The sequence below is a fragment of the Anomaloglossus baeobatrachus genome, chromosome 2 (genome assembly GCF_048569485.1).
Source record: "Anomaloglossus baeobatrachus isolate aAnoBae1 chromosome 2, aAnoBae1.hap1, whole genome shotgun sequence".
Taxonomy (NCBI): Eukaryota; Metazoa; Chordata; class Amphibia; order Anura; family Aromobatidae; genus Anomaloglossus; species Anomaloglossus baeobatrachus.
In genome coordinates, this window is record NC_134354.1 from 284,849,805 (window position 1) to 284,970,991 (window position 121,187).

The following is a 121,187-nucleotide window of genomic DNA, read 5'->3' on the forward strand; positions in this document are numbered from 1 at the left end:
GCATTGGCTTCCTTAAATCCTTTTTTAAGTCTTTCTGCTCGGTTTATATCATGTGTAACCTGCATCAGTCCTTCAGGGTTTATGAAGTGACAACATGAAGGTCCCACCACCTGACAGAAACCTCCACTAGAAGCAGTGAGATAATCAAGTACCATAGAATGTTGATTGGTAATGATGATGAGCTGTTTTGTGTAGGCTGATTCTATATTTATAGCATCAAATAATAGATCAGTCACATTATCAAAAATATCTCCTAGTTCTTGAATCATTTGGGCATTTCTCATGTTCCCCAACATTACTCCTAATGGACCTGTCAGTACCATTCCTGCCTGCATGTACCATGGTGTACTAAACAAATGCTTCTGTGTCTGTTTGCTAGATTTTGTGTCAGTATCACGTTTTGCAAGCATGTGTTGAGGAATGTTTTTGTATGGGAAATCATCCTCACTCCATACCCATGTTGCAGGTTCCAATCTAGCCAATGTACAGGTTCCCTCCGCTCCCTTTGGAATCCATCTATAAGCTTTTTCCCCACAAACAATGTAAATACCTTTTGGAAGTTCAAACTGATATTCACTTAGTAACGCCATTACTACTGATACAAACCGCAAGGTCTCATCATACAAACACCAAGAATCTTCTAAGTCAGTGGTAACTACTCTATAAAATTGAAAGGGCACACAGTATGGTTCTTTATCATTAGCTATTGACATATCTGCTGCTTCATCACCCAACTGCCCTTCTTCAACTTCTTCACTCATGTGTATTGCACTGCGATTTGCACAGGTATCAGTGTCACCATGTTCGAATCTATAGGCTCTGGTCCAGTTAGTTTCATGTATGTGTCTTTGTAGGGATATACAAGGAGGTCTGGTACAATACGGATTTTGGTTTGGGGCATAACCCCTTATTCCAAAACTAACTTTTAACATTTGATTGGGTATGGGGGTTACAAAACAAGACATGATATTAATATATATTCATGATACATTACAAATTTATTGTCCCACTGTTTGTTCCTAAGAGGAGAACAACATATAGAAAGAGAAGCAGTACACAATACTTCCCTAATGCCATTTCTTTAATCTTTGTGAACCCTCCTGCAATGGGATGTATGGACTTTTACTGAGGTTGGTGTACTAAGTTGGACTTGGTGTAGATTCAAGTTTCCCCCACACGCCTCCAGACCGTCACCCAGTCCCCCCAAACTTCAGAGAATGTGTGCCAGATTGGAAGGATCTGGAATGAAACTGAAATCAACTGTTTATTACATGGTATTACATATTTAATCAATCATTTATATATCAAAAATTACATTTTGTACCTTTTTATCTTTTATCTTTTATACATATCTTATATATACAATTTCTATCATGTGCTTTTCTAGCAATAACATCTTATTTTCTGCACTGGATTGCCTCTGACCAAATCTGGGAGGAAATCTACAGAACACGCACAAACTTGCATAACACTTGCTCATAGTATATCACTATAATTTATCTGCGGTCTCTGAGATGGGAAGAGCCAATGCAGGGTATATTTCTATGAACTATACAGTTTTCCTTCTTACATTATTTTGGGTATTTTGGGCATATGTCTTACAAGTCTGGGTAAATCTGGACTAAATCCTGGTGTCACCCATACCTTGTTTCTTAAGACACACTTATATCCGTTTTTCACAGAGAATTCCTTATTAATCTATTGGTTACCTGGACCATCAATAAGAAGAGAGCTTATGGCAGAGAAATATTACCGCCCTGTATCCACAGACCTCAGTCAACTGGGCTTCCTGCGTCTCTATCTCCACTCCTCATTGAATTTCTTGTACCTGTAGGGATTTAAGAACACAAGAAGTGGCAGACGTCACAGACGTGACAGGAGCCACCAAGGTGGTCTGTACAGGGAAAGATGGAAAACTCTCAACTCTAGGCCCGGTTATTGTTTCTTTGTTAACTACACCTGTGTAAGCATCTTTTTTTTTTTGCTCCATCACTGTCAGCTCAGGTCTAGACTTTATCTTCATTGTACCTGGCTTATTTAATAACAGGAGAGCAACAACAGGAGAACCTTCATTCGGGCTCATACGTATTCTACAGTTTTTCATTTCAGTTGACACTCAGTAAGGATCTATCGCTTATATTTTTTTACTATCTTACCCAGTTCTGCTTTTCCCATTTCAGAGAGGACCTTATCATCACTGCCTTCTGTACTAATATAGGTAAGAAGGGAGTGGTTTAAATTTTAATTATCTCGTGCTGTGTAAGCCGTAGCATTTCCAGTGCAGAAGCGACCAATCATCTGTAAGAACAAAGCTAAAAATATGTCATCATATCATTCTTATAACATTACCTCCAACCAGTTAATAATCTTCAGCATTTATACTTTATATGGTCAAAAATACTGAACAAAACAACTATATTTTCATTTTTCTGCTTAATAGACATGTTTCATAGTGGCTATTACAAGGGAAGTGCTACTATACTACTAGAGTATATAATAGATAACCTCCTTTCCCCCCTTTTGTATATTTATTCACTCAAAATTTTTGCTGGACAAATATACAATATACAAACAATTCAAAGGTTGTGGGTTTTCGATACAAACAATTTGTCTCTAAACTTCATTTATCATCTGTGTCGAATAACAAAGTAGCTGGATTAAATATTATGAGTAGAGCTACCTTACACTTTGCTAGTCAGTTCATTTAATAATTATTTTGTCAACACTTGAAATAGTAATTACTATACTGAGTATAGTGCCTTGTATTTCTAAGGTGTATTTCTAAGGTGTATTACCAAATTAACATTAACATACTTTCTTTGCACGGGTAACCACCACTAGAACATATATATATATATATATATATATGTATATATACATATCTATACATACATATCCCACTAGATGGTGTTTTTCCCTAAATTATAACAAAACAAATAAAATGAGATATCTTCCAGTGCCGGTGTAGAGGGAATTATGAATCCACAGAGAATGTCATCACTCTTCAGCATCTCAAAACCCTCTTTTGCTTTTAGAGTTTTGCTGACAGGATTTTGTTAACATTACATGCTGCCAGCACATAAAATAGTTGGCTGCATTTTTTTTTCTGACACTGAAGGAATGACATTCCCCAACTCACAACTCACCAATTATTCCAATCCTGTTCTTTTAGATAATTTTTCTACCTGTTTTGTGATGGCTTCCATTCTGCTTTCTGCTCAGGGGATATTATTTTATACACAAACATACAGGTACCTTAATTTTGATGATGGTTCTCATCCAGCTTGCTTTCACCTATTTAAATCAAAGACATCATTACAACAAGCATAGATTCCGGCATTGGTCCTGTAACAGTGATTCCAAATTTTATAATGAACTATTCCAGCATTTCTTGTTTATCAATTACTATCTATATTTTTGCTAGTGGGAAGGGTTACCTGTGCAGTGGCCGAAGGGCCATCTACAGGTTTGACCCTAATTATTTGCTTTCTTTGGGGGCTGCCTATTTCCCAGTCCCAGTCTGTTGTTTTTATGATTGTAACCTAGGTCTGTTCTATTAAGTACTCCCTTTCTCTGTACCTCCCCTTGCCCTTTTCTTCTTATCTTGTGACAGTCTCGTTTATAGTGCCCCCTCTTTCCACATCCAAAACACAATCCCTTTTCTTTATACACATCAAAATCTGGCATCTTATCCATTCTACGCTCAGTCTGTAATCCTTCCACTGATCTTTTTACCGCATTATCAAATGCTCTTGAGTGTATGTTTACCATTACAGGGGTTTGTTCCTGAGCTTTCTTTTTCATCATCTGATCTTCTATAGCTCTTATCATGTGCAATGATTGTTCAAGTGGTACATATGCATAATCTACACATGTTCTTACTACTTCTTTTCTAAGATCTCTCCTTAACCCCTCCTTGAACATACCCTTAAAGAGCAGTACTTCTTTAAAGTGCTTTAAGTCATAACCATGATCCATAAAAAGGGAAACACATCGAGCATGATATTCGTCTACATTTTCATCCTGCCCTTGATACATGTCTGAACACAATCTATCAATCATATTTTCCTCTGATACCCTAAGTCTATCCTTATCGTCATGGTCATTTATAAGAGGATGATGGCGTTCAGAAGTCCGGAGCCACGCTGCCACTTGAGCATGGTATCCGTGCCTCTGAATCCATTGGTAATTCTCTCGGCCGAACTGCTGCCACCGGCAAAAATCTAAACAACCTGTCTTAGGCATCCCCGCCTTCTTCAGTATTTTAGCACTGTTCTTAACTGCTTTCTCTCCATTCTCCATTCTGACCAAGTCAATCATTTTGAATCTTTGATCCATACTGTTTGACTTAGTAGAATGTCTGGTAAGACTGGTTCCCATAGTGTGGTAGTTCAAAGGTAGCGACCCTCCACCTCACACTATCTGCTGATCTGCCCAAAGGGTAGCGATCCCTTGGCTAGCAGTTCAAGCGGTTGACTTATGTCCGCTAGCTACTAATTCCTTTCCGCTAGCTACAAATTCCCTTCCTGAATCTAGTATTTTACCTACTAGCAGTCAACGGTGAACCCATATCTTTCAAGGTAATCAAACCAGCTTTTTCTTTCTTTTCCTAATATACCATTGTCTAAGCTAGCAAAGACACACAAACAAATACAACACAACTCCAATTGCAATAGCTATATATTCCTCATTCATCAGAATCATCTGATGCTGACACTTCTATTCCTGAATCCACCCATGGTACAGGGTGTGCATCTATTCTGATCTTATTCCCTGATCTTATGCTGGGGACACAAAATCCTGCTCGTTTTCGTGGTCTTGGTCTGCCACAGGCAGCACAATATTCACGCCAATCAGGATTTTGTTCTCCGCACACACAAGTCCATCCTCCTGGTCCCGTTACTAGGGCTGACTCCCAGAGAGTGTAATCCAGTGGATCCTCTCTCATTCCCAGTCCAACAACTCTCTATATATCTTCTATTGCAACTTTACCTTCATATCACACAATGTTACTAAGCAAAGACAATGTTCACCAATCCTAACAAATCATATGCAGCTCAAACCATACCTCTAAACATCAGAGATGTAAAACAACTGTTAACAATATATACTAGACTAGATCTTCTGTTTTTGCCCATCTGGAAATAAATGACATACTTCTAACTCAGTTAATACACGGCATTCCAATTCTATGAGCTCTGTTCAGCGAGTGCGGGTCATAAGGTCACAACGCTGCAGTCTCTGTTCTCCCCTCTCACTTTGCACTGCAAGTCTCTGACTATACAGGGGAAAGTGACAGAATATTATCACCTAAAAACAAAAAAACAACTTCAATATAATATATCCGATAGAAAAGGTAATAAGAAGAAGTAGCCAAGTATTATATGATTAGTTAGTGGGTTAGTATTGTGAAATAGATAAAGAAAGAAGACAGAAGAAGAAAAGGAAAGACCTTTAGCAGCATAATTTACAAAAAGTACAACTTTGTTTTCAGCATATAGGACAAGACAAACAAACAATAACATACAGGCTACCTGAGGATTTGCGAGTTTCCTGTTTATATCCCCCGGAGACTGACTCGTGCCCTCTACCCCCTCTTGAAGAGAAAATACTTTGAGATCGAAAAGATCAACTTACCTAGGTTTGATATTAGTATTTTCTGTTCAAGCGAGGAAGAACGCTGTGTTCAGTCCTAGACGGATGGAAAGGGGAAAGTCTGTCTGGGTCCCAGTCATGGGGCTCGCTGGGGGCCTCCAAACTGTAACCAATCACAGCCGCCGGTGGGTGGGTCTACATCGTGCAGTAAAATAAATAAATAAATAAATAATTAAAAAAAATGACGTACAGTCACCCCCCAATTTTGATACCAGCCAGGGTTAAGCCACACGACTGACGGCTGGTATTCTCAGGATGGGGAGCTCCATGTTATGGGGAGCCCCCCAGCCTAACAATATCAGCCAACAGCCGCCCGGAATTGCCGCATCCATTAGATGAGACAGCCCCGGGACTCTACCCGGCTCATCCCACATTTCCCTGGTGCGGTGGCACGACCGCTCTCTGTCAGCTCCACGCAGCAACTGAAGTGAGCGGCACGATCAGCGATGACGTCACTCAGGTTACCCGCAGCTACCTCTCTCAGGAGGAGGACTCCAGTTGTGGCCGCGGGTAACCTGAGTGATGGCACCGCTGATCGCGCTGCTCACTTCAGTCACTCAGGGGATTAGCGGTCACTGGTGAGTCCTTCACGGGTGACCGCTAATCAGGACGCGACACACAGACAGAGCCGGGGGATGATAATGAAGTCGGGTGAAGTTCATCCGAGTTCATTCTCATCGCGCGTCTCTGTCTGTGTCTGCTGCGAGCGAGCATGTAACAGAGCTGAATTGCTGGGGGAACGCACTGTCAAAAATGCATCCAAAACACATGCAAAATGCATGGAAAATGCATCCAAAATGCATGCGCTTTAGGCCCGTTTCACACGTCAGTGGAAAACACAGACGTTCTTCACTGATATGTAAAACACGCACATGTCCCTTCATGTTCCGTGATTCACGTTACACGTGGGTTGTCCATGTGCAATCCGTGATCCCGTGATTGCATATAGACATTACTCACCTGCCTTCACTGCTGCTGTCCATGGTGTTGAAGTCTCCAGCTCTGCAGCGTCCGCCCACCGCTCTCAGCACCTACTTCCTGGTTGGCATTTCCTGCTTCATGAATATTCATGAGCCAGGCAGGAGCTGCCGAAAGCAGAGGCTGTACAGCGAATCGCAGGCACGGTAAGTTGAAAATTTTTAATATTTAATATGTCCGTGATTTTCTTGTACGTGTTTCACTGATCACACACGGATCACACCATAGTGTGGTCCGTGGGTCATCAGTGATGCCAGACAAAAACTGACATGTCTCCGTGCAGAATCACGGCCAAGGGTGCACTCTGCATGGAGACACGTTCAGTGAAAAATCACTGATGTGTGAGCAGGCCCATTCATTATAATGGGTCTGCGTATGTCAGTGATTCTGGTACGTTTTAAAAAAAGCACAAACGTACCAGAATCACTGACGTGTGAAACAGGCCTCAGATGCATTTTTTTTTTTTTACAAACGCAGTGTTTACATTTGTCCAGTCTGCCAGAGGGTGCATTCTTTTCCGCACTGCACAGAATGCAATGTGGGCACATAGCCTAACAGTTCTAACATGACAATACACTTACAAAGTTCAGACTTCCTTCAATTTTCCTTGTTTTTTTTATTGCTGCTCAATGTTTTAGGAGACACAGAATCAACAACTTGTGTTTGTATACAAGATTTAGTAAAGTCTCAATTTTCTTATCATTATCCCTCCCAGCAGCCAGGCCAGTTTCAGTAAAATAGATCTCAGAATTGACAGATCCATTTAGGGTCTGCAAACAATAAATACAGTGCAAAGTCACCACTGTGTCATTCCTCTCTGTGTGTGGCATTCAGGGCCTGTTTGTTACACCCAAGTAACAATAGTTTCAATAAAATGGAGCACATAATCCACACATTCATTTAGGTTTTGTAAACAATAAATACAGTGCAAAGTCACCACTTTGTCATTGCTCTTTGTATGTTACATTCAGGGCCTGTTTATTACACCCAAGTGAAGTAATGAAAACCCAAGATGAAAATAATATGTACATATACCCTGCTGTAAATAAGTAAAAGCATAGTACATATGAATAATACAATAGGATACTTAGTAAACACTATTTTTGATTAAAAAAGCATAAAGCCATCCCACCGTGACAAGGTGTCCTCAAATCAGGACGGTCCCTAACACTCTCTAGTATTAAAACCATGTGTCTGTCAGGGTCAGGTGGACGGGCAGACCCAGGAGGTGGATCCACTGGGCCGAACTCCTAGATGGTGGTAAGGGGTCCGGTAGCTGGAGCACTATAGGCAGCAGAACAGTCCGTGCACACGAGTATAACGGAGAAGTCCCTGGGACCACGGAGTCACTGATGGTAGTCCGGGTGACGCAGCTCAGGTTCGGAAGCCGAGAAGATGTCAGGCGGGGTCCGGAACCTTTGGAGCGAGATGACGGGTCACCGCAGGGATCCGAGATGGTACGGACTGTCAGGATGGCAGATGGACAGCGTTCGGGGTTCGGGATTCGGCAGGACCGGATGGCGAGGCAGGCACGGCTCTACAAGAGAGATAGGTGATTATATCACAGAGACACAAGGAGACCTGACTCCTAGCTTAAGAAACACGAAGATCAGGCCCCGCCCCCTTGGACATTAAACCCCTTTATACCCTGTACCTGTTTGCATCATTTCCTGTTAATGGACGCTGGCCCTTTAAGAAAGGGTCAATGACCGCGCGCGCGCCCTAATGCGCATGCGCGCGGCCCGAGTGCCAGAAGCCAGAGCAGGAAGCTGCGAGGAGGAAGCAGCAGGGTCGGGCTGGGGCTGAGAAGCCGACGGGCGCCGGGAGCGGGGACCAGGACGCCGGGGACGCGCCGGCAATGGATGCTGGAGAGCGGGGAGCGGCGGTGACCGGACCGAGGAACCGGGAAGCGAGGCAGGGGAGCCGGGGAGCGTGACAGGTGAGCCGGAGGGCAGCGCAGGGGACCCGGGGAGCGTGACAGTGTCAAAACAGACATCAGTCTGAATAAGGGCAGAAAGTAACTGGGTCCTGACAATGGACACACAGCCATAGGAGGCACTATAGATTAAATGCCCAGCTCAGGGAAAATCGGGCCACACCCTATTTGTACTGAGTACAAGAGACTACAAAAGAAAAATGAGCCACAGCACGAGTTGCTATGAATGCAATTTGTAAGCGCATGTTTACAAGTTGCATATACGTATACCAACTCATGCTCTGTAACAAGTTGTACTGAGTATATTCACTCATCACTAATAATTATCCTAAAGAAACATCCAAATCCACAATAGATTACCTCAAAAGGTGCAAGGTGCAGTTTTACAATGGCCCTCAAAGTCCCCTGATCTGAACATCATTGAAATCTGTGGCTAGACTTCAAAAGAGCAGTGCATGCAAGATGAGCCAGGAATCTCACAGAACTCGAACACATTTTCAAGGAAGAATGGATGAAAATCCCTTAAACAAGAATTGAAAGACTATTTGCTCTATACATAAAACATTTACAAGCTGTGATACTTGCGAAAGGGTATGCTACTAGGTACTAACCATGCTGGGTGCACAATCTTTTGCATCGGCCCAATGTCTTTTTTTGTTCATTTTAAAATGAAAAAGATAAAAATAAAAATTTGCCTACAATACAAAGGAATGTGTGATCTTTGACTTTTTATACATTTGAATGTAACTTTTATAATTTTCTAATGACACAGTCCCTTTGATGTTTAGTTCATAAAGATGTCATGTACTATTTTAGAACTTATAATTGTCCTAATTTCTCTGCAGGTCGATGCATCACATGTATATTACACCAACAGTCTATTTATTAACACCTTGAGTCCACCACTCATTACGGTCAGCCCAGCTGCATTAAATTTCACATGTGCTTATAATCTGTCTATAAGTGCCAGCCTACAAAACCCTCTGAATATGGTGACATGTAATAATTCTGAAGCAATAAATAATACGGACAGCAGTGTTTACAGGTATGTGAATCATAGAGAGGGGTGTACAAGTGGAATAATACAGTACTGTGGTACTCTGATAACTGCAGGGATTATCCAAGACTTTTATTATTTTGCATATGGGACTAAGAATTAACAACTAACCACATGCCTGTTCTGTCAGGGGATAATTTCTGCTGGCTCAGAGCAGTCACAGACCACTCCTGCCGATGATTCTCCTGTTCTCGCTGACGTTGTCAGATTAGCCTCTTTTCTTCTCTGTCGATGGGGCATCGCTGCTGAAGTCCTGCCGATTGACAGCCGACTCCCTGCAACCTAACTGTGGGGAAGCAGACTGTCAATCAGCATGGAGTCTGCGTTGACTTGCAGTGGACAAAGCAGCCAGGAAGAGAAGGTGCTGCTTTGTTGGCGATAGGTAAAATGAAGGAGAATCTCCACTTGCGGCCTCAGAGATTGTCCCCATGTAGAATAGGCAGATAGTTAGCAATTACCTGCCTGTTAGTGCTTATCCCCATATGCAAAAATAACAAAAACCCTGGACTTTCACCAGCTATTTGTATACTTGTGTATATTGCCTTTAAATCTATAATGAACATGTATGAGCTGAATACTGTATGTTGAGAATTAGCAATAAGCCATAATAGTAAACTGATTACTAATAAACTGTCATTAACAAAATTATTTTAAGACATTGAGCAAAGCAGCAACAAGAAGTTCAAATCCTTCATTAATATTTCCAACTGCATCTTCTTCCTATTTTCTCATCTAGCAGGGGCATTTAGTACAGAGCTCTATCGGAATAGTCAAAGGCATGCATGTAACCTCACTCAGCATCTGGAGGGAAATACAGTTCATCGCCCAATCCTATACATAGCTTAACTGCTTTGAGTAGTCGTCGTGTGACCACTCATATGTGATTTGCATATTTACAGTTAAGTGCCGACTAGTTGCTCTTCCTAAGTCTCTCAATGTTCAGGTAAAAACTATAGCCCCTGCTTCCTTGAGAACAGTAGCAAGAAAAGTTAATTGTTACCTGTTCGTAAGTTTGAAAATCCACATATGAGTGGTCACATGATGATAGCTGGAACAGGCAAACTGAGGAAAATTCTGAAAGCGAATTCATTACACACTGTTAGGATTTGGCATGCTACAGTGCTTAATTTTATAATTAATGCGGTTTACATAAATACAGACATAGTAACCCCTTGTCAAATGGCACAATGCTTTTTAGCATAGCCAAGCGTCATGTTATGGATTACTACATCTGTATGGAATCAGAACCAATAACAGCACATGAATACATCACAAAAAACACCAACAGTACAGAAATACATCACCATAACCACAAACAGTACACAAATACAGTATTACAACCACTATTAGTACAGGAATACATCACGAGAAACACTTTTAGTAAATGAATACATTACTGATACCCATATCTGTACATGAATATATCATCAAAACCACCATTAGGACAGGAATGAATCACCTGAACCCCCATTAGTACATAAATATATAAGAAAACCACCATTAGTACATGAATACATCACCAGAACCACAATCAGTAAAGGAATACATCACCAGAATTCCCATCAATAAATGAATACATCACCAAGTTTAGAACAATGATAAACTGCAATGTCAGGTCAGCCCAGTTGTATCATATGAACCTGCATCTCCCAGTATATTCTTAACAGTGGTGAGGAGATATTGGAATTTGTTGTTACCAGCCATCATTAGACTGCAGACCAGTTACTTACCACAGTACTGATGAGATGTTGTCAGTACCAAAAATAAACATTTACCTACAGGTACCTTATAGATAACATCTTCTCTGATTGGAGTCGTTCTCTATCTTTTCTTCTGCATTTTGTCTAGCTGTCATGATGTCATGATGATTTTTCACGTCATCAGCTCATTCCTTCAGACATTCATCTTCTCCAGTCTTATGTATGACACTGAGACATGTGGCCTTTTAAAATAACAATGTGATTATAATGCTCCTATATACAGATAACTCTCTTACTCTGTGCTCCAAAATAAGTAATTACCCCTCACTGTGTTCCCTGCACTATATATGACCCCCACACTGTTTCTCATATTGTACATGCCCTCCACACTGCACTCTCCTTTAAAATATTATTATTTATTATTATAGCGCCATTTATTCCATGGCGCTTTACAAGTGAAAAGGGTATACGTACAACAATCATTAACAATACAAAACAGACTGGTATAGGAGGATAGAGTGCCCTGCCCGCGAGGGCTCTCACAGTCTACAGGGAATGGGTGATGGTACAATAGGTGAGGACAGAGCTGGTTGCGCAGTGGTGTACTGGACTGAGGGTTATTTACAGGGTTAGAACAACCAACATACACGGGAATGGAACCCGTGCCATAGTGTGTACATGGAAAAAGCCATATACAGATATAATATCAAGGAAAAAAGAAAAAGACTGTACAAAGGCTTAGAAAATTTATATAATTTTATTAAAGTCAAAGTTTACAAAAGATAAAAGGGTTAAAAAAGGAGAATGAGAAAAGAGAGCCAACAGGTGGCGTACTCACACCACAACCCAAAGACTAAGTCTATAAAATTGGTGTTAAATGTGCAGAAGCACCAAGCTGAAAAACATTACCAGAAACTGTTTATAAGCTATACTATAAATGACTGCCAAACGGCGTGTCCAAGAGGTCAATAGTAATACAAAAAAGGTTTAAACAGTTTCAGAGTGTAAAACAGCAGGTGCACATGGAAAAATGAACAAAGTGACAGCACATTAAGAGTGGAAATAACATATACCTGGGTTGTGGGGTGAGAGACCAAGAGAACCCGACCTAGGTTTCGATCTTAATGCCTTCTTCCGGGGGTGGCCTCATGTTCAAAAAGGGCGCCCTTTTAAATCAAAATACACCAATGGGAGGGCAGAGGAGATAAGCCAATCAGGTCAACCATTAATTAGTATATAACAAACCCATCACCCGATTGGTCTCCAAAGGGGCGTGCCTGTGCAACCAGGATGTGCATATAGAATGACGTGTGGTATCGCTATGGTAACCGCCAAACAAGTTCCAGTCTGCCTCAAACTGCAAGCAATATGAGCAGAAGGGAGAGTGACACAGGCGGCAACCAATCAAACGTAAACATCTTATACTGAGTTGCCATGGACGCGAAAAAACAGGAAGAGTGTCACAAAGGAAGGAGCCAATCAAATCAATGGGCGTAAACCAGGCTGACGTGGTTGACCCTCCAAGCCGTTCACCATTGGTGTGTTTGAGTGGATGTAAATAATACAGTGGCACTGCCTAATCATCGCCCAGAAATAAGGGGGAAGATAAGCGCAGCATCTCCTATAAAAACATGTGAGATCCAGCCTGATAATAGTGCATAACACCAAGCAACATCCCGCGGCCGAGTGGCGCATGCGCAGATGCCCCGAGAGTCGGAGCCCCATGAGCGCGTTCAGCCGTCACCAAAGCAACAACCACTCCCCAAAAGGAGGGAAGCGGGCGTCACGAAGGCGGAGGCCTAAGTGACGCGCCCAAGGGAAACCGAGTCAGGCAGACAACCGCACAGGCGCACAGGCAAGCGGGTAGCTGCAGGGGGAATCATGATAGACCAACAGGACGATAAAGTTAATATGGGAAAAAGCTTATACATATATAATATGCGCAAATGGATCAAAGCAACAATTAATTAGTTATATAACAAGTAAGATATAAGCACAATAAGCATATTATATACATCCAGATCCAAAGTGGATGTCAATACATGAATCGAGATGACGTCCTGTAAAGTATAGATGTTTCTGTATAATCCATCATGGATCCGTTATTGCATGGGATGGATCCAATTCAAAGATGAAAGCCACCATAAGAAAAGATCAACAGGTAGATACAAAAGGAGCGCATACTGAAATTTGAAAAAACAAAAAAGAATTAAAAACAAAAAATTTTTTAAAAACAAATTTAAAAAGGCCAACATAGCAATAAACAGAGGACTAGACTGAAGATATAGAGTCAAGCAATAGATACACAACATGAGATTACAGAAATGGAGCAAAGCTCATACATTCATTTAATCCTAAGGGCTGGAGGGTTTTGAGAGTCCAGATCCATTTGGTTTCTCGTTGTGCAAGCAAACGGCTTACATTACCCCCTCGAATATTCATTACCACTTGATCAATCCCACGTACCTTCAAAAGGTGAGGATTGCACTGATGGAATAGCCTAAAGTGTTTAGGCAGGGTCTTCAAACCATCACTGCATTCCTCCTCCCTCGCGGCCAAGATGTCGCGTACGTGTTCTCTAACACGGACCTTAAGGGCCCGTGTTGTAAGGCCAACATAAATACGGGGGCAAGGACAAGTCGCATAGTACACTACTGCTTTAGATAAGCAGTTAATCTTTTTCTTTATCAAGAATACTTTACCGTCTGAGGAAGAAAACTCACTAGCCACCTCAATGTTTGGGCACGCAACACATGACCCACATGGTGAACAGCCATAACGACTAGTACGTAAACCAAGGGAGGGGAAGGGGGGAGCGGGTCTGTCCCGTTTATCATAGTGACTTGCAGTCAAAAGGTCTTTGAAATTTCTTGCGCGTCTAGCTACAACTGATGGTTTCTGTGGGAGGTAGTGACACAGAATGGGATCAATGGTCAAAATAGACCAATATTTCGACAAAACCTCCATCATCCTGCCCCAGTGTGAGTGGTACTGAGTAATCAGTCTTACCGTATTGTCAGACGTTTTTTCCTTCTTTCCTCCAAACAGGAGGTCTACTCGTGAGGCTCTTTTTGCCCTATTATATGCTCTTTTAATAGAGCGATTGCTATAGCCCCTATCCTGGAATCTTTTCTTCAATTCGAGAGCCCTCAAATCGAAGTCCAATTCCGATGAGCAGATGCGACGAATACGCAAAAATTGTCCGACTGGAATACCACGCACAGTGTGGGCAGGGTGAGCAGATGTCGCATGGAGAACTGAATTCACCGAAGTAGATTTCCGGTAGAGATCTGTTTGTAAGAATCCGTTCTCATCACGCTTGACCAGTACATCAAGGAATTCGAGGGACTCCCCATGGAACTTATACGTGAGATGTAAATTTATCTGATTGTCATTCAAGCCCTGAAAAAATAAACATAAGTCCGCGGGGTTCCCCTGCCAGATAAGGAAGATATCGTCGATGTACCGCGTCCAAAAAGGGACGCGGTCCATCGACGGTACCGAATCTGACAGGAGAAGGTCCCTCTCCCACAGCCCCAGGAACAAATTAGCATAAGAGGGCGCAAATGCCGCCCCCATTGCTGTGCCCTGGAGCTGTAGGTACAGGGACCCCCCAAAAAAGAAAAAATTGTGAGTCAGGGCGAATTCCAAAAGGTCCATGACAAATCCCCTCTCTCTCCCAGTCATACTGGACATAGACAAAAAATATGAGACCGCCCGTAGTCCGTCGCGATGTCGAATGCTAGTATAGAGCGATTCGACATCGCAAGAGACCAACAAGCAGTCACCGCCGACATGCAAGGAATCGACCTTCTGCAAAAAACTACTGGTATCTCTTAAATAAGATGGTAAAGTTTCTACCAGAGGTTTAAGCAGAGAGTCGATGTACAGACAGACACGCTCCAAAAAGTTGCCCACCCCAGACACTATTGGTCTGCCCGGTGGTGTAGTGCTGTTTTTGTGCACCTTGGGCAGAAGATATAGTGTCGGTACCGTCGGTTCCTGCACCATAAGGGAGTCAAATAGATTTTTCTCAATAATTCCGTCATCCAGAGCATTCTTTAGAAGACTATGTAACTCACTGGAGAACTTAACCAAAGGATTAAAAGTAAGTTTCTGATAACAGTCTCTCTCCCTCAGCTGTCTATTAGCCTCCCTCTCATAGAGCGTGCAGGGCCACACGACAATATTCCCACCCTTGTCGGCTGGTTTGATGACAACGTCCTCCAACTTCTTAATCCTGTTTATGCAGCCTCTTTCCTCGTTATTCAAATTATCTCTATGGATATTAGTAGGGAATTTCGAGAACTCCTCAGACACTAGCTGCACAAACAGATCAACGTTGGGACAGGTCGACAAGGGCGGGAATTTCTTGGATCTTAGACGTATTGAAGATGGTATCTTACCCAATGCATTTAAATCATGTTCAACTGATAGTTCCTCCAAAATTTGTATGGCTGCTTGTTCAGCACTTGTGGGAAACATCTTTTGGAGATCCTCATCATGGAACCATCTCTTCATAATTAATGCACGGGCAAAGACGTGTAGGTCCTTCACTGCCAGAAAGGGATTAAAGCGTGAACTGGGAGAAAAAGTAAGCCCCCTAGATAGAACACTGATGTCTAAATCAGAGAATTTATGTACCGACAGGTTAATTACCTTGGGGGTTCCAGCCTGTTTATCAGTTGCAGGGGGCTTCTTATTGACATTACCGGCTAGTCTAAGCTCTCCCTTTCTTTTGGTTCCCAGTCGTGTTGTTATAGGGGAGAGAGACCGATCAGAAATATTGCCAGAAGATGAGACCGACGAGACCGACACCGAGCGCCCGCGGGGGAAACGTGGTGCCCGTCTGTGCCATCTATATACTTTTAGCTGCTGGTAATCCGTCAGGTCACGTGTGATCTTCTTAGCATGTGTTTCTCTAATTTGTTTCTCCCATTCCTCCGAATTTTTAACCATTAATGAGTCAAAGGATGCAATCTCCTCCTCAGATGATGCTATCCTCAACTGTAAATACATTGTATCCAGTTCCTTCTCAATATCTTCCAGTGATTTTGCGTTAAGACCTACTAGTAACTCCATAAATTTTAAAGAACTGGTGGAACAAACCTCCTCCCATTGTTTGATGAAAACAGTATCATCAATGGGAAAAGAAGGGAACACTTGTATTCTTAGGCCCCGAGGGACCATCTGTTTATGTATATAGCCCTCAAGGAAAGCCTTGTTCCACCAGATCTTCGTACGTTTATGTAGTAAACGTCTAACATTGTTCTGTAGGTCAATCACTCCTCTTTGTTCACTGCTAGTACCTGCCGGTGAATCCCCATCAAAATCCTTATTACACTTAAGCTTCCAGGATATATCCCGGGTTTTGTAATCCATGGTTGGTGCAAGCAAATTCTGTGAAAAAACACAGCAAAATATATACAGGGTTAGAACAACCAACATACACGGGAATGGAACCCGTGCCATAGTGTGTACATGGAAAAAGCCATATACAGATATAATATCAAGGAAAAAAGAAAAAGACTGTACAAAGGCTTAGAAAATTTATATAATTTTATTAAAGTCAAAGTTTACAAAAGATAAAAGGGTTAAAAAAGGAGAATGAGAAAAGAGAGCCAGCAGGTGGCGTACTCACACCACAACCCAAAGACTAAGTCTATAAAATTGGTGTTAAATGTGCAGAAGCACCAAGCTGAAAAACACTACCAGAAACTGTTTATAAGCTATACTATAAATGACTGCCAAACGGCGTGTCCAAGAGGTCAATAGTAATACAAAAAAGGTTTAAACAGTTTCAGAGTGTAAAACAGCAGGTGCACATGGAAAAATGAACAAAGTGACAGCACATTAAGAGTGGAAATAACATATACCTGGGTTGTGGGGTGAGAGACCAAGAGAACCCGACCTAGGTTTCGATCTTAATGCCTTCTTCCGGGGGTGGCCTCATGTTCAAAAAGGGCGCCCTTTTAAATCAAAATACACCAATGGGAGGGCAGAGGAGATAAGCCAATCAGGTCAACCATTAATTAGTATATAACAAACCCATCACCCGATTGGTCTCCAAAGGGGCGTGCCTGTGCAACCAGGATGTGCATATAGAATGACGTGTGGTATCGCTATGGTAACCGCCAAACAAGTTCCAGTCTGCCTCAAACTGCAAGCAATATGAGCAGAAGGGAGAGTGACACGGGCGGCAACCAATCAAAAGTAAACATCTTATACTGAGTTGCCATGGACGCGAAAAAACAGGAAGAGTGTCACAAAGGAAGGAGCCAATCAAATCAATGGGCGTAAACCAGGCTGACGTGGTTGACCCTCCAAGCCGTTCACCATTGGTGTGTTTGAGTGGATGTAAATAATACAGTGGCACTGCCTAATCATCGCCCAGAAATAAGGGGGAAGATAAGCGCAGCATCTCCTATAAAAACATGTGAGATCCAGCCTGATAATAGTGCATAACACCAAGCAACATCCCGCGGCCGAGTGGCGCATGCGCAGATGCCCCGAGAGTCGGAGCCCCATGAGCGCGTTCAGCCGTCACCAAAGCAACAACCACTCCCCAAAAGGAGGGAAGCGGGCGTCACGAAGGCGGAGGCGTAAGTGACGCGCCCAAGGGAAACCGAGTCAGGCAGACAACCGCACAGGCGCACAGGCAAGCGGGTAGCTGCAGGGGGAATCATGATAGACCAACAGGACGATAAAGTTAATATGGGAAAAAGCTTATACATATATAATATGCGCAAATGGATCAAAGCAACAATTAATTAGTTATATAACAAGTAAGATATAAGCACAATAAGCATATTATATACATCCAGATCCAAAGTGGATGTCAATACATGAATCGAGATGACGTCCTGTAAAGTATAGATGTTTCTGTATAATCCATCATGGATCCGTTATTGCATGGGATGGATCCAATTCAAAGATGAAAGCCACCATAAGAAAAGATCAACAGGTAGATACAAAAGGAGCGCATACTGAAATTTGAAAAAACAAAAAAGAATTAAAAACCAATCGGAGACCAATCGGGTGATGGGTTTGTTATATACTAATTAATGGTTGACCTGATTGGCTTATCTCCTCTGCCCTCCCATTGGTGTATTTTGATTTAAAAGGGCGCCCTTTTTGAACATGAGGCCACCCCCGGAAGAAGGCATTAAGATCGAAACCTAGGTCGGGTTCTCTTGGTCTCTCACCCCACAACCCAGGTATATGTTATTTCCACTCTTAATGTGCTGTCACTTTGTTCATTTTTCCATGTGCACCTGCTGTTTTACACTCTGAAACTGTTTAAACCTTTTTTGTATTACTATTGACCTCTTGGACACGCCGTTTGGCAGTCATTTATAGTATAGCTTATAAACAGTTTCTGGTAGTGTTTTTCAGCTTGGTGCTTCTGCACATTTAACACCAATTTTATAGACTTAGTCTTTGGGTTGTGGTGTGAGTACGCCACCTGCTGGCTCTCTTTTCTCATTCTCCTTTTTTAACCCTTTTATCTTTTGTAAACTTTGACTTTAATAAAATTATATAAATTTTCTAAGCCTTTGTACAGTCTTTTTCTTTTTTCCTGGACTGAGGGTTATTGTAGGTTGTAGGCTTGTTGGAAGAGATGGATCTTCAGGTTCCTCTTGAAGCTTTCCACAGTAGGGGAGAGTCTGATATGCTGAGGTAGAGCGTTCCAGAGTATGGGGGAGGCACGGGAAAAATCTTGCACGTGATTGTGGGAATAGGAGATAAGAGAGGAGGAGAGAAGGAGATCTTGTGAGGATCTGAGGTTGCGTGCAGTAGGTACAGGGAGACTAGGTCACAGATGTAAGGAGGAGACAGGTTGTGGATGGCTTTGCATGTCATGGTTAATGTTTTGAACTGGAGTCGTTGGGCGATGGGGAGCCAGTGAAGGGATTGGCAGAGTGGTGAAGCTAGGGAATAGCGAGGGGAGAGTTGGATTAAGCGGGCCACAGAGTTTAGGATAGACTGGAGGGGTGCAAGAATGTTGGAAGGGAGGCCAGAGAGCAGGAGGTTGCAGTAGTCGATGCAGGAGATGATGAGGGCATGCACTAATGTTTTTGCTGATTCTTGGTTAAGGAAAGCACGAATCCGGGAGATATTTTTGAGTTGTAGTCTGCATGAGGTGAAGAGGGCTTGGATGTGTGGCTTGAAGGATAGAGCAGAGTCAAGGGTTACTCCAAGGCAACGAGCTTGTGAGACTGGGGAGAGTGAGCAACCTTCAAGTTTGATGGAAAAGCTTGTTGGAGGAGTTGAGTGAGGAGGAGGAAAGAGAATGAATTCTGTGTTGTCCATGTTAAGCTTTAGGAATCACGCAGAGAAGAAGGATGAAATAGCAGACAGACATTGTGGAATTTTGGATAGTAGAGACATAATGTCAGGTCCAGAGAGGTAGATCTGTGTGTCATCGGCATAGAGATGATACTGAAAGCCGTGGGACTCTATGAGCTGTCCCAGGCCGAAGGTGTAGATGGAGAACAGCAGGGGTCCAAGAACTGAACCTTGGGGGACACCGACAGATAGGGGGCGAGATGAGGAAGTGGTGTGAGAATGGGAGACGCTGAAAGTTCAGTCGGTTAGGTATGAGGAGATCCAAGATAGGGCCAAGTATGTGATGCCCAGAGATGAGAGAATCTGTAGTAGGGAGGAGTGGTCTACTGTGTCAAAGGCAGAGGACAGGTCCAAAGTGAAGGCATTTAAACTATCAATTAACACATGTGGAATGAAATATTTAACAAAAAAGTGTTTATTAAACCTCACAGGGCACAACTGTGAAGTGAAAACCATTTCCGGTGACTACCTCTTGAAGCTCATCAAGAGAATGCCAAGAGTGTGCAAAGCAGTAATCAAAGCAAAAGGTGGCTACTTTGAAGAACCTAGAATATAAGACATATTTTCAGTTGTTTCACACTTTTTTGTTAAGTATTCCACATGTGTTAATTCATAGTTTTGATGCAATGAGTTTCGATGCAATGTGAATCTACAATTTTCATAGTCATGAAAATAAAGAAAACTCTTTTTATATATATATATATATATATATATATATATATATATATATATATAAAAAGAGTCATATGATAGAGTTTGGGCACCCCTATTAATGTTAACCTTTTTTCTTTATAACACTTTGGGTTTCATATCTAATAATAACTGATGGACTCAGTAATATTTCTGGATTGAAATGAGGTTTATTGTACTAACAGAAAATGTGCAATCCGCCTTTAAACAAAATTTGACCGATGCAAAAGTATGGGCACCCTTATCAATTTCTTGATTTCAACACTCCTAACTACTTTTTACTGACTTACTAAAGCACTAAATTGGTTTTGTAACCTCATTAAGCTTTGAACTTCATAGGTAGGTGTATCCAATCCAATCATGAGAAAAGGTTTTTAAGGTGGCCACTTGCAAGTTGTTCTCCTATTTGAATATCCTATGAAGTGTGGCATCATGGGCTCCTCAAAACAACTCTCAAATGATCTGAAAACAAAGATTATTCAACATAGTTGTTCAGGGGAAGGATACAAAAAGTTGTCTCAGAGATTTAAACTGTCAGTTTCCACTGTGAGGAACATAGTAAGGAAATGGAAGAATACAGGTACAGTTCTTGTTAAGCCCAGAAGTGGCAGGCCAAGAAAAATATCAGAAAGGCAGAGAAGAAGAATGGTGAGAACAGTCAATCCACAGACCACCTCCAAAGACCTGCAGCATCATCTTGCTGCAGATGGTGTCAATGTGCATCGGTCAACAATACAGCGCACTTTGCACAAGGAGAAGCTGTATGGGAGAGTGATGCGAAAGAAGCCGTTTCTGCAAGCACGCCACAAACAGAGTCGCCTAAGGTATGCAAAAGCACATTTGGACAAGCCAGTTACATTTTGGAAGAAGATCCTGTGGACTGATGAAACAAAGAGTGAGTTGTTTGGTCATACAAAAAGGCGTTATGCATGGAGGCAAAAAAACACGGCATTCCAAGAAAAGCACTTGCTACCCACAGTAAAATTTGGTGCTGTGTGGCCGAATGCTTTGGGGCTGTGTGGCCAATGCCAGCATCGGGAATCTTCTTAAAGTTGAGGGTCGCATGGATTCAACTCAGTATCAGCAGATTCTTGACAATAATGTGCAAGAATCAGTGACGAAGTTGAAGTTACGCAGAGGACGGATATTTCAGCAAGAAAATGATCCAAAACACCGCTCCAAATCTACTCAGGCATTCATGCAGAGGAACAATTACAATGTTCTGGAATGGCCATCCCAGTCCCCAGACCTGAATATCATTGAATATCTGTGGGATGATTTGAAGCGTGCTGTCCATGCTCGGCGACCATCAAACTTAACTGAACTGAAATTGTTTTGTAAACAGGAATGGTCAAATATACCTTCATTCAGGATCCAGGAACTCATTAAAAGCTACAGGAAGCGACTAGAGGCTGTTATTTTTGCAAAAGGAGGATCTACAAAATATTAATGTCACTTTTATGCTGAGGTGCCCATACTTTTGCACCGGTTAAATTTTGTTTAAATTCGGATTGCACATTTTCTGTTAATACAATAAACCTCATTTCAATCCAGAAATATTACTAAGTCCATCAGTTATTAGATATATGAAACTGAAATTGCTGTTGCAAAAACCCAAATTGTTATAAAGAAAAAAGGTTAACATTAATAGGGTGCCCAAACTTTTTCATATGACTGTATATACATACATATACTGTATATTACATGTTCAATATCTTTTTTTTTTTGTTTTAGTTCACCAGTTAGATCATTTGACACAACGTTTGGAACAACACCTACTTCTACAGCTGATCCTTCTTCTAGCACTATGAGTATCTGTAATGATTCCAACTGCTGGTGAGCTAACTCATTTACTCTTGAGAATTTAGCTACAATTTAAAGAAATATATATATGTATTTTTGACCCAAACTTTTGAGTAGAGTGCATAGATGTTGCATGTGTGACATAACGTTAATAAATAAAAATAAACCACAATGTCATCCACCATCTTTTTATCAACAAAACAAACAACAAAAAAAGAAATCTGCGCTTACTGGTGATGTGTACATTATGATAAACCCTTCTTGCAGACTGTCATATAATGTTTCATGGCCTTACATTCTGGACAAGAAAGATTATATATTTTACCCTTGGGGAGATGGGATTTGGTTACCAGATCAATGGGATAATCTTTAACTCTGCGTGGAGGTAATTTTTCAGATTTCAACACTGAAAATGATCAGCTACATTTCCAATTATATTAGGTAAACCACTGGAAATGGCTTTAGACAAATGTATGGATATACATACATTTGTCCTGACATTAGTACAGTATAACATTGGTGCCAATCAATAACTAGGTTATGTTTATGTAACCAAGGCTTGCCCAAGACCACAGCTGCAGACAAGTTTTCAAGACCAAAAAAATGACAATCAGTGTCCCAATGCTGAAATTCAATACAGTAATCCTCAACCATAAGTCGCCCCTGGTAAAGGGCTGTACTGTAAGCTTACTTTCTGCATAAGCTACACGGTCACGGTAATCATACAGGAGCAGTAAGAACTCAAAAAGCGAGTCTACTGTGGAGAGACCTGGTGCGTCAGGGGGTCATTGCTAGCTCTCTACAAATCTTGCAGATGCATGCAACTTTCTTTCCAAAAGGTCATTGCAGTTCTGAAGCCAGTTGTGGGCTTCCTGGCTTCAAGGGTGTACTGCACATGTCTGGAAGCAAAGAAGATGCTTGATTTTTGGTTCCTCCGTTAACGTCAGGCTTCTTCTTTGCTACAGGACAAGCACAGTGCACCTTTGAAGTCGGGAAGCATACACCCGATTTCAGAAGTGACCTGCGGGAAAGAAAGCTGTGCACATACGTGAGATTTGAAGAGAGCTGGTTATTACACCGGCTCCTGCAAATCATGTTATCACATGGTGAAACAAATGATTAATTTGAATATTAAAAACTGACTTCAGAACTCATTTTTTTAAAAGATTTGTTAATACGTCATCAAATATAAAGGGCTTATTAGGGAGGGTGTTTATGAAGGAAGAGAAATATTGGTGATTTAGAGGGCATGGTGAATCTGTCAGGTTCTCTTTAAAGAGGTTCTTTAGACAAATTATATTGATAACTTTTAATTGAAATAAGTAATCAATATCAAGTCGCTGTGACCGATATACACTGATGAGCAAAAAGGAAACAATGTTTTGAACTTTTGACTTTCAGGCTCCATATCTCACCACCTACTACAGTTTCGAACATGAGACTATCTTCATTTTATAGACAATCATCTCAGCTATCTCATAAATAATTTTGATTTGCAGTTATTTAGCATATGATTAGTTATACAGATTCTTGTCACATCACTGCATTGTTACTCTTTTGTTTGTGGTGGTGGAAAAAAAAAATCTCCCTGTATAGCACAAATTACCACCTGTTTTCACATTGCCTAATAGCTGAGTGTGTTATTAGGTTGATTCCCAAGAAAAGGGTCACTGGTTTGAATCAATGAGCAGCCATGAAGAAGGTTTGCCAAGAAAACAGCATCATCCAGCTCATCAATAGTGGTCTCTTGGACAAGAAAATTGCCAAACTGCATCATGTGAGTGCCAAGACAGTTGGAAGAATTCCAAATGAAGTCTCTCCATCCATTCAAAAGCCAAAATGTGGATGTCCAGGCAAATTTTTGGAGTCAACAAGTTGGCTTATCACAAGGTCTATTAGTTCTGGCGTGACAAACGCTGCAGTGCAGGTGGTTCGTATGCTTTATAATAGTGATATCACAGATGTCCATGCAATGCATGTTATACAAGTCTGGAATGGTGGCCCGAAAAAGGTAAAGAAGCCTCAACTTCAATATCGCCATAAGAAAAGTTGGTACGAGTTTGCAAAAAAAGTATGAAAAGTTGACGGTAGAAGATTGGAAATGCTTGATTTGGAGTTATGTGACAAACGTTAATGGACTAGACTCAGATGGGTGCAAATGGGTCTGGAAGAAAGAAGGGATTAAGATGCTAAAGGATCAAGAAATTGAAGAAACTATCAAGTTCGGTGGAGGAAACCTGATTATATGGGGTTGTTTCACAGCCAAAGGCATTGGACCAGGATCGATGGTGGTGTCAATGTTGAGCTATATGTGAATATCCTACACAATGCGTTACATCATACACTCAAATACTATGGGTGTGAAAAAGGTGACATAGTGTTCCAACAGGACAATGACCCAAAGTGCATGTCAAAATGGGAGAAGAAATGGTTCAATGATAATAAAGAAGAGATGCTGGATTGACCCTCACAGTCCCCAGACCCCACCCAATTAAAACACTTGGGGGTAGAGTTAATGAATGTATACATACCCAAATAAGTTGATCATATTGATCAATATGCACCAACATTGGCAACATGTAGAAGAGACCTGGGATAAGATTTCGTTCAAGACATGGTTGAATCTGATTGGGGGCATGCCCAGAAGGATTCAGTGTCTAAATGCCAAAATAGAAAAATTTGTATTGAAAGCCAAAGTTGAATTTACAAAAGACTAACAAAATGATAAAAATAAAAATTTAGTTTTTTTATGAGTAATACAGTAACAATTCAGGGACATGACAATTATCTGCAAAACTAATCATATGCTAAATAGTTGCAAATCAAATTCATGTACGAGATAGCCAAGATAATTGTTTATAAAATAAAGGTAGTCTTACCCTCAAGCCTGTAGTGAATGGTAAGATATAGAGCCAGAAAGTCAAAAGTTCAAACATTGTTACCCTTTTGCTCATCAGTGTAAGCATTGAAATATAATGCACTACATGGCTCTATTTAATGTGCAATGGTAACTGCCAGGTACTGCAGATCAAGTTTCCTTGAAGATCTGCAGTACTCATCAGCCTCCAGTACTAGTGATGGACGAACCCGCAGATACCTGGGATTGGCGGGTCCAATCAGACTTTTTAGAAAAAAAAAAACAAAAACGGTTTAGGCCCAGAATTAATCTGGATATCTGGGTGGAAACCGATCCCCATGAAAGTCTATGTGGACCCAATCAGGCACTTTCAATTGGTATATCAACCTACATGAAAAAGGAGTACTGAGCCAAAGAATGACAACTATAAGAACAAATTTTATTCAAAATTCAATAAAAAACAAAGGGTATAAAAAGAAGAGGTCACTCAAAACAGATCCAAAAGGTTGTACGTCTTAAAAAAATAAATTTGCTTAACAAATGTATAAAAAATAGGCTAATAGATGCAAAAAATATTAGTATATGCAGGAAATAGGCTATGTGTAGGGCCCACTCAAAATAAAAAAAAAAACGAAGGTAAAGTAATGGAATGTGCAATATTCTCAATGTTGACAAGGTGCAATAGAGGATCAAAAAAGTGCAAAATGCATGCAATATCTATTTGGATAAATTTAATGCACAATTGCAAAGTTTGGTTGGGGGTGTACCTTCAGTATGTGTGTAACAGAGCCAGAATCGTCATAGGACCTCGTGTGGATTACCTTGGAACCTGGTATTTAAGGTTAATAAAGGAGTGCAAGAGGGTGTAGGGTTTTTTTGTATTTTATTTCAAACTAGCTGTAGCACCCGGGCGTTGCCCGGGATGGTAACTGTCTCTCTGTCTCTCTTTGAGTTTCTGTCTGTCTCTGTCTGTCTGTCTGTGTGTCTGTCTCTGTCTGTATCAGCTTCTCTGTCTGTCTCTGTATCAGTCTCTATGTCTGTCTCTCTCTATCTCTCTATCTGTGTCTCTCTATCTCTATGTCTCTGTGTCTGTCTGTCTCTATCTATCTATCTGTCTGTCAGTCTCTTTCCCCGTCTTTCTCATTCCTCGTCTATCTCTTTCCACATTTGTCTCTTTCCACATTTGTCTCTTTCCACATCTGTCTCTTTCCCCGTCTGTCTCTTTCCAGGTCTGTCTCGTGCCAGGTCTGTCTCGTTCCAGGTCTGTCTCGTTCCAGGTCTGTCTCGTTTCAGGTCTGTCTCATTCCAGGTCTGTCTCTTTCCCCGTCTGTCTCTGTCTTTTTCCCTGTCTCTTTACTTCTCTGTCTCTTTCCCAGTCTCTTTACTTGTCTGTCTCTTTACTTGTTTCTGTTACTTTTCCTGTCTAGTTACTTGTCTCTGTCTCTTTCCTTATCTCGTTCTCTTTCCCTGTCTCTTTCACTGTCTCTTTCCTTGTCTCTGTCTCTTTCCCCTTCTCTTTCACTGTCTCTTTCTTTGTCTCTGTCTCTTTTCCAGTCAATTTCTTTGTCTCTGTCTGTTTCCCTGTCTCTTTCCCTGTCTGGCTGTCTCTTTCCATGTCTGTCTCTGTCTGTGTCTCTGTTTGTCTATGTCTGTCTCTCTGTCTGTCTCTTTCCTTGTCTCTGTCTCTTTCCCTGACTCTTTCCCTGTCTGGCTGTCTTTTTCCCTGTCTCTGTCTGTCTCTCTGTCTGTCTCTTTTGCTGTCTGCCTGTGTCTTCCCTGTCTGTCTGTGTCTGTCTGCCTCTGTCTGTCTCTTTGACTGTCTGTGTCTCTCTCTGTCTCTTTCTGTCTCTCTCTATCCATCTCCCCACCGACATCTTATTACCTCACACATAAGCTTCTTATACTAACAATTAATTTTGTTCCTATAGCAACCACTCACAGCTCCTATTAATAACTTAATAGCTCGCAGCTTCATTGACTTTAAAGGAGGCAGGATTTTTGGAGAGTAACTGTAATGCGCAGGATTAAATTTTCCCGTCCAAACATAGTCTATGACGTTCCCTGAGTCACATGGAGTGTCTGTGCAAAATTTAGTGATTGTAAATGCAACGGTGCGGATTCCTTTAGCGGACATACATACATACTGACACACACACACACACACACACACATACATACATACACACACACATACACTCAGCTTTATGTTAGATAAAGGATTTTTTCATTGTTTGTGTTTATATCTTTCCACTTACAGATAAGTAATGGGGGATCTCATAGACACCTCCCATTACTAATCTATGGTTTAGTGGCAGATTTGAGCTGTTATTAACCCCTTATTACCCCGATTGCCACCGCACCAGGGCAATTGGAATGAGCCTGGTAAAGTGTCAGGATTGCCACATCTAATGGATGCGATAAGTCTGGGCGGTTGCAGGCTGCTACTTTTAGGCTGAGGTGCCCAATAAACATGGGTCTCCCTAGCCTGTGAATACCAGCCCCCAGCTGTCAGCTTTATCATAGCTCGGTATGAAATTTGGGGGGACCATACGCTGTTTTTTAAAATTAATGTAAAAACGCCCTTTAAGTGTATTACTGTATGTTGTATCCTACTGTGTCTTATGTGAAGGTTTTTATTATGGGAGATATATTGTATCTAGTGATAGGTGGACCCGTACTACGCAATTTCAAAAGTGCAGAGCTGTACACTGCTCCCGTGGCCTCTCCTTCACTTCCTTGGGCAACTCATCATTGCTCATCCATATTCACTGCTTTCCATGCCCACCAGCCATCCTGGCATCTGTGATTGGTTGCAGTCAGATGCGTCCCCAGCCTATATCACAGCTTCTGATTGCAACCAATCACAGGCGCCATGCCAGCTAGTCAGCGGGGAAAGCAATGTAACCATCTGTGGGTCAGTATCATGATATAAAAATAAATAAAACAATTTGTGTAGGGCCCCCCATTTTATCATACCCAGCACAGATAATGCCTACAGCCACAGGCTGAAACTCCTAGTCATGCACCCAGTTCCATGGTTATTGAGACCCCACAAGGCTAAGTTTAGCAGCCTATAGCCGCACCGTAATTGTCGAATTCCTTAAGTGCAACAATCCTGGCGCTTTACCTGGCTCTTCCCGATTGCCCATGTAAAGTGACAATCGGGGTAATATGGGTTAATGACAGCGCACAACTGTCATCAAGCCTAGAATTAGTGATGGGTAGGAGTCTATGAGACCCCCTCATCACTAATCCTATAAGTAAAAAGAAATAAACACAAACACAGAGAAAAATCCTCTATTTGAAATAAAATACAGCACCCTCTTTCCCCTCTTTATAAACCTCAAAAAGATCCTTGAAGTTCCGCCGTAATCCACACAATGTCACACAACAGTCCTGGCTCTGCTACATCTGACCCTACAGAGACCTAAAACATGTCCGATTATATCCAATGTAGGAAGAGGAAAAAACGGCACTCACGTCTGACGTGTCCGGCGTCCTCTCCCTCCCCACCAGCCCCCACCGCACATGTAACCTCTGCGCTTGAAATAAAGCTGCAACCTGCACAGCAACGATTTGGTGAGTGCCGTTTTTTCCTCTTCCTACATTGGATATAATCTGAACTTCATGCATATGTGCACCCCGGATCAGCTGTGATTCAGCCTGCTTGCTTGGATTCACAAAAAAGTCCATGGTTGTTGCTGAGTAGTGCCCTGCCCTCCTCTCTTCCACTTTAAAACATGTCCGATCTCTTCAGGCTCAGGGAAACACTGACAAGGGGGACCCAGCTGGCAACAGTGACATCACTCAGTTCAATGGAAGTCATACCCGGGTTCCCATGATATGACTACTGGTGAATTGAAGCACTATAGCTTAAAGTGCGGAGCTCTGCCCCGCAGCCCGCCAACCTTTTAGCACTGACAGTGTTAACTGGGAGTCAGGCAGTGCGGGAATGCCCCTCAACTCCCTGCCCCCAGCCGGCACTGTCATTGTTAAAGTGTGGGGCTGTACTCCGCACCCCGCCATCCCTTTAACAGTGACAGTGCCGGCCAAGGGTCAAGGAATGAGTGGAAGTCCTGCATCCCCTGCCCCCGGCCAGCACTGTCAATGTTAAAGTGCAGGGTCCTGCCCTGCACCCCACCAGCCCTTTAGCACTGGCAGTGCCGACCCCCGGCAAACACCGAGTGACATCACTGCTGATCAATGTGGCTCATTCATTCTCTGCAGCTCACCGTGGGTAGTCATGTTCCTTGATCACGCACTGTGAGGTTCAGATGTAGCAGAGCTGAATCGTCTCGGGGCCTCGTGTGGATTACATCAAAGCTGCAAGGGTGTTTTGGGGGTTAATAAAGTGATGAAGGAGGGTTTTTTTTTGTCTTTTATTCCAAATAAAGGATTTTTTTGCTGTTTGTGTTTATTTGCTTTCATTTACAGATTAGTGATGGTGGGGTCTATTAGACAATCTAGAGCTTAATGGCATTTGTGAGCTGTTATTGGGCCTCTTAGATTACTCCGATTGCCACCGCACCAGGGCAATCAGGAAGAGCCAAGAAATGGATGCGACAATTCTGGGCAGCTGGAGGCTGATATTTTGAGGCTGGACCTCCCCAGCCTGAGAATACCAGTCACGAACTGTTGGGCTTTATCTTGTCTGGGTATCAAAATTGGGGGCTCTGCATTATTTAAATAATTAAAAAACAAAACGCCACATGCGGTTCCTCTTAGTTTGATACACAGCCAAGATAGGTGCATGGCTGGGGGCTGCAGCCTGTAGCCATATCCTTTATTTGTGCTGGGTATCATAATACGGAGGGACCCTATGCTAATTGTTTTGGTTATTTATTTATTTTTATACCATGATACTGACCCGTAGACAGTTGGCTGTGCTCCTCGCCCACCGGTTGTCCTGGCGCCTTTGATTGGTTGCAGTCAGCTGACATGCTGCCACTCAGGGTGGGGTCACTTCTGACTGCAACCAATCACAAATTCCGGTCGGTGGGGGTAAGCAGTGCATATGGATGAGCACTAATTTGCGGCCCAGGAAGTGAATGCGAGGCCTGGGAGCAGCATACAGCAATACCGGAGCCTCGGGAAGCACAGAATTCCTGCTTCCATCCCCCTATCACTTCATCATCACTTCATCATCACCATTTTTAATTGACAGATTCTCGACCCCATAGACTTATATGGGGACCGGAATCTGGTCCGGAACTGGATTTGAGAAACCGGATCACAGAGATCAGCCAGTCCTGGTTATCTGCATGTTCGCTCATCACTAATTGTATTTTGTTATATAAAGTGTAAGTTGATACATGTAACTAAATGAATAATTTTATAGGAATGTTTTAAGGTAAGATTTATTGTAACATAGGGAACACATGTGCAGGAGGGGAAGTAAGAGGTAGATAAAGAGTGTGTTAGCAATAGGAAGTGTTATGTGCAGATGCTACCAGGCCCAGAGATGGACACTGTGGTAGCTTGGGAGAAAGAGCACAGTGGGAGGAGCAGAGAGTGGGTTAGGCAGACAGGCCAGAAAAAGTAGTTTCAGTTCTACAGAGAGGTTCCAGGATTACAGACGGTGCCTTGTAGCTTAGGCCTGTCCGAAAGTGGGAGGAAACCTCGCTTGTGTCCAGAGCCTAGGGCTCACCTTGAGGATTGGGCTAGACAGCTTCCCAGGATCGATAGGACATTGGGGTAGAGCGCTGCTGGTGAATTTTTGTACTGGTCAGGAGCTAGAGAGCCGTCTGGGATCGTATTTGAGACACGGTTGCCGCAAACATAAGTAATAGGGAAGAATTACAGAGTAGTCTGGAGGGCTAATAGCCAGGGTGAGGGCTAGAAGCAAGAGTACCCCCAGGAAATAGCAGCATCAGAACTTTAAAGGCCCTGTCTGTCCTGTTGAATCTGTACTAAGAATAAAGATTATTTTATTTACAAGACTCTGTGTTTCATGTGTGGCCCTGCTATGTCTACGACAGGGATTGGCGACAGGGTGGTGGATTAGCCGCAGAAGATGCAAATAAATGTTGCATCCCCCAATCTAGGCAGAAAACATAAACAACAACAGATTGAGGAAGGAGAGTGGAGCCCTACCAGGCATCACTTGGCTCCCCCTTTCAAGTGGCACTGCGAGCACGGTCAATCCTTGCATAATCTGTCAAGACGGACTGTGGGGACAACGCTTGAAGAAACTAAATTGAAGAACAGAAACATTGAAGTGACAAACATGGAGGACCCGAGCCCGTGCAACACCCATCATGGGCATCCCCAAAGAAAAAGAATGTGAAACACTGTCTAGAAGGCTCGGAAGATGAGGATTAAGAAACATCCTGGGATCCACCCCTGGCAGATTTACCAATGGGTAAGAAAGAGGACACAAAGTGCGGCCTTGTGTGGAGTAGTTGGGAATTAAGAAACACCTCATGTATAGGGGAAGCCGCCCTTGGAAAGTTCACTCAGGGTGGGGCCGCGGTCTGACTTCAACCAACCACAGACGCTGGGACTGAAGACAAGGGAAGCAGTGGATATGCATGAGGTTAATGAGTGGCCCCAGAAGTAGTGTTACAGCCGCGAAGGAGACTGGTAAGCATAACGCGCCTGCTTTATTTTTATTTTCTTTCTTTTTCCTTTTATTTTTTTAACTACCTGCATGGCCAGATATCGATAATTACCTGGAGTTCACTGAGAACTCTGGGCCCGGGATTGGTGCATGGGTACTAGGTAAGCCGCGTGGATTCGGACTTTTACAGTCCTGGTCCGCCCATCACTATTCATATTGGTTAGAACTGCACAGTAGAATTATGTACAAAATGTATATTGGTCCACCACTGGAGCCTATAATAACTGATCGGTGGGGGTAGTTGGAAGTCAGACCAATATTATCTATGCTAACTGAAGTAATTTGACAAGAAAACCATTTAAGCCTTAGGGAATGTTTTTACTCTGATGTGTGCATGCACCTTTGTATGAAATTGGTACAGTAACGCCTCATGTACTTCTATAATTGCCTCATTACTATTCCCTACAAACTGAAATTGTGATGTTGTGTTTATTAGGTATTCTGGCTCTGGTAATACATCAGTAGGCTGATAGGCACTTCTGTGTTAGGGCGTACTGGCCCTTTAAGAGAAGTTATGTATGGAGCCCAGGAGCCGTGTGCATGTCCCAGGTGTCGGGAGCAGGGTCTGGGGATGGAACAGTCACCATTGAATAGCCAGGCGGTCCCTGCCAGCAAAGGGGGTCAGGACAGCAGGAGGATACCAGAAGGGTGTTACACATATGGATATCAAGCTGAATATACAAATGTAAGCTGAGTTGGAAATGTGAGCAAATGTTCAATCTCCCTGCAAGCAGGAACCCCTCTCCCATATGAACTCAGAATTCCCTAATATTGGATTTTAATCGGAGTTTTCTAACCGAATAGAAAATTTATGGTGTTATGGTTGTTTTCAATTTTAATCTAGTTAACATTTTTTATGCATGACAAAATCAGTTTCACAGGTTCAAAGAAGGTAAACATGGCTGCCTTTTGGGATCCAGCATTTACTACATCGGTTCAAGAAAGTGATGTTTTTCTACCTGGATCAGACCTATATATTGAAATATACACACCTACTTGGATAGCAGATGGAGTGATACTAAAAACCACTCAGTGCTTTGCTGCTCCAATCAATGATAGGAATTATCCTGAAAAGGTGCAACTGCTCAGTGACGGGTACGTAAGTTCCACTTTTTGGAAGTCTGGCAATGACTATTTGTATTACAGATGTTATTAAACAGAACACTCAAAGATATTGCCCACAATTTATTAAAGTGTTAACACCAGATTTCTGTCATAAAACACTTTGAAAAGTCGGAACAGTTTTGATCAACTTAAAGATACTCAAATACCAGATTTTTCATTTTATAAGACACACCAGATTATAAGACGCACCCCAATTTAGGAGAAAAAAGGTAAAAAAAATATGGGGTCCGTTTTATAATCCGGTGGTGTCTTACCAGGGAGGGGGGCAGCAGCGGAGCGGGGATCACAGGATTCAGGGGCGGTACTGGAGTACGGTGATGCTTCGAGTGGTACAGAGGGGGGCCCAGATACTCACTGCGGGCGCTACTCTGTGCCAGGGATGTAGACGTGTCTCTGCTCTATGCGGGGCTGCTCTATGCGGCGCGGCTCTGCTCTGTGCGGGGGTGCTCTGCTCTATGTGGGGGGCAGTGAGGCACCAGCCGTTCTGAAGATATCGGCGATGAGGGCTTCAAATAATGGTGGCCGGAGATGGCGCTTGCACAGATGAGAGCTTGAGCTGAGAGCTCCATCTGCGCACGTGTCGACTCTAGGCGCTATTATTTGAAGCCCTCACTGCTGACATATTTAGAATGGCCGGTGCCTCACCACCCCTCACCGCAATTAGTTGCCTGTGGCGCATAAAGTCATTTACCCCGTCACACATAGTTACCTCCCTCACGACGTCGCTGTGGGCGGCGAACATCCTCTTCCTGAAAGGGGAGGGACGTTCAGCGTCACAGCGACGTCACACAGCGGCCGCCCAATAGAAGCGGAGGGGCGGAGATGAGCGGGACGTAACATCCCGCCCACCTCCTTCCTTCCGCATTGCCGGCAGGACGCAGGTAATCTGTGTTCGTCATTCCCGGGGTGTCACACGGAGCGATGTGTGCTGCCTCGGGAATGACGAACCACTGGCGTGCAGAAGGAGGAACTATTTTGTGAAAATGAACGACGTGTCAATGAGCAACGATAAGGTGAGTATTTTTGCTCGTTCACAGTCGTTCGGAGGTGTCACACGCTACGACATCTCTAACGATGCCGGATGTGCGTCACGAATTCCGTGACCCCGACGACATATCGTTAGATATATCGTAATGTGTGATGGGGCCTTAACTCCACCATGACCCTTCATTAAGACTGGCATATATAATAATGCCATTCTTAATGAATTGGCTCCATAGTTTTAATCCAATACGACAATTTGATTATGGCTAGGACACCCTTGGGACATCTGGAACTGTGTCTATAATTTTATTGAGATTATTGGGCTAATAAAGTCTGCAATGTTAACATAAAGGAAAGTTCAGTGTGGGAGCATATGTAATGTCACTCATGTCCCTTACATGTGTATTTTATTCACAGCTGTCAAGCTTTTGGTGGAAATTCAATAGTGGTGATAGAAAATAGTATATCCCATTTGACCAGAATCAAAATGAGTACTTTTCAGTTTCAAGGATATGATCAAGTATTTATTTTCTGTGATGTAGAGTTGTGCTTTGAAAATTGCAGCTTGGTAAGTACAGACTAACTAAAATAACCTCCCATGTTTTTCTATAACAATTAGGCTAGGGCTACACAGCAACTTGTGGCCACTCTACTTTTAGATGGCAAATGTTGTGCTGCAGCTTACAAGTAATAAACAGAGTCATGCAAAAAGCCAGCAGGGTTGGCCTTCTGCCCACTTCAATAAGTAAATCGAGTGTGATATAGAAGGGTTAATAGTTTCTATATTTCTTCATTAAAGATATTTTATTGTTATTAGTAAGTATATCTGGTGGTAGTTCATAGTCATTATGGAGCCTTCGGAATAAGAGACATGCTCAAGGATTATTTTGTCTCTAAATGTTCTTCTTATCTTCTTCTTATCTCATATGCATGACTCTACATTTTTGCTTTGCTAAAACTTAAAGGTCATATGAGCAACTAGTAAAGTCCAGCTTAGAAGCCTTATTTGCAATATCACATTGATCTGTAAATGGTATAAATAAAGTGTACTTTGGTTAAATAAACAGAAAATTGATCATGCCCACATGGATGCTGGTCTTTTTCTCCGAGCGCTCGATCTTGATTAGGTCTGAAGAGGCCTAATTGAGAAGACCTCACTGGTGATCCCATAAGCTGACTTGTGACAAAACAGAACAGCTACAACAGTTTTTGGTGCCCAACGTGGAGCCGTGGCCAACCAGCCTATTCGGAAGAAGTTTTGGGGACTCTTGAGACAGTGAAATTTCAGCTGCAGCAAGGTGAGAAGCTTTATTCTTACACTTCATTTCACTCTCTCTGATTTCCCGAATATTCTGGGTAAGGCTGTACACACGGTTCAAGAACTCTGGCATCACCAGTGAGTATTGTTTTTTTTCATGCATGTCTGAATGAGAGTTGAAATATAGAGTAATAAGATAATCTGTTGTCCGTCCATTAACTGATTGCATAGATTGCATAGCACGGAATTTGGGACAGTCTCTGTATAATTACATTTGCTGTGTTGCTGTGTTTTGTGTTTTGCTTTGGTCATCTTTGCATCTTTGATGGGCAATACACTGGTCTAGGGATATGTGTTCATAAGTGGTTTCATATTAATGCCTAGATAAAGTAGGAAGACAATAGGTTGTTGTATATTGATGAGAAGCCTCTGAATAACAAAGTGACAAGTAATTGAGATAAGAGACTTGGTGAAATAATATGTATGTATAAGTCTAATGGTTATAGGTCATACTGTGGACTGTGAAAAGATGTTCCGGTTGTGAAATGTCACAGGGCATAGCCATATAGAGTATTTGAGTGGATACCTGACATATGTATGTTTTCCCATCAGTGTCAAGAGCGGTTTAGATAATTTTATTTGCATGTGAGGTTAACTGATCCTTGGAAGGTGTATTGTTACATATACTTCTGGAATCAATGAATGAGTAGGACAAGTGGTCCTGGGATCTGTCCTTATAGTGAGATATTGTGTGTTTCTTCCCCTCAAAATGGGGATGAAGGTTTTATAGTAAAATAGAATATTAGTGCTGTGAAGGTATATAAGTAGTCTCAATTCTCACACCACCACATTCATTATCATCGGTTACAATTTAGTTGATATTGCGAATTTATTGCCTGATACTACAAGTTGTCATGAGCCTTGGGATCTGTCAGTAGAACCAATCTTCCTAAGTCATCAATATGGGCATGTACATCATAAAACATTGAATAAAATGATACCTTGATTTCTGTGATCTGATGTCTTTATTCCAGAGAAATCCAATTTCAAAATTTACATTTAATATGCAAATGAGCTGTTAAGCTCTTTGGGCCGGACGTAGATCTCCCCAAATATCTGCCTCCAGAGCTCATTCTAAATGAAAAGGAGGTTTTACCAGTATGAGACATGTAGATCAGGAGAGCAAAGTGTTAGTGATTACATACCATACTGGTAACTTTCAATTAAAATAAGCTCCGGAGGCAGATTCTCAGGTAAATCTATGTCCGGCTCGTAGATCTTACCGTCTTATTTACATAATTTTAAAAAATGTGAATTTTTCTGGAATAATGTATCAGATCACAGATGTCAAAGTGTTTGGCTTTGCACTCGCTGGGTGTCATGGCGGCATCAGACTCTGTTCACCCTAGAGTCTAACAAGCTGCCAGAGATCTTTTAGTTGTACAGACTACAGTCTACAGACTGTACAGTCACGGGCATCATCTGTGTTTTGCTTCACTGCTCTCTAGTCCAGCAAGAGTTAATTCTTGTTGGCTTGTGAACAGTTGCTAGGAGCTCAGGCTACTAATGACCATTAAAGGGGTGGTTCACCCATATTTTTTATTGTCTAGATCGATATTATATTGAGAAACAATGTTTCTCTCAAATACCTTATGTTGTCAATAGTGCCTGTGAGAGGCGCTATTGCAGACCGCTGCTCCCCGTCCAGTGACGTACCCGTCCAATGCTGCCACGTCACATCCGTGCGGCCGGCTACATTCTTCCAGACTCTGAGCTGTGAGCGGTGTTTCACTGCTGTCACAGCCCATTTGCTCCCCCCTCCTCCTCCCTCCTCCCTCCTCCCTCCTAGCACAGCACGACGCGTCTCTTGCTCCCCCCTCCTCCTCCCTCCTCCCTCCTAGCACAGCACATCTCCTGCTCCCCCCTCCTCCTCCCTCCTCCCTCCTAGCACGGCGCATCTCCTGCTCCCCCCTCCCTCCTCCCTCCTCGCAGAACGCTGCAAGCAAGAGACGTGCTGTGAGGGAGGAGGGAGGAGGAGCAGGGAGAAGATGGGCTCAGAACGCAGCCGGCCGCACGGATGTGATGTGGCAGCATTGGACGGGTACGTCACTGGACGGGGAGCAGCGGTCTGCAATAGCGCCTCTCACAGGCACTATTGACAACATAAGGTATTTGGGAGAAACATTGTTTCTCCATATAATATCGATCTAGACAATAAAAAATATGGGTGAACCACCCCTTTAACATCCGCTTTCACTCTTTATAAGATTCTGATCTGGTTGCTTGTCGCCTAATAGAGCTTCAGCGTAGCTCCTGCATATTGATCCTTAATGTAGTGATCCAGAGCTTGGTGATCTGTTCTGTGCTGTATCTGTTATAATATATAATCTGTATAATTATATCTGTTATAATATATAATCTGTATAATATATCTGTTAGTTTATTTCCTCCTGAGTTCATATTGTCTCTCCCTCGTGTCTGATTGCAGTGTGCATGAGTTTTGGTTCTTTCCCCTGTCTGTGATATTTGTGGGATTTGCTTCACCAGTGCCGGCCCTCTCCCAGGGTCGGGGGAGAAGGGGTGTAATATCTGAGCTTAAACTGGTGCTAGGGACACACTGGGGGCCCAGACATAGCTACTATCAAGCTTACCACTGGGATATTGGACAGCTTAGGGTCCCTAGTTTTACGATCAGCTTAGAGGTCCATCTTTTGTAACCCTGATTCCCTGTGATACAAGGTATCATTTTATTCACCTTTCTATGAAATGCATGCCCATAAAGATGTCTTAGGAAGGTTGATAAAACTGACAGATGCCTTTTAAGGTTTTTCCTTTTCCAATCAATACAGCTTGCGTATCTGGAATCTATGGAAACTAAAAATGTTGTTTAGGAATTCAGAATATCTAACTACATATTCTATTTTCCCAGACGTGTAATAATGATGGGCCAAGTTCAAATGATTTACAGCTGTCATCTGTCACTGGTAAGCCTGGCATAAGCAAACTATACACAGTCCATCGGACTTTAATAGCCTGCATTTTTTTTATTCAGCAAGTACATTTTATGTATTTTAGTCTCATATTTATTTTATAATGTTAATATTTCACTACTTATGTTTTGAAGGCATAGTAATGTCAGTGACAACTTGTCCAAGAGATGAGCTGTGTGTGCTTACGAGTGGTATAGCAACATGTGCATGCAACACTACACCTCCTACAGATACTTGTAAGTATGTCCCATAGATTAAAGCTATTCGTGTCCAGGAGATATTCTTTATACTCATTTTGATTCAATGTTGTAGGTTAAATCCTTTTAAAAGTAACATCATATTTAGTAATTAGTAACAAAGTTTTCACTTAAGTCCAAATGTACACTGAACAAAAATATAAAAGCAACACTTTTGTATGAGCTGAACTCTAAGATCTAAGACATTTTCCACGTACACTAAAGGCTTTCTTCTCTCAAGTATTTTTTACAAATTTGTCTAAACTTGTATTAAGGTACCGTCACACTAATCGACGCTCCAGCGATCCCACCAGCAACCTGACCTGGCAGGGATTGCTGGAGCGTCGCTACACGGGTTGCTGGTGAGCTGTCACACAGGCAGATCTCACCAGCAACCAGTGACCAGCCCCCAGCCAGCAGCGACGCGTGGAAGCGATGCTGCGCTTGCTAACTAAGGTAAATTTCGGGTAACCAACCCGATATTTACCTTGGTTACCAGCGCACACCGCTTAGCGCTGGCTCCCTGCACTCCTAGCCAGAGTACACATCGGGTTAATTACCCGATGTGTAGTCTGGCTATGTGTGCAGGGAGCAGGGAGCCGGCACTGACAGCGTGAGAGCGGTGAATGCTGGTAACGAAGGTAAATATCGGGTAACCAAGGAAAAGGCTTGTTGGTTACCCGATATTTACATTGGTTACCAGCGTCCGCAGAAGCAGGCTCCTGCTGCCTGCACATTCAGTTGTTGCTCTGTCACTGTCACACACAGCGATGTGTGCTTCACAGCGGGAGAGCAACAACTAAAAAATGGTCCAGGACACTCAGCAACAACCAGTGACCTCACAGCAGGGGCCAGGTTGTTGGTGGATGTCACACACAGCAACATCGCTAGCAACATCGCTGTTGCGTCACAAAAGTCGTGCCTCAGCAGCGATGTTGCTAGCGATCTTGCTTAGTGAGAAGTGGCCTTTAGTGAGCACTTCTCCTTTGCCGAGATAATCCATCCACCTCACAGGTGTGGCAGATCAAGATGCTGATTAGACAGCATGATTATTGCAAAGTTGTGCCTTAGGCTGGCCACAATAACAGGCCACACTAAAATGTGTACTTTTACAGTATTGCTGGAGTCCGGGGGTCAGAAAACTAGTCCGTACCTGGAATGACCACCAATTGCCTTACGCAGTGCTACACATCTCCTTTTAGTTGTTCAGGTTATTGACTGTGGCATGTGGAATGTTGGCCTACTTTTTCAATGGCTGTGCGACGTTGCTGGATATTGGCAGGAACTTGAACATGCTGTCATATACACCAATCCAGAGCATTCCAAACATTCTCAATGGGTGACATGTTCGGTGAGTATGCTGGCCATGCAAGAACTGGGATGTTTTCAGCTTCCAGGAATTGTGTACAGATTCTTGTTACATGGGGCCGTGCATTATCATGCTACAACATGAGGTAATGGTCGTGGATGAATGACACAACAATGGGCCTCAGGATCTCGTCATGGTATCTCTGTGCATTAAACATGGCATTAATAAAATGCACCTGTGTTAATTGTCTGTAACAGACGCTATCCCTAATGTAAGAAAAATGAACATTCATTTCATGGGCAATAGCTCTGGTGGACATTCCTGCAGTCAGCATGCCAATTTCATGCTCCCACAAAACTTGCAACATCTGTGGCATAAAGCTGTGTGATAAAACTGCATATTTTAGAGTGGGCTTTTTTTGTGGCCAGCCTAAGGCACACCTGTGCAATAATCACACTGTCTAATCAGCATCTTGAGAAAAATTAGAAAAGTTGTGGAGTCATAGTCTGCCGAATTCCTATCCCAGCTCTGCCCTTTTTAGCATCCTAACGCCAAAAAATTCTCATTTTTTACAACTTTTCAAAGTAATTTAAGACAGTATTCTGTAGAAATGTCTTTAATTGAGGCATTTAATCTTTTCTAGAGCAGGAGGAACTCACTACTGTGTTTCCCCGAAAATAAGATAGTGTCTTGTTAGTTTTTTTTTTTTTGTTTTTTTTGCCATGAAAACTGCCCTAGGGCTAATTTTCGGGAAAAGTCTTATTTTTGAGGAAACACAACTAAGTTTACCCCCAAAAGAAGACAGACACCTACAGGAGAATCACATTTACCAGACATCTGAGTTGCTGTCACGTCCCACTGCATTCCACAGTAGTCACATCCCCTGCTGGCCAGAAGCACTGGAGAGTGGAGTGATACGGCAACCCGATGTATGTTTGTGTGTGTGTGTGTGAGAGCAGAATGTTACCGCAATCAGATGTGTGTCTGTGTAAGAGCGGAATGATACTGTGATCGTATGTGGGTGTGTGTGAGAGCAGATGAACACTTGACCCGATGTGTGTGTGTGTGTGTGTGTGTGTGAGCAGAAGGATACTGGACTCGATCTGTGTGTATGTCTGTGTGAGAGCGGAGGGATGCTGAACTTTTCTATGTGCATGTGTGTGTAAGGCTATGTGCACACGTGGTATATTTTCATTCGTTTATGCTGCGCTTTGCACTGCAGCGTAAACGCATGCGTTCTGCGTCCCCAGCAAAGTCTATGTGACTTGTGCAAATTCCATCCGCACGTTGCATATTAGAACGCAGCGATTTGCATGCTGAAATTTGTTGCCGAATCGCTGAGTTCTAAGAAGCAACATGTCACTTATTTTGTGCGCTTTGGATGCTGCTCCTACTCTGTCTATAGGGAGAGAAAGCATCCATGAGCGCATGAATTCTGCAGCAATTCGGCAGTCACAATACATGCATTTTAAAACGCACATGCACTGTCAAATCGTTGCAGAATTTTCTGCATGTGCACTACGCAACTTGTGCATATACGCTAAGAGCGAAGGGATGCTGGACCCAATCTGTGTGTGTGAGAGAGCAGAGGGATACTGGACCCAATCTGTGTGTTTGAGAGAACAGAGGGATACTGGACCTGATTTGTGTGTGAGCAGAATGGTGACTGACCTGACAGCGACGCAGATCTCTGTGGGAGAGCCCATTCACCATCACTTGCCAGCTGTAGTTGTTCGGGGTTTCTTGAGTGAAATTTTTTGGGGGGGCTGTCTTTTCTCTTTTGGGGCTGTCTACTTTCTTTTGGGGGTCTCTGCTTCATTTAATTAAGTGTCCTGCTGTATTCTTTAAGTTTTTTAGCTGCCTGGACACTTCATTATTGAACCAAAACTAGGGCTTATTTTTGGAGTAGAACTTATTTTCAGGGAAACATGGTAATAGAGAAGAGTCTAAAAACAGAAAGAAGAAATTAGCTTTTTAAGGTTCATTTAGGCAGGCCAATTGATTTTTAAGTCAATCAGTGTTTGTTTTCTGGACTGTTTACACAGGCTGAAGATAACTGGTAGGAACAAAATAATTGTTAATATGATTTTTCTAAGTAGCATAGGGAAATGTGCTGAGAACAATAATTTCTATGCCGGCATAATTCATTAATTCATTGCTGGTATATTTGTAGCGCCCTTGAGACACTCAGGACACTACAGGGAACTGCATCCTCTTGGGGATGCAGGACCTACCCCCTGGGACCTGGAGTATCAGTGCCAATACCACCAAAGCACAACCAAAATCCTAGTTCTCCACTAGGATGGTCACCATAGAGAGGAACGAGTCCCTAGGATTAGCCAGCCTGGTGGGAGGGGTCAGCAGTCAGTAGAGAATCGAGAGAAGTGTGGCACACAGGAGAGGTACTAAAAAATAGAAAAAATGGCTGGTGGGGTAAAATAGAAAAAAAAATGCTATTGTTGGTTGGGTTTACTTTTAGCAGCGTTCACTATGCGATACAAATTACGTTAACTTTACTTCATGGGTCAGTACTATTATAGCAATACCAAATGTATACAATTTATGTAATTCTGATATTTTCAACCATAATTTTTATAGCATTCACCATGTCAGTTAAATACCATTATTGTGGTGATACCCATTATGGGTGTTTTATTTAGTTTTTTCTATTTTATCTATTAAATTATTTTTTAAACTGCTTTTGAATAGGTTATTATATCATGTTATTTTCAATTGTATGGCTCACTCATTAATGTGGTGTTACTAAAAATGTAAAGTTTTGTACTTTTGAGTTATAAAGAAATAAAATAATGTATGTGCAGTGTAGACTCTGCACTACTAATTTGTGGTGTAATACAACAGTATTTATGTAGAGGTTTTTTAAAATCCCATCGATTTGTAGTAAATAAAAATGTACACACATATACTGGCTTGAGACAAATTTTTAAAAGCTAGAGTAGGCATAGTAAGGTTTAGCATAATGCACAGGGTGTGAAAGGTTGCTCATTGTCACAAGATTACCAATTCACTTTGCCTTATCAGTAATTTCAAAGTTTTTGGATAATTGCTGAATAATGCAATAAACCTGAAAGAATTAAAGCCTCACAATGGACATTCTTTGTAGAAAATGGGGCCCTGGGCATTATACAAGGTAGGGCTTCCAATGACTAAATTGCAGTATTCAAATAATACTACTAAGAGCACCAGCAATACTGGCATTCTATGCCCAAATAATTGCACCTTCCAATGCCTGAATAGAGAAGAAGGTTATTGGTCTAGATAACGAAGAGTGTTACTAGTAGAGTTGAGCAATGTTCGAGGTTCGAAGTTCGCCAATTTCATGTTGGAGTGATTTTGGGGGTGCTCGAGATCGAACTCGAACGCGAGCTTTATGCTAAAAGCTCGATAGCTCGAGTTACGTTCGAGAACAGTTCGATCAGCAAAAAGACTAGCTAGTTACTAGCTGGCTTTTCACTGTAATAGTGTGAGTCACTTTGTGATTCATACTATTATCTAATTTCAGCGTATAGTGTGCGTGGGCGGCGCGTTTAGATTAGTGCTGCTGGGATAATGGCGATCGCCAATTTTTTTTTCCTAAGCTCACGTGCAGTGGGGTGGGCCAGCATGTCAGCCAATCCCAGACACACACACAGCTAAGTGGTCTTTTTTGCCAGACAAGAAAGGGCATGTGTCATAGGCTGTCCATGTCACATGTCCTTGCATTATAAATACGGCCATTTTCCCTCATGGCGCCATTATCTGCTTTCTGCATGTAGGTGACAGTCACCGCTCACGCAGCTCCTGTCGCCGCTCCGGCTGTGTACGCTATAAACGCAGCGCTCTACGGATTAGGGACAGAAGTTTATTTCAGCCCTTTTCAGGGCTCATTTCCTTGGGCTCAGAGCCATAGGTGACAGTCAGGTCCGTGGAAACGCTGTATACAGCTTCAGATAACAGCGTCTGTGTACCTAAGCTCAGGAAATTACTTGCTGCATTTCACCATTAGGAGGGATAGAAAGTGAGGCTTCCTTTCATGTTCCCTGACCCAGAGAACCCGACCACTGTACCCACCTGCCCACTTTTGCCACGCTATTTTTATAGCCAACAGTGCTGAAACTTAGTGGCATCCAAAAAGTGGCTGCTATACTCCATTGCTGTCCCACTGGTGCCAAGCATTTTCCATCACCTCTGTATTCAATCCTCATGCACATTTTGCTACGCTATTTTTATAGCAAACAGTGCTGAACATAAGTGGCATCCAAAAAGTGGCTGCTATACTAATTTTGGGTCCCACTTGTGCCAAGCAATTTCCAGCACCTCTGCATTCAACCCTCATGCACATTTTGCTACGATATTTTTTATAGCAAACAGTGCTGAACATAAGTGGCATCCAAAAAGTGGCTGCTATACTAATTTTGGGTCCCACTTGAGCCAAGCAATTTCCAGCACCTCTGCATTCAACCCTCATGCACATTTTGCTACGATATTTTTTATAGCAAACAGTGCTGAACATAAGTGGCATCCAAAAAGTGGCTGCTATAATCCATTGTTGTCCCACTGGTGCCAAGCAATTTCCAGCACCTTTGCATTCAACCCTCATGCACATTTTGCTACGCTATTTTTATAGCAAACAGTGCTGAACATAAGTGGCATCCAAAAAGTGGCTGCTATACTAATTTTGGGTCCCACTTGTGCCAAGCAATTTCCAGCACCTCTGCATTCAACCCTCATGCACATTTTGCTACGATATTTTTTATAGCAAACAGTGCTGAACATAAGTGGCATCCAAAAAGTGGCTGCTAAACTAATTTTGGGTCCCACTTGAGCCAAGCAATTTCCAGCACCTCTGCATTCAACCCTCATGCACATTTTGCTACGATATTTTTTATAGCAAACAGTGCTGAATATAAGTGGCATCCAAAAAGTGGCTGCTATACTAATTTTGTAATTTTGTTGTCCCACTTGTGCCAAGCAATTTCCAGCACCTCTGCATTCCACCCTCATGCACATTTTGCTACGCTATTTTTATAGCAAATAGTGCTGAACATAAGTGGCATCCAAAAAGTGGCTGCTATACTAATTTTATGTGTACCACTTGTGCCAAGCAATTTCTAGCACCTCTGCATTCAACCCTCATGCACATTTTGCTACGCTATTTTTATAGCAAACACTGCTGAATATAAGTGGCATCCAAAAAGTGGCTGCTATACTAATTTTGTGTCCCACTTGTGCCAAGCAATTTCCAGCACCTCTGCATTCAACCCTCGTGCACATTTTGCTACGCTATTTTTATAGCAAACAGTGCTGAACATAAGTGGCATCCAAAAAGTGGCTGCTATACTCCATTGTTGTCCCACTGGTGCCAAGCAATTTCCAGCACCTCTGCATTCAACCCTCATGCACATTTTGCTACGCTATTTTTATAGCAAACAGTGCTGAACATAAGTGGCATCCAAAAAGTGGCTGCTATACTCCATTGTTGTCCCACTGGTGCCAAGCAATTTCCAGCACCTCTGCATTCAACCCTCATGCACATTTTGCTACACTAGTTTTATAGCAAACAGTGCTGCCAGTTTTAGGGCCATAGTTGCATTGTCAGGGATAGTCAGTGTTGGTTCTTCAGCTGTCAATAAAGCTAGACCACCTCTGCAATCTACACCACCTCTCAATTTTTGCTACCACATTTTAAGTGGCTAATCTTGTCGCTAATAAAATGAGTGGCAAAAGGACATGCTGGTGGAAAGGGGAACAGGCGTATTAGAAAAGGAAAAAACGTTTGTGTCCGTGGGGAAGGTGGCAAAGCTACATTAACATCTGCTGAAGATAAGCCATTTTCCAGCAAAAGTAAGATGTCTACTACTTTCCGTGGATATCCGATGTGCTCCCTTTTTTACGGACCAGAACAACTATAAGAAAGGTAGATGATGCACAAATAAAGAACATGCTTGAATGGATCTCAAGTGCTCCAACAAGTGCCCTCTCCTCCACCTCAACTACCACATCAAAAAAAAAATAGTCCTCTGAGTTGTCATCCCAATCACACTTGCTTTCTCCCAGCTATCAAGTCTCCACCCGCCCTGCACAGTATGGTGTAACAGAGATGGCTGAGTCTGCAGAGCTGTTCAGTCCCACTATAGCCTGGGACTCAGAGGTCTGCTCCCAAGCTACAGTGAGTACAGACCAGGAAATGGTCTGCAGTGATGCCCAGAAGCTTTGTGACTCAGATTCAGGCCCTGATGACCAACTTTCTGAGCATAATGTAGACCCTCATTCACAAACTGTAACACCTGTTGGTGTAGACAATGAGGAACATACTGATGACGATGAGACGCAGATACCAGATTGGGATGACAACTTAAATATTCGGCCAGGGCAGGAAGAGGCTAGGTCTCAGGGCGAGGGGAGTGCAAACACAACGCTTGATGATGAAGTTCTAGATTCCACTTACTGTCAGCCCATAGTCAGGCACTTGAGGAGGTCAACAGAGGCGGTGGAAGAGGATGCAACTGACGACGAAGTTACCTTGCACCTTCCTGGACAGAATCGGAGTACTGGTAGCACGTCTACAACTGCATCCTCAGCCACCACTCTGCCTCTGAGCACAAGTCGGGGTGGCTCTGCAGGTCGCATGTCCTATAAGCCTTGCCTAGCCTGGTCCTTTTTTGACCTTGCAAAGGATCTCCCAAATCATGTGATCTGTAAAATTTGTCGGGAATCTATAAGTAGAGGCAAAAAGCTCACCAGTTTGACAACTTCTTCCATGAATCGTCACATGAATACCAAGCATAATTCCCAGTGGGAAGCTCACTGTGCTGCAATGTGGCCTAGCGTAACAGGCCAACCACCGCCTGCCCCTTCCAGTGCATCCGCGCACTCTTCATTTTCTATGACTGTGGGGACAGCTGTCACACCTGGTTTTCCACGCACACCTTCCACCACTGTAACCGCAACAGGCAGTTTGCTTGGTAGGTCGTCCGTTGGTTTGGAAGGGGAAACAAGTGCGGGTGTACAGCTCTCTCAGACATCGAGAGCACCAACGTTGGATGAAGGCAACATCATTTCTATGCCTGCACTTTCCTCACAAACCTGCATTTTTCCAGGGACACCCTACTCACCACCGTCTACACACAGCAGCCAGATCTCTGTCCCTCAGATGTGGACAAATAAAAGGCCATTTCCACCGACCCATGACAAAGCTAAGAGGTTGACTTTATCCCTCTGTAAGCTCTTGGCTATCGAAATGCTGCCTTTCCGCCTGGTGGACACACAGGATTTTTGAGACCTTATGTCCGTCGCTGTGCCCCAGTACCAGATGACCAGTCGCCACTACTTCTCTAAGAAAGGTGTGCTTGCGCTACACCAGCATGTCACACACAACATCACTGCTTCCTTGACAAACTCTGTGTGTGAACGGGTGCATTTCACCACCGATACTTGGACCAGTAAGCATGTACAGGGGCGTTACATGTCGCTGACTGGGCACTGGGTAACTATGGTCATAGATGGAGAAGGCTCTGTTGAACAAGTCTGGCTGTCCCCACAACTTGTGCGTCAATCCTCTGTATGTATAAGTTCCTCCAACGCTTCTGCCTCCTCAACCTCGTCTGGGTCCTCCACTTCCGCTCCAAGCCTGCCTGGTCAGGCCACCAGCATTGTAACTGCGCACAAAGAATCATGCACACCTCCTTACTATGCTGGCAGCAGAGCGCAACGGCATCAGGCGGTCTTTAGCTTGAAATGTCTTGGAAATAAGAGTCACACAGCTGAGTTGTGGTCAGCTCTGCTGTTCGAGTTTCATAAATGGTTGTCTCCACTCAACCTGCAGCCAGGTAAGGCCATGTGCGACAATGCTGCAAAAATAGGTGCGGCCCTTCGCCTGGGCAAGGTGACACACGTGCCTTGTATGGCTCACGTGTTGAACCTTGTTGTCCAGCAAATTTTAACACACTATCCCGGCCTAGATGGCCTTCTGCACAGGGCACGAAAACTGTCTGCTCACTTCCGCCGTTCAACCACCGCAGCTGAGCGACTTGCATTGCTCCAGAAGTCTTTCGGCCTGCCAGTTCATCGCCTGAAATGCGATGTGCCGACACGCTGGAATTCGACTCTCCACATGTTACAGCGACTGTGGCAGCACCGACGAGCACTGGTGCAATACGTCATGACGTATAGCCTGGGCCAACGAGATGCAGAGGTGGGGCAGATCACCCTGATGGAGTGGTCTCAGATCAAGGACATATGCACCCTCCTGCACAGTTTCGACATGGCGACGAATATGTTTAGCGCTGACAATGCCATTATCAGCATGACAATTCCAGTAATTTTCATGCTGGAGCACACGCTAAACACTATTCGGAGTCAGGGGGTGGTTCAAGAGGAAGGGGAGGAAGTACATGAGGATTCATATGCGCAAGGGATAACAACATCACCAAGGTCCAGACGTTCATCATCACCAAGGCGGCAGGCATGGGACGATGGGGGAGAGGGACTAACAAGGGCGCATGGTAGCAGGCAAAATGTTGAGGAAGGTGCAGGAGAACATGAAGAAAAGGAGGACGAACTGTCCATGGACATGGAAGACTCAGCAGATGAGAGAGACCTTGGTCACATTTCAGTTGAAAGAGTTTGGGGGGAGATGTCAGAGGAAGAAAGTACGGTTAGCACCTCTATGCCACAAACACAGCAAGGACTTGGTCCGCATGGATGCGCAATACACATGAGCGCCTTCTTGCTGCACTACCTACAACATGACCCTCGGATTGTCAAAATTAGAAGTGATGATGACTACTGGCTTGCCACACTATTAGATCCCCGGTACAAGGTCAAATTTTGAGAAATAATTCCAGCCATAGAAAGGGACGTACGTATGCAGGAGTATCAGCAGAAGCTGTTACTCAATCTTAGCTCGGCTTTTCCACAAAACCCCAGTGGTGCACGGAGTGAATCTCCCAGTTGTAATTTGACAAACATGGGACGGTCTCGTCATCAACAGTCTAACCATACCAGCAGCACCGTATCTGGTGCTGGTAACAGCAATTTTATTGAATTGTTTCATAATTTTTTTAGACCTTCCTTTGCAAGGCCAACAGACACAACAAGTCTGACACATAGTCAATGGCTGCAGAGGATGATACAGAAGTATCTCCAAATGAACATGTCATGACTTTGCAACTGGAGCCTTGCTCATTTTGGGCTTCAAATCTTGAAAAATAGCCTGAGCTCGCCACTTATGCCTTGGAGATATTGTCATGTCCAGCTGCAAGCGTTGTCTCTGAACGTGTCTTCAGTGCTGCTGGGTGTGTGCTGACAGATAATCGCACACGTCTGTCCAGTGACAATGTGGACAGACTAACGTTCATCAAAATGAACAAGTCATGGATCCGCAAGGACTTTACAACCCCTGTGTCATCCTGGGGAGAGTAAATGCTTGTGTATTTGGAATGTGCTTGATGCTAATGTACCTGTCAAGTTTGCAACTGGGGCACAAGTGCTGCCACTGAAGTGGTGTTTGTGGGGCCCAATTTTTGGAAAAAAGGGAGACTCCGCTTGGAGTAACCCTTGCTGTGTTTTTAAAAATGAGCCAAGATGAACAGATCTGGGATCAGCAATGACTTTGCTAGACCTTCCCCGGTATCATCCGGGCGACAGCTAAGGCTGGCGTATTTTGGAATGTGCTTGATGAAAATCAAAACATCCTGTTTGCAACTAGGGCACAAGTGCTGCCACTGAAGTGGTGTCTGTGGGGCCCAATTTTTGGAAAAAAGGGAGACTCCGCTTGGAGTAACCCTTGCTGTGTTTTTAAAAATGAGCCAAGATGAACAGATCTGGGATCAGCAATGACTTTGCTAGACCTTCCCCGGTATCATCCGGGTGACAGCTAAGGCTGGCGTATTTTGGAATGTGCTTGATGCAAATCAAAACATCCTGTTTGCAACTAGGGCACAAGTGCTGCCACTGAAGTGGTGTCTGTGGGGCCCAATTTTTGGAAAAAAGGGAGACTCCACTTGGAGTAACCCTTGCTGTGTTTTTAAAAATGAGCCAAGATGAACAGATCTGGGATCAGCAAAGACTTTGCTACCTATCCCGGTGTCATCCTGGGGACAGTTAAGGCTGGCGTATTTTTGAATGTGCTTGATGCAAATGTACCTGTGAAGTGTACATCTGGGGCACAAGTGCTGCCACTGAAGTGGTGTCTGTGGGGCCCAATTTTTGGAATAAAAGGGAGACTCCGCTTGGAGTAACCCTTGCTGTGTTTTTAAAAATGAGCCAAGATGAACAGATCTGGGATCAGCAAAGACTTTGCTAGACCTTCCCCGGTGTCATCCTGGGGACAGTTAAGGCTGGCGTATTTTTGAATGTGCTTGATGCAAATCAACACATCCAGTTTGTAACTGGGCACAAGTGCTGCCACTGAAGTGGTGTGTGTGGCCCAATTTTTGGAAAAAAGGGAGACTCTACTTGGAGTCTCTTTGCTGTGGTTTACATGATTTTAGAAGGGTATGACATGCCTATATCTGTGTCTCTGTGTAACCCAGGGATAGGGGTACTCAGATCCGGGCCAAGGGTCACTTCAGTAAGTATCACAGTGGCGTGACCCGGTCTGTGATCCCAGGTTCCACTGTAAAAAGGGGTTATTGTAAAAGGGGATTGTCCGTGATGCCACCCACGGGCTGTGGCGATGGTGGACACCACCGCTGCGGTGAAGGTGCGGGATTCCTGGGAACGGTGTTGGGGCGCAGCTTTGGATGTTAACCCCTCCATGGGTAAGGGCGGTGTGTCCCAGGGCCCGATGGGGGATATGCAAGGAGCAGGGCGCAGTGCTGTGGTGCGGTGGCTGAGGGCACCGGCGTACTCACAAGTATTTCACACAGAGTCACTGGTAAACTAGGAACTGCCAGTGTCCGCAGCCTTCAGTACGGATGGTGTTTAAGTCCCACACACGGTGCAGCAGACCCCTGTTCTTTCCCTGCAGTCAGGTGCCTCTTTCTCCACTGTTTCTCTTTCTTTCCTCCTCGGCCGGGAACGGGGAGTCCACTCCCCTGCAGTAATCCGAGATCTCTTTCGATACTGGCGGGCCACTACTCTGCCCCAGTCACCTCAAGTCCCTTTCTCACTAACAGCCTGTCCCGGCCCTTTTGGAGCACGCTTCTGTAGCAGCCCGGGAGCTACAACTCTGGACTCCTCTCCTCTCCCTCTCCCCACACACTCTGCACCAGCCCCTCCCCTGCTGCTCTGTCTCGCTCCCACACTGGGGGGGTTTCTGTCCTGCTGCACCGGTGTGGGACCAGGTCACCAAGGAGGAGAATGGCCTACACCCCGCTGGATGTCTGCAGGCCCTGTGACACCCTGGTTTTGCCAGGGCGTCACACACCCCCTTGGTAAAACACAGCCCGTCCTCAGGCTGTCCAGGCACCGACATCCACTGCAACGGGAAAAAGAAAGCGCACACATCACAACCATACATCTTCCCACATCGGGAGGTATGTTTACTAAAACTTTAATCGGTTCTGCCACCCCACACCTGCGGTGCAGATGGCCTCCTCCTGAACTTGAGGACGTTCAACAGGGGTGACAGTCCACAAAACAGTCAACTTTTTTAACTTGCAGGTAGCCGTCCATGTTCCGTCACCGTCGCTGCCGCCGACGCCGCTCCCAGCACGGGGCAAGGGCCCCGTGCTCCGCCTCCTGCGTAAGAGCCAGGCCTACTCGGATGCCCTCGGCACCGGCTACAACCGGACTCACTAACTGCCGAGGGCTCCATCTCTCACTGGCCTGCTCCTCTCTGTAGGTGCACTCCGGCTGCTCCACAGCCGGGACGGGGTACCTGGGAGCGGCTGGCACCGCATCTGGGGCAGACTTCCAATCGGGTGTCGCCTCCGCTGCGGCCGGGCGGACTGCCGGAGCTGACGTCATCACCGTTGTGGCCGGGCGAACTGCCGGAGCCGATGTCATCACCGTTGCGGCCGGGCGGACTGCCGGAGCCGACGTCATCACCATTGCGGCCTGGCGGACTGCCGGACTGGGTGAGATGTCATCGGGGTTGCGGCTACTGCTTCCAGGAACCAGACGGGTGCAGAGTCCTGGCGTCCCTGGTCTTTATCCCTTCGGTTACATCAGGCAGACTTCCACCCGCCCCCCCGCCCCTTGGTTCTCTCCAGCACCTCCTTCTCCTGGGGGTAGGGCTTCACTTTTCGCGCCTTCCTTGCTCGGGGAAGACGGCTCGAGCGGGAACTTTTCGCACCCAAGATGGCAGAATTTCAAAATTTTCGGCCGGACACCGCCGGCGGGGACTGCAAGGCGCACTTCTACCGGTAGGTAGATTGGTTCTATCCTGTTCGTGACGCCAAATTGTGTAACCCAGGGATAGGGGTACTCAGATCCGGGCCAAGGGTCACTTCAGTAAGTATCACGGTGCCGTGACCCGGTCTGTGATCCCTGTTACATCTCGTGGCTCTCCTGAGGCAAGGACTGAGGCAGTCTCCCATTCCTTGCCTGCCACGAGCATTCCTGCTCAGCAGCGCCGAAGGTCTGCCAGACTGCAGGAGATACCTTCTCAGAGAGGCAGCAGAAGGGTGACACCTAGTGGTTCTCCTGTTACAAGGAGTGAAGCGGTCTCCCATTCCTGGCCTGCCACAGACTCTCCTGCTCAGCGGCCCCGAAGGTCTGCGAGGCTGCGCAATGTGCAGAGGTTTACTGCTCAGGGAAGCAGTGAGATTCCCGTTATCTCTGCACATTGTGAGACCGAGGATCCCGCCTCTATTTCCCAGAGGCAGGAGGGTGAGCATGTGCAATGCGTGGTGGGTCCTGATTCGCTCACTGACGTCACACGGCTTGATGACAAGGCTGGTGACGTGGTGAATCCTGACTGGCCAGGCTGGGACGTCGTGGACCCTGATTGGGTCAAGTCCGTCATCTCCGCCTCGCGCCCGCCCTCGGGTGGAGCTGCACCTCCTTAAAAGCTCCCCCTGCCATCATGGCGGCGTGCGACCGTCCTTCTATGTTTGGATGTCTGGCAGCGTGCTGCCACGCCACTGCTCAGGCATTACTGTCTCTTGTGGGCTTGGCCCTTGCTGCTCCGGCAGTACCTCGTTTGCAGGCCGTGTTCCTGCCTTGCTGCTCCGGCAGTACCCCCGTCAACAGGCCGTGTTCCTGTCCCAGGTGAGCTCCTCAAGTCTCCTTTGGACTCACCTGGTTATTGAAAGCACACGTGCGTGGGCACCTCTGTGCTACCCTCGTGCCATATTCTCGTGACTTCCACTGGCACACGTGCGTGGGCACCTCTGTGCTTCCCCGTGCAACAGGTACACCGAGCCGTGAGATCTGTGCCATACAACCCTCACGGGTTAGGGCAGATCGGTGTACATAGATCGTCTGTGACATTCCAGACGATCGCTAGCAGCAACCCGCTCACTCTTCACCCACCATAGCGGCGGTCCCTTACACCGCACAGTGGACCTTGACCGGCGGAAGCAGTCCATTTCCCATCTTGGCACGCTTCCCCGGGTCCCCCTCGTAACATTACGGTCGCGCCAAAGGTCTGGCTATGGCTGAAGAGCAGCAGCAGTTGCTGCGTTATGTGCAGCAGTTGGAGTCATGATTGGCAGCAGTGGAGCAGTCTTCCTCCGATAAGACTACTCTGATGACAGTCGCCACCCAGGCGGCTACCCAGGCTGTGCTATTGGGCGGAAGGTCTCCTCGCCTTGCACTTCCAGAGCGCTTTAGCGGCAACAGCTCTGAGTGCCGTGGTTTTATAAACCAGGTTACCACCTACTTAGAGCTGTCCGCGACTCTTTACGCTACCGAGAAGGCGAAGGTAGCCTTCGTCCAGTCCCTGCTCACAGGGAGAGCGCTGAAGTGGTCCACGCCGTTGTGGGAGCGCGGAGATCGTGTGGTGAATAACTTAGCAGCTTATCTTGGGGCCATGAGAATGATGTTCCTCGGGCCTCAAGTCACCCACGATTCCGCGCTGCGCCTCCTACGACTTCGGCAAGGGTCTGCTTCAGTCGGGGACTTTGCTGTACATTTTAGGACACTGGCCGCAGAGCTGGACTGGCCGGATAAGGTCCTTGTCCCTGTGTTTTGGGAGGGCCTGGCAGGGTTTGTCAAAGACGCACTGGCCACACGTGAGGTGCCTGCCACTTTAGAGTCCTTGATTCAGGTTGCCTCTCGCATAGACATCCGCCAGGCGGAGCGAAGGCTCGAGGTCTCTTCAGCACCCACGTCTTCTCGGCCTAAAAAGCGTCTGACTCCCGTCTTCCATCAGACAGGTCCCCCAGCCAGTCCTGTAGGCGACTCCGTGGAGTCAATGGAGGTGTCCAAGGTGGTCTCCTCTGCCCCAGGTTCTCGGTCTTGTGTCATCTGCTTTTCCTGTGGGCAGAGGGGACACATAGCTACCCGATGTCCCAAACCGTCGGGAAAAGACAGCGTCTAGTTTCTATCAGAGGGGGGACTCTAGACGCTACTTCTCCCTCTAGGTTGACTATCAGCGCCCAGTTGCAGTTCGGCACTACTCTCTTCTCTGCCCTGGCTTGCTTGGACTCAGGCGCTGAAGGCAATTTCATCTCGACCTCCCTGGCAACCCGATACTCAGTTCCCCTGGTTCTGTTGCCCAAGCCACTCAGGGTCCGGGTAGTCGACGGGTCCATACTACTCGATCCTATCACCCAGATCACCATCCCTCTCAGGATGGATGTACCACCGGGACACCATGAGCAGGTGTCCTTCCTGGTGCTTCCAGGGGGGACGGATGAGATCCTACTGGGCCTTCCCTGGTTGAGACAGCATGCTCCTATACTCAACTGGGCAACAGGGGAGATCTCATACTGGGCAGGATCCTGTAGAGAGCACCTCGTGACTACCGAACCACCCGCTACCATTAGGTCGGTTGGGTCCTCAGGGAATACTGAGGGGCCGGGTTTACCGACACCTTATGAGGCCTACAGGGATGTCTTTTCAAAAAGGGCGGCAGATACTCTTCCTCCCCACCGGCCATATGATTGCCGAATAGACCTGAAGCCAGGCTCCGAGCCCCCCAGGGGCAGAGTGTATCCACTCTCTGCTCCAGAGACGGAGGCTATGTCCAAATATATTCAGGACAGCCTGGCGAAGGGGTTCATTCGCAAGTCTATTTCACCGGCTGGTGCAGGGTTCTTTTTTGTGCAGAAGAAGGAAGGGGATCTGCGCCCCTGTATCGATTACAGGGGATTAAATGCAATCACAATCAAGAACAAATACCCTTTGCCCCTCATTACTGAGCTATTTGATCGATTCCGCGGGGCAAAGGTCTTCACAAAGCTGGATCTACGCGGGGCGTATAATCTAGTGCGAGTCCGAAAGGGCGATGAGTGAAAGACCGCCTTTAACACCAGGGACGGTCACTACGAGTATCTAGTAATGCCCTTCGGACTCTGCAATGCCCCCGCCGTATTTCAAGACTTTGTGAATGACATTTTCCGGGATTTGTATCTTTCCGTGGTTGCATACCTGGATGACATTCTTATCTTCTTCCCCGATCTTACCACCCATCGGAGGGATGTCATCCGAGTACTTAAGAGGCTCCGCACCCATTCGTTATATGCTAAGCTGGAAAAGTGCGTTTTTGAACAGGAATCCTTGCCGTTCCTGGGGTACATAGTGTCCAGTCAGGGGTTAGCAATGGATCCGGGGAAGTTGGAGACAGTGATGAACTGGCCTGAGCCCCACTCGCTGAAGGCGATCCAGCGATTCTTGGGGTTTATCAATTATTATCGCCAGTTCATTCCCAACTTCTCGACGGTGGCAGCACCCATCATTGCCCTTACCCGCAAGGGCGCTAATCCCAAAGCATGGACACGGGAAACGGTAGAGGCATTTCACACTCTCAAAACTCACTTCTCCAGAGCTCCCATCCTTCATCGTCCAGACATCTCCAAACCCTTCCTACTGGAGGTAGACGCCTCTTCGGTCGGTGCAGGTGCAGTCCTGTACCAGAAAAACGAACGAGGAAGGAAACATCCGTGTTTCTTTTTCTCCAAGACCTTTTCTCCGGCCGAGAGGAACTACTCCATAGGGGATAGGGAGTTACTGGCGATGAAACTAGCATTCCAGGAATGGCGGCATCTCCTGGAGGGTGCGAAGCATCCATTTGAGGTTTTTTCTGACCACAAAAACCTCGCATACCTCCAGACAGCACAACGCCTGAACCCAAGGCAGGCCCGTTGGTCTTTATTCTTCTCCCGGTTCCGCTTTATTATCCGCCACCTGGCCGGTGAGAAGAACGTACGGGCCGATGCCTTGTCACGTTGTATGGTTGTGTTGGAGGAGGACGAGGAGGAGCCTCGTCTTATACTACCCCCGGACAGCTTGAGGATGGTCACTCCCACTTCTTTGGACCAGGTGCCACCTGGCAAAACCCTCGTTCCCCCTGAACTACGGAACGAGGTGCTATCGTGGGCCCATGCCTCCAAGGTCGGGGGTCACTTCGGGGTCAAAAGGACCAGAGACCTGGTGACCAGGCATTATTGGTGGCCGAGACTACCCCAGGACATACAGGAATATGTGGGAGCCTGTATGTCGTGTGCTCGGAATAAGCCGTCCCGGCAGAGACCGGCAGGTCTTCTTCACCCACTGCCAGTGCCGGATCGTCCCTGGGAAGTGGTAGGGATGGACTTCCTGGGAGATCTGCCCAAGTCAGCAGGGCACAGGGTCGTATGGGTCATCACGGACCACTTCTCTAAAATGGTCCACTTGGTGCCTCTCCCACGACTCCCGACGTCACATGCTCTCGCCACCTTGTTCATTCGGCATGTATTTAGGTTGCATGGCATGCCTGACAAGGTGGTGAGCGACCGGGGTCCCCAGTTCGCGTCTCGCTTCTGGAGAGAGCTCTGTAAGCTCCTGCAGACAGAGCTGAACATCTCCTCCGCATACCATCCCGAGACCAATGGACTAGTGGAGAGGACTAATCAGACCTTGGTAACTTACCTCCGCCATTTTATATCCGCGCACCACGACAACTGGGCTAACCTCCTTCCTTGGGCCGAATTTGCCATTAACAATTCGGTCCATGAATCCTCTGGCCAGACTCCGTTCCTACTCAATAACGGACAACATCCCAGAATCCCGGTTCCGATGCCCATTACGTCACCCGATACTAGAGTGGAGGATTGGGCGACCAAGGCCCGGGAGATCTGGGATGACACCCAAGAGGCTCTTAAAAGGGCTAAAGACCGAATGGTGACAACGGCTGATGTTCGCCGCCGCCCTGCACCATCCTTCGCCCCTGGTGACCTAGTATGGCTGTCCTCTAAAAATGTTAACCTACGGGTACAGGCAGCCAAATTCGCCCCTAGGTATCTGGGTCCGTTTAAAGTACTACAGCAGGTAAACCCAGTGGCATATCGACTCCAGCTCCCTCCACGCTGGGCTATAGCCAACACCTTTCACGTGTCCCTCCTGAAACCCGTACGACTTAATAAATTCTCGGGGTCCCTGCCGGTTCAAACCGACTCCCTGTCCGACGACCCTGAGGTGGCAAAACTTGTGGAGACAAAAGTCATACAGGACAAGAGGTACTACCTCGTGGAGTGGGCCGGCCGTGGTCCGGAGCATAGATCCTGGGAGTTGGAGGATCATATCCGCGCCCCGGGTTTGATAGCGGCCTTCGAGCATGGACAGGGGGGGGGGCTAGACAGGGGGGTAATGTTACATCTCGTGGCTCTCCTGAGGCAAGGACTGAGGCAGTCTCCCATTCCTTGCCTGCCACGAGCATTCCTGCTCAGCAGCGCCGAAGGTCTGCCAGACTGCAGGAGATACCTTCTCAGAGAGGCAGCAGAAGGGTGACACCTAGTGGTTCTCCTGTTACAAGGAGTGAAGCGGTCTCCCATTCCTGGCCTGCCACAGACTCTCCTGCTCAGCGGCCCCGAAGGTCTGCGAGGCTGCGCAATGTGCAGAGGTTTACTGCTCAGGGAAGCAGTGAGATTCCCATTATCTCTGCACATTGTGAGACCGAGGATCCCGCCTCTATTTCCCAGAGGCAGGAGGGTGAGCATGTGCAATGCGTGGTGGGTCCTGATTCGCTCACTGACGTCACACGGCTTGATGACAAGGCTGGTGACGTGGTGAATCCTGACTGGCCAGGCTGGGACGTCGTGGACCCTGATTGGGTCAAGTCCGTCATCTCCGCCTCGCGCCCGCCCTCGGGTGGAGCTGCACCTCCTTAAAAGCTCCCCCTGCCATCATGGCGGCGCGCGACCGTCCTTCTATGTTTGGATGTCTGGCAGCGTGCTGCCACGCCACTGCTCAGGCATTACTGTCTCTTGTGGGCTTGGCCCTTGCTGCTCCGGCAGTACCTCGTTTGCAGGCCGTGTTCCTGCCTTGCTGCTCCGGCAGTACCCCGTCAACAGGCCGTGTTCCTGTCCCAGGTGAGCTCCTCAAGTCTCCTTTGGACTCACCTGGTTATTGAAAGCACACGTGCGTGGGCACCTCTGTGCTACCCTCGTGCCATATTCTCGTGACTTCCACTGGCACACGTGCGTGGGCACCTCTGTGCTTCCCCGTGCAACAGGTACACCGAGCCGTGAAATCTGTGCCATACAACCCTCACGGGTTAGGGCAGATCGGTGTACATAGATCGTCTGTGACATTCCAGACGATCGCTAGCAGCAACCCGCTCACTCTTCACCCACCATAGCGGCGGTCCCTTACACCGCACAAATGACCTTGACCGGCGGAAGCAGTCCATTTCCCATCTTGGCACGCTTCCCCGGGTCCCCCTCGTAACAGATCCCAGGTTCCACTGTAAAAAGGGGTTATTGTAAAAGGGGATTGTCCGTGACGCCACCCACGGGCCATGGCGATGGTGGACACCACCGCTGCGGTGAAGGTGCGGGATTCCCGGGAACGGTGTTGGGGCGCAGCTTTGGATGTTAACCCCTCCGTGGGTAGGGGCAGTGTGTCCCGGGGCCCGATGGGGAATATGCAGGGAGCAGGGTGCAGTGCTGCGGTGCGGTGCCTGAGGGCACCGGCATACTCACAAGTATTTCACACAGAGTCACTGGTAAACCAGGAACTGCCGGTGTCCGCAGCCTTCAGTACGGATGGTGTTTAAGTCCCACACATGGTGCAGCAGACCCCTGTTCTTTCCCTGCAGTCAGGTGCCTCTTTCTCCACTCTTTCTCTTTTTTTCCTCCTCGGCCGGGAACGGGGAGTCCACTCCCCTGCAGTGATCCGAGATCTCTTTCGATACCAGCGGGCCACAACCCTGCCCCGGTCACCTCAAGTTCCTTCCTCACTAACAGCCTGTCCCGGCCCTTTTGGAGCACGATTCTGTAGCAGCCCGGGAGCTACAACTCCAGACTCCTCTCCTCTCCCTGTCCCTCTCCCCACACACTCTGCACCAGCCCCTCCCCTGCTGCTCTGTCTCGCTCCCACACTGGGGGGGGGGGTGTCTGTCCTGCTGCACCGGTGTGGGACCAGGTCACCAAGGAGGAGAATGGCCTGCACCCCGCTGGATGTCTGCAGGCCCTGTGACACCCTTGTTTTTGCCAGGGCGTCACATCTCCTCCTCTTTTTCCTCGTCCAGCTGTTTAGTTTTCGCATTGGTATTTGTCCTTGTCACTTTCCCATGTGTTTGTGTTGTCTTGGGAGTTGTTTGGCAACTTTTGGACAACTTTGAGGGTATTTTCCAGGTGTTTTTAGGTGTTTGTGATTGCCTCCCATTGTTTTCAATGGGGTTCGAGAGGTTCGTCAAACGGCTCATCGAACGTCTTGTCAAATGGGGCACCGTTCACCGAACCGAATTCGAACTCTAGGGGAGAACTCTCATCTCTGGGCATCACAGACTTGGCGCTATCTTGGATCTCCTCATACTTATCCAACCGAACTTTCAACGTTTCCCACTCTCACACCACTTTCTCATCTCGCCCCCTATCTGTCGGGGTCCCCCAAGGTTCAGTTCTTGGACCCCTGCTGTTCTCCATTTACACCTTCGGCCTGGGACAGCTCATAGAGTCCCATGGCTTTCAGTATCATCTCTATGCTGATCATACGCAGATCTACCTCTATGGACCTGACAGCACCTCCCTACTAACCAGAATCCCACAATGTCTGTCTGCTATTTCATCCTTTTTCTCTGCTCGATTCCTAAAACTGAACATGGACAAAACAGAATTCATTGTCTTTCCTCCTCCTCACTCAACTCCCCCACCTGACATATCCATCAATGTCAATGTGTGCTCACTTTCCCCAGTGCCACACGCTCGCTGCCTGGGAGTAATCCTAGACTCTGATCTCTCTTTCAAGCCACACATCCAAGCCCTTTTCATCTCCTGCCGCCTCCAACTCAAAAATATTTCCCGGATTCGTACATTCCTTTCCCAAGAAGCTGCAAAAACCCTAATACATGCCCTTATTATCTCCCGTCTAGATTATTGCAACCTCCTGCTCTGTGGCCTCCATTCTAACAGTCTCGCACCCCTACAATCTATTCTAAACTATGCTGCCCGGCTAATCCACCTGTCCCCCCGCTACTCCCCGACCTCTCCTCTCTGCCAATCCCTTCACTGGCTTCCCATTGCCCAACGACTTCAGTTCAAAACACTAACCATGAAATACGAAGCCATCCGCAACCTGTCTCCTCCCTACATCTGTGATCTAGTATCCCGGTACTTACCTACACGTAACCTCCGGTCCTCACAAGATCTCCTTCTCTACTCCCCTCTCATCTCCTCTTCCCACCATCGCATCCAAGATTTCGCCCGTGCCTCCCCCATACTCTGGAATGCTCTGCCACAACACATCAGACTCTCGCCTACCTTCCAAGCTTCAAAAGGAACCTGAAGACCCACCTCTTCCGACAAGCCTACAACCTGCCATAACCCTCAGTCTGATACAGTGCCGCACAATCATCTCTACCCTCACCTACTGTATCCTCACCTATCCTTTGTAGACTGTGATCCCTCGCGGGCAGGGACCTCTCTCCTCCTGTACCTGTCTGTGTCTTGTACTGTTTATGATTATTGTACTTGTCCCTATTATGTATACCCCTTTCACATGTAAAGCGCCATGGAATTGATGGCGCTATAATAATAAATAATAATAACAATAATAATAATAGGGGGGTGGCTCATCTCTAGTTACTAGTAAGGATGTGTGTCTTAAAGAGGTTGTCAACTTCTCAGACAATACCTTTTCAATCACTATGTTCCCACAAGTAAACTAATAATAGCTATACCCGGAGGCCATTCCAACAGTGTTGGCAGTGGCTCTCCTGTGGCTTATGTAACATAATGATGACACATAAGCCTGCAACCAATCAGCGGCTGCTTCACTCTTGCCTCCTTGGACAAATTTGACATCTAGAGGAAGTTAGAGCTGCAGCTGCTCTTTGACTTCCTCGAGATAAAACATTTGGCCGAAGGAGGCAAGAGTGAAGTGGCCGCTGATTGTTTGCAGGACTTACGTGAAATAACACTGTAATGTGAGCCTCTGAAGAGCTAGAGCCAATGCTGCTGGAACATCACTGGAAATGGAGGTGAGTATAGCTATTTTACTTCTGGAGAATATAGTAATTGACAAGGAGTTGTCCAAGTAGTGGACATCCCATTTGAGACACACATCCGTACTAATAACACTTTCCGTGCCGTAGACCACTACCCTTCTTCACTATTGAGGTATTGTAAGGGGAGATTATTTGGGCATAGAATGCCAGTATTATTGGTGCACTAAATAGTATTATTGGAATACTGCATGGAGGTAATATTTAATGTCGCATGACACACTGGGTCGCAACTAAAATTATACCTTGATATATGCGATCCAGTGCCTTATTACAGATAAATCAATGCTTTTCTTACTATATAAATGAGACATTAAGATCTCCCTTCCCTGTATATTCACATCCTAGACCAATGGAACTCCTTCGATCTTACCACTTAAGTTTGTAGCCAGAGCTATTAAGAAGCCCCTTTTATGTCCTGGCATATCACTATATATCTGTGTACATGTAATACCTCTGAATATTACCACTATTGAGGTATAAATAGCTGTGCTGCATGTGGCTCACTCATATTGTTTCTACTCTTTGCTTATCATGTCATGAGTTTCAGCCTCAAAAGAGCAAAATTACAATGAAAATCTGCAAAATACATAAACATAGCTACCCACCAAACAGCCATACTTTGAGAGAAGGAACGGGATGGGCCTTACTAGAGTTGATGTGATTCGATCTTCAGGACCCAGTCCAGAGCCAGAGCAGTGATCTCTGGCCATTTGGAGGCCAACCTACTGGATTTCGTGGCTTTTCTTTTGAACAGTCATACTGGTGCTCCACACATTGTGACATGACGCACTCGTAATGTTGTGCAACCCTGGCTAATCAAAAGAAGAGCTGTGGATGCTGGGATGTAGGATTTTCCAGGTTTCCTTTCTATGGCCTAAGGGCGGCTTTGCACGTTGCAACATCGCACATGCGATGTCGGTGGGGTCAAATCGAAAGTGACACACTTCCGGCGTCACTTTCGAGATCGTAGTGTGTAAATGCTAGATGATACGATTAACGAGCGCAAAAGCGTCGTTATCGTATCATCGTTGCAGGCTCCGACTTTTTCCTAATTATGCTGCAGCGACAGGTACGATGTTGTTCCTCGCTCCTGCGGCTGCACACATCGCTGTGTATGAAGCCGCAGGAGCGAGGAACATCAGCTTACCTGCCGCCGGTGGCTATGTGGAAGGAAGGAGGTGGGCGGGATGTTTACATCCTGCTCATCTTCACCCCTCCACTGCTATTGGCCGCCTACCGTGTGACATCGCTATGACGCCGCATGGCCCGCCCCCTTAGGAAGGAGGCGGGTCGCCGGCCAGAGCGACGGTCGCAGGGCAGGTGAGTGCATGTGAAGCTGGCGTAGCGATAATTTTCGCTACGCCAGCTATCACAAGATATCGTACCTGCGATGGGGGCGGGGACTATCACGTGCGACATCGCAGCATCGGCTTGCGATGTCGCAACGAGCAAAGCCCGCCTTAGACTAATGACCTAGCCACTGGACTGTATGACTTATACTGCATCATAAACACTGATGTTCTATGCAGTTTCTGGGCAGACTAGCAGTGTGCACTCATGTAGACACATGAAACTCCAAAGGAGCGGTATAAAAAAAATATCTATATATTTTGTTAATACAATTTTTAATGCTTTATTCTTTTACTAATATATGAGAAGATTTGTAGTTTTATAAAACAAATAATAATAATTATTATTTTTGTGTTCCTCTTTCAGCTCTAGAAAATGGCATTGCAGATGTAACTTGTGAGCCGAAGTCTATGAAGGTAGCACTTAGGGAATGCTTATTAGTACAGTTGGGATACAATCCATCAAGTGTACAGCTGACCAAAAATGACAGTTGCTGCAGTGTTGTCTATTCTCATGTACTAAATGATACCCGCATTTATACCGTAGAGGTCGAGCCATACACAGGCTGCTGTGGGAATGAAATCATGGTAAGAATTTTTACAAATTTGCATTAATTGCTTTTGGTACAATAATCAGATTTCTCATTATATTATACTTAAGTATTGTTACGTCCGGATGGTGGAAGCACTGGACCGTACACCGATTTCCCCTGAGGAGGCAGCCAGGCCGGTCACCCCGCCAGAGGGTCCTGATGCACGGCAGCCGAAGCACTATTGGTAGCCAGACAGTCCGTAGAGAAGCAGGAAAGGTGTATGTTGCTGAACCCACGGAGTTCTGGACGGTAGTCCGGGTGACGAGGCTCAGGGTCCGAGGCCGGGTTGTAGAGGCAGGCGGAATCCGGAACCTGCTGAGCGATGGGGCGGGTCACCGAACGGAGCCAGGGACTGGAGACTGGCGGAGCTGCAGAGGTGGTGGAACATCCGCCGAAGTCACCGTCAGGGTCCAGGGATGGACTTGGTTCGGAGCGGCTGGCGTGGCAGGACAGGCTCTGCGAGACAGACAGGGTTAATACAGGTCAAAGCACAGGGTAAAGCAATACGGGGACCTGAACACTAGCTTGCTAAACACGTAGAACAGGCCCCGCCCACCAGGAAAGAGAACCCTAATATACCCTGTACATGCAATATCCTGTTTCTGGGTGCTGGCCCTTTAAGAGAGGGTCAATGACCGCGCGCGCGCCCTAATGCACATGCGCGAGGCCCGTGTGCCAGAAGCCAGTCCAGGAAGCAGTGAGGAGGAAGCAGGAGCGCCCGGCTGTGTGTCCCATGTCGCAGAGGAGCGCCGGGAGCGGGGAGCAGGACACAAGGAGGGTGCAAGCGAGGAGGACGGGACCGGGACCGGGGTGGTGAGCAGGGGATGCCGGCGGGAACCGGGGAGCGGACCACGGGGATCGGAGTGCGGCGCACGGGGACCGGAGAGCGGGACCCGGGGACCGGGAAGCGTGACAGTACCCCCTCCCCCACGCCCCCCTCCCCGCAACCGGGACAGGAAGGCACGTATCAGAGGAGTGCCAACATTCTCCCGGGGCTCCCAGGACCTATCCTCGGGACCATACCCCGCCCAGTCCACCAGAAAGTATTGCCGACCTCGCACGGTCTTCATGGCCACGATATCCCTTACCGCATAGATGTCATCGTCAGCGATGGGAGGAGGAGCAGTACCGGCATCAGCGGAGAAGGGACCAAGGACAACAGGCTTGAGCAGGGAGACATGGAAGGAGTTGGGTATCCGCATCGTGGCCGGGAGCTGCAGCTTGTAGGAGACTGCATTAATCGTGCTGATGACTTTAAACGGCCCGATGTAACGAGGACCCAACTTGTACGATGGCAACTTCAATCGGACATATTTGGATGCAAGCCAGACCAAATCACCAGGGGAGAAACACGGGGGATCCAGGCGCCGTTTGTCCGCATGTCTCTTCATCCGCAAAGAAGCACGCTCTAGGGAAGTCTTGACAGAGCTCCATATGGCTGAGAAGTCTTGGACCAGAGCATCTGCTGCGGGGACGTCGGAAGCCGAGGATACTGGCAATGGGACAGAAGGCTGAAGTCCGTAAACGACTCGGAAGGGAGAGCAGGAAGTGGACTCGCTGATGTGGTGGTTGTGGGAGAACTCAGCCCAAGGAAGAAGCGCGGACCAGTCATCGTGATGGGCATTAACGTAGTGGCGCAGGAAGGAGGTCAGGATCTGATTGACCCGTTCCACTTGCCCATTCGACTGAGGATGGTAGGCTGAAGAGAAGTCCAGAGATACTCCCAGATGTTTGCAGAGGGCCCTCCAGAAGCGCGAGGTAAATTGAGTTCCTCTGTCGGACACAATGTGTGCGGGAAAGCCATGCAATCGGAATATATGTTGTATGAAGGAGTCAGCTAGTTCCTGGGCAGAGGGCAGCCCGGCCATGGGAATGAAGTGAGCCATTTTTGAGAAACGGTCCACCACAACCCATATGACTGTGTGTCCGGAGGATAAGGGTAAGTCCGTAATGAAGTCCATTGCAATATGTTGCCACGGAACGGAAGAAATGGGCAGAGGCAGAAGACGTCCATATGGTAGGTGCTTGGGTGTCTTGTTCCGGGCACAGGACGAACAGGCTGAGACGAAGGTTGCAACGTCTTTACGGAGAGACGGCCACCAGTAGTGACGGACAATCGTACTCCAGGTCTTCTTCGGACCAGCGTGGCCGACGATCTTTGAGGCATGGCCCCATTGCAGGACTCTATGTCTGTCAGTATCAGAGACATAGGTTTTCCCAGGGGGTATCTGAGTCAGAGCGACAGGAGCCACCGGAATGACTTTACTGGGGCTGATGATGGGCTGGAACGTCTCCTCCTCCAGCTCAATGGGCACGAAGGACCTAGACAAGGCGTCTGCCCGCACGTTCTTGTCCGCGGGCCGAAAATGGAGTTGGAAATCAAAACGAGCGAAAAACAAGGACCAGCGGGCTTGTCGTGGGTTCAGTCTTTGGGCTGACCGCAGATACTCCAGATTCTTGTGGTCCGTGTAGATAATCACAGGATATACAGCTCCCTCCAAGAGGTAGCGCCATTCCTCCAAGGCCAGCTTGACGGCCAGTAGCTCCCGATCACCGATGGTGTAGTTGCGTTCGGGTGCCGAGAAGCTCTTGGAGAAGAATCCGCAAGTAACCATCTTCCCGGAGCAGGATTTCTGCATCAACACTGCCCCGGCCCCTGAGGAGGAGGCATCCACCTCCAAGGTGAACTGTCGGTTCAATTCAGGGCGATGAAGAACTTGGGAGGAAGCAAACGCCTGTTTCAATGAGCAGAACGCGGCATCGGCCACTGGTGGCCAGTCCTTAGGATTAGCTCCCTTCTTGGTCAAGGCAGAGAGAGGCGCAGTCAGGGCAGAGAAGTGCGGGATGAATTGCCGATAATAGTTCGCAAAGCCAAGGAAGCGTTGGATAGCCTTCAGTCCGGATGGAGGAGGCCAGTTGAGGAAGGAAGACACTTTCTCGGGGTCCATCTGCAGGCCGGTGTCCGAGATTACATAACCCAGAAAGGGAAGGGACGACTTTTCAAAGACGCACTTCTCGTATTTGGCGTACAGACGGTTCTCTCTAAGCCTTTGGAGTACTAGCTGCACGTTCTCTCTGTGGGTCTGTAGGTCCGGAGAGAAGACCAGGATGTCGTCCAGATACACCACGACACAGACATAGAGGAGATCTCTGAACACGTCGTTTACCAATTCTTGGAAGACTGCCGGAGCATTACACAGACCAAAGGGCATGACACAATACTCATAGTGCCCATCCCGAGTGTTGAATGCGGTCTTCCATTCGTCTCCAGAGCGAATGCGAACAAGGTTATAGGCCCCACGGAGGTCCAACTTGGTAAATACACGAGCTCCTCGGAGCCGATCGAATAGTTCGGGGATGAGAAGCAGAGGGTATTTGTTTTTTACGGTGATCTGGTTTAATCCCCGGTAGTCAATGCAAGGGCGCAGATCACCCTCCTTCTTCTTGACAAAGAAAAACCCTGCTCCGGCAGGGGACGAGGATCTCCGAATGAAGCCCTTAGCCAGGCTCTCGGTGATATAGGCAGACATGGCCCGTGTTTCAGCAGGGGACAAGGGGTATATTCTTCCTCTAGGAGGCGTAGTTCCTGGCAATAGATCAATGGCACAGTCGTAGGGACGATGAGGCGGTAGTACCTCCGACTCCTTTTTATCAAAAACGTCCGAGAAGGACCAGTAGGCAGAAGGCAGTCCTGGTAGAGACTCTGGAACCGGAGGTCGTTGGATGGGCTGGATGGATTTCAGGCATCTCTCGTGACATGAGGAGCCCCATCGGGTAATTTCACCTGTACTCCAGCTGACCGACGGTTCGTGTGCCCGTAACCATGGGAGTCCCAGCAGGATCTGATGAGACATGCGCGGGAGGACGTAGAAGGTGATCTTCTCGGTGTGCAGGGCACCGATCCGTAAGTCCACAGGCTTGGTGATCAGTGAGACGGTGTCAGAGAGGAGTCTCCCATCTACAGAGGCAATCACCAGCGGTTTTTCCAGTGGGAGAACAGGCACCTGGTACTTATCCACTGTGGCCTGCTGGATGAAGTTGCCTGCTGCTCCGGAATCGAGATACGCCTCTGCCGTGAACCGGGTCTCTTCTGTAGTGACTTGAACAGTCCATGTAACGGAGTCTGAGAGAGTCCCAGCACCTAGGGTGGCCTCTCCTACCAAGCCTAGGCTTTGGAGTTTCCCGGCTTCTCGGGACAAGAGCGTAGCAGGTGTGTGCCATCACCACAGTAGAAGCAGAGACCCTTTTCTAGTCGTTCTGATCTGCGTTGCTCAGACTGCCTCAGGCGGTCAATCTGCATGGGCTCGATGGTAGACGCGCCAGGTGACGCCGACTGGGGAGCGATGGACTTCTGTGGTGGGGAGGAGTGCCTTATCGGACGCCTCTCGCGGGACACCTCTTTGGCTCGTTCCTGAAAGCGAAGATCCACTCGAGTCGCTAGATCAATCAGGGCATCCAGGGTGGAAGGCACATCACGACCAGCCAGCTCATCTTTAATACGACCCGAGAGTCCTTCCCAGAAGGCGGCGGTTAGAGCCTCATTGTTCCACCCTAATTCCGAAGCCAAGGTGCGAAAACGTATAGCATATTGGCCCACCGTCAGAGTTCCCTGACGTAGCCGGAGGAGGGATGAGGCAGACGCGGAGGCGCGTCCGGGCTCGTCAAAGGTGCCACGAAAAGCCTGCAGGAACTCATGGATGTCGGCGGTTACCGGATCCTCCTTCTCCCACAAGGGGTTCATCCAGGCCAGTGCCTCTCCCTCTAGATGGGACATCATGAACGCGACCTTGGCTTGGTCAGAGGCAAAAAGGTGCGACAGCAGCTTGAAATGGAGGGAGCATTGATTTATGAATCCCCTGCAGGTCTTGGGATCTCCGGCGTACCGGGGTGGTGAGGCCAAACGAAGTTTGGAAGTATCCGAGGAGGCTGCCACGGGAGCTGCGGCCGTGGATTGCACAGTGGACACCTGAGATGCCAAGGACGTGGCCGTTGCTTGTAGCGTGTTCAGACGGGTATCCACAGAAGACATGAAGGACAGCATGCGGGTCTGGGTCTCGCGCTGTCGTACGAGTTCCTGCTGCAAGGCCGCTAGTGCTTCGGCGGGATCCATGGCCTGTTCTAGCTGTTACGTCCGGATGGTGGAAGCACTGGACCGTACACCGATTTCCCCTGAGGAGGCAGCCAGGCTGGTCACCCCGCCAGAGGGTCCTGATGCACGGCAGCCGAAGCACTATTGGTAGCCAGACAGTCCGTAGAGGAGCAGGAAAGGTGTATGTTGCTGAACCCACGGAGTTCTGGACGGTAGTCCGGGTGACGAGGCTCAGGGTCCGAGGCCGGGTTGTAGGGTCAGGCGGAATCCGGAACCTGCTGAGCGATGGGGCGGGTCACCGAACGGAGCCAAGGACTGGAGACTGGCGGAGCTGCAGGGGTGGTGGAACATCCGCCGAAGTCACCGTCAGGGTCCAGGGATGGACTTGGTTCGGAGCGGCTGGCGTGGCAGGACAGGCTCTGCGAGACAGACAGGGTTAATACAGGGCAAAGCACAGGGTAAAGCAATACGGGGACCTGAACACTAGCTTGCTAAACACATAGAACAGGCCCCGCCCACCAGGAAAGAGAACCCTAATATACCCTGTACCTGTCTATGCAATATCCTGTTTCTGGGTGCTGGCCCTTTTAAGAGAGGGTCAATGACCGCGCGCGCGCCCTAATGCGCGAGGCCCGTGTGCCAGAAGCCAGTCCAGGAAGCGGTGAGGAGGAAGCAGGAGCGCCCGGCTGTGTGTCCCATGTCGCAGAGGAGCGCCGGGAGCGGGGAGCAGGACACAAGGAGGGTGCAAGCGAGGAGGACGGGACCGGGACCGGGGTGGTGAGCAGGGGACGCCGGCGGGAACCGGGGAGCGGACCACGGGGACCGGAGTGCGGGGCACGGGGACCGGAGAGCGGGGCCCGGGGACCGGGAAGCGTGACAGTTATAATCAATATCTGATTGATGAGAAAGGTTTTAAAGGGCATAGGTCAGTAGGATCAACTTTACTAAGCCGTTTTTATGGACTTGCAGGTCCTAGAAAGCTGAATAAAATAACTTGATATCTGTAATCCAATGTCTTATTAGAGAGACATTCATGTTTTCTTTAATATGTAAATGAGCTGTCAAGATCTATGACCTGGACATAGATCACCTTGAGAATCTGTATCCAGAGCTGATTAAATGAAAAGAGGTGTTAACATTGTGAGACCAGGAGATCAGGGTGTCAGTTATTACATGTCTCACATTGGTAATGCACTCTTTAATTTAAAATGAGCTCTTGAGGCAGATTTTCAGTGAGATCTATGTCCAACCCAAAGATTTTAACAGCTCAGTTACATATTAAGAAAGATGTGGATCTCTCTGGCATAAGACATCAGATCACAAAGATCAATGTACCATTTTATTCAACTCTCTTTGACCTGTATCCAGATCCTGACTGCTTAGAAGGGTTGATCTTACTGACAGATTCCTTTTAAGTGAGGCAAAACTCCTTTTTTGTGAGTCGTCTGAACTCTCATATGCTGGAAAGATTTGCATTATATAGAAAATTTGTGGATCATAGCTTTGAAAGTTTTCAATAAGATAGTGGATAAAAAATCTAGAAAAAAATTATGCAATATCACCCACAAAGTCCAGCTCATCGAGCTACGATGTGTATATGCCATTAATGTCCTTCAGTGCAATAACCCTTTTATTTGGAATTTTAGAATAGCCATAACATTATTATTTTTCCGATGACATTACCATACAACAGCTTGTCTTGTTTCAGGGATGAGCTATAGTTTTGACACCACTTATTGTATTATACACTGTCTCCTGTAAAACAGGAAAAAAGTATGGGCAAAATATGTAATATAGAGGTGTTAATTCTCCAGATCATATGATTGCTGCGATACCAAATATTTATAAATATATATAAAGCTGAATGTGTGTGTATGTGTGTGTGTGTGTATGTCCGGGATTGGCATCCGCACCGTCGCAGCTACAGCCACAAAATTTTGCACACTCAAACTTCTGGACCCCGAGAGCGTCATAGGCTATGTTTCGAGAGAAATTTTAACCCCGCTCTTTACACTTATTCGCCAAAAAACCTGCCTCCATTAAAGCAAATGGAGCTGGGAGCCACAGTGCAGCCAGAACTTCAGAAGAATGCGCAGCCACGCTCTTATATGGAATGTTGGCATGTCACAATGCAGCCAGGGAAAGAGGCAGACACAGACAGGGAAAGAAACAGACATAGACAGGGTAAGAGACAGACACAAAGAGACAGACAAAGAGACCGACTGACAGGGAAAGAGACAGACAGGGAAAGAGAGGGAAAGAGAGAGACAGGTTAAGAGACAGACACAGCCAGGTAAAGAGACAGACACAGGGAAACAGACAGACAGGGAAAGAGAGGGAAAGAGACAGACAGGGAAAGAGATAGACAGGGAAAGTGACAGAGATAGATAGACAGACAAGGAAAGAGATTGTCTGTCTGTCTGTCTGTCTGACAGACAGGGAAAGAGATTGAGACAGACGGAGAAAGAGACAGAGACAGTCAGAGACAGACAGGGAAAGAGACAGACAGACAAAGATAGAGAGACAGAGAGATATATACAGAGGGGGAGACAGAGAATTGGAGAGAAACAGAGAGACCAGTTACTATCCCGGGCGTTAATATATTCTATTTATACATTCTATCCCGGGAATGTTAATACATTCTATTTTGTTAACAGCAGTTATTAACCCTGGTGAAGCCGGGTAGTGCAGCTAGTGTATATATATATATATATATATATATATATATATATATATATATATATATATACACTATCTGTAGTACCTGGGGGTTGCCTGTGATAGTAACTGTCTCTCTGTCTCTCTCCCTGTCTGTGTGTCGCTGTCTGTCTGTCTCTCTGTCTGTGTCTTTTCTTGTCTGTCTGTGTCTATGTCTCTGTCTGTCTGTTTCTATCTCTCTGTCTCCATCTCTGTATCTGTCTGTCTCTCTATCTCTGTGTATGTCTCTATGTGTGTGTCTTTTTGTCTCTCTCTTTCCCCGTCTGTCTCTTTCCAGGGCTGTCTTTGGCCCGTCTGTCTCTTTGCCCATCTGCCTCTTTGCCCATCTGTCTCTTTGCCCGTCTGTCTTTTTCCTTGTCTGTCTTTTTCCAGGTCTGTCTTTTTCCAGGTCTGTCTTCTTCCAGGTCTGTCTCTTTCTAGGTATGTCTCTTTGCCCGTCTGTCGCTTTCCAGTGCTGTCTCTTTGCCCAGCTGTCTCTTTCCAGGTCTGTCTCTTTGCCCGTCTGTCTCTTTCCAGGGCTGTCTCTTTCCAGGGCTGTCTCTTTCCAGGGTTGTCTCTTTGCCCAGCTGTCTCTTTCCACGTCTGTCTCTGTCTGTCTCTATCTCTCTGTCTCTTTCCCTGTCTGTCTCTGTCTGTGTCTGTCTTTTTCTCAATCTATCCATCTCCCCACCAACATCTTATTAGCTCACACATAAGTTTCTTATACTAACAGTTTATTTTGTTCCTATAGCAACCACTGACAGTTGCTATTAATAACCTGTAGCTCCCACCTCCATTCAGTTTAATGGAGGCAGGATTTTTGGAGAGTAACTGTAAAGCGGGTTAAATATTCCCGCTCAAACCTAGTCTATGACGTTCCCTGAGTCACATGGAGTGACTGTGCAAAAGTTCGTGATTGTAAATGCGACGGTGCGGATTCTTTTATATATTTTTATATATATATATATATATATATATATATATATTGAAATGGCAAAAAAAATTATACAAATTTGTAAAAATAAAATTTATTTCAGGCCCATAATTTATTTTTCAGGTACGCTAATGATTTTATTGGTATCATTTCAGGGCACATACATTTCGATAGCTTTTTTTTGCAGCAGCAGCAGCTGGGCCTGCTCCTTACACGTGCACCTTGATTGTGATATATAGTTATTTCATGGTGCAAGAAAGAGTTAAGGCAACTTTACACACTGCGATATCGGTACCGATATCGCCAGCGTGCGTACCCGCCCCCATCGCCCATTGGTTGTGCGACACGGGCAAATCTCTGCCCGTGTCGCAGAACATCGCCCGGAACCGTCACACGGACTTACCTTCCCTGCGACGTCGCTGTGACCGGCGAACCGCCTCCTTTCTAAGGGGGCGGTTCGTTCAGCGTCACAGCGACGTCACAGAAGCGTCACTGAACCGCCGCCCAATAGAAGCAGAGGGGCGGAGATGAGCGGGACGTAACATCCCGCCCACCTCCTTCCTTCCGCATTGTGACCGGGACGCAGGTAAGGTGAGGTTCCTCGTTCCTGCAGTGTCACACGGAGCGATGTGTGCTGCAGGAACGAGGAACAACTTCGTTACTGCTGCAGTAACAATATTTGAAAATGGACCCCCATGTCACCGATGAGCGATTTTGCACATTTTTGCGACGATGCAAAATCGCTCAAAGGTGTCACACGCAACAGCATCGCTAAAGCAACCAGATGTGCGTCACAAATTCCGTGACCCCAACGAGATCACTTGAGCGATGACGTAGCGTGTAAAGCCCGCTTTAGTCTACGTGTGCACATTGTGTTGTGTCCATGCTGAAATTTCTGCAGTGATTTGGCAGTGCATGTGCACTTCAAATCGCTGCAGAAATACTGCGTAATGGATGCAGTTTGTCTGCAGAATAGATACCGATTTCATGCTCTATGGCTGCAGCCCCCACCATAGACAGAGTGGAAGCTGCATCCAAAGCGCACCAAAATAAGTGACAGGTTGCATTTTTAAATGCAAAGATTTTGTCAAATTTTTGACTCTCAAATCGCTCCGTTCAAAAAAGCGCTGTGCGCACAGATTATGCACAATCTTCATAGATTGTGCTGGGGATGCAGTATGCATGCCTTTACGCTATAGTGCAATACGCAGCATAAAGGTATGAAAAACACACACGTGCGCACATAGCCTTAATGTGTTTTTAATTTTCCATGCTAAGATGTGGTCATTTGAAGTTACAGACCCATATGGGCTACTGAGATTTTCTGATTGTTGTCAGGGGTAGTGTTGTTATAGAGGCCCTATGCAGATTAAAATTATCATCTATATCAATTTCTATATCATGTCTCAAGTAAAGAAAAAAAGAAAATGTAATTGTAAATAAATTCCAAATACTTTAAAATAGCAAAAAACGCTCACTTTTGTCTAGGAATGTGATCAATTAATTAAAATGACAAAAGTGTTGTGAAATGTTAATAGGACAAGTGCCTGTGGACATGTACACTAGAAAGCTTCTCTTCTGTGACCTGGAGATACCCGTACCATACACTGTGAAGCTATTTCCAAATCACAAAGCTTTTTACTACTTGCAGGTGCCTACACTATTAGTATTCTAGAGATGAGTGAGTAGAATTGCAGGACTTCAGATTTAGTGGCCATATCAGTATTCCATGGCCTCTAGGCAAAAACTCTATGAAACACTTCCTTCATGCCAAAATTCTTGACGCATCTTCAGATTTGTAGACCCGACATGATGTGCCCATGATATCAAAGTAGGTCTACTAATCAGAAGAAGATCCAGGAATGATAGCATGTAGGTGGCGTTGGCAAGTATCCCATCTGGCAAACATTGACTACAAAATGAATAAATGTGTCGCGGGCGGAGGAGGGGACGCCGCGCTCTCCCTACTGCTCGGGTCCGGCTGCCGCGGCTGCTGCGGCCTGCTGCTGCTCGGTGGCTCGAGCGATGAGCCGGATCCCGGGGACTCTAGCGGCGCTCCTCGCCCGTGAGTGAAAGGGGGGTTTTGGGTGTGGGGATTGTGGATTGTCCGTGACGCCACCCACGGTTGTGGTGAAGGAATGTACACCACCGCTGCTCTGGCTGGGGAATCCCGGGAGTGATAGTATGGAGCAGCCAGTTGTTGTGTTGCCCCTCCGTGGGTAGGGGTTGGTGATCCCGGGGCCCAGTGATGGGGTTTTGGAATGGTGGGCAGGCGGGTAGGGGGGCCTGCGGAGGTGCAGGGGCGCAGGGGCAGCGCTGTGCCGCACGGCACGGAGGTACTCACTCAGCCAGTAAACACGACACAGTTCTCGGTAAACAAACGGCTGGTTGGACGGGTCCCTCAGACGGTTGCGCTGCTGATATCCCCTGCAGTTGACGGTGACGGTCTCTTCCCTGCACCTGTATGTTGTTGTTTGGTTGCGATGGGTTCCCACCGATAACCCGCTCCCTGGCCTGGATATGCGCCGGAGGAGCTCCACTCTTGCCCGCAGGCGCTGGCCCTGGGAAACTGATGCCTTGGCGGTGGCGGTGTCTCCCCTCTACGGTTGGACTGTTGCCTTCAATCGGGACTTGGTTGTTGGGAGACAGTCGTCCCCTTCACTGATGGATTTGGCAAATTATGGCGACTCCTAGCCTTGCCGGGATCCGAAAGGCCCCTGCCCTGGTGCTGACTAATCTTCGTATACCGCTCCGGTACCGCCGGGTCACCACCCGTCCACGGTCCTTTCGGCAACCTCCAATCAGTCTCACCTGCAGACGGTCACCACCGTCTGCCAACCTTGCTGTCTCAGTCCGGGGCACACACCCGACTAACTTCAGGCTTCTTTCTGTCACTTTCTCTGTTGCTCTTTTACCACTTCCTTCCACTTCACTGTTTACTCCTTCACTCAAGCTCTCCCCTGAGCTAACTGTCTACTCCTTCTACTTCAAGCTCCAAACTCTATCTGCCTGGTTTTCCCGCCTCCAGAGTTGTGAACTCCTCGGTGGGTGGAGCCAACCGCCTGGCCCACCCCCTGGTGTGGACACCAGCTCCTGGAGGAAGGCAACAAGGATTTAAGTTTTGGCTTTGGTGTGCCTGCAGGGAATGTGGGGTGCGTGTGGTGTGGTGACCTGTGACCCCTGGCTTGCCCAGGGCGTCACAAATGCATTTCATTTAAATTGCATTTCAAACATTTTTTTAGATGATTTTGGCATGTGAAAGCACTATCCAAGCCTCTGCTCTCCCTATTTCTAATCCCCACCTAACACTATCTTCTTATTGAAATAAAGCTCTTTTGTTGCTTTACTTCAAGCAGAGGAACTGTCAGTCAAGCAACAAAAGGCACTAGGTGGGAGTGAGAGTGGGATCAAAGAGACTTGGGAAGTGCTTCCACATGCCTCAAGCACTTCAGCCTCATTTGCATCATCTGTGATTTCTTAATAACAAAATAATGGACTGGTTAAAAGAATAGGTGGACTTGTCTTTGTAAGAACTACATACCCATGTAAATAATTTGGGAAGTGAGCTCCTGCGGACAGATTCCCTTTTAATATAAAACTAGCTGTAGTACCCGGGCGTTGCCCGGGATTGTAACTGTCTCTCTCCCAGTCTCTGTATGTGTGTCGCTGTCTGTCTCTTTCCTTGTTTGTCTGTGTCTATGTCTCTGTCTGTCTGTGTCTATCTCTCTGTATTTGTATCAGTCTATCTGTCTCCATCTCTGTGTCTGTCTCTATGTGTGTGTCTGTCTGTCTCTCTCTTTCCCCATCTGTTTCTTTCCCCATCTGTTTCTTTCCCCACCTGTCTCTTTGCCCGTCTGTCTCTTTGCCCGTCTGTCTCTTTGCCCGTCTGTCTCTTTGCCCGTCTGTCTCTTTGCCCGTCTGTCTCTTTGCCCGTCTGTCTCTTTGCCCGTTTGTCTCTTTGCCCGGCTGTCTCTTTGCTTGGCTGTCTCTTTGCCCGGCTGTCTCTTTGCCCGGCTGTCTCTTTGCCCGGCTGCCTCTTTGCCTGGCTGCCTCTTTGCCTGGCTGCCTCTTTGCCCGGCTGTCTCTTTCTAGGGCTGTCTCTTTGCTCAGCTGTCTCTTTGCCCGGCTGTCTCTTTCTGTCTCTATCTCTGTCTCTTTCCCCGTCTGTTTCTGTCTTTTTCTGTCTCTCTCTCACACATAAGCTTTTTATACTAACAGTTTATTTTGTTCCTATAGCAACCACTGACAGTTGCTATTAATAACTGTAGCTCCCACCTCCATTCAGTTTAATGGCGGCAGGATTTTTGGAGAGTAATTGTAAAGCGCAGAATTAAATTTTTCCACCCAAACATAGTCTATGACGTTCCCTGGGTCACATGGAGTGTCTATGCAAAATTTCGTGATTGTAAATGCGACGGTGCGGATTCCTTTAGCGGACATACATACACACACACACACACACACACATACATACATACATACATACATACATACATACATACACACACACACACACACACACACACACACACACACACACACACACACACACACACACACACACACACATACACTCAGCTTTATATATTAGATTAGAAACTATGCACACTACTGTGTCTTTTTCTGTCAGTTTTGTCCAGGTTGCCATACACAGATCACAGATCAATTGGAGGACTAGGTAACGTTAGCTGTGTGTGGGTGAGTGCAGAAAGCCTGAAGAAATAGCTGGGTGCTCTTGGGAAATGTAGATTAGAGTAATCACATGGAGAGCACTGGACGACTGCCCACTTCAAACTTAGAAGACACAATAAGGCTGGAATCACACTTGCATGTGACTTACGAAAGGATCGAATCGCACTGTTTGGACTGGCGGCTCTCCTGACAGGAGCATGTCAGCTAGATATATTTGTGTGTAGCTGACACGCTCCTGTCAGGAAAGCCACCGGCCAATTCGGGGGATGTGACCCTCGTGGGAGTCACGTCAAAATGTGACACCAGCCCATTAGAGAAGCTGAAAGAAGACAGTAACAAATTAGCCTGTAAGTATCTGAGACATAAATAGAGGTCTTTTGGCTACAGGGAGTTTGAAAAAAAAAATTATGTAGTTAAGCACATTATAATAAAATATTATTTTTTGGGGTTATTGTACTTTGGAGAAAACATTTCTACTTTCTCTTCCAGGTGAATTCATCTCATGTGACATACTCAAATACTTTGCATATGGACCCTTTATCTCCATCCAATAGTGAAGGGACAATCAACATCTCTTGTGCATATAGTTTGTCTTGGGAATTCCAACGCCTTCTGTCTGTGCGCCAAGAAAACGGGTAAAGCTTCTATATACATGGATGAACAAATGCAGCACTTTCTAATGAAATGTCGCCAATATAAGTAGAGCCCAGAAAAGACCAGACATTCCTCCCCTTATCTTTGGTTACTTACCAAATATATGAAAAACGCATATTTCTGCCAAAAGAAAAACACATCACAAAAATACGACAATTCACAGTAAAACGTATGCAAAAAAACACCCTGTAATAAGCTCAGGCTTAGGCAACATTCAGACAGGCGTATTACAATGTCCTTGTGCTATCGTTTTTTTTCTCGACAGCACATAGACCAATAAAGTTTCATTCATTCCTACACACATTAGTTTTAAAAGCAGATCCATGTCTCTTGTCTGCGAGATTCGGCATGTCCAATTCTCATCCATTTTGTGGATTAGATTCGGCCATTAAAGTCTATAAATCTACGGGGATTCATATGAAACAGATGTAACATGCAATATGTCACGTACTTTGTACTTTATTGCTCCCATGTTTTAACCTTTTTTCACTTATGCATTGCTGAGAGTTAGTGGTTAAATAAAAATCTACCTCCTTCAGTTTTTAAAAATAACGGTGAAAAAAGTGGATGCAAAAATGGTCTATTTTTCTCGTATAAAAATTGACAAGGATATGGGAAACAAACATTAGTCTGAATTGACACAACTGTGTATGAAGGTCCGCATACGGAAGACTCTGCTCGGACTAGCCTTGTGTCTCTTGAGCTGAGCTACTAGCCTTGTAGACATACATGAGGCTGTTAGGTGCAGGACACCCATTGTTGATCTGGTCCATTTTGGTCCAGAAATGGACTTTAAAACACCGATCTCTGAATTCACTCTAAGACCAGGTTGTGAGCCATACTCAGACCTATAATAGTCTACGTAATTTTTCACATATCCATCTCTTTTTTGTAGACCGAGTGGTCCGAGCAAAATCACAGAGACATGTCTGATATTGACTTGTGTAGGATGAAAACTTAGCAATGAAAGTCTATGGTTCTGTGAAAAAAATCAGGCTGCAGTCGGTTGCCATCACTAATTGATAGATAAGAAAAGGTGGAGAACCTTTTCTCTTTTTTTCCAGTGAAAAGCTGATGAAAATCACACCAAACTCTGATGAAACTGGGATGCCATACTGATGAAACTCGGTCTGTATTTCTCATACCTTGAATGAGGCCTATGTGCATTCTTTGTTTGGGTACTTAGCCAAAAGGGTACATAGGGAAAATGTAGCACCCCTGAGACCATCAGGGTGCTACAAGGTTCTGCATCCCCACCAGGAAGCAGGGCCTACCCCCTTAGAGACCCAGAACCCCAGTGCCGGTACCAACAAAATGCCAGGTAATCCCAGTTTTCCCCAACATTCCCCCATACAATGGTACCCAGCTAGGGTGGGACCAATGGATGGCCACCTAGAGGTGGAGCCAATCCAGTCCACTAGTTGACCAGGTGGGAGGGGCAGACTGTGGAGAGTAGTCAGAAAAAGTGTCAGACAGGTAAGGAGTGAAGGTGGAAGCAAAGTGACATCCTGACTCAGGTTAATGGTGACCTGGTACCCAGGAGAAGTGGTTGCCGGTGGAGTACAATGGAGTACTTCCGGAACTATGCACCGATGAGGTACAGGACCCTAGGACAGGAAAGAGCTTCAAGACGACCTGTTAACACCTGCACAGCAAAGGGGACCATCAAGGACCTTGCTGACCCTAAAGAATCCAAAGACTCAGTAGCAAAGGTTGAACTGGGGACAGGACCAGAGACTCCAACCTCACAGGGTTCACGCTACCGTCAGGCAGACAGAAGTGGACAAACCACAGAACGGGGACCCCCAGTTGTTCTATACCAGTGGGACCCACTTACCAGAGATAGGTGCAGGGGAAGAAGGTATCAGAGAACCAAACTGGCACTGGGACGAAGGGGACCTGGAGGCGAAACCAGCCGGCCCCGGGCAACCAGTTAACATCTTCAGCAGTGAGTAAACCAGTTGCACTGAACACCTGTGTGGACTACCTTCTTCCGACGCCCACTGCACCATACACCCTCTGGGGCAAAACCCTACTTGCGGAGGGACTACCATTCTAGCTGCCAATACAACCAGCTCCAAAAGAGACATTCTGCAGCGGCGGCTCCCTACACTTAGCCGCAACACCGCAAGTGGCGTCACATGTGAACGTTATCATATTTTCCCCTATAAATATCCCCATTACAAAAAGAGCCCAGGGCACGGAAACGGGTAACGGCCACATTCCCAAAGAGACACTGCCCGGAACCGAGTACCCCATATCCCTGGGTGCTAGAAAAGCTTCCAGCATGTACTTTAATGTTACTAAACAGAGACCTACACTCCCTGACAGAAATTCTGTCGCTTATCTATGTTATGTAAAGAAAAGCTTATAACCTGACTTTAAATTCGTCCATTGGTTTTATAAATTACTCTTTTGAAAGCTGAAACCCTCCCAAATTTGGTTTAGGTTATGAAAATAAAGTTGCTGCAAAGCTGAAATATTGATCATTTAATGAACACAGAAAGGTCAGATTTTGGCAAGACAAAAGTTTTATTGCCTTGTCATATAAAGCACTCAATCCTAGTTTACATCCTCACCTGTGCTCACTAAATGATTGGTTAATTAGTGGGTGTGTATAAAAAGAAACCCAGTACCCCAGACCTTCACTTAAACGGCAACTTGACCTCTGGCATCATGCCAAAAGTCCACCCTGCGACCAAAGCCTTGATTATCAAGAAGCTGAAGACCAGATCCATTGCAGAGGTGGCTGGCACCTTTTAATGTGTCTCAGCGTCAAGAACAAAGAATTTAAAAAAAGATTTGAAGAGACTGGTGATGTTTTTGACAAGCCCAAGTATGGCAGACCCCGCAAGACAACTGCTCAGGAGGAACGTTTGATGGATAGAAAATCCAAAGCCAGCCCCTCTTCCACTGCAGCAAAGCTCCAACAGGCCTGGTCACCTCAAGTCCCTGTGTCAACTAGAACAGTTTGTAGGATTCTGTCTCGAAATGGCCTCCATGGTCGGAATCAGTGCCCAGAAGCCAGCACTAAACAAAAGGCAATTAAAAAACTGTGTGGCATTTGCCAAGTCCCACAGCCTGCTAAACAGATGGATGCTAGAAAAGTGGCTAAAAGGTGGAGTTCTCTGATGAATCTTCAGTTGAATTACACCACAGCCACCACAAATACTGCAGGAGACCTACTGAGGCCCGTATGGATCCAAAATACACCCAGAAAACAGTTAAGTTTGGTGGTGGAAAGATCATGGTCTGGGGTTACATTCAGTATGGGGGTGTGCAAAACATTTTACAAGGTGGAAATCAATATCAATAACCTAAAATATCAAGAAGTATTACCTACTTCTTACATTCCCAATCATAAAAGGGGTCAAATTCTGCAGCAGGATGGTGCTCCATCTCATACATCCATCTCTACAACAAAGTTCCTCCAGGCAAAGAAGATCAAGGTGCTCAAGGACTGGCCAGACCAGTCACTAGACATGAACTTCATTGAGCATGTTTGGGGTAGGATGAAAGAGGAAGCTTGGAAGACAAAACCAAAGAATCTAGATGAACTCTGGGAGGCATGTAAGACTGCATTCCTTGCTATTCTTGATGACTTCATCAATAAATTGTATGAATCATTGTTGAACCGCATGGATGCAGTTCTTCAAGCTCATGGAAGTCACACAAAATATTAAACATGGCTCTAATAGCACCACAACTTCATTCACCAATGTTATGCAACATATCTATGTATTAGAAGTTAATTATTTGTTTGAATTTTACATTACTTTCTGTGGACGGCAAAACATTTGTCTTGCCAAAATCTGACCTTTCTGTGTTCATTAAATGAACAATATTTCAGCTTTGCAGCAACTTTATTTTCTTAACCCAAACCAAATTTGGGAGGGTTTCAGCTTTCAAAAGAGTAATTTATAAAACCAACTGATAAATTTAAAGTCAGGTTATAAGCTTTTATTTACATAGCATGGATAAGCGACAGAACTTCTGTCAGGGACTGTACATGTCGCGGGCGGGGAGGAGGGTGTCAGCACACCGCGCTCACCCCTTCTGCTCGGGTCCGGCAGCTGCTCCTGGTGGCTCGAGCTGTGGGCCGGATCCCGGGGTGTCTCGAGCGACACTCCTCGCCCGTGAGTGAAAGGGGGTGTTTGTTGGGTGTGGGGATTGTTATAGTTCGTGACGCCACCCACGGTTGTGGTGATTGCACCACCGCTGCTCAGTGTGGGGGTCCCGGGGATGGTGATGCGGAGCAGCCAGGTGTTGTGTTGCCCCTCCGTGGGTAGGGGTTGGTGATCCCGGGGCCCGGTGATGAGATGTGAAGTGTAGGGCCTGGAGGGCGCAGGGACGCGGGGGCAGCGCTGTGCCTTGCGGCACTATGGTACTCACTCAGCCTGACACACGGACACAGTCTGTACGGTAAACCAACGGCTGGTAGGACGGTCCCACAGACGGCTGCACCTGCACTCCCGGTAGGTGACGGTGATGTCCCTCTTCCTTGCACCTGTGTTGTCTGATGGTAGCGGTGGATTCCCTCCGGTTACCCGCTCCCCGGCTGCAATCTGGGCCGGAGGAGCTCTACACTTTGCCCGCAGGCGCTGGCCCTGGGGAAACTTGTGCCCTGGCGGTGGCGGTGTCTCCCCGGTAATGGTCGGGCTGTTGCCGTCAATCGGGACTTGGTTGTTGGGGGAGCTGCGTCCCCGTCACTGACGGATTTGGCAAATCTGGCGACTCCTAGCCTTGCCGGGGTCCGAGAGGCCCCTGCCCTGGTGCTGACTGTCCTTCGGAACACTGCTCCAGACCACCGGGCACACAGCCAACGGGGTCCTTCCAGGAACTTCCAAACGGTCCCCCTCCAGACAGTCACCGCCGTTGCTGACCTTGCTGTTCTGGCCCTCACAAAGCTGGACCCTTCAGGCTGTCTTTCTCTTCTGTTACTTTGCTTGCTTTTCCTCCTTTACTACTTTCTTTCCTTAACTCCTCCACTTCCTCCTCCTGGACTCCTCTCTCAAGCTCTCCCTGAGCTCTTCTCTGTTGTTTACTCTTGCCCTGCCTGGGCTATCTGCCTGGTTACTTCCTGCCTCCAGTGTTGTGAGCTCCTCGGTGGGCGGAGCCAACCGCCTGGCCCACCCCCTGGTGTGCATCATCAACCTCTGGAGGAAGGCAACAAGGATTTGTGGTTAGCTGTGATGTGCCTACCTGGAGTGTGGGGTGTGGTGGTGTTGTGACCTGTGTCCCCTGGCTTGCCCAGGGCGACACATACACACTTTACTTTAATTCCATCAGGCCAATGTTCATCTGAAAACGGTTTATTTAATGGTATAGAAGAGGCAGAAGACTCTACATTTCAACACAGATAACCTGCAGAAAAGCGTATGCCGTGTTGTATGCTTTTTTTTGCTTATGCATTCATCAGGGCAGTGTCTATTGTCAGGCTTATACCTCATAAGCGTAAAAGCTTAACAATGAAAACAAACACTATAGGTATTTGGATCCTCATGAACAACCATCTTTTTGAAATGGCATTGGACTCATGAAAAGGTTTTATAAGGGAATATTAGCAAGTGGGCAGATTCGTTGCAAACACTCTTCAGAATGACAGGGTGTTCCAGACCTATGAATAGGGATGATTTTGGTAGCAAGCACATGAACCTCTGCAGGCTCCAATAAATGGAATGGGACAGCTGCACCTGACATATAGGAGGGCTCCCATCTGGAACACACTACTATGCACCAAACATTGAGCCGCTGTAAAGTCTGAGTGGTTCTCATCTTATATTACCCAACTTAATATATGCTAGTTTTGACATCTAAATATAACATCTGTAATGTTGGAGCATGCAGTATTGCATTTTGTAAAATTCTTGTCATGAAAAACTTCTATAATCTTTTGCAGGATGCTCACAGTGAATGAAATGTATACCTGCAATGATCTCCTTTGTGCGAGCATATATGCGGATGATCAGTTCTCACAACCTTTGTTTACTGGGCAAAGTTTTGATGTGAGCAGTACCATATATATTATGATAAATAAAAGCCTTCAAGACTCAAACAGATTCCACATAGTGGTGGATCAATTCTCCATTTCTTCACTAAATGATACCTCGTCTTCAGATATACTGATGCAGAATGGGTGAGTTGCTGTTAATATCATAAACGTTGAAAAAACACAAATGTTCTCAAGCAGATACTGCTTAAGATTTAGAGTTTTCTCGTGAAGTGTTCTTTGCAACCTATTGATTTGACAGTGCCTAGTTTGGAGAGGTTTCCTTCAGGATCCGCAGCAGGGGGCGTGATTACAACACACTTAGGGTACCTTCACACTTTAGCGATGCAGCAGCGATCCGACCAGCGATCTGACCTGGTCAGGATCGCTGCTGCATCGCTACATGGTCGCTGGTGAGCTGTCAAACAGGCAGATCTCACCAGCAACCAGTGAACAGCCCCCAGCCAGCAGCGACGTGCAAGCGACGCTGCGCTTGCACGGAGCCGGCGTCTGGAAGCTGCGGACACTGGTAACTAAGGTAAACATCGGGTATGGTTACCCGATGTTTACATTAGTTACCAGCGCACACCGCTTAGCTGTGTGTGCAGGGAGCAGGGAGCCGCGCACACTGAGCGCTGGCTCCTTGCTCTCCTAGCTACAGTACACATCGGGTTAATTAACCCGATGTGTACAGCAGCTACATGTGCAGAGAGCCGGAGCCGGCAGCACAGGCAGCGTGAGAGCTGCGGAGGCTGGTAACTAAGGTAAATATCGGGTAACCACCTTGGTTACCCGATGTTTATCTTAGTTACCAGCCTCCGCAGCTGCCAGACGCCGGCTCCTGCTCCCTGCTCGCTTCATTTGTCGCTCTCTCGCTGTCACACACAGCGATCTGTGTGTCACAGCAGGAGAGCGCCTTTGAAGAAAACGAAACAGGGCTGTGTGTAACGAGCAGCGATCTCGCAGCAGGGGCCAGATCGCTGCTCAGTGTCACACACAGCGAGATCGCTAATGAGGTCACTGCTGCGTCACAAAAAGCGTGACTCAGCAGCGATCTCGGCAGCGAGCTCGCTGTGTGTGAAGCACCCCTTAGTGTACAGAGCTGTGGCTACTAAAACCCGCTTGGTGCAGCCTAATTTACTGAAAGCAAGCAGCTGCACGAGGCATATACCTTCAGGTCTCCCTGCAGTCTAAGCTCAAATTAGAGAGTCGCAAATGTTTAAAACAGTATTTCTCTGCATATTATCATAAGCTGAAGACGTTTTTTGGTGACAGTTTCCCTTTAATAAACCATCACAAATATTTATAAGGATATTCACAGAAAATTAAGCTCAGCCGCTTAAACTCCTAAAATGAAAGAAAATTGTCAAATTCAATCAATCTCCAAAAGTGCTCACAGCGCAAAAAAACTGCATGAAAATGTTTTTTATTCAAGTGATTGCCGGTTTGTCACTACAGACCTCGGTTCTCAAAGGTGGCTGGGTTCATCACACTAGCACCATTGGTGGTTCTATTTCTCCAATTGAGAGAGTGAACACTAGAGATGATCAAATCTGCCAAATAATGTATACTTTACTAGAAAATTTGATTTGCATCACATTTAATTGGAAAACTGAATGTTCCTTATTATACTTCATTGTCTTTCTAGGCCTCAGAACATAATAAATGTGGAATGTAAAAAATAAAAATACTCACCTCACCGCGGCGCTCACCTGTTTCATGTTCAATGCTAACCAGTGCTCCACATCTCTCCTTATTGCCTTCTCCCATCGCACTCATTCTTTTTGGCATGTTGACAAGGCCTCTGATGTAAACCCAGTCTTAGTCAGTGTAGTGTCATTAGAGACGACCTCGATACCGGAAAACCAGGCATAGAGTAAAGCAGGCTAATAAGAGTGCAGGCAATGGAGGAAGACAAAAAGAAGGGTCATGGAAGAGCAAACCGTAGGTGGCGCGGACATATTATTGGTGCAATCTGTGCAAATACTTTTGTTTTCTCCTCCCATCCTTCTTCCAAGAGCCATAGAGCCATAACTGTTTTATTTTTCTGTCATTATAGCTGTATGAAGGCTTGCTTTTTTAGAGACAAGTTCTACTTTTCAACAACATCATTCATTCTGGTCCATATTGTACTGGAAAATGGGAAAAAAATTTCAAGTGGGGTGAAATTGCAAAAAAAAGTGCAATTCCACAATTTTTATTTATTTTTTTTTACATTTTTTTATTTATCATGTTTCCTATATGTTAAACCTGACCAGGCATTATGGTTCCCCAGGTCAGTATGACTTTGTAGATACCAAAAATGTATATTTTTATTTAAGTATTGAAAATAAATTCTGAAAAAAGAATTGCGCTTCTGTCGCTATTTGCCAGGACCCATAAATTTCTAATGTTTTGTCATCTGGGGCTCAGTAATGACTTATTTTTTGCACACTGATGTGAAGTTTTTAGTTATACCATTTTTGGGTAGGTGCAATGTTTTTGTCACCGGTTATTGTATTTTATTTTTTAATGTTGCAGCGGCCAGAAAAAACATAATACTGGTGTTTTGATTTTTTTTCTCCTTATGCCTTTTACTGACCAGAGTAATTTATTTGATATGTTGATAGATTTGGCATTTCTGAACTTAGCAATCACAAATATGTGTATTTTTTAAATTTTTTAATTGTTTTATTTTCAGTGGGGCAAAAGGGAGGTGTGAATTTTTATGTTTTTTTCATATTTTTTAAATACTTCTTATTTACACTTTTCATTGATTTTGTTCGTCTCCTTAGGGGACTTGAAACTGGAAATGTCTGATCACTTTTGCTGTTCAGAGCAGTTCTTCAGCATCCTTCTGTACAGCAGAAATGTTGATCTCCTGTGAATGTCGGCACTCAGCTGGTGTTCACAGGAACTACGTCATGACAGTGACAGGGGTCATCAGCTGACCACTTGCTGTCATGACAACCCATCAGCACCCTGTGATCACTAGCATCGCCAGGGGAATGCTCGCTCCCCACCAAAGCGTGTTAGATCGTGCTCTTAGAGTTTGACAGCGTTATCTAGCTAATTAACAGGTGCAGATGGCTGACCTGTGCGGGGAAAAATGCAGGCTCGCCACATGAGCCTGCTTTAAAGGATTAACAAGGCCTTAGAAAGAAAATGGCAGCCAAAGCACAGTGATTACACCTCCTATTATACTCTTTGGACATGGGAATGGTAAGAGTGAGAAATATTCAGCATAGTGAAAGACATTTTTTTAAAAGCAGCACACTTTAGGGGTTTTTTTCTTATACAATTCTCTGTAGGACTTGAAAAACATGAGTAAAAAAAATGCATAATTAAATTGTGTCTAAATTTACAAAATAAAAAATACCTCCAAAACAGTTGTAAACATGGCACGGAAAATGCATGAAATTCATAAATGTTTAAAAGGGAAATGTTTCTCCATGTGGAGAGTGTTGTTAAGCCGGCATAAAGAGACTTATAGGCTATGTAATGCTCCTCTGGGAATTTCAGTGTAAGGCAAATAGCCTTCTCAGAGAGCAAGAGAACTTGAATTCTAGTTTAAACTATTAGAATTAGCAAACCTAGAAGTCAATATACAACCCTTTAATGAGCATTGTCACATGACTTGGGGTAAGATGCCAAACCAAAAACTCCATTTGCAGACACATGTTTTGAGATGTTTGTGACTCGCCCACCCCAGGGCTATGGGACACCCGGTGCCGGGCTGGACTAGTCCGGTGGTAGTCAGTGGTGGCTGGGCCCGGCTCCGTGGCCCTGGTGGGTGTCAGTAGAATATGTGGCTGACGACTTTAAGTTTGTGTTCGTGACGCCACCTGTGGTATGCGGCTATTAAGCCGCCGCTGCTGTGTAAGGCCTCCGGGGTGATGAAGTGGCAGCAATGGTGATACTGCTCCCCACAGGTGGAGCGGTGCCCCGGGACACAGTTGGTGCTTGTGGAAGTCTATGGTGTTGTGTGACTAACACGGTGCAGGGCCGACAGGCAATGAAAGAAACAGGCACAAACGGTAGTCTCTTTACCTTCTCCTCTTTTACTCGGCAGAAGTTTAGTCCAGGGAGACCGTCACACATGGTAAAGATGGTCCGGCCGGCCTGGAAGTGCCTGGGGTGGTCTTTGGCCAGTTGAGTATGAGGCCTACTCCCTAATCTTTCTTTGCTGTTTTAGGACACTGCACTTTGGGTTCGCAATTGCCCTCTTGCTGCTGGGACTGGTGGTTCGTCCCTTTTTCTGTGTGGTAGACTGCGCAGGCCCTCTCTGGTGCTTCTCTGCTGGAGTCCACACCGGGCCCTTGGAATGCAGCTGTACCTTCAGATTACTTCTGGGCCAGGGGGCTTGCAGCTCTCCTGCCCTCCGGATTCAGCTACCAGGGATGGATTTTATGCCCTGGCAACCACAGACTCCGATGTCCGAGTCTCTTCTGTGCCTCTCTGCACCTCTTGCTTCACTGGGCCAAGCTATTCCAGCTCTAGGCCCCAGTTCTACAAGGCAGCACTACTCTGCATCTGTCCTCTTTCACTCCTGTCTACAGACCAACCACTACTTCCTCCCTCCAGCCAGACTTAAGGAATCCTCCCTGAAGTTCCAGGTTCAGAGCTCCCCCTGCTGGCCGGAGGGAGAACTGCGTTGGGTGTTACACTTACTGGCCAATAGATCTCCCAATTACCTCCAGGCTCAGCATTAACCCTTTGGAAGGGCAATGCTGTTGTGGCGACCAGGTCCTGGGGCGCCACACTCCCCCTTAGTTAAATTCAGTACTCCCGGACTGTAGAAACAAACATGACATGTTAGAACATTTCATCCCATTATGGGAGGCGCATTACTTGAACGTTACAAACTTAAACATTACTATAAGAGTCCAGTGTGGCTCCTTGCCGGGTGTCCATTACACTGCTCCATGGGGGACCCGCCGCGATCAAACCCCCAACGTAGGCTCTGGGCGTGCGTCAGAGCATTGATGACCCCACTCTATGCACGCCGGACGGGTTTTTCTTCAGGGGTTTGAGCACACTGGTGCTAACTATGAACAATTTAGGTGTTGACCACCCATAGTCCAGTGGCCCAATTGTCCATTTTCGCAATCAAAGAAAAACATTTTGTACACAAGTACACAACATTACAGACATTTCGCATAACTATTTACATTCTAATAAGTACTCTTTCTTTTTCCCTTATACAGTTGACTCTCTATACCTTGGAGGGGGTTGTCCCCGAGTGCTGCGTTGAGACCTGCGTAGCTCTGGTGTTTGCCCCTGACTACTTGGTGTGTCTTCTACCTCAGCACTACAGGTAGGCCTAACCCCGATAGGTAAGCGTGATGATTGCCTATGTGGTCTAAGAGTCGCCAAGGGTATGACAGGTTCACCACTGACAGGGGGTTGATCCTCCTGTTCCACTGCTGGCGTGTCATCTCGTGTTGGAGCGGACGGTTCTTTAGGTGGATCCGGAATCTCTTCTGTTTCTGGCTCGACCAACTGCGGAAACGTCAAAACTTGTACCACTATGGCATTGTTTATTCGGGTCCAAGTTTTGGGGAATTTTCCAAGGATTGTTTGGATCATCTCCCCCTCTTTCTCTTGACTTTGGGGACTTCCTTGTACTTCTTCCATTTCTCTTTGGATTCTGCACCGTTCAGGGCACGCTTTCAGGCGGTCTCGAGAGACTGCTTGATAGGTCTTGCCTTCATCCTTGCTTATGAGGCATACCTTACTTTTGTCAAAGTTGGAGGGGATAATGGTGTAGGGCTCGTTTTCCCACTGATCATCCAATTTATGCGTCCTCCGCTTCTTCTTGAGGACTTGTTCTCCAGGTGCTAAGGGAGTTGCTGGGGCTGTTTGATTGTAATGCTGCTCTTGTCTCGTTCTTGCTTGAGACAGGGCCCTCTCTACGCATTCCTGGACCTTACGGTACCGCTGCTGCCGCTCTGTATCCCAATCTTCCATTTCCTGAACCACCTCAGGTGACACAGTCCCCATCTCAAAGTCTACAGGTAACTTGCCAGGTCTGGCCCGCATCAGGTAAGCAGGGCTGCAGTTGGTCGAATTTACCGGGATATGGTTGTTCAAGTCTACCAGATCTGGTAACTTTTCTGGCCATTGGTTTCTTTCTTCCAGAGGTAGAGTCTTGAGCATGTCAATAACCACATGGTTCATCTTCTCGCACAATCCATTGGTTTGGGGGTGGTATGGTGTGGTTCTGATTTTCTTACAACCGTACAGGTTACAGAACTCTTGGAACACTTCTGCCTCGAATGCAGGACCCTGATCAGTCAGTACCCTTTCAAGGTAACCGTGAGGTCGACAAAAGTAGGCCTGAAATGCTCTCGCTGCTGTTCTGGCTGTCTGGTCCTTCACGGGCACTACTACCAGGAAACGAGAGTAATGGTCCACAATGGTGAGGGCGTACACATAACCTGACCGGCTTGGTGTTAACTTCACGTGGTCCAGAGCCACCAACTCCAGGGGCTGCTTCGTGACAATTGGCTGTAGGGGAGACCTCTGGCTAGCATCATCTTTCCGCCTCAGGTTACACGGACCACAGTCTCGGCACCACTTCTCGACTGTCTTTCTCATGTGCACCCAGTAGAACCGATCACGGAGTAGGGTCTCCAACTTCTTCCACCCGAAGTGTCCTGCATTATCATGATAAGCTGCTAGGACCATTGGAGCATCCCTCTGCGGAACCACTATCTGCCAGACGAGTTCATTCGTTCGCCAGTTGACATATCTCTTACAGAGCTTGCCTTGATAAGTGAACAGCTGTCCCCTCTCCTTCCACAACTGCTGGGCTTCTTCTGGAGCATCTGGGCCAAGATGAGTCTCAGCTTGTGCTAGCTTTTCTTTGACCAATTGCACGGCCGGGTCACCGTTCTGCGTCTCTTCCCAATTATGGTGGAGTAATGGGTTGACCGAGACTTCGTGCTGGCTCGACCGCTTCACTCCTACAGCATGCTCACACTGGGACACACCTTGGTGATGGAAAGCCGGTAACTCTATCTCTTCGAGTTCATCCAGGTCTTCTCCAGACTCGGGTAAGTGAGGCATTCTGGACAGCGCATCAGCATTGCTATTCTTCTTGCCAGCCCGATACTTGATGGTAAAGTCAAAGTTAGACAGCCGGGCCATCCATCGCTGTTCCAACGCACCTAACTTGGCTGTTGCCAGGTGTGTCAACGGATTGTTGTCCGTGAAGATGGTGAACTTAGCCGATGCCAGATAGTGCTTGAAGCGTTCAGTCACTGCCCAAACAATAGCGAGGAACTCCAGCTTGAAGGAACTGTAGTTTTCTGGATTCCTTTCTGTGGGCCGTAGCTTCCTACTAGCGTACGCTATCACCCTCTCTCTACCTCCCTGCACCTGGGACAGAACTGCTCCCAATCCCACGTTGCTGGCGTCTGTATACAGTACAAACGGCTGGCTGTAGTCAGGGTAGGCCAGAATCTCTTCTCCCGTGAGAGCCCCTTTCAGCCGGACAAAGGATGTTTCTAGTTGGCTGCTCCATTCAAATGGAGGGCTCTGCTTCTTAGCCTGCTTTGGCTGGCCCACCAGGAGATCTTGAAGGGGCGCTGCTATCTTGGTGAAACCATCAATGAACCTTCGGTAGTAGCCCACCAGCCCAAGGAACTGCCGCACCTCCTTTACCGTGGTGGGTCTTGGCCAGTCCTTGATTATGGTGACTTTCTCTGGATCAGGTGCCACACCTTCCGCGCTGACCACATGACCCAGGTACTGTACCTTTGGCTTCAAGAGGTGACATTTGGACGGCTTTATCTTCAGGCCATATTTCGACAAGGACTCCAACACCTCTGCTAAGTGCCTCAGGTGGTCTTCATAAGTCTTGGAGTAGACTATGACGTCATCCAGGTACAACAGCACGGTTTCAAAGTTGTGGTGGCCCAAGCAGCACTCCATCAGCCTTTGGAATGTCCCTGGAGCGTTGCAGAGCCCGAATGGCATACAGTTGAACTCACAGAGGCCCATTGGTGTCGTGAATGCAGTCTTCTCCTTGTCCGCCTCTGCCACGGGAACCTGCCAATACCCACTGGTGAGATCCAAGGTGGAGAAATAGTTAGCTGACTTTAAGGCTGTTAGTGACTCCTCTATTCTGGGCAGTGGATAAGCATCTTTATGTGTAATGCGGTTAATTTGCCTGTAATCTACGCACATTCTCATTGTACCATCTTTTTTCTTTACGAGCACTAGGGGAGCTGCCCAGGGGCTACAACTATCTCTGATAACCCCAGCCTCCTTCATTTACCGCAACATTTCTTTGGCACGCTGATACTGTGCGGGGGGCACAGGGCGGTATCTCTCTTTAATGGGATGATGATCACCCGTGGGGATTTGATGTTTAACCCCTTTCACCTGCCCAAAATCTAGGGGGTGTTTGCTGAAGACCCGCTCGTACTCCTGTACCACCCGGTAAACCCCATGCTTTTGGTGTGAGGGGGTGGAGTCGGTGCCCACATGTAATTTTTGGCACCAGTCTTCCAGCTGCCCCTTGGAGCCATTGTCTTCCGCCTGGTCGGACGGGATCAAGGGTTCCACTGCTTTGATAGTATTGTTGCTGACAGTGTACAGTTTTGCTACAGTGGCGTACCGGGGCAATTTGGCCTCCTCCTCCCCACAATTCAGGACACGGACGGGCACTCTCCCCTTGCGGACGTCTGCTACCCCTCTGGCTACCAGGACTCCCGGCCTACTGTCTGAATACACCGGTTCTACCAAGGCATGGTAATCCTGACCTTTGAGGCCTATTGCTGCCCGACACCATATCAACATTTCACTTCTTGGGGGTATTGCAATGGGGAGGGGGTCACTTACCCTCACACTGCCAATTTCTCCTCCGGCCAGCTCTACCTGCTGCCTCCTCATCAGGGCTCTGATCTCCCTCTGTAGGGCACGCTGCTGCCCGGAGCTGGCGGTTTCAGATGCCTGTTGCAACAAAATTATCACTTCGGCAATACAATTTTCTATCACATTTGTACCAATGGTTAGCAGTGGTTCAGATTCTTTGCGATCTATATCTACAATTATCATCCCCTGACATGGCAATTCTACCCGCCCCACTTTAATGGTTACTTCTTTGTACCCAATTTGGGGTAAGGGCTGACCATTACTGGCCACAATTGTTAAATCATCATCTGGGCCATGGTCAATGTCTGAATCAGCCCAATATCTTTTGTACAGTTTGTAGGGGATGGTTGTTACCTGGGACCCCGTATCCAGGAGGGCATTCAAAGGGATCCCGTCCAGCACAATAGGAAGGACCGGGCGTCCTCCCACATACTTGCTGCGGCTGGGGGTTGAGCCGGGCTTCCTCACACCTGGGGGTTGGCTCCTGGCCCCAGGCTCGGCCCATTTAAAGGACAGCGTCGTGCAATGTGGCCCGCCTGGCTGCAGCGGCGGCAGATCGGTTGTCCCGTTGAATCATACCGGTCTGTGTCTCTGCCTCGGGTCGGCGGAATCCTCCTCTGTCGCATCCAGGGGACGTCATCTGGGCTGGAGGCCAACTCGAGTCTTGCAGGCGATGGGGTCACTTGTAGAGACTGCACGGTCTTGGCCAGGGCAGCTACAGTCTTGGTCAGCTCCTGGACCTGCTGTCTGAGCTCTGCAGTGGGGTCCTTATCCAGGGACTGCGCCTCAGCCCCTGCAGCGGCTCGTGTTGCAGGCACCACCCCGGGGTACGTGATAGCAAGAGGCCGGAGGGATACTGGGTCATTCGGTGTAGATTCTCTCAGTACCCGGATGGCCTGGTCCTTAAACTTTGCAAAGTCCAGAGCAGGGTTCTGCAGGACCATGATACGCAGCTGTGTCCTGTGGGCATCTGACAGGAGCCCCTCTATGAACTGTTCAGTTAGGAGTTTGTGTTCTTCACGTACACTCTCTGGGTCCACCTGTTTAACTGCTTTCAGGGCCTCCTGCAAGTTTAAGGCATAGTCCCTTATGCTGTCTGTGGCCCGTTGCTTGCACCCAAAGAATCTCATCTTTATCTCTGCTGCGGTGCGGGTGTCAAAAGTACTCTTTAGCTTGGCCAATATCTGGGTTACTGTCCCTTTATCTGTATCAGGCCAGGACTTCACTTCACGCTGGGCTGCGCCGGCTAGCTGTCCCATTAATATGCCCACCTTCTGGCTCTCAGTCAGAGGATACACCCGGAACAAGCTGTGCAGGCTTTCCCTGAAGTCGCTCAAGGTATGGGACTCCCCGGAGTACTGCGGTAGCCATTCTGCTCCCAGGATGTACGGCATTGTGATCGGCATTACCGGCGCTGCAGCGGGGGCTGGGGCGACGGCGACTGGGATTGCTTCAGCTGGTGCTGCGGCGTCTCGGGCTATGGCAGCCACCTGCTCTCCCTCTGAGTCGGACATCTTCCTCCCCCTTAGTGAACCTTACCAGGCTCCGTTCACTTTTCAAATTTCCTTCCGGGTCGCGCGGGGTTAACAGCGCTCTGCTCTGATGGCGCGCTCCCTTCGCGCTCTTTGTCAGGCACGCCCCCCTTCTTCCTGCGCTCGGCGAGGCTAATGGCGGCGGCGGTTTACAGACAGTACACAGTCTTTTAAGCACAATTCCTGCAGGCGCACAGTACCCGGTGTGACCGGGCACGAAATCCTGTTCGTGACGCCAAAGTTGAGTCGCCCACCCCAGGGCTATGGGACACCCGGTGCCGGGCCGGACTAGTCCGGTGGTAGTCAGTGGTGGCTGGGCCCGGCTCCGTGGCCCTGGAGGGTGTCAGTAGAATATGTGGCTGACGACTTTAAGTTTGTGTTCGTGACGCCACCTGTGGTATGCGGCTATTAAGCTGCCGCTGCTGTGTAAGGCCTCCGGGGTGATGAAGTGGCAGCAATGGTGATACTGCTCCCCACAGGTGGAGCGGTGCCCCGGGACACAGTTGGTGCTTGTGGAAGTCTATGGTGTTGTGTGACTAACACGGTGCAGGGCCGACAGGCAATGAAAGAAACAGGCACAAACGGTAGTCTCTTTACCTTCTCCTCTTTTACTCGGCAGAAGTTTAGTCCAGGGAGACCGTCACACATGGTAAAGATGGTCCGGCCGGCCTGGAAGTGCCTGGGGTGATCTTTGGCCAGTTGAGTATGAGGCCTACTCCCTAATCTTTCTTTGCTGTTTTAGGACACTGCACTTTGGGTTCGCAATTGCCCTCTTGCTGCTGGGACTGGTGGTTCGTCCCTTTTTCTGTGTGGTAGACTGCGCAGGCCCTCTCTGGTGCTTCTCTGCTGGAGTCCACACCGGGCCCTTGGAATGCAGCTGTACCTTCAGATTACTTCTGGGCCAGGGGGCTTGCAGCTCTCCTGCCCTCCGGATTCAGCTACCAGGGATGGATTTTATGCCCTGGCAACCACAGACTCCGATGTCCGAGTCTCTTCTGTGCCTCTCTGCCCCTCTTGCTTCACTGGGCCAAGCTATTCCAGCTCTAGGCCCCAGTTCTACAAGGCAGCACTACTCTGCGTCTGTCCTCTTTCACTCCTGTCTACAGACCAACCACTACTTCCTCCCTCCAGCCAGACTTAAGGAATCCTCCCTGAAGTTCCAGGTTCAGAGCTCCCCCTGCTGGCCGGAGGGAGAACTGCGTTGGGTGTTACACTTACTGGCCAATAGATCTCCCAATTACCTCCAGGCTCAGCATTAACCCTTTGGAAGGGCAATGCTGTTGTGGCGACCAGGTCCTGGGGCGCCACATTTGCTCTTCCTCAGTTCAAAGTAGCAGATCTGATTTGGGTATGTGAGAGGCTTTGCACTGAGGAAAGGCATACACTCCAAAATATGTGCCTGCAAATGCAGTCTCTAGTTTGGCTTTTTATCCTATTTTATCCAAGGCTAATTAAAGGGCCTGCATTGACTTTTAGAATTTCTTCATCAAATTAGTGGCGCTAGAGTTCAAATTCTCTTCTTCTCTGAAGAGGCTATGTGCATCGATGTTTAATTACACTAAAAGTACTGTTAGGAAGCCGCTAAAATAGCACTTAGAAACTACCACAAGTTCCATCATCTCTCCCACATCAGTTCCACAGGTGAAGAAACATACATATTTGCTCTATACTCTATACTTCATCAACCGAGAAAGGAGGCTACCTTCCAGCAAAATATCAGAATAAAAATATCAGTAAAAATATGCATTTTCAAAGCAGTCATTCATGTGTCCTTTATTTAAATTCAGGTTTTATATCTGGCTAGACTACTCACAAAATGTTAGGGACATTTGGCTTTAGGGTAACATTTCTGGATGATCCTAAAATGCACTCTAGCCTCTTCAGCTGAACTCAATGTGATCTTTTCTAAACATTTGAATGCACATGTCCAACTGCTCAATGTTTCAGTACTTTTTGCAAAAGTTGCTGTTATCTACCAAGGAGGTTAATGGGAAAATTCGCAATAGGTGCTTGATCCATGAATCTCCCAATAAATTTCACCGCTCAGTTAGAATTGTTATTTAACCAGTCCTTCTCATCATGCGGTTCACATTTTGACATCATGAGAACAAGAAGACACCTAACAATTTATAAACAGTACCTCGCTATTATGAGGTTTCAGGCAGGATTTGTCAGACAGAAGTGGCCACTAAGTTTAGAGTGTCAGAGTGTCATCAGCAGTTTGCAACAGAGATACAGAGATACTGCAAGAGTCACAGAAAGCCATAAAGTGAACATCCTTTGGCCAGATCCTACACTGATGACCGCTTCATTGTAACAATGCCTTTCAGAACCAGATGATGAATGCCACACAATTCCAGGCACATTTAAGGAAGTGGAGAGGTACCCAAGTGTCACGTTAGACCATTCAAAACCATTTATATCAGCGTGGTCTGCAGGCTAGATGACCTGCAAGGGTTCCTGACCACACTATCAGGTACAGGCATCATTGTGAAACCAAGGGAAAAATTGTGAAAACATACCCTGCTGTAACTAAATAAAAGCATAGTGCATATAAACATAGGGTACTTAGTAAACACTGTTTTTGATCAAAAAAAGCATAAAGCTATCCCACCAACGCCAAGGTGTACCCAGTTGGGATAGTACCTACACTCTCTAATATTAAAACCTTACCATGGGTCTAAAATAGGCCTCAATGTGGCTAAGGGCTGAGAGCGACCGGGTCCCAACAGGACACACACAGTCAGGGGGATTCACAGAATGAAATGTCCAGCTCACCAAGAGGGAGGGCCACACCCCATTTGTACTGAATACAAAAAAACTACATAAAAACAAAAAAATGAGCCGGAGTATGAGATGGTATACATGGAGCTTGTGAGCTCATGTTCACACTGGCCATTAGACAAAGAGAAACCAAGGGAAAAATTGTTTTCACAATTTTTCCCTTGGTTTCTCTTTGTCTAATGGCCAGTGTGAACATGAGCTCACAAGCTCCATGTATACCATCTCATACCCCGACATGCATCATTGTGTTGCTGGATGAGGAATTAGTGGGCCTCAGTGTTGTTTACTGATGAAAGTCAATTCACACTGAGCAGAAATGATGGCAGCCAATGATGCTGGAGACATCAAGGAAAGTGTTGTGTATCAGCCACTGTTGTCACCAGATGAGCCTTTGGTGGTGGCTGTGTTAGTGTCGGCAGGTATGTCTAGTCAATATAGAACTGCCCTACACTTTTTGAATATTACTGGGACAAGTCCCTGCTACTTGAATAACATCATTAATGCAGTCATTGTGCCTCTGCATGAACAACACAGACCTAATATCACCTTCATGGACCACAATGCTCCAGCTTATCAAGGTTGCATCATTAGGTAATGAATGCTGAAGACTGCCTCAAATGGAGTGGCCTGCACTTTCTCCAGTCCTGAATTCCTTAGAAAACCATGCCTCTGCAGACAATAACTTTACATGTGAACAGCAGGTGACGTCGTTGTCAAGCTGTAATTGATGTTCATGGCCACATGACAAGTTATTGAGACATTGACATTTTTTGAGGGGCATACCCACCCCTGTTGTTGGCTTTTGTTTCAATAAATTGTTTGAGATGAGGAAATCACCACTGCATGATTTTACTTAATTGTCATACTTTCATGATAAAATATAATGTAACATGAACTTTTTACGTTTTACATAAATTGCACCCGAAAGCCAAATATCCCCACGTTTTTGTGAGTAGTGTATATAGCAACTTAGACACCCAAGATGTTCATTATTTCATTACCTATGAAAGTCAAAAATTCATCCAAAAGTAAAGTCAGAATGTGAGGGACAGTTTCTGCAACACCTCTGACCAATCGCTAAAAATCTTGTGATGATAGGAAAGGACAAAAGCATGTGATAAAAAGGGGATTTTGCTCAATTGTTTACCACTTAATATTTTTCTATTATCAGATTGGCGTATGATCCTAGGGTTCAACTGTTAAATAACTGGACGATAAATGAAGCAAAATTCTCAATTCAGACAACATTCTTCACAAATAAATCCAGCGCAAGTCTGTTCTTCATAGCTCGTCTCTGTGATTCTTACAACGAGCCGTGCTGTAAGGTCAGTGACCAATATTAAAGGAAGCCTGTCAGGTCTCCTGACTGTTCTCAACAGATACTATAAGTAGAATAGATGCAGATTTATTTCATCTGAATACATGTTTTATGTGATTACTAACACTGCAGTGGTTAAAGAATGTAGATTAATTGTGCAGTGTCTCTAATTCTAAGGAGGCACGACTAGTCTGACAGGACGTTTCTTCCTCCAAATTATATGCATCAGAAGAATAACTCAGAACTCCAATCAGTTGATGTAAACTTCTAAGTCTTACGCAAATCAAAATAATACAGACATTTTTGTCTACAATAGTGTTGCTATTCCCTGGCACAGCTATCACATCATTGGGGAACTTCATTCATGGGCCAACAAAATAATCAACACAAAAATTATCCTGCTTTATTTGGTCAAACAATTATTTCATTCTATGTAATGACTCGGACTGCTTCTGTTTAGTGAGGCTGTAATGTTAGGTGTAAAGGCCCAGTCACACACAACAACTTACCAGCGATCCCGAAAACAATGCGATCTGATAGAGATCGCTGGTAAGTCACTTTGAGGTCGCTGGTGAGATGTCACACAGTCAGATCTTACCAGCGATGCAGGAACAATACAGGTCGCAGTAGCGACCTGTGTAACGATCTCAGCAGTCACTGTGACCCTGTCACACAGTGTCAAACACAGCGATGTATCCTGCCCAGCAGGACATCACCTTTGAAGAAAATGGCCTGGACCATTCTGCAACGACTAGAGATCTCACAGCAGGGGCCTCATCGCTGGTAGATGTCACACATAAGATCGCTAATGGTATCGCTACTGCGTCACAGAAACCGTGACTCAGCTGCGCTCTCGCTAGCGATCTCGTTATGTGTGACGGTACCTTTATTCATGATGTTGCTACTAGTAACCACTTTTCAAGGTTTGCTTCAGTCTGGAGCTGTTGACTCCTGATAAGTTTTGTAAACAACAGCTCACAGCAGTAAAGTATTATGTATATTACACTGCATGTCTCCTCACAGTGGGAAATTTATCACTGCTCACATTAAAATGATAAATGACACACAGTGGGAGGTCTTCAGTATGCATAACATAGAATATACTGTTACTGCTATGTACATCAAATAGAAGACACAGAGAATGTTGCATAAGGAGACGCCAGGACTGCTATATTTACATCAAATAAGAGACACTTGAACTGCTATATACATCACATAGGAGACATCAGAATTGCTGTCAATACATCACATAAGGAAAGTTGAGATTGCTGTGTATACAGCATACTGAGGCTGCTATAGTTGAAACCAGAAGTTTACATATCACTATCTAAAAAGACACATATGCATTTTTCACTATCAGACATGAAATCAGAATAAACCTTTCCCATTTTAGGTCAATTAGGATTACCAATATTATTAATATTTGCCAAATGCCAGAATAATAAAAGAGAAAATGTTTGAAGGCATTTTTATTACTTTCTGCAAAGTCAAAAGTTTTCATACATTTCATTAGTATTTGGTACCATTGGCCTTAAACTGTATGACTTGGGTCAAATGGTTTGGATATTCTTTCACAAGATTCTCACAATAGTTGGTAGGAATTTGGGCCCATTCCTCCTGACAGAACTGGTGTAACTGATCCATGTTTGTAAGTCGCCTTGCTCGTTCCTGTCTTTTCAGCTTTGCCCATACATTTTCAATAGGATTGAGATCAGGGTTTTGTGATAGCCACTCCAAAACATTTACTTTGTTATCCTTAAACCACTTTGTAAGACCAGTTTGGAAGTATGATTTGATTCATTGTCCATTTGGAAGACCCATTTCTGCCCAGGCTTTAAGTTCCCGGCAGATGTCTTGAGATGTTGCTTCAGTATTGCCACATAATCTTCTTTCCTCATGATCCCATCTATTTTGTGAAGTGCATCAGTCCTTCCTGCAGCAAAACATCCCACAATATGCTGCCACCTCCATGTGTGATGCCCTGGCAAAACCAGGTTGTCACAGGGACTGCACAAATCTTCCAGGGGCAGGACTCCATCCTCCCTGGCATACCAATACAAACCCACACCCAGGTACACAACATCAGCCAGCAAAGCCTAGTCACCCCTCCATGACAATAGGGACACACCAGTGGGCAGGGCCAAGCAGATGGTGACGCCCACCTAGGGGTCCTGAGGTGTTCTGGGAGGAAACAAGTCAGAGTTGAGTGCAGACTGAGGAAGTGAGAGGAGTGTAAAGTGATAGGGTAGTCAGGGGTTGGAGCCTCTGGACTACCGGACCACTGACTAGGTGGCAGTCGGCAGACAGGGCCACAGGCGATGGAGATCCGGTCGCGGGAGACCTTAAGTGAACCGGGGCAGGGTTGTAGCCTGTCTATATCGACAGCGGGAATCCTGTCCGGAGGCCGTGCACAGTCGGGGTACCTGGACCCTAGAGCAAGGACAGCTTCAAGCACCTTTCTAATTGACCAGCCGGGGTCAAAATTACAAGTCTTGTCCCACAGGAGGCCCAGATAGAGCGAGACAGAAGCCCAACGAGGGGGCTAGGGCTCTGCAATTGCCTGCTAAGATCCCACAGCTCCCTATACACAAAAATCACCGGGAGTGGACTTCCCCGTTCCAAGCGGAGTAGTCAAACTAAGGACGCAAACACTAAGTGCAGGAGGAAGGGACCACTGTTTGCTGTACCAGGGTGTGGGACCCGAATACACCCGCCGGAGGTCACTGGTCACTGGCAATTTGGTTTACCATTTAGACTTTGTGTGAATTCTTCTAGAACTGTGAGTACACCAATACCACCCGGTCCAACCCTGCAGAATACACTCCGCAACATCCTTCCTCATACACCGGGGCCCCGGGACAACACCTCCCCTACCCTTGGAGGGGATACCATCCTGCTGCCCCGCTCAATCAGCCCCAGTACCAAGGCAGTGGCGGTGTTACCAATCATCACCGCAACCCACGGGTGGCTTCACTGACAAACTCTCCCTTCTAAATAACCCCTTTTATTTAGTTGTGAGGACGGATGGCTGCAAGAGCCCTGGATCCGACTACCACTGGAGCCACAGCCATGATCCCGGACCCGAGCGCCTTGAGCAGCCCCCCCCCCTGCAGTGGTCTGTCCCCCGTCCGCTACACATGTTTCACAGTTGGGATGGTGTTGTCACGACCACACAGCCAGCGGATCCAGGGAGGCAGCGAGTGTCCGCGAGTAGAGTGGACCCACTGGACCACAGGGGGAACCCAGACTTACCCTTTAGCTGATGGAGGGGCTTGACTAAGCGCCCGCCACAAGACAGGACACCAGGTGCCACTCCCAGGGCAAGAAACCGGGACTGTGGCAGCTGAGCCGGCCAGGGTGACAGCCGGACTGGGGAAGCCGAACACAGAGCAGGGACCTGAACAGGAATGGGCAGGGCAAGCACCAACAGACATCAGGCACGAAACACCAGGAGTAGGACCTCAGGCAAGGGTACTCAGGCATAGGTCATGGACAACAGGTCAGGCTCAGACATCGGGCAGAGGTCATCAGACACCAAACATCGGGTAACGCTCCAGACATCAGGCAGAAGTCATCAGACATAGGACATCAGGTAAGGCTCCAGACATCGGGCAGAGGTCATCAGACACCGGACCTCAACAAAACAGTGCAGGCACAGGCGTGAATCACAACAGAGTGATGTCAGCACAGTAGGTACATCCAAACTTCAGGTTACATAAAGCACAACTTTATTCACAGGATACAGAAGAACTTTGGGTTCATCACACAGAAGGATAACAGGTAACACAGCAGGGCTTCGGGTACATCCCACAGCAGGATATCAGGGTACATCACATGGCAGGAACACAAATACAGGACACAGGACACAGGCTGGAGTCCAGGGGGAATGCTAGTAACCAGATACGCCAGTCCCTGAATATGCAGATACCTGAGGAACCAGAACAATGGTTAACTGGACTGGAAACAGGATACCAGCTTCAGACAGGTGACCGGACTCAGGGAGTTAACTGGACTCCGGAACAGAAGCCCAGACACCAGCACCTTCAGGAATACAAGACACAGGATCAGGCTGGAGTCCATAGGGATTGCCAGCATACTGGACTCAGGAACAGAAGACACAGCCCTTCAGGAATACAAAGCAGGTTCCAAAGATACATTCAAAATTATACAAAATGCTCTGCCTCTCCTATCAGGGGGAGGAGCCTTAAATAGGTGGTGCCTCCCAGCAATAGGCTGGGGACACCTTAGCAAGGTGCATACATCTCCCTATAAAAGGTGAGGAAGTGTGCGTGCGCGCCCCCTAGCCTGGAGAGCAGGAAATCCCACACATGTCCAGAGCCTGCAGTCTAGGCTGGAGCAGAGCTGACCATCATGTGGGCATCCACTGGGAACAACAGCCAGGGACTGCATTTCTACGTGGATGGCAGAGAAGATGGAAGCAGGTACACTGCACAAGGTAAAGAGGGACGCCGGCATCCCTAGTATGCCGACATGACAGGTGTTCTTTGGCTTCAAAACTTCTCCCTTTTGTTTCCAAATGTAACAATGGTCATTATGGCCAAACAGTTTAATTTTAGTTACGTCAGACCACAGGACATGCCTGTACCTGTGCGCATTTGCAAACAATAATCTGGCTTTTTTATGTTTCTTTTGGAGTAATGGCTTCTTTCTGGCAGAGTTGCCTTTCAGCCCATGTTGATACAGTACTCTTTTCACTGTGGATAATGACACAATCTTATCAGTTTCCGCAAGCATCTTCACAAGGTCTTTTACTTTTGTTCTTAGGCTGATATGCACATGTCTGACCAAAGCATGTTCATCTCTTGTACACAGAACATGTCTCCTTCCTGAGTTTTATGATGGCTGGACTTTCCCTTCTTATTTGTACTTGTGTATAATTATTTATACAGATGAACGAGGCACCTTCAGGTATCTGAAAATTGCACCCATGGATGATCCAGACTTGACATGTGCAAGTCCACAATTCTCTTCCTAACCTGGGATCTTTGCTGATTTCTTTTGACTTTCCTATGATGCTACACTTGTGCATTAAAATACATCTACAGGTGTGTCTCTAATTAACTCAGATGTTGCCAATCACCCTATCAGAAGCTTCCAAAGACATGACATCATCATATGGGCTGTCACATATTGTTCAAAGGCATAGTATTCAGTGTATGTAAACTTTTGACTTTGCAGAAAGGAAAAAAATGCCTTAAAACATTCTCTCTCATTATTCTGGCATTTGCCAAATGTAAATAATTTTGTAACCCTGATTGACCTAAAACAGGAAAGGTTTATTCTGATTTCATATCAGATAGTGAAAAAAACATGCAGATGAATCTTTTTAGATGATATGTAGAATTCTGGTATCAGCTGTATATATACATCAGATAGGAGACATTGAGGCTGCTGTATACAGTGTGTCCAGCCATGTCCACTGCCATTAACTTGAGAACGACGGCAGCTATAGGCATAGAAGTGGTGTCTAGGTATAGTAAAGTAGTCATGCGCTACGCAATGAAACCACCTATAGCGTCACCTGGTGGAAAACAACGGAGTTAGCATTTTTATCTCAAAAACGGAACGAGATAGAGAAAAAAAGTGAATCACAAAGTTGAAGGGCATCATCAATTCAATACGAATCGACACCTTACATACAGAAATGCTATGATATGAAAACCATGCCCCCCCACCCCCAAAACATTGAATGCTGGTCACGCATATGGCGTTCATTTAACTTTGATGCTCAAAGTGGCCACCGTCAGCTGAAATGCACATCTGGACTCCGGACAGCATACTGTATCTTGCTGCACGTTGTGCAATATGGTAGGTGACATGTTTGCACAAGCATCTGTGATACGTCGTTGTAGGTCCTGCAATGTTGGTGGAGGGGTCGCATACACCTGCTGTTTGATGTGACCTCACAGAAAGAAGTCCAATGGGGTCAGGTCAGGTGAGCGTGGAGGCCACTCCACACAGCCACCATACCCAATGACTTGTAGCAAGGTCTCCATGAGGTATCGCTTCACGTCCGTAATCTTGTTAGTTTTACACATTCTAATCATAGCATTTCTGTATGCAAAGTGTCGATTCGTATTGAATTGATGGCGCCCTACAACTTTGTAATCCACTGTTTTTCTCTATCTTGTTCCATTTTCGAGATAAAAATGCTAACTTTGTTGTGTTCCACCAGATGGCGCTATAGGTGGTTTAATTGCGTAGCGCATGGCTACTGTACTATACCTAGACACCACTTCTATGCCTATAGCTGCCGCCATTCTGAAGTTAATGGCAGAGGATAGGATATGGGTGAACACACTGTATACATCAGATAAAAGACACTGACGCTACTGTATGCATCACATAGAAACCAAGAAGCTTAATACCAAGACACAGGTGTGTCAGCATGTATGTCAGGTTGTCAGGTTCACTTGAAGTCTCATGAATGTGCAAGATTGTACTTGGCTCCGACCTGTTGTCATACATGTGTAAATTGTTACTCAGGCCAAGTAGTGCAAATATGAAGCCAGACAGTACTATGAAAACAACACCCCACTAGACCAATCCGAGACACTATAGTATATGGATATATGTATGATACATCAAGGGCATGATTTTATTGCTGTATTGTTATGAGGGCAGTTTGAGAGGCCTTGAGGAGCTCAGGATCACTTAGTATCAAATACTTCTGTGGGATTATTTCTTGTTGATCACTTGAACAGTATAGTTTTATTTTTTATTGCAGTATCTTTCAAAACTTCTCTAAGAATCAAAAATGTGATATTGTAATAGTATCTCTATAAGGTACAGGTAAGTCCTGCAACAGGTACGTAGTAGAAAACTTTGACATTGGTTTATCATTGGCTGCTTATTGGTGACACTTGGTGAATGATCCTGCTGTTCAGTTTAGAATTTATGCTGCTTGCAAAACATCCATCAAAATATTTTATTCTGATATGTAAAATGAAAATGCATCAATTTGTTGAATGTTGTTCAAAACTACTGTGGCGCCCCTGACCTGGTCAGGCACCACTGAGTACTGCACCCATGCTGGGGACAGTACAATACAGGTAATCCAGATGGCTGACTGGGGTGTGGAACACAGGCGCATAGTGATCAGGCCTCACACATGTACCTAAGAGAGGACCCCTGGGGAACCCAGGAGGGGGCAGAGCCTACGCCTTCACTGGAATAGTGGAGGGGGTGAGAGCTTCCATCTCCTCTCAAGGGGTGTGGTAAGAGAGTCTGGTTGCTAGGTGGCGTAGGCAGACACAAGTGGGGAAGGAAAGAGAGATAGGAGGAGTTAGTTAGAGCTGGGAGCTCGGACTGAGGAGATGTCAGCAGAAAGAGCAGAGATGGAAAAACCCACCAGTGAGTCGGTTAGAGCAGAACTCCAGAGGGCTCAGTGAGGAGCAGACCTGTGGGGCTGTTGCTGTCTAACAGCGCCCGCGCAGTGGCTACGGACGGGGGAGAACGGTCAACTAGGAGTGCTGCCTGAAAGCCAGCTTCAGCTAGAGAGTGCACGGAGTGGGAAGTAAGGAGACTGCTAGAGAGCACCAGGCCCAACCGGGCGGCAGATCCCGAAGCGAGGATAGATTCACCTTTCCCTGCTAAACCTGCCGGTGTGGGGCTCCTAAAGCCCACACCACAACACTACAAAAGCCGCAGCCACGTAACCACAAGTTTGGGCCCATAGGTCATAGGAGGCAAGAGGCTGGAGTGGCCTGGCCCGGGGAACAAGCACACGGCAAACAACAAGGGGAGAGAGGCTGCAGCATCTTCCCTGGGTGACCCCCATAGGGACTCAAAGTCGGGGTCACCCCAAACCACCAAGGGCTAAGGAAGGCGAGTCAGTAGTCACCCTCATGAAGTCAGCCTGAAGGACACCTGGTTCCCATCTGGTTCATCTCAGCTACGCCCGGGTTACTCACCCTGCCATCTAATGTGAGTAAAAACCCTGAAAGACATCCTGCCTGTGTGGTCATTCTGCGACTTGTGGTACTACAAACCTGCACAGGGCCCTGGGGCTTGCCTCACTCTCAGGAGGCTACTACATCTAACTGCACACACCATCAGCCCCAGGCGACCCTCAACCTGCAGTGGCGGTCCCTACTGACCGCAATACTGAGAGTGGCGTCACGATCAAACAAGAAGATTTCCTACCAGTGACGGAGATCCAGCAACGTGGAGTCCCTGAAGGTAATGCACCGACACCGACACAACACCCGTGGGGCTTCACATCTGGCGTCACGAACAGGATAAGGACTAGACCTGTTCAGACAGGTGACCATGTGCCTGGGCGGTCCGCTTGAAAAATTGGAAGCGCCGCCATATTGCCACCATGAAAAGCGCGCTGAAAAACAACAGCAGCCCGCGCTGGAAGAAGTTACCGCCCACGAAGAGGTGTGGCTACCCAGAGATCCCCTGCAGAGTTCTGACCTTGCCAGCTATGAGAGTGGAAGCGTCGAGAAACGGCGGAGCAGAAGGGGAGCCACAAGCCTGCTGCTGGGAGAGAAGCTGCTGAAAGAGGCAGAACAGAAGCTGGACAGCTTGCTACAGGAGGCAGCGACGAGGCCACCGCTGGGAGATCGTGCGGAAGACGGCGCAGAAGGAATGGCGTCTGACAGCAGGAACCCAGAACCAGGCTCCGCTGCCTGGTGGTATCGGGAGCTGGCCCAGTTCTGTGATCGACTGGAGACCCGGGTCATAGAGCAGGTCAGAGAAGAGTACGCGGAGTTCCTGGGGATGGCTGCGGCGGTGCGGACCTACGAGGAGGGAGCCGCGCGACGCATGTCAGACCGAGCGGCGACGACGCAGACCCCGATGCTGCCACCGGTGGGTGAGTCAAGTGATGCCCCGGCCAGCGCGAGTGCCCCGACCCCTGCAGCCACGCCCGCGGTCCCCGAAGAGGCGCCCGGCGCGGCGATGCTGGACCAGGCCGCAGCCACGCTAGAAGCAGCCCGCCAAGCCCAGGCCGCTGCAGCGATGCCCCGCCTGTCCCGCAGGGCTCCGACCACCACGGCAGTGCTCATCCGTGCTGCAGGTGTGACGCTGACCCAGGCTGCCACCCTGCTGAACCCAGCCCGCCAAGACCCCAACGCAGCAGCGACGCTCGTCCGCGCCGCAAGTGATATGCTGAACCAGGCCGCAGCCCCGCCGGGTGCGGCCCGCCAAGCTCCGATCACCGCAGCGATGCCCTGCCCGGCCCGCACAGACCAGGCCGCCGCAGCGATGCCCTGCCCGGCCCGCACAGACCAGGCCGCCGCAGCGATGCCCTGCCCGGCCCGCACAGACCAGGCCGCCGCAGCGATGCCCTGCCCGGCCCGCACAGACCAGGCCGCCGCAGCGATGCCCTGCCCGGCCCGCACAGACCAGGCCGCCGCAGCGATGCCCTGCCCGGCCCGCACAGACCAGGCCGCCGCAGCGATGCCCTGCCCGGCCCGCCAAGACCAGGCCGCCGCCATACAGGGCGCGGCCCGCCAAGATAAAAGAGACATACCATTTACCCCGGCCTGCAAGGCCAGAGCTGATACCGCTCCCCAATCCACGGAGGTCTCTGATAGGAAGCCCACGCTGGAGGAAGAATACTGGCAGATGAGGGCTGACATGGAGGCCAAGTTTCCCCAGTGGTTGGTGGATCTGTACCTGCGCCCCCCATGCACCCCTGAGGAGATTCAGGCAACCCCTGCAGCCGCGCCGGAGAGTCCCCCGCCCGGGCCAGCAGAAGAAAGTCCATCCCCAGTCCTGCCACCAGAGGAGTGCCAGGAAGAACTAAGGGGGAGAGGAGGCCAGGAAGCAGAAGGGCTAACTCCGACGCCAGCTGCAGCAGACCCCTACCCAGAGCCGGAGATGCTGCCCTATTCCCGCTGGGAGGAGGAAGACTTGACACCGTCAGCAGACGAAGATCAGCCCAAAGACCTCACCTGGGAGCCTGCAGGCATGAACCCAGCCCGCAAGACACGGCGCAGCAGATCAAAGCGTCCTCCGACACCACAGTCCCCAGAACAGAAAGAGGTTACAGCCAGAGATCTGGAGGAGAAAAGGTGCCTAAGAAGGTCCAAAGCCCAGGCTAGAGGACCCCTTTACAGAGGAATAGTAGAGGATTTCAACCTGAAAAGTGGATACGGCTTCATTGTAGCGAAAGGAATAAAAGAGGGCATATTTGTTAACAGGAGAGATGTTCAAGCCCACCTGCCCAGAGGACATTCCGGCAGAAATTTGAAAATTGGAGAAGCAGTACAGTTCACTCTGCATGAAGGTGAAAGGGGATTGTATGCGCTCGATGTAGCACCATGTCCAAGACAAGAAAGACAAGAAAGACAAGAAAGACAAGAAAGACAAGAAAGACAAGAAAGACAAGAAAGACAAGAAAGACAAGACAGAGATAAAGAAACAGATACAGAAAAGGAATCAGATGCAGACCAAGAAAGGAAAGACACAGAACCTATAGATGAGGCAACCACAGATGAAGAAAGAGACAAAGAGCAGGAAAGTCACAGGTGCCAGTGCCCAACGTGCCCTCGCCCTAGTGAAAAAGAGGAGTAAAGTAAAGGAAAGTAAGAAGAGAAGTTACTGTTTTGATCAGTTTTGAAAAGTTTTGTTTTGCAACGTTTAAGAAATGCGCCCACAAAAACTATTGTGAGAAACAAACTTAAGGCTATGAACTTGCTATAGCCACAAACTCTCGCAGTGTAAATAGTTACACCAGTGGCACCACCACCAGGGCCAGCCTGTTTAGGGGCTTGGCTCGTCTGCAACCAGGGGGGGCCCGTCCGTAGAAAAGGGCCTTGGCTCACCTGCAACCAGAGAGCACGCCTGTTTATGGGGCCTTGGCTCACCACCACAAAGAGGGTACCTGGCCAGCACCAACTGTGGAGGCCGCCTCTGCATCCTGCCAGAAGAGGCTGACGGCGCGGATCCACCAGGCCAGGTATACCCTGAAACCACCAGCCCATGAAAAGAAGTGGCTGAAGTTGCGGCCAACGTGAGAGGGTTTTGGGTGGGTTAACGGACTTGTGGGTGGAGGGTGGTGATGTCTGATACCTGGTGCTTTTAAAAATGTTTTACATGTTTTAATGTTTTATGCATTTTAAATGTTGTCTTGCAGCCCGAGGACGTGCTGGTGATAACTAAGGGGGAATGTGGCGCCCCTGACCTGGTCAGGCACCACTGAGTACTGCACCCATGCTGGGGACAGTACAATACAGGTAATCCAGATGGCTGACTGGGGTGTGGAACACAGGCGCATAGTGATCAGGCCTCACACATGTACCTAAGAGAGGACCCCTGGGGAACCCAGGAGGGGGCAGAGCCTACGCCTTCACTGGAATAGTGGAGGGGGTGAGAGCTTCCATCTCCTCTCAAGGGGTGTGGTAAGAGAGTCTGGTTGCTAGGTGGCGTAGGCAGACACAAGTGGGGAAGGAAAGAGAGATAGGAGGAGTTAGTTAGAGCTGGGAGCTCGGACTGAGGAGATGTCAGCAGAAAGAGCAGAGATGGAAAAACCCACCAGTGAGTCGGTTAGAGCAGAACTCCAGAGGGCTCAGTGAGGAGCAGACCTGTGGGGCTGTTGCTGTCTAACAGCGCCCGCGCAGTGGCTACGGACGGGGGAGAACGGTCAACTAGGAGTGCTGCCTGAAAGCCAGCTTCAGCTAGAGAGTGCACGGAGTGGGAAGTAAGGAGACTGCTAGAGAGCACCAGGCCCAACCGGGCGGCAGATCCCGAAGCGAGGATAGATTCACCTTTCCCTGCTAAACCTGCCGGTGTGGGGCTCCTAAAGCCCACACCACAACACTACAAAAGCCGCAGCCACGTAACCACAAGTTTGGGCCCATAGGTCATAGGAGGCAAGAGGCTGGAGTGGCCTGGCCCGGGGAACAAGCACACGGCAAACAACAAGGGGAGAGAGGCTGCAGCATCTTCCCTGGGTGACCCCCATAGGGACTCAAAGTCGGGGTCACCCCAAACCACCAAGGGCTAAGGAAGGCGAGTCAGTAGTCACCCTCATGAAGTCAGCCTGAAGGACACCTGGTTCCCATCTGGTTCATCTCAGCTACGCCCGGGTTACTCACCCTGCCATCTAATGTGAGTAAAAACCCTGAAAGACATCCTGCCTGTGTGGTCATTCTGCGACTTGTGGTACTACAAACCTGCACAGGGCCCTGGGGCTTGCCTCACTCTCAGGAGGCTACTACATCTAACTGCACACACCATCAGCCCCAGGCGACCCTCAACCTGCAGTGGCGGTCCCTACTGACCGCAATACTGAGAGTGGCGTCACGATCAAACAAGAAGATTTCCTACCAGTGACGGAGATCCAGCAACGTGGAGTCCCTGAAGGTAATGCACCGACACCGACACAACACCCGTGGGGCTTCACACTACCATCGTCAATCAATAAAACATCTCAGCGTATTAAAATGAACCATAAAAATTACTCTTAAAAAAAACTGAATATGCATTTAATAGAATTTTGTAAAACAAAAGATGGTTAATACATTTCAATCACTAAAAAGCAACACCATTTACCTCTCGAATTACCTGAAATAAAAAATACATAAATCTGGGTCATCCTTGGATAAAAATAATACCAAAAGAATATATAAAATTTATGCCGGTTGTTAAAAAGCTGTAAACTGTTGATGTTAAAGTATAGAAGTAACGTAACTAATTTATCCTGTGTTTTATATGAGTATATACTTGTTTTTTCCACTTATTCTGGTATGTATAAAGCAGAGAAACGTGATGAATGTGTAATTCTTCAATGTAAAGTAAAAGACAAGCTGCTTGTACTTAGCAGTGTCACATCTTACCAGCGGGTACGTATGTCGTGATCACACTCATATTGACTGTATGTCAATATGACTTATTCTCGGTGTAAGTAACATGCAAGATATGGATAATCTGTCATAAACCTTCAGTCGCCTACTATATACTACCAAATTTGAAGATGTGTAAAGATATAAAGGACATCTAAGATGCGACATGCCTATACTAATTTGAGTATAGACAGATGGCAGAATTGTTACTGTATCCATGGTAAGTAGAACACATTTTTTCCTTACTTTCTTTATATATAACACTTAGCTACTAGCAATATATGCACCTAGAACATGTTCTACTTTGAACATGTACAAATAAATTCTTCATGTCTGTCAAAATTTCATTTTGCTACAGTTAAATAGTTTGTTATCCAGAAGACAGACCTTATTACTGACATTAAGAAGTAATCTAATTGTAATCTGATTGTTTCTTACCTTCATTTTTCTTATTTCTCCGTAGACACATAGGATGTTGGTGGTATTTTTCAATACTTCAGGTATGACTCTAAAGGCCCTGTCACACACAGAGATAAATCTGCGGCAGATCTGTGGTTGCAGTGAAATTGTGGACAATCAGTGCCAGGTTTGTGGCTATGTACAAATGGAACAATATGTCCATGATTTCATTGCAACCACAGATCTGCCAAAGATTTATCTCTGTGTGTGACGGGGCCTTAAGAAAGCTTAGATAGTTTTTCTATAACTTTGCGCATTTTATGTTGATTTTTGTGTTTAAAGAGAACCTGTTACCTAGAATATGTGTTCTGACCTATCAGCAGACGCATGTGTGCCCTAATTACACCTTCCCACCCATCCCTGTGTTATAAAATTGTATAATATGAAAGTAATAAAAAACGTTTTATTACCTTCATATTTCCTATGTAAATAGCAGGGTATATGGTCACAGGGGCGGCGCCTTTCCCCTGCATACTTTCCGTGGTATCACGCCCCTGTGGGCGTGATACCATGGAGTCACATGATCAACGTCACCGTCGCTCATTCTATCCTGCGCATGTTTACACTTACTATTGCGGCAGGATTCTCTTCCGGGTTCTCCTTGTCAGTTTCAGACGCGCACTGTGCATGCGCAGTGCGCGTCTGAAGCCGGCGCGTGAACACCCACCCGGAAACTAAGCCTGCCACAATGCACGCAGGATAGAATGAGCAACAGGGGCGTGATACCACGGAAAGTATGTGACCATATACCCTGCTATTTACATAGGAAATATGAAGGTAATAAAACGTTTTTTATTACTTTCATATTATACAATTTTATAACACAGGGATGGGTAGGGAGGTGTAATTAGGGCACACATGCGTCTGCTGAAAGGTCAGAACGCATATTCTAGGTGACAGGTTCCCTTTAAACATGAAATATACATCATTATCCTATATGTATTACACTGATGCAATTTTGTTACCATTCGAATAATAAAGATTAATGATGGGCGAGCGTGCCCGGCACTGCTGGGTGCTCGATCGAGCATTAGGGTGCTTGGGTACTTGCGGTGCTCAGCCAATAATTGCGGGTGCTGGTTCATGAAATATTGAATACAAAGCAAAGGCTTGCTTCACTGAATGATGCTAGCCGGCACTGCAGTGAGAGCCACTTGCAGTCTCTAAGTGGCTCTCACTTGATGTAAAAATAAGTTTTTCGGATGAAGTATGTCCAAAAAAAAAAAAAGCCCTTCATCCAAAATGGTCTGTTTATGGCTGGTTGTATGTGTACAGAGAGCCGAAGTGCCCAATCATTGACTTCCATTATACTCATTACTTGAGTTGAGCCCGTCCGAGCATTTAACTAGCTCGTCTCAAGTAATACACAGTTGAGCATCAGTGTTCAGTCATCATTTCGACTACTGAGTGCAGAGCATTGTACTGTTCACCCGGCATTAGTAAAGATACTAAAGCTACATGTGTCGCGGGCGGAGGAGGGGACGCTGCGCTCTCCCACTGCTCGGGTCCGGCTGCCGCTGCTGTTGCGGCCGCTGCTGCTGCTCGGTGGTGGCTCGAGCGGTGGGCCGGATCCCGGGGACTCGAGCGGCGCTCCTCGCCCGTGAGTGAAAAGGGGATGATTGGTTGTGGGGGTTTTGATTATGGATATTGTCCGTGACGCCACCCACGGTTGTGGTGATTTTGGTGACACCACCGCTGCTCTAGACGGGGATCCCGGGAGCGGTGACTGGGAGCAGCTTTGTTGTTATTTCTCCCCTCCGTGGGTAGGGGGTTGGTTGTCCCGGGGCCCGGTGATGGGGTAGGGCTGGATGGCAGGCGGGTTGCGGGGCCAGGTGAGGTGCAGGGTCGCGGGGGCAGCGCTGTGCCGTACGGCACGGGGGTACTCACTCAGCCTGAGGCGATGACACAGTTCTCGGTAAAACACACGGCTGGATGGACGGGTCCCCCAGACGGCTGCAGTTGTTTCTTCCCCGTAGGTTAGTGATGACTGTCTCTCCCTGCACCTATGTTCTGTGTTGATTCCGATGGGTTCCCACCGGTAACCCGCTCCCCGACTTGGATGTAGGCCGGAGGAGCCCCTTTTTGCCCGCAGGCGCTGGCCCTGGGAAACGGTTGCCCTTGGCGGCGGCGGTGTCTCCCCTTCACGGTTGGACGGTTGCCTTCTGTCGGGACTTGACTGTTTGGAAACCCAGGAGGTTCCCTTCACTAACGGATTCGGCAAATTCACGGCGACTCCTAGCCTTGCCGGGGTCCGAAAAGCCCCTGCCAATGGTGCTGGCTTCTCCTTGTGTACCGGTCTGGTACCACCGGGCCACCGCCCGTCCACGGTCCTTACGGCAAACTCCGATAGGCCACTCCTGCAGACGGTCACCACCGTCTGCCAACCTTGCTGCTCCGTCCGGGCCACACACCCGGACTCCCTTCAGTCTCCTCTCTTGCCACTTCACTACTCCTCACTTTTCCTCCTTCCACTTTCACTGTCCAAGCTAATCTCCTCCTTTTCCCTCCTCCAGGACTGTGAACTCCTAGGTGGGTGGAGGCCAACCGCCTGGCTCCACCCCCTGGTGTGGACATCAGCCCCTGGGGAAGGCAACAAGGGTTTTGTGTCTGGCTTAGGTGTGCCTAATCGGGGTGTAGGGTGTGGTGGTGTAGTTACCTGTGGCCCCTGGCTTGTCCAGGGCGCCACACATGCAGTCGTCCATGGATATCGGTTCAATCATGGGCTGCAACACAATGCCTGGCTCTGGGTCTCCCGACCCAAGATTGACAGCCTCAGAGAAATACATGGAGCTGTCATGCTCCAATCGGGAAACCTGTGGCCAGTCCATAAACTGCAGTCTGTTATTGAACTGAGTTACTGAGGTCCATAGATCTCTGCATGAGCCCTTACAGTGGTTTCATTTATACTTAGGATAGATTCACATTGACTGTACTGTGGCCATTTTTTGCCATATTACTGCCACAATCCCTGGCCACACAGCTAGTCTTATAACGCAGACTAAAAGCATCATTTCTGCCTACGATGCCTGTGGCTGCACCAGTAATTGCAGTCATAATACAAATAATTCCGCCAAAATACAGTCATGTGAATCTTCCTTTATTGCAGCAGCAGATCCTTGTGAAACAACAATATATTCAGAAGAGAAATACAGTGAAAATTTCTAATTCATCACCCACTAGTGCATAATTCCAAGCAATTTCCCAAATTTTATCTTAGTGTCAAGTTACAAAATTCCCGCAAGACCATTTTTTCCTTATCTTTCTCCCAAGGAAATAGACATTGATGGGAGAGCAATTCCTGAGCTGCAATATGAGTTCTGCTCAACTCTTGGATGCCATCTAATGCCAGAATGTTATTATTCTAGAAACTAAGGACTTGATTCATCAAGAAACAAAATTCTGCCACAAAACTGCTTAAAATGTGGCAATTTTTTTTTGCAAAAGTCGTAATAGTGCAATACTATTGCAAATTTTGGAGGTTTTTTTTGCCAGTCTAACTTTTTATAAACTGGGCGGAGGTTGGAAATGAGGGAGCATAGTTGAGCGTTTCCATCAAAGCCATCATAATTTACACCACAAAAGTGGCATAAATGATGACAACAATATAACCAAGTCCATGGCTGAAGTAAGTTTCTTGAGTGATGCCCGAAAGCTGAGTAAGAGGCGACTTTTAAAGGGGTGATTCTCTACTCAGCATTAGTGGCCACATCAATGTAAACCTCATAAAGAAAGTGGTCCTCAAATAGCTTGTGTAGTAAACTCTGACTCTGAGCAGCGCTATTGCAGTCCACTCATCCCCATCATGTGACCCCTGGGCTCAGTGACCTCTGAGATCCGGTGATGTCATGTCAATTTTCAGTTGACCAGGCATCACTGAGGCTGGCCCCAGTCTCCCTGAGTGACTGGGCTGTAAGTTGAGTTTCACTGCCATAGCGAAACGTACGTCGGGGACTTCAGTGTATGCAGTGGCTATACACCAATTTGTAAATATGTTTAGCTTCATAAACTGTTTTGAATTTTTTATGTGTGTCTTGCATTTTTCTCTGAGAGAACTTCTTTTTTCTATATGGATGCATTAATTGCTTATGCATAGTGGTCTGATCTCATTATTTGCGCCTAATAGACTGGACTGGAATCCGCAGCGCAGAGTGGCACAAGCTTTCTGGGCCCCCTGCTGCGTATTGCAGTCTGCAGCTGCCCCAGAAAATGGTGCTTTCATAGAAGTGCCATCTTTTGGTGCTGTATCCAACTCTCCCAGCGGACCTGGTGCTGGGTGGCACGCTGGGTAATAAGGGGTTAATACCAGCTGTGTTTTACCAGCTGGTATTAAGTCTGAGATTCTTAATGTCAGGTCAAGTTTGACCCGGCCATTAAGAATCTCCAATAAAGGGTTAAAAAAAGACACCACACAGAAAAAATACTTCATTAGAAATAAATACACAGACACACTTAGGGACTCCATCTTTATTACTCCCTCTCACCCCTCCTCGATCCTGGTCTTCTGTCACCGATCTAGCTCTGCTAAATCAGAAAGCATGGGGGAGGAAGAATGCTTCTGCTCCTCGTGCTGTCTAATCACTCAATGAGTGAGCAGAGACTGCGGGTTGGTAAGCGGTGACATCACCACTGCCACCGTTGCCATAGTAACCTAATGAGCGAGTCACTATAGCAACAGTGATCTCTGAGTACCTGATTCACGTTGCCGCTATTCACCTGCATGAGCCGGTGAATAGCGGCGCTGGTAAATGATCTAATGGATCATCATTTTCCTGTCACTTTTATTCTAAAATGGAGATTGAAGAAAATGGGTTGAACAAGGAAATTACATCAGAACACCTTTTTTTTCATATCCAACTTTAATGAGCTGAAACAAGCATTCAATAGTAACAAAAAAGCATGAAAAGAAGCATGAAAAAAAGCAGGAAAAAAAGCATGAAAAGAAGCATGAAGAGAAGCATGAAAAAAAGCCTGAAAGCATGAAAAGAAGTACAGAAAAAAGCAGCTTTTTTTGTGCTGAAAAAAAAGCACCGTGGGCACATAGCCTGTAGTGCCCCACAGGGCAGGTGTTTTAACCTACTCATTGCTGGGCCAGGGGAGCAGATCCTCTGCGTTAGCATGGGGTGGCCTGGTCCAGTTCTGTTACCCTGAGGCGTACAGGAAGGAGGATTGGAGGGTGGCAGGGAGGATGGAGGTAGTAGGCGGAGGTTAGGAAAGTCTTTTAAGGTGATAGTAACGCCCCCTGTGGTACGCGGCCATGGATGGAGGCCGCCGCTGCAGGGTCTCTCGCCGGGGCAGATGTTAAGTGCAGCCGGGTTGGTGTTGCTCCCCACAGGCGGAGCGGGATTATCCTGGGGATGATGGCGGGGGTGGTGGTAGTCCCCGTAGGCGCTGCAGCGCTGGGCGTCAGCGAAAGTAAAGGAGAGGTAGAGGCAGGGCCTGCGGTTCCCAGTGTTTTTACTCACAAGTCCTTCAGACGCTGCGCGAGGTACTGTCCTCTGCCACGATGGGCTCCAGCCGATCACGGATCCGTCGGTGGTCACCGCCGGTGCCCGTGCAGATTTTTAGTGAAGTGTCCCTCTATAGCTATTTGGAACCCGGGCCAAGTCTCCTGCTCCAAGCCACGGGTCCATGAGGAAAGAGGAAACACTGACTCCAGTTGTCAGTGCTAGGTGTTGTCCCAAGCTGTGCCCAGGAAGGTTCTGTCTAAGTGTGATGGTTGCTACTGCTTCTACCCCACGTGGTGCCCACATCCGGTGGTTGTCATAGCCACTGGGGAAGTCCCATGCTTCGTGATGGCTGGCTACCCTGTCTGCCTTATTACAACCACTTGTGAGTAAGCACCTGCTGTTCATTGTGTGTGTTTTGTGAAGGTAACGGCAGGTTCACACCCTCCTGATAGATGTTACCCCTGAAAAGTGGTGTAATGTAATGTGGCGCCTGAAGCCCAAGGGTGCCACATTACCATTCTGTGTTTTTAATATGTTTAATCAAACTATAAAATAGAACATCAAAACAAAAACACTATTACTTGGGCAAAAAGCTGTGCTGCTTTCATAACTAAACAAAAAAAAACATTAAATGCTTGAGCAAAATATTCAATAAACACACCATTTCAGTTTTTGGCAGACCTTAACCTTAATAAAGTGCAAATAAAGGATCTAAGAGGTTTAAAGCAACCTCTCTTTTTAAAACCGAAGGCATTTTTTTTTGGTGGGGGAATTCATGATCCACTTCATACCAGAACATTGCCATCTAAAAGATGCAAATTTTTGTAGGACAGGTAACTGTGACTTATTGGCAATTTTCCATCAGTTCCAACTGTTTTCTATAAAAAAAACAAAAAAAAAACTGAGCCAGAGTATGAGTTGGTATACATGCAACATGAAAGCCGCATGTTCACACTGGCCATATAAGAAAGAAAACGCAAGGGCAGAGAGTTACTGGGTCCCGACTTTGGGCTGAAGCAATGGACGAAATGCCCAGCTCAGTGAGAAGGTGGCCACTGAGCTGGGCATTTGATCTATGGTGCTTGTCGCGGTGGGATGGCTTTACAAGTTTTTGATCAAAAATAGTGCTTACTAAGTACCCTATGTTTATTTATATGCATTATGCTTTTATTTAGTTACGACAGGGTATATGTTCATATTTTCATCCTTTGTTTTTCTTTTCTAAAATGGTAGATGGGGCTGAGCAGGAGAGGGCATTGACTAGTTCTGTCCAACAGATTCACTATAATTTAAGCAAGAAAACAAAGTACCAAATGCCAGTGGGGTATCTACGGGGGCAAGATGGGCATTTGCCATTGGCGCAGCAAACAGAGGGGAGGCCTGTCGAGCTACCTGATGTGGGGTTCCAAGTTGTCTCCCCAGCGGCTGCATTTTGCCACCCCTCTAGTGGGAGTTGGCCGTTTTCTGAGATGGCTGACAGACGACTCAGAGAAGGTGAAGTGCACAGACTCCCAGTGATCAATTTCACTCATGTATTTCAGGCATGAGTGCACTTCAATCTCTGACCGCTGGCACATCTGAGTCAGGGTGAAATCAGCAGCATGATCAGGTCATCTGATCACACTGCTGACGTCACTGCACGACGCAGCATAGGTGGTACAAGTTTGATGTGGTAAGTGCCCCAATGGAGCTGAAGACAAAAAATGTATTCTAATTAGGGGGAAAGAAATTTGAGTACACAGTATAGGGAGAGAGTGTGGGGGGAATGTATACAGTAAGGGGAGTGAGGGGGGAGTGTTTGGTCATATGGTAAATGGAGCGAGTTTGGGGAGTGTATACGTACACAGTATGAGGAGCAACTGGGAGGAGAAATTTGAGGATACAGCATGGAAAGCGAGGGGGTATTAAGGAGACAGTATGGAGAGCAAAAAGGCGGGATGGGTGCGGACACAGTATGGGGAGCGAGGGGTGATCGGTGTGGAGGAAGTGAGGAGACAGTATGGAATGAGAAAAATGAGTGGGCACATAATAAAGACTGGGTAGTGTAAGGGGGCGGTATGAAGAGGGGGCAGCAGGGGACAGTGTAAGGCCACAGTAAGGAAGGGACAGTATGTCTGTGAGGGTGAGTGTGATGAGTTAGCACAATATAGAGACTGGGCAGTATAGTGGGACACAGTGTGAGAGGACATTGAGAAGATGGGCCACTGTATGGAAAGTTGAGGGTCGTGTAGAGGGCATGTACCAAAAGAGGGACAGTGTGTGCATCCTATTTTGTGCAAGGAACACAATTAGGAGCAATTATTTATTCAGGGGCACAGCATGGGGCAAACATTTTTATTCGGGAGCATTATAATGACAACTATTTTTAAGGGTATCGTGCCAGGATGTACTGCACAACACTGGAGAAGATGGAATTCTGCAGAGATGAGCTGTGGCTTTGAAAAGTCATTATGGCATCTGGATAGGATGATGAAAATAAAGAGAACAACTCCGATTATCGACAATGTCATCTATAGGGTACCCTGATGTAAAGGTTTATTTGTGATACTGACTAATGCTTATCTGTACTGTGGTTCCTGTATGGTCCACAGTTTGATGATGACTGATAACAATTTCCAGTATCTCCTTATTATTGCTGTGGATATACTGGAAGCTCATGTGAACAAATGTATATGGGTCTCACTTGACATTACAATTGATGTGACATGTACTGATAGTGGTTTTGGTGGTGTGTTAATGTACTGACAGTGGTTCTTGTGATGTATTCAAGTACTGATGAAGGTTTTGATGCTGTGTTTCTGTATATATGGGGGTTATATGGATTTATTTATGTGGGGCTGATGGTTCTGATTCTAAATTTCTGAACTGCGGGTGGTTCTTATGATGAATTTCTGTACTACAAATGGTTTAAAGATGAATTTCTGTAATGCTGGTGGTTCTCGTGATGTATTTCTGTACTGATGACAGTTGTGATGCTGTGTTTCTGTACTAATGGGAATTCTAATGATGTATTTCGATACTGCTGGTGGTTCCGGTGATGTACTTTTGTGCTGTTATTGGTTCTGATCATGTACATATGTAACAATCCGTAAATTGTAAGATTCATGACTATGATAATAAACTCTTGTGCTGTCTGACAAGTTAAGTGCTTTGGATAGGTCAACAAATTCTGATCAGCCAGGGTCCAACATTAGGCTCCCCTGCCAATCAGCTGTTCACAGTTATGGCGGCGGAAGCAGTCGACTAGAAATGCTCAGTTGCGGAGCTGCTCCATCGTCTGATGGTGGCCATGGCTGGGTACTGCACATTCACCTCCTATTGATTTGAATGGAAGGCGCATGTGCAGTACCCAGCCGCTGTCAGAAGATGGAGTAGCTCTGGAACTGAGTATTTTTGGCCACCTTCTGCTGGCGACGGCATCGGGAACAGCTGGTTGGTGGAGATGCCAGGTGTCGGACCCCGGCCGATCAGACATTGAAGACGTATTGTAAGGATAGGCCATCAATGTAAAAGTAGTGGATAACCCTCTTTAATCGCATTTAATTACACACGTGACATTCTATGATGTGAATGTTTAGTCCACATGTATCTGAAGAAACATGCCAAACTCTGTGCTCTGTGTCATACTGCAAGTCGATGTGTGTAATTTAATGGCATTAAGGCACTTAGCACTTTTTTCCCCATACATATGTTAATGATGGATTTTATATGAGTGTTTATGTGCACAATTTTTTATCTGCCTTAAATGATTGTTTTATCAATATTTATGTAGTTTTATCACTAATTACTTGTAAATTGCATTTTGATTGATATCTGCCTGTATACTTACATGGTGTATCACAATGTTGTGTGAGAAAGTTTCTGTAGTGGAACCAAAACATTTACAAATCGGCAACAAAAGCGTCCTGCAGTTTTCACTTTCAAGCCTTAAATTGCTGCTTTATGTTCCATATGGTCGCAATCATTGGTTATTGTCAGAATGTGTAATGTCATATATTAGCGTCATCTGTGGCTCTCATGCTATTTAAGCCTTATATGCCTCACATATTGTAGACATACCATACTTTGCCACATTTGAGACTGCATTTTTGAATTACATATACGTATTTGATTGTTCCAATGATTGTGATCTAGCCTTTCACAGATGTAGCCCTTGGAGTGGTCCAGGTTTTATACTTTTATCTACGCTTACAAGTATTGTCACCCTCATCCCTAATAAAAATGTATTTTTTGCACTTTAAAAACTCGTTTGTTCTCCTTGCTATTGCATAATCATGAGTTTGTGCTACCCGTGTGGCCCTCAGACACTTAGGACCCCCGGGATTTTCTTGAGCATGGTTTTCTGGAATTTTGTCTATATACCATGGACAGGCAGCCTGCTCGCACTGAGGTATGTGCTAGTGTCATCTCCTTTTAGTGTTTCCGTGTTTGCCATACATTACCAGCCTGGCTTGTACCTCACCCTGTCTATTGTCCTCACCATCACCATTGTATTAACTGAACTCTGGCTGCTCAACACTTGACTTATTTGACCTTGCTTCTCTTCTCAGATCATGTCTTTGCCTCACGTCTTCAACTTCACCTAACGGTACCTACCAACAACCGTATTTTCGGTCAGAGTTCTGTCTGTCCAAAAAAAATTACCTCCCACCTACAGAACTCGGGCCAAGATTATTCATTAGGCTATTTAGATTAATTTTTCATATGGACCGAAAGTCATCATGAAAAAAAAGTGCTTAAGTGTCTTCCATATTTCAGATGAGACTTGCCCCCATTCAAGTCTATGGGTGCACAAAATAATCGGATCCTCAGATAATCAGTGTAACATCCATTATTTTCCATGAATACATTGACATTATTCAATATAACAGGAAGGAAAGAGTTAA

General features: G+C 46.7%; 1 protein-coding gene across 1 annotated transcript; it reads left to right on the forward strand.

The window, feature by feature from the left end:
* The first annotated feature begins 32,542 nt into the window (after positions 1-32,542).
* Positions 32,543-97,602, forward strand: LOC142289702 (uromodulin-like). Its single transcript, XM_075333628.1, has 8 exons — positions 32,543-32,739; positions 34,171-34,321; positions 37,941-37,995; positions 38,136-38,237; positions 62,801-63,021; positions 76,928-77,073; positions 82,992-83,228; positions 97,431-97,602. The coding sequence occupies exons 1-8, from the start codon at positions 32,543-32,545 to the stop codon at positions 97,600-97,602; spliced, it is 1,281 nt and encodes a 426-aa protein (XP_075189743.1).
* Positions 97,603-121,187: the final 23,585 nt, after the last annotated feature.

Coding starts and splice junctions, on each gene's coding strand:
- LOC142289702 (XM_075333628.1), top strand. CDS start 32,543: ATGGCTGCCTTTTGGGATCCAGCATTTACTACATCGGTTCAAGAAAGT. Junction 34,322..37,940: donor GCTTTGAAAATTGCAGCTTG/GTAAGTACAGAC, acceptor CTATTTTCCCAG/ACGTGTAATAATGATGGGCC. Junction 77,074..82,991: donor TCTGTGCGCCAAGAAAACGG/GTAAAGCTTCTA, acceptor AATCTTTTGCAG/GATGCTCACAGTGAATGAAA.